Here is a 110086-nt window from a genome sequence, read left to right as displayed (position 1 = left end):
AAACTCCCTACACGCACATTGTACAAGCCCCTTCGGGCTCAGCCCTGGGATGTGGGTACCATTCTATCCATTCAGTGGCTGCTACACCTTCAGGGTGGGCAGGAAAAGTGACAGACTCATAGCTAGCAGGGCTGACCTCACCAGGCAGGGTGCTGGGGAGAACATGCCTTCTTTTTTTGTTGATTTGGGGGAGTTTTGGGGGGGGGTTCTTTTGACAGTGCTGGGGGGTGGAACCGAGAGCCTCAGACATACTAAGCGTGCAGGCTACCACTGAGCTGCACCCCTTAAAAAACGTAAATGATTGCTGGGGATTTAGTTCAGTGGCGCCACACCTGCCTTGCAAGCGCCAAGGTCCTGAATTCCACCCCTGGTACCAAAAAAAACATAAATGCTGCCAGGTGTGGTGACGCACTCCCTCTGATCTCAGCAGATGGCCAGCAGAAGCAGGAGGATGGCAAGTTTGAGCCCAGCCTGAGCAACTTAGGAAGGCTGTCTCAAAGTAATAAATGGGATGGAGGAGCCAGGGATTTAGCTCAGTGGTTCCACTGCCTTCCTTGCAAGTGCAAGGTCCTGAGTTCGACCCCGGTAATGAAAAAAAAAAAAGGTCTAGGAATGTAGCTCAGTGCAGAGGCCCTGAGTTCAATCCCCAGTGCCACCAAATAAAAGAGTAAATAACCTATCCACACTAACACAACTCACTGCACTGGTTTTTGTTCTTCCACCAATCAGCCTTGTGGTCTTCTGGGGACTTTCTCCTGACTGTAACCTGAGGGGAGGTCAAATGTCAGTGGTTTGGCCAGGGGCAGTATGGATGGGTTGAGGTCCGGCTAGTATAGGGCTGCATTCCAATGGAGTTCAGGAGGGCAATGGCCACAGGGCAGGAGCTACAGCCTGTGGAAGCCAGCACAGGGCTCAGGGCCCACCTGGATCAGTGGCATTTCCCATCTCCCTTGGCCTTTTCTGACTTCTCACGCCCATACCGTTTGGGGTGTTTCTGGAGATACACTACACACGAGCTGTGTAGAGCACGTGACCCGTCATAAGGGTCCCTGAGCCGAGCGCAGTAGCCAATGCACAATGTAATCCCAGCACTCTGGGAGGCTGAGGCAGGAGGATCACAGGTTCCACTCCACCCTGGATGACTTAGTGAGACTCTGTCTCAAAATAAAACATAAAAAAGGGGACTTGGAAGGTAGCTCAGTGCAAAGACCTGGGTTCAATCCCCAGTATGACAAGGCGGAGGTGGGGGGCGACACGTCCCTGATACCTAAGGAAGTGGGCAACCCAACTAAGGCCACACAGAGTGGAAGCAAGCAGGTTAGACAGCTCTACCCAGCCCCTCCCATGTGACCTGCAGGTAGCAGGGCCTGACTATGCTCAGGGCTTCTGGCCACCAGGCTTCCAGGCTTCCTTCTCTCTCTCTCTCTCTCTCTCTCTCTCTCTCTCTCTCTCTCTCTCTCTCTCTCTGTCTCTTGCTCTCTGTCACACACTCCCTCACTCTTCACTTCCCTCTCCCCCCTCTTTTTCCCCCTTGCTTTTTATCCTTCTTTGGCATTTTCTTTCAAGCAGAAAACAAAAACATTTCCCATGGCTGCAGCTTTGAAAGCTCGCCTCTCCTATCTGCCTCCAGCCCTCGCCCACCCCATGTCAACCTACAGTCAGCACCAAGTCAAAAACAAACCTGCAAAGATCAAACCTGACGGGGGCCCCCTCCAAGCCTCCCTGCACTTTATCTTCAAGTCTTGCTCCATCTTTACCCAAAAGCAAACACTCAGGAGGCAGGAGACTCCCCCACATGCCGGGCCTGCGCACATGTGCCCCACACCCAGCCTCAAGGAACTCGGGGAACCTTCCAGAGCTGCTCCTACAGAAAGACCTGCTCTCTCCGTTCCTCCCTGGAGATGTCTGGGTTCTCCCCAGGCACCCCACCCCACCCTGCTTTCCTGGCGCAGCTTGCACGGCTGGGAAGCCACCTGTTATGCCTCAATATCCCCTCAAATTATATATGTTCCCATCCTAAGCCCCAGCTCCTCAAAACGTGGCTTTATTTGGAAATAGGGTCATTGCGATGTAAGAACCTAAAATGCGGGACTGGGGATTTAGCTCAGTGGTTCCTGCACCTGCCTTGCAAGCGCAAGGTTCTGAGTTCAATCCCCGGTACCAAAAAAAAAAAAACAAGGAGGGGGCTGGGGGTGCAGCTCAGTGGTAGAGTGCTTGGCTAGCATGAGTGAGGCCCTGGGTTCACTAGTACTAAAAAAAAAAAAAAGCCGAGTGTGGTCCTGCAGACCTGTGACCTCTGCATGCTGGAGGCTGAAGCATGAGGATCACAAGTTTGAGCCCATCCTAGGCAATTTAGTGACTTAGTGAGACCCTGTTGCAAAAAATTTTTAAAGGACTAAGGATCTAGCTCAGTGCAAAAGCCCTAGGTTCAACCCCCAGTAATACAAAATTAATAAATAGAGGGCCAGGGATTTAGCTCAGTGGAGCCATGCCTACCTGGCAAGCACAAGGTCCTGAGTTCAATTCCTGGTACTGGGGGAAAAAAGTAGATAGATAGATAGATAGATAGGTAGGTAGATAGATAGATAGATTGATTGATTGATTGATTGAAAAGGGGAAATGTGGAGGCGAACAGATCCCGAGGGGAGAGAATGTGAAGACCAGAGATGCGACCTACAAACCTCAAGGCCAAGATGGATCCTGCTTCTCTCAGCCTCTAGAACTCTGAGATAGCAGCTTTCTGTGGTGATAGCCACCCTGCCTGCTTGTCTGTAACTGCAGCCAGAGCAGACGTTACACCATCCCCGGTGTAAATGCCTCTGAGGGCAAGGTGGGAGCCCAGAGGAGCCAGAAGCCAACAGTGCCCAGGGCACCAGATCTGTGCCTGTCTTTAGGACACTGGTGTATCGGTCAGTTTGGTGGGCCGTGATGCTGTGACAAACATCCTCAGCATTGTAACATGAACATAAAGATGTGCTATTGATATAGACAGCTAAGTTAGGTAGGAATATTGTAGGTGTCAGTGCAGAGGATGAAAACACATGGAAGCTGTGGCTGGAGTTGCATCTGAAGATTAAAGCCACAATGCCTAGATTTGCATACTTCCCTAAGGAATGAACAGAAGCTTGAGGTTATTGACACCACCCTTGTGGGCTTTCCAGGTATAGATAGACCATTGTCTCATTGGGGGTGGGCCATCCTCTCCTACCCACTAAGACCACTAAGACTACAGATTACCTACCAAGGTTAATGATGTCATCCATATACCTCTATTACTATTGGGTCAATATTACCTAAGCAACTATACTTGTAATCTTATTGGTTGATTATAGTTTTTACCTGTGTTGTCCCCACCCCTCATGACTTTGCTCTATAAAACTTCCTTTGGGCCAGGGATTTAGCTCAGTGGCACCACACCTGCCTTGCAAGTGCAAGGTCCTGAGTTCAATCCCCTGTACCAAAAAAGAAAACCTTTGAGAAGTAGGCTCCTTTTCCAACCCATTTGGGACCCCTTCTGCCTGCCAGGAGCTATTCTTAGTCCAGTTTTCTTACCCCACATTCCTATTCCCCAGCAAATTTTCCTACTCTTAACTTCCATTGTTTCTTAGAATTCATTCTTCGACTTCAGGGAACAAGAACTTGGCATATCTGACATGTGGCATGTTGGGAGTTACAGTTATTTCCCTTATATCATGCCCTGTATCATTGTGACCTAAGGTTGTCTGCTAACCCAGGCTGGCATCCGAGAACACCCAACCTCCTTGTGGGGTCTGGAAAGCTCAGGTCACTGAGAATTCACAAATTGTCCCCCTGGACATGAGGTCAGTGGAGATCAGTGCCCTGTCACCTGTCTCTGGTGCTCATAGACCATATGACCACACTCAACTAAAGGGCACTTCCTTGTTTGTGACCCTTGACCCTCTTTAAATAGTTGTGAAATACAGTACCTATAAAGTTTACTGTTTTAACCATTTTGGGGGGGTACCAGGGATCAAACTCAGAACCTTGAGCTTGCTAGGCAGGCACCAGAACCACTGAGCTAAATCCCCAGCCCTGTTTTAACCGTTTTTAAGCAGATGGTTTGGTGGCTCTAAACAGTCAGAGCCTGATGCAATGACACATGCCTCTAATACTAGCTACCCAGGAGGCAGAGGCAGGAAGATTACAAGTTTGAGACCAGCCTGGGCAATTTAGTGAGACTCCATCTCAAACACACACACACTCACAAATGCTCACATCCTTCTCCAACTCCAGAACTTTCTCATCTTTCCAAACTGAAACTCTATAGCCATTAAATATAGCTTCCCATCCCTTCTATCCCCAAGCCCAGGCTCTCACCACTCTACTTTCCACCTCAAGGAATTTGACATGTCTGCAGACCTCATAGAAGTAGAATCCTTTGCTATTTGCCCTTGGGGGGGGGGGCAGAATCAGGAATCGAACTCAGGACCTTGTGCTTGCAAGGCAGGCATGGTGCCACTGAGCTATATTCCCGGCCCCATTTGGCCTTTTGACTGGATTCTTTCATGCAGCAGCAACAGCATGTCCTAGACACCCACATCAGAGCAGGTGTCAATACCCTTCCTTTGCAGAGCTGTGTAATATTCCCTTGCCTGGATACCCTGTTTTGTTTATGAATTCATCTGTCCAAAGACACTCAGCATCTCTGTCCATTTTCTGTAGCTATTACTGAGTACCACAGACCAGGTGACTTACAGAGAATACAGAGTCATGTAGCTCAGAGTTCTGGAGGCTGTGGCATTACAGAGCTTGGTGGCAGCATCCTCTGGCACAGGCCTTGCTGATGAGTCACAGCGGGATGGAGGGCATCGCACCGTGAGACAGGGCAAGCTGTCAGCCAAATAGAGCTTGCTGAGTAACAAGGCACACCCCTAGTTACCCAAGAATCCATCAATCTGCTTTCTGTGCAGGACCCAGGCACCCCCAGAGGCCCGGCCTCCACACACCACTCATGCATTGGAAGTTGCGTTTCCAGCACCTGAAATTTGGGAGACACATCCAAACCATGAGGCCGAGTCACTTCCACATGTCATCAGGGCTGTGAATGCGGCACTATAGACGGCCTGAGTCCCCACTCTCACTGTTTCAGAGGAAACTGAGGAGCTATGACGGTTCAGTTTAACATTTTGAGGGATAGCCGTGCTGTTTCACACAGCAGCTGGACTGTGGAACCTGCAGTGCTCAGGCATCCCCTTTTCTCCACATCTTTACCAACACTCCTTATTTTGGTTTTTTTTTGGGGGGGGGGGGTTCATCCTTACTGTGTGTTTATTTTGTTTTGTCTTGTTGTGGTGGTAACAGGTATTGAACCCAGTGGTTCACACTGAGCCATCTTCCCATCTCTTTCTTGTTTTTTATTTTGAGACAGGGTCTCATTAAGTTTACCGGACAGGGCTGTAATTTGCAACCCTCCTGCCTCAGCTTCCCAGAGTGCTGGCATTACAGGTGTGTGCCTTCATACCTGGCCTATTTTCTGGGGGTTTTGGTGAAACCCTCTTTGATTTGTATTTCCCTTAATGGTCAGTGGTGTGGAGCACCTTTTCATATGCTGATTGGACATTTGCCTGTCTTATTATTAGAGAATTGTCTATGCAAATTCTTCTCCCCTCCCCAGCTCTGTTTTTTCAATGCTGGGGATCAAATCCAGGACTTCCCACCTACCAGGCAAGTGCTGTACCACTGAGCTGCAGCCCTGACCCTTGGCACTCTTGTTAATGCACTGCTGACAAAAGTAGAACACCTGCGTGGACCACCTGCTGCTGTCCAGGTGGCCTCTGCTCGGCCCACCCCATTATGTTTCCTTTACACAGGCTGAGGCAGTCAGAAGTGGGAACAGGATGCTTGCCTGGGACGCCTGACCTGGTGGTCAGGCAGAGGTTCCAATGTCTCAGGCCACCAGGCTCTGGGGTCCCAGCCTACAGTGAGGAAGGGTGGAGCCTGCAGAGCCCAGGTGGGGGCTAGGCTGGGACTCCGTGCCTGCCTGGGTCACATGGAGTGGCAGACCTGGGCCTGGAACTCAGCACTGTATGTCCCCAGCCGGGCTGCACCTGCTGATACCAGGTGCCAGCCAAATGCACCAGGAAGGGACAGTATGGACAGTGGGCCTATGGGGCAAGTCCTGCTTCTGCCACCCGCTTGGTGTGGGCTGGCACAGTTGCTGCCTCGGTTTGCCTGTCTGGAGAGCAAGGCTGCCCCTGCCTCCTTCCCCAGGATCTGGCCTTAGAGTCTGAGCCGCATGCCCTGACCAGGCCGGGGCCAGGTAGCAAAGGGCGCCGGGAGCCCCACGCCATGACCCCTCTTCCTCCCACCGCTGGCACCTGCTGATAGTGAACCCGACACCACTGCTGGGACCCTGTCCCCAAGCCGCTGACTCCTGCTTTCTATCCAGGACAAGACTGGGACTGACTGTGCTACTTTCTTGTGGCTGCTAGAATAAATTATCTCAATCTAGGCCCCTTTAGCAACAGAAATGTTTTGTCACAATTTAGAAGACAGAGTCCAAACCCAAAGTAGCAGCAGGGTGGGCTTCCTCCTGGGGTATGAGGGCCCTGCTGTCCAGGCCTCTCTCCCGAGCCTGGGGACTGGCCAGGCCGAGGCACTCCAAGGCTTGCCGCTGGGTGCTTCCAGCCCTGCCTCTGGGTCTGGGTCTTCACACCACCTTGTCTATATGTAACTTTGTAGCTTGTCACCTTTTTTTTTTCCATACTGGAAATTGAACCCAGGCCTGTGGGCTGAGCTACAACTGCAGCCCTTTTCTTTTTTTTCTTATTTTATATTTTAGGGGAAGATCTCACCAAGTCACTAAATTGCCCAGGCTGGCCTCAGGCTTTTTTTTTTTTTTTTTTTTTTGGTACTGGGGATCAAACTCAGGACCTTGCGCTTGGGAGGCGGGCTGCAGAACCACTGAGCTAAATCCCCGGCCCCTGGGCTCAGTTTTGATCTTCCTGCCCCAGCCTCCCAGGGTGCTAGGATTCCAGGGCCTATACCACCACTCCTGGGTTCTTCTCTTCTTACAAACCCAATGGCCATATAGGAGTAGCCTGACACGTGCTGCATTGAGACCTCAGCTTAACACATCTGCAACGTCTTTCCAAATGAGGTCTCATTCTGAGGTTCCAGGGGCTAGGACTTTAGTCTATCTTTTGGGGGCCGACAAGCCTACCCAATCCACAACACCCTGCCCTTCTGCCTTGCCCCAGGGCCAGGACACAATGCAAAGTTCCTTAGGAGTAGGGTCTCTAAGATTGCAGAATAAGGGACTGGGTCTTTTTTTTTGTACTGGGGTTTGAACCCAGGACCTTCACACTGAGCTACATTCCCAGCCTGGTTTTGTTGTTGCTGTTGTTGTTTGTTTTAATTTGGAGACAGGGTTTCACTAAGTCACTAAGTTGCCCAGGCTGCGCTCCAACTTGTGAGCCTCCTGCCTCAGCCTCCCGAGAGCTGGAATGAAGGTAGGCACAACCACACCTGGCTCCAGGACAGAGTTGGTAGTGCATGCTGATTCTCGTGGTACATATCACCCTTTGTCATCTCCTGAGCCTCCAGTCGGAAGCTGCTGTGACCCCAGGCCTTCAGCAATTGGGCCCTGGCCAGGCAAAAACTGTGAGGTGTTAGGGCTGCTTTAACCTGCAGCCCTCCCGCAAAGGCTGGTGAAGGTGGAGAAGTGACCCACAACCTGCCTCTGGCCCACAGAGCTCAAGGGGCCCCATGACGGTGGCTCTATGTCCGCAGACTGTCCTGGCTGCACCTCCTTCCCTGGGTCTCCTGCCCTCCTGAGATCACCTCAAAATAAACTCTTTGCAGGCTGTGGAATCTGCTCCCAGGGCGCCCAGCCCAAGACACACAGCAGTGCTGGGCTCCCTCCTCATGGACCCCCCCCACCCCAGCCACCTCCAGCCACACCTGCTCTGGCCAGCTAGGGCTCCAGGGCTCGAATCCCAAGCTACAGTGCTGGGGCAGGAAGGCCAGGATCACAAGGTGGTGGGCTGAGGCCTGGCGAGGGGCACTTCCGGCTTGCAGATGGCTGCCTGACTCGGCCAACAGTGGCAACAGCTATCTAGTATGACTATGTAACCCAGGCTGGCATTGAACTCACAGCAATCCTCCTGCCTCAGCCTCCAGGGTGCCAGGATCACGGATATGCGCCCATGCCCAGCTTCTTTGTGTCTTACAAGAGCACTAACTGCATCCATAAGGTCTCCACACAGTGATTTCTGTACCTACCAAAGGTCCCCCTCCCAACATCAACCCTTTGATGGCTAGGATTTCATACAGGCATTTGAAAGGGACACAGTTCAGTCCATACTAGCGACCCCTTGCTTTTCATCTTCACTCTTCTCCAGTACCAAGCCCAGGAGGCCTCAGTGAACATCCCTTCAATGACCTAATGAATGAAGTGCATCATCTTGGTAGGGTTTTCAAGGATGACTAGGAGTTTACTAGGCTGCAAAAAGCACAGCAGGGTATTCCAGGCTCAAAGAACAGGCTCCCAGGTCCGATGCTGGGCCTGACACAGGGGAAGGGGCTTCCTGGAGACTCAGACAGCACAGGCAGCCCCACCCTCTAACACACAGAGCCAGGAGAGGAGCCCGGCTCCAGTGGCTCCGCCGTCTCTCTTCCCTATCACAGCTGGCTGGGCTGAGTGGAGTTCATTCAGACCTTCATTTCATTGGTGTTTTTGTCGAAAGGGCAGGAATTATTCGGGGCTGGTTTGGGTTCTCTGGCAAAGGCCGTGTCTTTGTACTCAAGGTACAAATTATGTGTCAGCTCTGCTTCCCAGTCAGTCAGCCTGCACCCACATCAAGCAGCAGAGGCCCAGGCTGTCCTGGAAGCCAGGGCTGGTGGGGCCTGAAGGAGTCTGTTCAGAAGTCGCCAGGGGCAAGCGACAGGAAAGGGGATGAGGGGAGGAGCCTCGTCGCTTGCCTGCTATTGGCTCTGGGCTCAACCTTCTCATCTGGGAAGTGGGCGCTCATGTAAGTGATGGGGCACTGTCCATGGTGTCCAGGCCCTAGGGAGCCTGGGCAGGTGGCGCCCTCTGTAGGCCTCAGGGACGGCGGCGGGGGTGCAGCAGGAACAGAGGGGCGGGTGGAGCTTGCCAAGCACAGCCGGGCTGATCTGACTTCCTGGGGTGCAGCAGCCTGAGAGCAGGGCCTAGCACGTTGACATTCCTTGTATTGAAAAGCAGGGTCTCAGGAGGGCATGGTGGTACAGGCCCGCCTGGGACGACTCTGGGAGGCTGAAACAAGAGGATAGCAAGTTCAAGCCCAGCCTGGGAAACTTAGCAAGGCCCTGTCTCAAAATAAAAAATAAAAAGGTCTCGGATGAAGCTCAATGCGAAGGCCCTGGATTCAAACCCCACTCACCCCTCCCCACCAAAAAAGGCATTTTCTGCCTTTTGTGCCATGGGATCTTCACAAGGGGAGCCGAGCTACCTTGCTGCCAGGAAGCCCAAGCAGCCCGTGGCAGCCTGTGTGGCCGGGAGCCTGGCCATGTCCCAGCTCAGGCCAGCAGCAGCCTATACCCAGCAGCTAGCAGCCTCGGGGGCCCCCAAGCCCTGTGTCCCCGCTGACAACATGTGGAACAGAGGCAGCTGTTTGCTCAGATCACCTGGGCTCCAGACTCATGAGCAAAATAAAGGCTCGATGTTTTAAGCCACTGGTGTTGGGACCTCTCTCTCTCTCTCTCTCTCTCTCTCTCTCTCTCTGTCTCTCTCTCTCTCACTGAGGATTGAACCTAGGGCCTTCAGACTGAGCTGCATCCCCAGTTATTATATTTTGGAGACAGGGACTCACTAAGTCACTAATTTGCCCAGGCTGGGCTCCAATTTGTGATCCTCGTGCCTCAGCTTCCCAGAGTGCTGGGATGACAGTCAATGCCTCAGTACGCCCAGCCAGGGAGGTTACTTACACAGCAGCAGATGGCAGAAGGGTGAGCATCTGCTTTAGAAACTTCAGCACCCTCGGGGGCAGGCATTTAGCTTAGTGGCACTGCACCTGCCTCGAAAGCACAAGGTCCTGAGCTCAATCCCTGGTACCGGAACAAAACAAAACAAAACTTCAGCACCCCAATTTCAGAGGCTCACCTTCGAGGGGAGCACATCGATGGGCCGCCCGCAGAGGTGTGGCTGGCTGTCAGGGCGGGGCAAGGAGGGTATGAGGTGCAGCTTCTGCTGGTTTCCATGGTGCAAGCTCTCCAGACTTCAGCTACCCACAGGAGTCTCATCCATGTAAGTGGCACAACTGACTGTCACTGCAGAGTGAGCCCAGCCAGGAAGGGGCCTACAGAGTCCTGGTTCCCTGGGCTCCAAAGTAGGGAGCCAGACAGCAGCACCCCTATACTTGTGCTGTGCTCCAGGACTCCACAGTACTGAATGCTGGTGTCTTATCTTTTTTAAATCAAGAACTTTTCAACAATCCACCCCCCAAGATGGAGGTTGAACCCAGGGCCTTTACACTGGGCTACATCCCAGCCCTTTGTATTATTGTCTGTTTGTTTTGAGGCAGGGTCTCACTATGTAGTTCAGGCTCTCCTTGAACTCACTGTGTAACTTACCAGGCTGGCCTCAAACTCCCAGCGATCCTCCTGCCTCAGCCTCCTGCATGCTAGGATTCCAAGTCTGCACCACCACACCTGACTTTTATTATTTATTTTGCGAGATTCTCACTAAGTCTTTTTTTTTTTTTTTTTTTTTTTTTGGTACCGGGGATCGAACTCGGGACCTTGCTCTTGCAAGGCAGGCAGCAGCACCACTGAGCTAAATCCCCTGCCCCCTCACTCTTTTACTTAAAAGAAGCAAAGGTTTCCAGCATCTCTATTACTCTGTGCCTCAAGGCCACTATTAAGTAAAATAAGTGTTGGTGCAACACAAGTGCCATGATACTGCAGCAACAACAAGACTACTCCAAATGACTACCAGGAAGGTAATGTATAGGTGGTGGATCCACTGGACAAAGAGATGATTCCCTCCTGGGCGCAATTTCATCACAGACCAGAACTGAGTGTGACTTGAAACTTAGGAGTTGTTTGTTTCTGGAATTGCTATTTAATATTTTCGGATTGCTGTTGACTGTGAGTAACTTAAACCACAGAAAGTAAAAACACAGATGAGGTAGGTTGTAGTAAATGAATGGTTCCAAACTCCTAAATTTTGAAGCAATTTGTTATACAGCAATACAAAGGCTGATCAAAAATATGGTTTGTTTTTATTTTATTTTATATTTTTAAAAATATGTATTTTTAAATATCTGTTTATTTATTTATTGGGGTGGTACTAGGGACCAAACCCATGCCCTTGCACTTGCAAGCCAGGCAAGGTGCCACTGAGCTAAATCCCTAGCCCCTATATATTTTATTTTTTGTTTGTTTGGTTTTTGGTACTGGGGATCGAACTCAGGCCCTTGCACCTGCAAGGCAGACAGCAGAACCACTGAGCTAAATCCCCGGCCATATATATTTTATTTTTTGAGACAGACTCTCTCTATGTAGCTCAGGCTGGCCTCGAACTCAGCAATCCTCCCGAGTGCTGCAGGTACGTGCCACCTCTGTGCCACTTCCCCTGGCTAAATTCTTTTTTTTTTTTTTTTGGTACCGGGGATCGAACTCAGGTCCTTGCGCTTGCGCAGCAGGTGGCGAAACCACTGAGCTAAATCCCCGGCCCCCCTGGCTAAATTCTTTAAATGTATTACAGTAAGAGACAAATTGCCATTCATCTCCCTTGGTCGAGTTCCCTTAGTTTAGAACACAGTCATCCCATCATTTTTGCCACTTTCTGAGGCCATTCTGGAAGTCCTCTTTCCTGAGTGTCTTCAGTTACACTGTCATGTCCACCTCCATGTTCTGCATCAATTCAAAAGGTTTCCCTTCCATGGTCATTTTGACTTTGGGGAAGAGCCAGAAGTTATTCAGTGCCAGATCCTGTGACTAACTTGGGACAGGACCCAGCCTCATGTTTTTACTTTATAGAAATTGCTGGTGCCGGGGATTTAGCTCAGTAGTTCTGCCACCTGCCTCGCAAGCACAAGGACCCAAGTTCGATCCCAGGTACCAAAAAAAAAAGAAATTGCTGGGCACCCAATGAGTCCAGGGCAGGATAGTGCTTATTAAAGTGAGTGGAAGCCAGGTGTGGTAGTGGAGGCCCGTAATCCCAGCACTCTGACTGAAGCAGGAGGATTGCAAGTTCAAGCCCAATTTAGGGACTTGGCAAGAACCTGACCAAAAGAAAAAAAGGCTGGGGATGTAGTTATGTAGCTCAATGCAAAGGCCCTGGGTTCATCCCCAGTACCAAAAAGAAGAAAAAAAAAAAGGCTGGCTTGAAGGCCAGGGAGCCAGGCCACAGCATCCTGGCAAGAAAACCAGGGCCAAGGCTGACAGCGCAGGGGGACTTCTCCCAGGCCAGCGAGGCTGTTCCCCAGCACAAGCAGCCCCTGCTGGCTTCAGCGAGCTGGGGCGGAGCCTGACCACCTCCAGGCCTCTCCAACCTGCCACTCAAATGCTGGCTCAGCCCTTCTGCCCAGACAAAGGGTGGGGGTCAGGACAGGGCTGCCCTTGGCGGGTTGAAAATAGCACAGGGCTTTGTTTGGGCTGCATGGCAGCTGGCCCGCCCACCTGCCTGCCTGCAATGCCTGGAAGGGCTGGAACCTGATCCTCCCTGAACACACAGCAGATGCCTTGCGTGCACACACACGCACTCATGCACACACACACACCCCTGTCTGCTTCCAGAGAAGCCAGGAAGGTCACCCAGCCCCAAGCCAAGGCTGGGTTATGCCCCACCCACCCAGGCCCCTGTGCCCGCACCCACCCCATGTGTTAGTGTCCTGGGGCTGCTGTCAAAGGGCCACAACCTGGGGGGTTGAAAACAACAAGCTTACATTCTCACAGCTCTGTGGGCCGGAAGTCGGGGATCAGAGAGAAGGCAGGGCCATGTCCCTCTGAGCCCTGGGAAAACCCATCTTGGCCTCTCCTTGGCTTGGCAGGTGGCCGGTCACCCTTGGCATGGCTTGCTTTGCAGCTACAGTGCTCAGCAGTCACACAGATGTCTTCCCTGGGTGTCTGTCTGTTCCTGTTTATTTATTTATTTGACGGTACTGGAGGATCAAACCCAGGGTCTTCACACTGAGCAATAGCTCTAGCCCTTTATTTGTTTATGTATGTATGTATGTATGTATGTATTTGGCACAAGTTCTCACTGTGTAGTTCAGGCTGGCCTTGAACTCATTATGGAGCCCAGGTTGCCCATGAACTCACAGCAATCCTCTTGCCTCAGCCTCCTGAGTGCTGAGATTACAGGGATATGCCACCACCATGCCCAACCCTAGCCCTTTTTATTTTATTTTGAGACAGAATTTTGCTAAATCAAGTTCCCCAGGCTGGGCTTAAACTTTCGGTCCTCCTGCATCAGCCTCCCAGAGTGCTGGGATAACATGTGTGCAACATTGCACCCAGCTTGTCTTCTCCTCTTCGTGTAAGACACCAGTCCTAAACCAGATGTCCTGGCGCATGCCTGTAATTCCATCACTTCGGAGCCTTAGGCAAGAGGATCAACAGGAGTTCGAGGCCAGCCTGGGCTACATAGCCAGACCCTGTGTCAAAAAACCAAGCCAGGTGTAGTGGAACACACTTGTAATCCCAGTTTGTATTCCCAAGTTTGAGGCCAACCTGGGCTACATAGTGAGTTCAAGGCCAGCCTGAATTTCAGAGCAAGACCCTGCCCCCCCAAAAAAAGAAAGGGAGAAGAAAGAAATGAAGAACCAAAACAAAAAGAAAAAGAAAAAGACATCAGTGCTATTGGATTAGGGACCACCCTACTGGATCCATCTTAACTTGACATCTGCAAAGAACCTCTTTCCACATAAGGGCAGAGACACGGGTTTCAGAAGTTAGGACTTCGCCCTGTCTTTTAGGGACATGATTTAGTCCCCAGCAGCCTTCCAGGGCGAGGTTCAGCTTCCGACGGGCACCTCCTCTGGCCTCCGCAGCTTCCTCCTCAGCCCTAGCCAGTCTGGCCTACTGTTCCCTCCCTGGCCATGAATGGGGGGGCTTGACACACTCATGCCGGCACCCTGGAGGCCACAGGCACCTGGACACACTGGGGAGGCGTGCTAGGCACACAGCGGGCGCAGCAGGGGCCAAGGACGCTGCCCCATGAGATGTCCCAGCCTCTGCCCAGGACAGGTAGCACCTGAGCTCCAAGCCAACTGATGAGAAAAATCTAAAACACCAGCTGGGCACGGTTGTGCAGGGTTGGAATTCCCAGACTGAAGCTGAAGCAGGAGGATCACAAGTTCAAGCCCAGCCTGGGCAACTTCATGACTTAGTAAGACTTTTTTCAAAAGAAAGAAAACAAAATAAAGAGCCGGAGATATAGCTCAGTACAAAGGCAAAAGGCCTGGGTTCAGTGCTCCCCTCCTGTGCCCCGGAGCGGAGGGCCTGGGCTGGGCCCATGGGGCTGCAGGGAGCCCCTCAGGATAGGACGTGACTCTACAGAGGCCCGAGGCTCTGTCCTCACCCTGTGGGTCCCTGAAAATCATCCAGTGCCCAGGAAGGGGCAGAGGCTCTGTCCAGAGAGCACAGCCTGGCTAGAGGGGGAAAAATCCAGGCGAGGGCTGACAGTGCCTCAGCCAAAGGAGAATAGAGGACAGGGTAGGGGGCCAGAGGTCACGTGGCTCCTCGGCCCCTTCACCCTTGGAGGCCATGAACCCAACCACAGGGACAGACAGGGGCTGCAGCAGGGAAGCCAGACCGTCCTCTAACTGGCAATGAGATCTGCTGAGAACAAAAAAGACACCTGAACGGGGGGGGGGGGGGGGGTGCACACCTGTCATCACAGCATTCCTGGAGGCTGAGGCAGGAGGATCACCATGAGGTCAAGGCCAGGCTGGGCTACATAATGAGTTCAAGACCAGCCTGAACTACACAGGGAGATCCTATGTCAAAAAACAAAAACAAAACGAAGCAAAATTAAAAACAAAAAAAGGAGGGCGGGGATTTAGCTCAGTGGTGCTGTCACTTGCCTTGCAAGCACAAGGTCCTGAGTTCAATCCCCGGTACACCTCCTCCCCCCAAAAAAACAGGAGCTGGGATGTTGCTCAGCCTGGGTTCAACGCCTAGTAACACACACACACACACACACACACACACACACACACACACGTCCCCTCAAACGAGATCCCTCAACAAGGGACGTTCTATATCCCGTGACACATTTATTTATGTAGCCGCAGACAGGGAGGTAGTCTTGTCACGATCCATGCTACAACACGGAAGAGCTTGCTGCAAGGCAGGGTGCTGAGCGGAAGAGGCCTGCGCCGAAGGCCACAGGGTGCAGGACGTGGGTCGGGAACAGGCACCGGGGACACAGGGGCAGGCCGGGCTGTGGGGTGAGGGAGGGAGTGGCCGATTAACTGCTTAACAGATGTGGTCTCCTTGGGGGTGACAGCAATGCTTCGGGGATGGGGTGGTGGCTGCCTGACACTGGGAAGGTACCAAGTGCCACCAATGTCTCTGCAAGAAGATGGGGAGGTTTTTTTGTTTGTTTGGTACTGGGGATCAAACTCAGGACCTTCTGCTTGCAAGGCAGGTGGTGGAACCACTGAGCTAAATCCCCAGCCCAAGATAGGGAGTTTTATTCCCATGCGCTTCACCTCCTGGCCCCTAGACAAGACAGTGTCTGGAGCTGGGGGGAGAGGGAGCCCTGGCCGGATGGAGCAGACGGGCGGTGTACTCCCTGTGGAGACGGGGACAGGTCCCTAGGGGACCATGGAGGAGCAAGGTGGGGCGGTGCAGAGGCTGTGCCCAGTGAGACTCCTGTCAAAGCCACCTTGTCCACCTCCCCAGGGGTGATCCAGGCCCCAGGTCACTGGGGAAGGAGCATCCCAAGGCTGGGGCAGGGCTCTCCCGGCTACTCTCTGGCTTTGGCCTGCAGACTGGAGTGTGGTAGCTGCAGGGACCCAAATGCTGGCCTTAGAAGCAGGCGTAGGGCACGCGCCTGTGATCCCAGCACTCCAGAGGCTGAGGCAGGAGGATTGCTGTGAGTTCAAGGCCAGCCTGAACTGCACAGCGAGACCCTATTCACACACACACACACACACACACACACACACACACACACACACACACACACACAAAGTTAAAATGGCTGGGGATAGTGGCCCATGCCTGTGATCCCAGCACTCCGGAGGCTGAGGCAGAACCGTCACAAGTCTGAGCCCATCCTAGGCAACTTGGTGACTGGACAGGACCCTGTCTCAAAAAATAAAAAAGAGACTGAGGATGTAGCTCAGAGTGAAGGCCTTAGGTTCAATCCCCAGTACCACAAGAGGAAAAAAGATAAAACGGTTAATTATGTGTTACTGTACTACAGTGCCCCACCGCCTGCCTTGCAAGCACAAGGTCTCAAGTTTGATCCCCAGTACAAAAAAAAACAACAAAAAAACCCCACAATGCTTATTTATTTCTTTGTTTAATTTTTAAAATTTTATTTTATTTTATTTTTATTTTGGTACCAAGAATTGAACTCGGGACCTTGCACTTGCGAGGCAGGTGGCGGAACCACTGAGCTAAATCCCCGGCTCTTTTAAAATTTATTTTTATTTTATTTATCTATTATTTATTTGTTACTTTGTTTATTTATTGTTTTTTGGGAGATAGGGCTTCCCTATATAGTTCAGGCTGGCCTTGAACTCACTACGTAGCCCAGGCTGGCCTCAAACTCAAGGCAATCCTCCTGCCTCAGCCTCCCAAGTGCTGGGATTACAGGCCTGCACTACCACACCTGGCCTTAAATTGTTTTTAGCTGTTACCTAAAAACATGAGAACTATACATATTAACTGGGCACACTGTAATGTTTGAACACAATTTTTTTTTGGACATAGGGTCTTGCTCTGAAGTTCAGGCTGGCCTTCAACTTACTAGATAACCCAAGCTGGCCTTGAACTCACAGCAACCCTCCTGCCTCGGCTTCCTGAGTGTTGGGATCACAGGGGTGCACCACCATGCCCAGCTTTGGACACAATTTTTACAATAAAGTGACACCTCCTTGGGGACCTGGGGGTGGCCTTGCTCCTTGACAGCCTGGCCCCACAGCTCCAGCCCGTCAGAACCTCACAGCATCCCTTCTCGAGCGCGCTGTGGTCCATGCCGTCCCACTCCATGCGCTGTGCCCTCCTTTGTCTTTGACCCTCTCCCCAGTCCACGAGACCTCGCTACCTTGAAAGGCACGGGAGGAGTTGAATGTGGTTTTCTCCCTCCAAGCCAGCTCTCGTCCCTGGAGACCACATCCCCCGAGAGGATTTGAAAGAACCTGAGGACCCAGAGGAGGCAGGCTCCAGCCCCAGGCCACCGAAGCTTCCCGTTTTAATTGGGACCATTTGTAGCCCTCAGTGGGAGGCTCAGAGGCCCTGGGGCTCTCCCTGGGCGCCCACAGTGAGGACACAGCCTTCCCTCAGACCCAGGCCTCACCCCCTCTCTGAGGCCCCAGCATCGCACCTTCTTCGGGCTCCAGGAGGGGCTCAGAGCCTTCGTCCTCACCTGGATGGGGGATGGGGGCCCTGTCTGCCCAGACCAGAGGTGATCAGATAAACCCCAGCCCCTCAGGGCAGTGGGACCCCAGCCTTTGTGCCGGACTGTACAGCCTGCTCCTCCCTGAACACTTGAGCCTCTCAGCCGGCTGGCTTCTCACCCTGCTGCCAATTGGTGCCCCCCACATGAGCTTGGCAGCTCGGGAGGGGACCCTGCTTCCAGATAGAAGTAGGGTAAGGATCAGGTCATGAGAGCACCCGGCTTAGGCTGGCCCTGGATCAAAGACTAGGTCCCTCTGTGAGACAGAACACACAAGGCCACACAGGAGGCTGACAGTGACAAGGCCAGATGGGAGGACACATGGACGGGCCCAGGAGCACCCCAGAGGCTGGAGCAACGAAGCCTGGAACTGGCGCCCCCCAGCCTCCAGCAGGAGCCAGCCTGGCCCACACCCTCACCTCGATCTTGGTCTTCTGGCTTCTTGGACTATCACATGACCTTTTCTGTTGTAGTCGAATGCTGTTTTGTTTGAATTTCTTTCTTTCTTTCGGTACTGGGGATCGAACTCAGGACCTTTGCCTGCCTCCCAAGCAAAAGGTCCTGAGTTTGATCCCGGTACCCAAAAAAAGCCTCAGCAGGGAAAGAAGGTCAGATCTGTGCTTCATCGGCCTCCTCAGAGGTGCTGGGAGAACCCTGTACCAAGAACCCCTCTCAGGCGCTTGAAGGACAGCTGGCCTGTTTTGTCAAGGTCGAACTGAGCAGCTTGTGTTACCCAGGAGGGTGTTTTTCAGTTGCTGTTGTTGTTTCAGTAGAATAAACATTTTCAAAAAATATTGTAATTTTGCTCAGTTTTTTAAAGGGAACCAATACACTTAGGTTGTTCAAAATTAAAATTAAAATCCCTGCCTTGAATCAGCTTGAAACGCCGTGGTTAAGTTTTCAGCAAAGGCTGCAGGCCAGGGGGACAACGCCAGTCCGTCTCACCTCCTGAGGAACCTTCCATGGCTGAAAGCTTGCCGGAAGCCAGTCGAGGGAGCCCAGGTGATAATAGTGCAGCAGCAGTGCAGGATAAACAAGTCTTGTGGGTATAACAAGACTTTAACTTGGCCATCCTGAGTCTCAGTTTTCCCATCTGCAAAAAGGGCATCTCACCAGGCACACGTGTAATCCCAGCACTGAAGAGGCTGAGCCAGGAGGATGGCCAAGAGTTCGAGGGCAGTCTGAGTTACCTAGCAAGACCCTATCTCAAAGCACAAAACAAAGCTACAACAAAAAGAGATTTTTGATGGTGTCCTATGGGCCCTTTTTACATACAGAGATCATCAAAATGTGGCAGCAATGGATTTCAAAAAGGCTTGAGAAGGGAGTTTATTGGCTCACGTGTCTCAAGACCGAGGGGGGACTTCAGACACCATCTGATCCAGGCTCCTCCCACACTGTCATCCAAAGTTGGTTTCTCTCTGTTTTCTGCTTGGCTCTGATTTGGGTTGATTCTCAGCTTCCTCAGATTGGCAAGTCTGATGCAAGCTGCCTCAGACCCACATCTTCTGGGTCCCAGGAAAGGGAGAAGGAACCCCAGGCACTGAGTAGGGCTGGGCCGACAAAGGGGTGTTTATACGACTGCTGGCGCCCCTCAAATGGTGTGGAAATGGGAACCTACCTGGAAACAGTCGTTGCGCACGTATTTGGCCCAGGATCTCAGATGCAGTGGCTGGTGTCCCTGTGAGAGGGGAGTGGACACAGAGACTCAGAGGAGGCCAAGTGACAACCAGGCAGTGACAAGCCGTGGACGCCGAAGACTGCCAGCCACCATGGGCAGAAGCACCCCGGCCTCTGAGCTGGGAGACAGCAGTTCCCCGGGATTTGAGGCCATCGGGTTGAGGCAGCCAAGGACGCTGATCGGCACATCTCCCTGAGTCTGGCTGCTCCTAGGGTTGGGGCTGCGGTGCCTGTGACCCTGAGCCTCTGCCCCAGACCCCGGGGGACTCAGACCCCACCTCTCCTGGCCACCTCTACTCGCAGGCTGTGGGCTCCTCCAGGGCTCAGCCAGTGCTGGACACAGAATCTGTTTTCCATAAACACTTTTTTGAACTGAATTTCATCTTTCTCACCCAAGAAAGGAATGTGGAAGAGGATGCCCAGACTTGGGGGAGAGCTGGGGAAGGAGAGATGTCTTCATGGTTGGTGGGAGATTTTTCCTTCTTTCCAGCCACTGGCTGCCCTGTCTGATTTCCCTCTGCTGAACACAAAGGAGATGGGTTCCCATCTCCAGAGCCAGGGGTGTGTGGGGTGCTCATGGCCCCGAGGCTGGGCCTGCTGAGCCTCCCCGCCCAGCCTCCCCACCCTGCCCAATTTCCCCACTAGGCCCTGGCTGGAGGGCGGCCTTCCCTGGCAGGACCAGTCCACCTTCTGTGCAGCTGGACACTGCAATCCCTCCGCACCGCTAAAGGCAGGGCAGCCTGGTGGGGGCAGGGGCAGCGCTGAGTAAAAGTGCTGACCAGTGATGGCCAAGTCCTGGGAGGCCGCCTGATCCCCTGCAGCCACCATGCACCCAGTGCCTCACCACCCTGGGGCCCAAACTTCCTTCCTTCCTTTCTTCCTTTTTCCCTTTCTCTCTTTCATTGGGCTTGAACCCAGGGAAAGCAGGGTACAACTGAGCTACACCCTTACCCCTTTTTATTTTTTATGTTGAGTCAGGGCCATGCTAGATTCCCCAGGCTGGCCTGAAATTTGCAATCCCCCTGCCTCAGTCTCCGGAGCGCTGGGGTTATAGGTATGCGCCACCACATCTAGTCCACGAGTCCTTGCTTAGTCTCTGATCCAAGACAGCAGAGGTGAGCCTGTTGAACGGGTGGCTGGGTGGACAGACCTGTGCTTTTTGTACCCTGACTCAGTCTGCAAGCCACGTCCCAGCTGCACAGAGAGCCCCAGCATTCTGGGAAACCTGTCCAAGTACCCCTCCCTGGCAGGAGGGAGACAGAGCAGCCCTGGGGTGTTTTCTGGGCCTGGGCTGGGCCCTACCCAACACTGCCTGCGGTGCTACTGCTCCCCACCCTCCTCCGACAGCTGGGGAGGCTGTGTGGGGAAAGGGGTGGGAAGCCAGGGGTCCAGCACTCCCACCACTTTCCTGCCACCTCCTGGGAGGGACAGGGACATCAGGAGTGGACAGGGCAGAGCTGAGGGGAAGGGACAGGGAAAATGCTGTCTCGTTTCTTATTGGTTTCTATGTTTTCCAACATTTCTGCCAGCCTCGAATAGCCAGGGTCCTAAGGACACTGGGGCCAGGGGAGGCAGTTACAGAGTGACATGATGCCGTGTGGGGCCGAGGATTTAGCTCAGTGGTTCTGCCGCCTGCCTCACAAGCGAAAGGTCCCAAGTTTGATCCCCGGTACCAAAAAAAAAAAAAAGATCCTGTGTGCTGGGGACAAGCAGGTGGGGTCTCCACCATGGCCCCGGGACTTTGGGACAGACCAGGACCAGCGGGCACAGGAGTCCAGGGAGGCTGGGCTGGACCATGCCAGCGCTTCCTTAGGTGGGGGAGGGAGAGATGCCGGGTGGGAACAGGGCCCAGGACCAGAGGCCAGCAGCCCAGGCGCACCCCCGGCCTGGCAGGTGGAAGCAGCCCTCGGGATTCCAGTATCACTTCCCTCTTTGGCCTCTTTAATTTGCTTTCTGTAGAAAATAAACTAATGGAGGCAACAGAAACTTCCTACAGGAAAAGAGGAGGCGTCAGCGTTTCTGGCTGGCAGCATTCCTGTGGAGCGGAGTGGTGGAGGGAGCGGAGGTGGAGGGGCTGGGCCAGAGGGGCCTTGAATTCCTCTAACGCCAGCCCAGCTTGGCTGGCTCCATGGCTGCTGTGTCCGCGCTCTGCCGCTCTGCCAAGTTGGCCTCAGTTTCCCCATTTGCCAGTTCCACGGCATTGGTCCTGTGGCCCACCTAGGGGAGCTATTTTAAGGGGTTCCTGGGGGCTGAAAGACACCCCACACTGAGCCCCAGGTGGGGACTCACTTGATGCTGAGAGAGAGAGAGAGGGAGGGAGAGAGGAGAGAGAGAGAGAGAGAGAGAGACCCAGGGCCGGCCGGCCAGCCAGGCAGCAGGACGCTTCAGCATGCTGTCATGATCAGTGGTCAGGGTCTGAGACCCATGGCTCAGACCCCAGGGACTGCATCAGGAGTTCATGGAAACTCAGCATGGTGGCACCCTATAGTCCCAGGGACTCGGAAGGCTGAGGCAGGACTCCCCTGAGTTCAGGTCAACCTGGGCTACATAGCGAGTTCAAGGCCAGCCTGAACTACATTCGGAGACCCTGCCTCAGAAAAAAAAAAGAGAGAAAAAGAAATAAATACATAAAGGAGGTTCATGGAAACTGGAAGGAAAATGCCAGCATGTGGCCTTCAGGTGCCTGGCTTCCTGGGTCAAGTAGCTTCTGACCAGGGATGTTTCTGAGTCCCAAGAGTGGGCAAGGGCTGTTTCCTCTTTCTTTTTTTGCCATACTGGGGATCAAACCCAGGGCCTCAGCACTGAGCTACATCCCCATCCCCTTTTACCTTTTATTTCGAGACAAGGTTTAGCCAATTCACTAAGTAGTCCTGGGTGGGCTTGAACTTGCCATCTCCCTGAGTCAGCTCCTGGAGTGCTGGGTGACAGCTGTGGACACCGTGCCTGTCTCCTGCTCTGGGCAAGCTCTTGGCACAGTTCTGCAGATGGGGAAACTGAGGCTCCAGAGCAGCTCCTTGCCCAGGACCCTGCAGTGGCAGGCAGGGCTCTCACCGGCCTCCTGAAGGTCCGCTCCCCCCCAGCCCCCAATCCCAGGGCTCCCTGCTGTCCTGGGCTCTGTGCCCAGTGCGGGGCTGCTGTCCCCTCCGCACAGCTGAGGAGGCCTGGGCAAGGGATCCCCGGAGTCCTGTCACGCTTGTCTGCTCCTCTAGATTCCACAGGCTCGAGTGCCACCTGCTGGCCAAGTGTCCTGTTCTCATGGCAACCATGGCGGGACTCGGGCATGGGAAAGGGTGGGCCTTACAGGGTGAGGCCTCACCAGGGGGTCCCCTCCCTCCTCAGCCACCATCCTGTCCCTTGTCCCCCAGAGTTGGTGTTGGGGGGTCCTTGCCCAGCCTTGTGCTTATTACAGACCCCAGGCCTCCAGGGTCCCTGGCTCAGGCACAGTGACCCCGGCTCTCTGGGCCCCAGAGCAACATGGGGCAGGGCCACCATCCACTCCAGGGTCTGCCCTCCACATCCTGTCTCCTATTCTGCTACTTGCCAGCTGTCACCTGTCTTCGCCTGGGTGTCACACCTGCCCCTGCGTGTGCCAGTCCCGCCTCCAAGTGCTTCCTCGGCTTCCACTCTTGCTAATATCAGCTCGGCAAAGCTTCTAGAACATTCTGCTCTCTGTGAGCAAGCTGAGCCCCCCCGCCCCCCCATCTCCTGCTGGTAACTGTCCGTCCACTCCTGGGGACAGTGATTGTCCCATATGCTGCCCAGGGCTGCCTGTGTGCTGACCTGGCCCCCACTCGGCCTGCCCCTCCTCCAAGCTCCAATCCCACCCTGCAGGGATTCTCCTATCCCCATCACTGCTCCAGGATCTCCAGAGGGAGAGAGGCAGGGTCAGCTCCTGCCCGGCTGTGCCTAGGAGAGGTGAATCCTGCTGGGTGAGGGGGCTCGAACCAGTCCTCAGGGACCCCTGTTTGGGGCCTCACATGGGACCTCAGGGACAGAAAGACAGCATAAAGGAGTCTGTGATGGTACAGAGGTGTCATTTAGCCCTCTGGGAGGCTGAGGCAGGAGGATCACAAGTTTGAGCCCAACCTGGGCAACTTAGTGAGACCCCGCCTCAAAATAAAAAATACAACAAAGGGCTGGGGATGTAACTCAATGCAAAGGCCCTGGGTTCAATCCACAGAACTGAAAAAATAAATAAGAAGGAAAGAAGTTAGAAGGGAGGAAGGCAGGGAGGAAAGTGGGGAGTCTGCTGAGAGATGGGCAGGCACCTGGCTACGGGTACAGGGCCACCCCCTCTCCTGGTTCCTCAGGAGCTGGACCCCTGGTTTGGTCCAGCTGCCCCCGATGGCCTGTTGGCTTGTCCTGCCTCCGTCTCTCCATCTGCACTGGCCAGGTTGGGCTACTGGACCCCTACAAATGGGAGGTGCCTGGCCAGCGCATGGCGGCTGAGCGTGACCGGCCCTTTCTCTGAGGCCCACCTCGCCATGGGAACAGTGTAATACTTCTGGGTCCTCCAGTGCCTCCCCCGCAGCAGCCTGGTGACAGCCCCTGAACCAGCACCTGGAATGTCCCTGAGAGCCCCCAACCTCCACAGGACATAAATGAGGTTGGTCCACAAGGAAAGAGGCCAGGACCTGCCCTCTACTCACTGCTCTGCATGGAGCAGTAGCAGCCACTTGGTGCCTCAGTGTCCTGGGTGCCCCAGAGAGGCTGGAATGTCAGGAATGCTCTGCCAGGTCAGCTAGAGGCCATGTGGACAGTGGCCTCATGTCTGGCCCAGAGGGGCCTGGGGACTGCTCACAGGCAACCCAGCCAGCCAGGCACCACTTCCTGCCTCCCTGAGCCTCTCTCTCCACCCCCTATCCATTATCTCCTTGGAGTCCGTTCGACTTCCAGTGCTGGGGATGGCTTGGTACAGGCCGGATGGGTTTGCCATGCCTGGTGACGGCACAGCCAGCCTGCTCTTTCCATTTCTCTCTCTCTCTGTCTCTGGCTGCTGTGCTGTCTCTGTGTCCCTGTCTGTCTCTGTCTCCGTCTCCTTCTATCCCCCACTATAGGTCCTTGAGGAGAGGGTGACCCTCCAGGATGGGCCCACTGGCCTCCAATGAGGCTGGGGACACCAAGCTCAGGCGAGCCCCTGGCACAGGCACCCAGAACACGTGGGCAGGGGCCCCAGTGCCTCCACGGTGGACTCAGCCTGGCCGCAGATTCCTGCAGTCCCTATGCTCCTGACCGGTGCAGCCCTGAGCCAAAGCCAAAGCCAGCCTGCAACAGGGCCCGCAGTGGCCATGGAGGGGCCAGCTGGTCACCTTGAGGCTCAAAAACCTGCCTCCAGGCTCCACTCCAGCCCAGCGGGGCAAGGCTATCCAGGTCCCCCGGATCACACATTCTGCCCAGGTCCCCTCACGGGGAAGGGGCCGGGGTCCCTGGGTCCATGACAGAGTTGGATACAGGAGTCCTGGCAGTACTGGCCGCTGCCTCAGGACAAGGCATGCAGTGTCTGTCAGTTGTTGGGGTGGTGGTGGGGGGGATTCATTCCAAGGCCTCACACAGGAAGTTATATCCCCACCCCCATCCACCTTTTTATTTTGAGACAGGGTCTGGATAAAGCATTAGGTCATCCAGGCTTGGCTCAAACTTGCAATCCTCCTGCCTCAGCCTCCCAAGGGCTGGGATCACAGGTGTGGGCCACCTCGCCTGGCTGGGGGCATGTGGCGTCTGTACCTATCTGCAGCAATGAGTGCATCTCCCCAGCCCGATGCAGGAGGGCAGAGGTGTGGAGTCTCCTGTGTGACCCAGCAGGGCTTGGTCCCTCCGGGCAGGGCCAGTGGGAGGGTCCTTTTGGCTGCCTGCTAGTAACAGTGGACTGGCCCTGGGCTATGTCACCGTCACCACCTCAGTCTTGGCTCAACTGGTCCTGCACCGTTCATGTCTAATCGGAGGTGGATTTTGTGTGTCTGGCATTTGCGGGAATCTTCTTAAGCCCTTCGCCATCTCATGAGGATTAGGGCCGCTAATCTGTAGATCCACTTAGCTGTTGCCGCTCGCCAGGGTCCCAAACACAGGCTGCCATGGACCATGGTGTCTCGGCCGGGCCTCCGTGAAACAGGGACACCTAGGGCTGGCTGAGCCCCTGCTGCGTGTGGGGTGCCATCCTGCCCGGCCTCCCACTTCACAGAGGAGAAGCTGGGGCTGAGAGTAGATGCCGTGGGCGCCCTTGGAGGGCACTGGGTCAGGGCCGGCTCTCCCGACCCGGCCGGGTTCTGAGCTGAAGAACTCGAGCTCCCCGAGGCAGGACTGGATGGGACCTCACCCCGCAGAGGAAGCCCAGAGAGAGGCTCTGAGGGGGCCACGCAGCGAGGGAACGGCAGAGTGGGTGAGGTGGGCCGCCCCCCGGTCTCCACAGGCCAGAGAGTCACCCGTCAGTTGCTGGGGAGAGGTGCCTCACCGGGGTCTTGCTCCAAACCTGAATCCTAAAGGGCATGTTGGGCTGGATTAATAAACACCTGCCCTAAGGCTGCTGCTCAGCCAGGAGGCCGAGGCAGGCAGGCATGCTCTGCCCCCATGCTGCACCTCAAGGAGGAGCTGGCCCGGAAGCCAGCCCAGCCGGCACCCGCACTAGGGCTGGTGCCTGGCTGCTCTTGGAGAGCGCCCTCAGGTACCACTGGGGAGTACTTTCGGGTGCTATTGGGGATGGACTCCTGGATGCTGTTGGAAGCACTCTCTGGGTGGGCTATGCAAAGGCCCCGAGGTGAGCGGTGTGCAGGGATCCCCTCTTACCTGTGCTTTCCACCTCTGTGGTTTCAGTTACCTTCGGTCAAGCAGAGTCTGGAAATATTAAATGGAAATTCCGCAAATAAATAATTTATAAGCTCTCAACTGCATTCAGCTTGAAGTAGGGTGATGAGATCTCCCCACCACCACATCCAGCACGGCCACACAGCCTGCCCTACCTACCCGTGAGTCATTGAGTCCTCCAAGTCATGAGCTCAACAGCCACAGTGTCAGGTGCTTTGTGCTCAGGCCCCCCTTGTTTTCCTTACCAGTGGCTCAAAGCTTGGGGCAGGACACTAGAAGGCAGAGTGGCACCCTAGGTGCTGCAGGGACCTCAGTGTGGCACAGGTTGTGCCTTCCACTGGGTCCTGGCACACATTCCCTGAGACAGTGATGACACCGCCGACTGGGTGAGCCACGGAGAGCAGGACATGGTGCAGGGGACATCTCTGGGCTGAGGCAGGAAGGTCGCCTCGAGTGTGAGGCCGGCCTGGGCTACATAGCGAGACACTGTCTCAACAAAGGGGGCAGGGGGCTGGGGATTTAGCTCAGTGGCACCACACCTGCTGCACAAGCGCAAGGTCATGAGTTCAATTCCCAGGACCCAAAAAAAAAAGAATGAACAAGGAATCCCAGCCCTGTGGCTGGTGCTGTGCTAAATTGCTGAGCAGCTGGATCAATCTGGACCTGAAGCCCACCCTACTCTCACATTCTCTTCACTACACTAAATTCCCTTTATGTTCACAAGGTTTTCTATGTTTGCTACGAAACATCCTGATACAGGGGACAGAGTGAGTTCCTACAGAGACTGGATGTGGTAATGAGGGCACATCAGAAGCCAGACAGAACACTTTCCAGATGGCTGTCAGCCAGAGACTGACTCTGCAGTGTCAAGAGGATTTTAAAAGCAACAGAAGGTCTGAAAGGTGCGGTGCCTGAAAGTCCCCATTGGCCCGGAGAGCTTGGGGCCGGGGGCTGCCAAACACCATCCCGATGCTGTGCCTGGCTGGCTGCCTGCCAGGAAAAGAGCCCGTGCCGTGCCAGGGCCTCGGTCCAGCTCCCGCTTTGCTGATGCTGCCAGCTGCCTCACCACCACGCTATGCTGGAAAACTGCCCACAGTTAAAAGAGATTTCTTTCCGACAGACACCGGTCGGTGGATTTGAGCCCTTATCTCCCCCTTCCAGAGCTAGCGCTGTTCTTTTCACTTCCTAAAAAAAAAAAACACAAAAAACCCTAAACCACAAACTGAAAACCAGGTGGGGCCGTTCAGGATTTGCCTGGAGTTTGTCTGGGAGCTGATAAAGAGCAGTCAGTTACCTGGGCAACTGAGCTGGGCAGGGCGCTAGGGGAGAAGCAGCAGCATTTCCCCTATGGCTCCCCAAGAAGGCAGCTCCCCCAGGCCTGGCTCCTCCACAAAGGGCCTCACCCACAAGGATGGGGGCCTGAGGAGGGAAAAAACGTCCACGCTCCAGGCCGGCTCATTTGCCTTGCATGAGTGAGGCCCTGGGCTCCATCCCCAGTGCCACAAAAAAAAAAAGAAAAGAAAAGAAAGCAAATGCAGCTGGCACGGTGGTGCATGCCTGTCATCCCAGCACTTGGGGAGGCTGAGGCAGGAGGGTCGCTGTGAGGGTCGGGGATTTAGCTCAGTGGTTCCGCCACCTGCCTAGCAAGCGCAAGGACCCGAGTTCAATCCCCAGTACCAAAAAAAATAAGAGGATTACCTTGAGTTCAAGGCTAGCCTGAACTATATAGCGAGAACCTGTCTCAAATTACCTGCCTCAAAATAAGGGGGAAGGGTCTATATTCAATTCCCAGTTTAGCAAAATTTAAAAACAAAAAGAAGACAATAAAAACGGAATGGTTGGGAAGAACTAAGACTGTATTCTTAGTGATGGAGGCAGGTCTGAGAATGTGGCCTGATGGGCAGCCACAGGGCTCAGGCCTTGGCCTGGTCATAGGCCACTAACTAATCACTAACTGGCTGGGGGAATAGAGGTCTCTTCATCAGGGCTATTGCTGGACCCAAGAAGTGGGAGAGACAAAAACATCCAGTTTCACAGAGACCCTCACATGCCAGAACAGAACCCCGAAGGCACTCAGGGCCCATGAGACCCCGTGGTCACACACCCTGTGGACTGGTCCACGGGTTAAAAATGGGGAAACAGGCTGGGTGCAAATCCCAGCACCCTGGGAGGCAGAGGCAGGAGGATGACAAGTTTCTTTATCAGCTCTTTATCAACTCCCAATGGGCAACTGAGTGACTTAGCAACATTCTGCTCCAAAATAAATTTTCAAAGGGCTGGGGATGTAACTCAGTGCAAAGGTGCCGGGGTTAATTCCTAGTGCCGCAAAAAAAAAAAAAAAAAAAAAAGCCAGAGAGATAGTTTGGCCACAGCACTCAGCGAGCATGTGTGAGGCCCTCGGTTCCACCCCCAGCGCTACAAAAATGATGATGATGATGATGGTCTCCCCTTCATACTTACATGAGTATCTAGGGAGCGGAGTCGGAATGCTGAGTACTTCACAAGTGCAGCTTACTATGACTTTGCAGAGATTGTCACATTTCGTGTAAGGACGATCCTAGAGAGGCCAGGGGCTGATGCACACAGGTGACATTTGGCTCTGTTACCTCCTCCCCCAAGGATGCTCTCAGGTGTAGCTTTTATTATTGTTCATTTTCACCTCTTGCAAGAAGCCTTTTGTGATTCCCGGTGGTGGGAAATCCCTCCCCGTCCTGCAGTCCATGGCTGCTCTGTCCCTTTCCCGTGCCACTGCCATACCAGGCCAGGGCAGTGATTCACACATGCACACCTGCAGGAGCTACCGGTTGCTACACAGGACGTTACCTCTGAACTTCCTAGCTGCCTCCCCAGCCTTGAGTTACCCTCAGGATGTTGGTGCTGAGGCTTGGGGCACCGTGCTGGGAGGGTCTGCCACAGCCATCCTCCTGGGGCTGAGGTCACCCTCCTGGCTGGGCCTGTTGTGGCCAGAGACTGACCCAGCTGGAGGCCCCACCGCAGGGTACCTCACTCAGTGCCTGTTGCCAGATAACAAAGAGCATCAGCTGTGACCCCCGCACTGCAGGCTCATCAGAGCTCGGGGTGCAATCTCACATCCCCTTTACTTGGGGACCCAGCCTTGCTGAGCAACCACTGTCTGGGACAGAGTCACAGGAGGCACAGGGGCCTCAAGGGCTTCACACAGCAAAGCAGTGTCCAACCTGGAAGTGGTCTGTGCTGTGCCCGCCCCAGCCTGGTCCTGTCCACCCATCCCAGGGCCAGAAGGTGACAGCAAGAATCCTGCAACAACCACCTCAAACCTCCCACAACTGGGCCAGGGATGTAGCTTAGTGCTTCCACCACCTGCCTCGAAAGTGCAAGTTCATCCCCGGTACCCAAACAAACAAACAAACAAAAAACCTCCCAAGACTCTGGCTGGGTGTCACATGTGCCCCAACTAGAAGCCACAGCTGCCTGTCCCCAGGCACACATGTGAGCTCAAACGTGTGCACAATGAACCCTCAAACGTGTGCACAATGAACCCTCATGCAACACACACAGTGCACCCATGTGTTCACGTGTGCTTACACATGTGCGCACACACACACACACACCTGTGCTTCCCCAGGTGCTGGGTGTGATGCTGGCTCCCTCTCCCCCCTTGGTGGCTTTGGTCCATCCAAGGACTCCTGGGCTAGAAGGGTCCCTGGTGCTGCCACCAGCATTCAGAGCTGAGGTGATGTCAGGAGCAGCACCCCAACTCCAGCTCGTGCCCATGGACACATTAACCCTCAGGACCACCTCAGGAGGGTACTGGGTAAACTGAGGTTAGGAATGCAGAGATGACTCACACGGTGTCCCAGCTCTTGGGGTGCTGGTGTTGTCATCTAAACCCAGTCTGGGGTGTACCAAGCTTCCCTATTCCAACCTGCCTCCCCTGGGGCCGGGGCTCAGCCTGGAGGGCACGGCTGCCCTGGGGATGGGGTGGAGACAGGCCTGCTGGGACCCACCCAGCCTCTGCCCTGGCCTCCAGGCATCCCCAGTCCCATGGGGGTGGAGGCTGGTGTCTCCCCGCCCCAGAGAGCTGCAGCCCAGACAGCCCTCAGGTGGACAGAGTGTGATGGAGTTGGCCAGGGTGGGGCCTGACCTCCTTCCACGACAGCCTGCTGTCCCTGAGTTGTCCCCAGGTTGGGACCTGAATGGTTCTTTTTGCTCCCAGGACGAGCCCCTGTGCAGGAGGGTCTGCACACCCCAGGGGCAGCCTGGGCACCCCAAAGTCAACCCTGCCTGGCCTCAAGCCTGTCACCCAGCCTCTTGGAGCTGTGCCTGAAAAGCAGGAGGGATGCACCTGGCTTGGGCCAGCTCCTCGCCTTCCCCTTGGGCCCTGGGTGCCTAAATTTGCTCACTGTAAAGGAGCGCCCACTGGGTGTCCAGACAGCTACCCCTCCGCCCCAGCATCCGGGCTTCCCACTGCCTCTCTGGAAGAGGCAGCCCTGGCTGGCTGGGCGGGGCCAAGAAGCCAAATGGCCGGGAGTCCTGGGGCACTCACCCTGAAGCCCCAGCAGCAGGCAGCTGGGCACCGCTGGTGGGGACCTGCAGAGGCTCTGCCCTCTGGCCTCCTGTGCCCTCCTCCACAGGGCAACCACGGGTGAGCCCAGGCTGGTGCCTTCAACTGCCATCCCCTGCCCATCTACAGGGCCCAGCCCTGAGCCCCAGGGCGGCACATGCTGAGTGCTGGGGACAGGGGAGGCCCAGGCCACCCTCCCTGAGGAACACAGAGCAAGCAGGGCTTTCAGCCGCTGGCAGGGACCAGCAGGGAGGCTGACAGGGACCGTGAGTGTGGCCCGCCAGGCACCAGGATTTGTCTGAGCTTAGAGACTTGGGTCACAGAAACCCAGGTCAGGAAGGTGACAAGGGGGTTAGGACCTGATGGCCATGACAAAAGGATGGGATTTTTTGTTTGTAACCAGTTTGAAGTCCCCACAGCAGGGCCTGATGCCGACCCTCTCCTGTCCCAACCTGCCCACCCCACAGCCCCTTGTACCCTCAGCCCCCAAGCAGGCTTTGCCTTCTCCCTCCCTCCATCTCTGTCTTTTTTCTGTTTTGGAAGTAGCGCTGTTCTGAGAAATTCATGCTTCTGGGAAGCAGGCCTGATAGTCCTGTTTGTTGAAAGAAATGCTTTCCTTCCACACTCCTGTGTTTATGGCATAAATCTGCGACTGAGGCTGTGTCCCCACCCACCTCCCTGCCTATAATCCCAACATTCTGGGAGGCTGAGGCAGGAGGATTGCAAGTTAGAGCCCAGCCCGGGCGACTTCATGACTTAGTGAGTACCCTATCTCACAATAAAAAGTACAAGAAAGGGCTGGGGATGTAGCTGAGTGCTAACTAAGGTCCTGGGTTCAAGCCCCAGTACAAAAAGAAAAAAAGGGGAAAAGACAAGCTACAAATTTGCAAGTCATATTGCTGAAAGGATCTCTGGCCTTTAAGTAAAAACACAGAGCGATTCTCTAGGGAGGCACAGTGGGTATTTCAGAGGAGGCGGGAGCACTGCAGTGTGGGGCACGAATGCCATGGAAACCATGTGCACGGGGACGGGGGACAAGGTGAAGCAGAACCAGGAGGCCACTGGAGTTATTCTGAAACAGGAATCCTTGGGCACAAGGACCAGCCAAGGCCGCGTACGATGGACGGCGCTCTGGGAGATGTGCTCTTTGTTCGCAGCACGCTGCCCTTGGCGAGGTGCTATGGTTCTGGCAGAGCCTTTTGTGATGGCTCTGGTTATCAGGTGAGGATGCATGAGATCCGCTTTCACAGCCACCCAGCTCTGTTTATTTCATCTTATTTGTTAGAGCTAAGCACAAGAGATTCCATTTTGATTCTGACAACTTTCATGGGGCTTAGCATCCATAATATATAAATAACTTACAAGCGGGGCATGGTGGGGCACCCCTGTCATCCCAGCACTTGGGAGGCTGAGGCAGGAGGACCGCTGCAAGTTCGAGGCCAGCCTGGGCTACATAGTGAGTTCAAGAACAGCCTGAACTACATGGCAAGCAAGACCTTGTCTCAAAAAACAAGTGTCGACAGGGCCGGGGATTTAGCTCAGTGGTTCCACCACCTGCCTCGCAAGCACAAAGTCCCGAGTTTGATCCTCGGTACCCAAACAAAACAAAACAAAACAAAAAAGACAGAAGAGAGCTGAGTGCAGTGGGACCGGCCTGGAATCCTAGCAGTTTGGGAGGCTCAGGCAAGAGGATCAAAAGTTGGAGCCTAACTTGGGCAACTTAGTGACTTAATGAGACCCTGTCTCAAAACACAAAATAAAAAGGAGCTGGGAATGGAGCTCAGTGCTAAGGTCCTGTGTTCGGTCCCCAGTTCCAAAACGGACAGAACAGGCAGGCCTGTTGGTGCAGGCCTGTGACCCCGTGACAGGGAGAGATCCAGCACTGCAGCACTCATTCTATGGCAGACCCAACCCCCTGTGGCCCTGCTGTGGCTGCCCCAGGTAACCCTTGGCCACTAGGGTGATATCTGTCCCAGGTGACCCCTCCCACAGCCCCGCCCACCTGGCTCCCTCCTGCAGCAGCGGTATTCTCAGGAAGCCTCTCCCAGCCGGCCACCACACTCCTGCCCACTCTGGATTCCTGCCTTAGCAGCGCACATCCAGCTGCTCACACCAAGGGCTTCCAAGAGTGGCAAGTGTCCAGAGCTGGAGACATGGAAGACACCAGGCAACGAGAGTGGGAGAGAGCAAGGAAGGACACCCAGAAGCTGCATCTGCAGTGGCAGGAAATGGTTCTGAGACCCTCAGGGGCAGCAACAGAGCTGATGGCAGCTGGGCTCCAAGCCTAGGGCCTTCAACACCAAGTGCTGCACTTTGCCAATTTGTGATTTCTATACCAGTTGAGCAAGAACCCCCTGCCTGCTGACTGTGGGACCCTCCCCTCTGCTGGGCCCTGAAGAAGAGGGTGGCAGTGGTGACCGTCATCAGCCGGGTCAGGAAGCAGCCCATGTCCTATATCCATCCCAGGTACAGCTGAGAACCAAGGCTAGCCAGTGACAGTCCCAGCTGCTGGGGAGGCGGAGGCAGGAAGAGGGCAAGTTTCAGTCCACCTTGAACAACTTAGCAAGACTCTGTCTTTAAATAAAAAATGAAAAAGGACTGAGGGCACTAGAATGTGCAGCCCTGGGTTTAATCCCCAGTGTCACAAAAACTAAAAAGAAAAAAAATAAAAAGAGATAGCAAGGCTGTGAAGAAATTTAAATCCTCCCAAGTCACGGGTGGCGATGTAAAATGGTGCAGCTGCTGTGGAGAACAGGCTGGCGATTCCAGAATATGCAGGCAGGAGTAGTTTTGCTCCTAGGTATTTTGATCGAAGAGAATTGAAAACATCCACATAAAACTTGTACATGGGTGTTCTTAGCAGCATTATTCATTATCCACAAGACCCAGAAAGTGGAAACAGCCCAAGTGCCCATGAGCTGATGAATGGGAGAAACAAAACACAGGAGAACCCAGGCAATAGAATATTACTCGGCCATCAAAAGGAACAAAGTTTGAAGGCACAGAATGGTGTGGATGAAAATTGCAAAGTCTAGGCTAGGTGAAAAAAGCCCCCCAAAAGTGGCACACATTGGGACTGTTTTATAAGCCATATTCTGTCCCAAACAAAATGATCCACAGATACAGAAATTAGGTTAGTTGTTGGCAGGAGCTGGGGCAAAGGGGAAAAAGGAGTGACTGCTAATGGGCACAGGGGGTTTTTTGTTTTTCTTTTGGTCTTGCTATGTAGTCCACGCTGGACTTGAACTTACTCTGTAGCCCAAGCTGGCCTTAAACTCAGCAATCCTCCTGCCTCAGCCTCTTGAGTGCTGGGATTACAGGTGTGTGCCACTATGCCCAGCTCTGGGCACAGGGTTTCATGTCAAGCCCGGCGCAGAGGTGCATACTTGTGATCCTAGCTCTCCGAGAGGCTGAGGCAGGAGGGTCACAAGTTTAACTCAGCTTAAGCAACTTATCAAAACCATGTCTTTAAAAAATATATAGCAAAGGGCTAGGGATTTAGCTCAGTGGTTCCGCCGCCGCCTGCCTCGCAAGCAAAACGACTCGAGTTCGATCCCTGGTAACAAAAACAAAAACCAAACAAACAAAATAACCCCAGCATTTGGCCGGGGATTTAGCTCAGTGGTTTCATCGCCTGCCTCGCAAGTGCGAGGACCCGAGTTCGATCCCCGGTACCAAAAAAGAAAAAAGAAAAAAAAAACAAAAACCCCCCCAAAAATATATGGCAAAAGGCTCTGGGTTCAATCCAGTACTGCAAATTTACTTTAAGTGGTAAATTTCAGGGATTGTGAATTGTATCTCAGTTTTTAAAAAACTGACTGAAAGCTAGGCGTGGTGGTACACTCCTGTAATTCCAGCACTAGGGAGGCTGAGGCAGGAGAATCACCATGAATTCAAGGCCAGCCTGGGCTACATAGAGAGACCCTGTCTCAAAAAACCAAAAATAAATAAACAAATAAATCTGACTGAATACACTGCAGTGACAGGAAATACCTGGAATGCATTCAAAGTGGATGGGGGGCTGCCCAAAAGAAATAAAACAAGGACTTGAAGAGACGTCGGCACCCGTGGTCACAGCAGCATTAATCCTAGGAGTCAAAGGTAGAAGCCACCCAAGCATCCAAGGACAGGGACTGGGTAAACTAACTATGGTCCTTGAGCTGGGGATGTAGCTCAGTGGCACCGCGCCTGCCTCACAAGTGCAAGGTCCCGAGTTTGATCCCCGGTACTGGAAAAAGGGGGAGATCCTGATGCACAATATATGGTGCATCTTGAAGGCTTGTGCTAAACGAATATGCCAGTCACAGACAAATGCTGCAGGAGCTCACTTCCTTTTGTGGCGCTGGAGATTGCCCCGAGCTGGGCTGGGTCCCTGGCCTCGGCCTGTCGCCGTTCTGGGGTGGCCCTGGAGTCCACCCTCTGCCCCTCTTCCCTCCTTGCGGGTCTTTCCCAAGAGCCCAGGCGAGGCCAAGGGCCCTGCTGCACCTGATGCTTGCACCACCAGCTCAAAGGGTTCCTCTCACAGGGGTCCCCAGAACAGTCACAGAGACGGAGAACAGAGGGTGGGAGTCGGGCAGGGGTGAAGGGGAAAGAGGGTTAAACATGGGTAAGATGGGCCAGGCATGGTGGTGCACGCCTGAATTCCAGCTCTGTGGGAGGCTGAGGCGGGAGGATGCCAAGTTGGAGCTTACCTTGGCCAACTTACACACTTGGTAAGACTCTGTCTCCAAATGGATATAACTAAGGTTGAGATGGTGTTAGATGATAGACAGACCATGCGTATACCTCACACTCCTAAGTGTATCTGCCCTGGGGATGGCTGACTTGGCCCTGCCTACCCTCAGCCGGGCACTACTGTCCCACCCGGCCACACGGACCCCTCAAGCAGTGACAGCCACACCAGCAGTCTTGGGTCCCTGTGAGCCCTGTCCTGATCCACACAGCCTCTCCCTCCCTGCTGTCACTCGATGCCCCGTGTAGGTGCCAGGCCTCCATCTGGGCATCTGTCTGAGCCCCACTATGGAAGTGAATGAAGCCACCCGCCCTAGACAGAGTAGGGACAGCAGGTGAGCAGTGTCGATGAGTAAAGACCACGGTCGCCAGCTTTCTAAATCAATGTACTTTATTTCAAACTCCCCACATGCCACAAGTTCACAGGAAATCACCTGTCCGGGAGGAAGAGCGAACACCACGCTGAGGACTGGGAGTCACCGTGAGATGCCTTGGGCGGGCAGGGAGGGGCCAGTTTGTCACCAAAAGGCAGGGGATGGTCATTTAGCACCTGGTCGCATGGTAAGGAGACCCCTGGGCCAGGGAAAAGCCACTGAGCTCCACTCAAGGCAAAGCCACACACAAAGGTTCCGGTCAGAGGGGCAGCACCAGGGCTGGGGAAGATGCTGCTGTCAAAGATGTTACACAGCATGTTGCTTCCTGCCCTGAAAGCCCGCATACCTTTGCACACACCTCCCTTGGGTCCACATTCGCTGTGAGCCTGGCTCTACACACTTCACTTGCACGGGGGTGTCAGGTTCTTGCCCTGAGCCCCCTAGGCCTCAGGCAGATCAGGCAAGGGACACAGCCAGGCGGCGACCCTGTGCCTTTAATGCAAGACAGAACACCTGACCCCGTGGTGCTCATGCAAGGCTGCCTGATAAAGTCCAGGGCACTGGTCGCTTGTGTGGGACCCACAGCTGGAAGCCCTGGTTCACTGTGCCTAGAAGCTTCCTTTGGAATCCTGAGCCCCAAATGTACCAGTCACTGTGACTAGTCACAGTGAGCCCTGGGAAAGCGCAGGGAGCGATGGTTGTCAACTCACCCTTCCCCCAGGTCTGCTGGCTGGAAGCCACCTCCACCATCCTGCCCCCCACAAGCTCCTCCATTCCCCTTACAGGAGCTCTGCAATTCCAGGTCCGAAAAGGGACAATCACTGGGGGCAAAGGGACTGGGGGCAGCCCCTGCTCAGAGGGGACACTAGGGTGGGTCCTGCTATCCTTCTGGCAAAATATCCTGCATGGGACCCTGGCTGGGGGTGCAGTCTTGGGGCCTTGCAGCCCCTGGCTCTCATAGCCCTGCTGCTGGGGCTCAGGCCTGCCCCGTACCCAGCCATGCCTGCTTCGTGGGCCTCGCTCCTGGTCATGGATCAACCGAGAGTTGGTGCTGTTAAGGGGACGGGCACCCAGCAGAGCTTAGTGTCTGAAGAGTCCGGACCATCCTGGCTGCAGGCCCCTGCCTGGCCCCTCAGGCCTGAGCCTGCTATGACAGCATGAGAATGAGGACAGCCACCCCACACCAAAAGGGGGACCTGGGGCCCAGAAATGCACTTTTCCTCTGCTCTCCTCAGACTCAAATGCCTTCATGCCAGAAGCCCAGGGGCCCAGTGTGGCTTTTGGAGGGGGTCACAGGGATCAGGACACAGGGCCTCAAGGTCTCAGGGTCCAGGATGCCAGGACACTGCACCTGCCATGGCCCTAGAGGAGACAAGAGCAGCAGACCTGGGACGAGGGGTGGTTAGGGTGGGGGTGGCACCAATGGGAGACCAGGAACTTTCTCTTTATAAGAACAAAGGACGGCTGGGATTCAGCTCAGTGCCACCCCACCTGCCTTGCAAGTGCAAGGTCCTGAGTTCAATGCCTGGTACCGAGACAAAACAACAACAAAAAACAAAGGATGAACCTGCTAATCTCCTCCCTCCTCCCACCCCCAGTTTCTTACACACACGTGCACACTCAGCAGATGCAGACTTAATGTGCTCCAGATGAGCACACACAGGCAATGTGCACAAACACGCAAGTGCAGACGCAAATGCATACACACCATGTTCGCACACTGGCATGTACACGTGTACATGCAGACACACCCATGGATGCCGACACAGACAGGCGTACACATCCCTGCAGAGCCATATATGTATGCATGCACACATACATCCCGGCAGACAGACACAGACACAGACACACACAGACACAGAGAGACACACACACACACACACACACACGCACAGGCTGCAGCACGCTGACCGAGCTCCTTCCAGCAGGCACCATATGGTCTGCCACTTAAGAGCCCAGTCCTGCCAATCAGGGACCATTAGGGTGGGTTCTTTTCCCAGTGTAAAATGCTGCAGAATATAAATTGCAATTAACACCAGTGCCAAAATAGCACTTAGCAAAAATAAGCACGTTATTAACATCTGGTGAATTGTGTCTCAGGTGTAGAAGGAGTGGAAATTCTCACTCCAAGTCAAAGGACTGTAGCAGGGGACAAGGGGACAGTAAAACACAAGGCCTGCTGTTTGCGGGGGGGGGGGGGGGGGGCTTCCAAGGTGTCTGCGCTCCCAGCCTCTCATGCACAGCTCCCTCCCCCAGCCCTGTTTATGAGCAGAAATTACAGTGCTGGGGAAAACCGCTTGCTCATGAAACAGGCCTGCCAGGCAGATCATAAAAACAGTTTCAGCCTTTGGAGTAAATTCCTAGTGGAAAGACAATTCCCCGCTTAAGCGGGGGCTGCTGGGGAGGGAAGGAGAGGGTACAAAGCCAGGGCACACAGAGCCTCAGGGGCCTCCCTCCTGGGCCACACCTCTGCCAGTCAGCCCCTCACTCTGGGGACAAGTGGCTGGCCCAAGACCCCCAGCACCTGCCCCGACCCCCTGATCAGATGGTGGCCAATTCAGGAGCCTGTTCGAAGCTCTGAAGAAACAGAGCCTCATGCACAGCTGTGTGGGTGTGGGACGATGGCCACGGCCGGGCAGTCTGTGCTGGCCTGCACGGTGGGGAGGGCGGTTGGCTCTGCAGTCTGGAGGCCGCCGTCCCACCACGTCCCCGGGGATCAGTCGGCAGCAGGTCCCTCTGTTGGCTGCAGCCTGGGGACCCCCTCCAGTGGGCAAGGCTGATACAGGGAAGGGCAGGGAGGGGCCAGACCCGCACACTGTAATGGGGCCGGGGTCATGGCAGCAAAGAGCTGTGTCCCTCTGCTCTGCCACCAGGCACATCTGAAAGCGCCGGACTCCCTGGGTCCCAAGGGGGAGCGCCAATGGGCCCCGCTTGCCCTGAGCACCCAGTACAGAGCAGGCACCAACACCAGCAAGGGGACGCAACATAGACTGGGGTGACCCATTACCACGGCAACAGGTGGAAGAGGGCAGAGGGCAAGGCCTGGTGGGCTCTGCACCCCCAGACCCGAGGATGGTGGGGAGGCCCCCAGGCTCCCAATGCTCACAGCCTGCGGGGACTCATGACTGAGAGGCACCAGGGTGGGACTCCGGGAGGACAGGACCCAACTGCAGCCCCCTCAGAGGGGACAGTCTCTCGGGAATGAGGCAGGCAGCCAGGGGCACGGGCGGACCTTGGACGAAAGCAGGTCCCTCCTCAACTCTGAAGCAGCTCTGCCAAGTTTTCCTAAATCCTAAATAAAGTTGCCTGACACGGTGGCCTGATCACTCTGAGGCTTAACCCCCGTTCCGGGTTTAATGTTTCCAGTTATTCTAACAAAGCCAAGCTGCGTCTGTTTCCTCAGAAGCACACGGTGACCTTCACCGGGAGCTGGGTTTTCTGAAGTCAAACAAATGCCACAGATCAGATTGTGCATGGCCCAGCCGGGGAGCCTCACCCAGTGGTCCCTGGCCCAGTGTCCCACAGGCCACAGACACCATCCAGGCGGGAGCATGTCAGAGATGGAACTGGGTTAAAATGTGTCTTTTTTTTTGGTGGTGCAGGGCTCCATCCAAGTGCTCGGCCACCGAGCCACACCCAGCCCTAAGATGAGTCTCAGTGGGAAGGGGCGCCCATGTCTGCAGGTGCAAACCCCCACCCTAGCCCAGCCCAGGCCAGGGGCCACTCCTCCACCCAAGGGGGACACGGCTGGGGCCAACAGTATCCACAGCCTGCCTGGCCTGACTGCTACCCCACGTGGAGACCTACCCAGCCCTCCCTGTCACCCAGAGTACACACCTTCACCCCAACGACAAGTGCCTGGGAAGGAAGAGCAGAGCCAGGGTGGGGGCTGCAGGGCGGCCGAGAGCTGCTTCCTTTCTCTGTGGCAAGCCAAGGGGTCCCACGGCCACAGGCTCGTTGGGGCCAGCACGGCAGTGAGCAGCAGAGGAAGGTGGTCCTCTCACCACCACAGGTTTGGGGGCTCCTCGGCCACTCTGCTTTTAAACAAGGTGATCTCGTCCAGGTGTACCATGGGGACATCCCTGATGACATCTGTCAGCCCCTCGTGCAGCAGGGGGAAGATGACGACGTTCAGGGCGGGCCTCTCAGCCTGGAAGCTGAAGCAGAGACCCACAGTCAGGGGGCCGTGGTGCAGCCACACAAGGAGCAGAGACCACCACGGGACACGGGGACCATGCCCGCCTCCCCACAGGAGCCCAGCCTGGGCCCCCGCCCGGGTGAGTCACCCTGACACACGGTGGATGTAGAAATGAGTCTCAAGGGGCCTTTGAGTGGCAACCAGAGCAGGGGACTGGGCAGGGGGCTGTCACCCCTCTATCTGGGCAGAAGGGGAGGCCAGCCCTGCTCCACAGAGCCAAAGGGCCAGCAGAAGGGACCCAGCCTCCCAGGGATGGGGGCTCCCCAGGGCAGCAGTGCCGGGTGAGCCATGCCTCAGGCCACCCAGAAGGGGAGATGACTACAGGAGAAGCCAACACAGGCACTGAGACCAGCCAGAGCTAAGGCAGCAGAAGGCCTGCACCAGACGGTCACTGCACGCTCACTCAGCAGGCATGGGAGGAGAGGCAGGAGCAGAACAGAGAGAGGCTGGGTGGCCGGAGGAGGGGAGGCAACAACTGAGGCGTTGTGGCCTCCTGGTGGGAGCAGGCAGGGGTGGTAGGAAAGCTGCCTTCCCCTCACCCTTCAGGAAGGCCTGAAACTCTGGGGCCACCAGGGGTCCTGCCCACCAGGCCCACATGGGGCCATCACAGAGGCACAAGATGGGGACCATGCTGAAGAAAGCAGGTCTGAAGGGGGCTAGAGGGCTGTGTGCTGCAAGAAAGTAGGAAAGGCTAGCTGTGGGGGTACATGCCTGTCATCCCAGCACCCAGGAGGCTGAGGCAGGAGGATTGCAGTTTTGAGCCCAGCCTGAGCAACTTAGCGGCTTGGCAATACTCTGTCTCAAAATTAAAAATATAAAAGGGCTGAGGCTGTAGTTCAGTGCAAGGGCTCTGAGTTCCATCCCAGATACCACCAAACAAACGAAAAAAATCAAGAGGTCCACGGGTTTCAGTCTCAAATCTGGAAGAGCAGAGTCAACACATGGATCATGAAGACAGAGAACAAACGTGACTCAAGACACAGTGTGTGGAGCTGGACACACACAAGCCCTTCCCCACGACAGCCACCCCAGGATGGTGGAAACTGGCCTCGCAACCTGGACACCGAGGCAACTCGAGCCCTGATGCTTTTCACTTCCTGAGAGGTGGGGCCAGTGCGACTTGGGAAAGGCCAGCAATCCCACCAGTGACAGGACAGTGGGGCCATGAGGCCTGCTGGCTGAGTCTCCGAGGAAGTGCCAAGAACTCCAGCCCATGCAGATGAGGGCCAGGTGAGCAGAGGAGCTCCATGCATCCTCCAGGCAGCAAAACGGTGAGGAAAAGCAAAGCTCCAGAAAAAGCAACCCTGAACCCCAGGGTGGCATGGAGGGAGGCAATGGAGAGGGACCACAGCACCATCTACTGCAGAGAAGCTGCTGGCACAGCACGGCTGGGGATGCCCTAGATGCCAGCAAGGGGGGGCCAGTGTGGACCAGCATGGGAAAAGCTGGTGCAGCCAGCTGTGGGGCCAGGACCCAGGGTGAGAGCAGAACTCACCACGGCAGGGCCTCTCCCACCCCGCACCCCGGCTGCTTGGCTGGAGGAGAAACCTGGGGCAGAGCAGTGACCACTCTTTTTTTGTTTGCTTGCTTGTCTGTTTTTTGAGGTTCTGGGAGTGGAAGCCAGGGTCTAACACAGGCCAGGCCTCCACCTTGGAGCCACATCCCCGGGGTCCTCCTCTTCCTTCTGATGTGAAGCTCTGTCCTCAGGGCGGCCCTGGGCCTTGTTAGTCCCTGTGTGCTGCAGAGCCTCAGTTTCCCCATGGTAATGGCTGAGGACTTTCCTCTCAGGGATCTGGGAGGTATGGACGCCCAAGAACATCACAGTGCCGGCCGGAGCTCTGTGCAGCTCACACTGCTCGCGGGCCGGAGGAGCACACCAAGGGTCACCTCAGTAACATGGACAGCTCAGTGCCCCAATCCTGGATCCCTCTCCGGGAGTAGAAAGTCAGATTTCCAGGCACTGGGCCAGGTGCGGGACAGGGACAGACACACAGGGCCAAAGGACCACAGGGTCAGCTCAGCTTCCCCCAGGAGTCCACCTGGCTTTCTACCTGCCTCAGGTCTGGCAATCACCATGACCAGTACCCACCAGGCTGCCAGCGAGCCCAGCAGGGCACAAGGCTCAAGGAAAGGACAGCTGCTGAGCGCCAGCTGAGAGAGCCAGCTACCTAAAGGGGACGCAAGGAACTTGACTCTTAGGGGATGTACTTCGTTCCCCTCCCTGAGAGGGCCAGCAGCTGTGCACTCTGGGAGGCCAGAGGGGGCCATGTCTGAGGCAGGTGACCGGTGCCGAGTCTGATCAGCTGGCACAGTGGAGAAGGACAGAGAATCAGAAGGAAAGGGCAGCCTCCCCGCTGGGACATTCAGACCCTTGAGACTGCATTAGCTGTCCTTGTCACATCACAGCTCCAACCTGCCCAGTGAGCAAGGAGCAAGGACATTCTCCACTTCGGCAAGAAAAGCCACTGCTCCACGGGGCCCCCGGGTCCACAGAGTTGGGCATGTCCGGGGCTGCTCAGAGCCCTGACTCCAGCCAGTACAAAACCCCCTCAGCAGAACATACTCTGGGGAGGGGTTGGTACTTGGCCACAGAGCTGCAGGTGGGGCACCCGAGCTCTCCTAGCAGCCCAGGCCACAGGCAGCAGCCCCGGCTGCACCAGAACCCAGCCTCTGCCCCTTGGTCTAGCCAGAGGGGTGGACACCCAGCGGGGCAGTTGCCCTATCTACCCGACGCCTCCCTTGACCAGCTGGGGGGATCCCATGGCCCAGCCAGCGAAGTGCCACAGAGCCTCCAAGTGCTCCTCAGCAGGTGTGGGCTCCTCCTTCAACACCAGCACATTGGGAGGGAGAGGCTGAGCTGGGACAGCCCCCTGCCTGGGCCTCCAGTTCCAGAGCGGACAATCGAGCTTAGTACAGGAAAGTCAGTGACAGTAAGTTATCACTGAGTCACAAACACAACCAGCCAAGACATCATGAAACCAGCAACAGACATTAGACAGTCACTGCAGAGCCAGGCATGCTGGTGTGTGCCTGTAGTCGCAGCTACTCAGAAGGCTGAAGCAGGAGGATCCCTTAAGCCTGGGGGTTTCTGGGCCTGCTCAGGTCACAGGGTGAGGGCAGATCTCATGGGTAGAGCCTTGCCTAGCATGCACAAGGCCCTGGGTTCCATCAAGAAAGAAAAGGACAGGATAACTTCAAGCAGAGAAACTGGGCAGGCACCACCTTAACCAGGGCATCCAGGTGCACACTTGTCCGAGACAGGACACATCACACATGGTCCTGACATCACACTGAGAAGCCCACACGTCTCCAGTAGTGTTTCTCTGCCAAAAACGCAAAATCACAGTCATAAAAAAAGCCTAGCCGGGCATGGTGGCACATGTCTGCAATCCCAGTACCCAGGAGGCTGAGGCAGAAGGATCGCCCCAACTTTGAGGCCAGCCTACACTACACAGCAAGAGCCTGTCTCAAAATAGCCCCCTAAAAAGAAAGAAAAGCCCAGACAACCCAGACTGAGGGGTGCACTGCCAAGCAACTGATGAGGACCTCAGCATCAAGGTCATGAAAGACTAGGAGAGCCTAAAGCGCAGCCAGGGCTAGAGCAGGCAGAGATGGAGTGCCAGCACCTGAGGGGCTCTGGATTGGCCCTGCAGGTGATCCTGGAACACAGCGTGGATGTTGTAGAAACTGACCAAGTTCTAAGGTCACTTGCTTGGCCACCGCACTGCTAATATCTTGTTTTGTTTTGCAGTATTGGGGCTTGAACTCAGCCTTCACACTGAGATATAGCCCCAGCTCTTTAGCAACTTAGCAAGAGCTTATCTCAAACCTGCAATCCCTAGAGTGCTGGGATTACAGGCATAGGCCATCAACCTTGGCTTAAGATCTTGATACCCCACCCCCCATCCCATATCTGTTTTAATCACTGTGCCCCAGGTAACCAGAGGGTCATGTTAGGGTTAATGGTATCTGGTAACTGTAATGTATTTGCTTTTCCAACTTTTCTAAAATTAGTTTAAAATAAGAAGTTGGAGGGAGAACTCAGGGGTATATATTTTATACACCAGGGAAACATTTATAGCATATGCATATAGCTCTGGTGGCTGGCAGTGGGCAAATGCATACCTCTGGTGGCTGGCAGTGGGCGTTGGCATCTAGCAAATAGCCAGCCAGGATGACACAGGGGTGGGACAGCAGGAAGAGCCAGAACTCTGCCCCCATAATCCTGGTCACTGCTGGGCCACGCGCCCCCCACTCACCTGCGGAGGAGGGACTGCTGCAGGCTCTTGCAGGTGGCAAGTGACTCGCCAGTGAACATGTGGCACATGACGACGTGCAGGCAGCGGGCCATGAAGGCCAGCACGGCATCGGGCTGCAGGGTGCCGCTGCGGGAGACCAGGCACAGGCGCTGCAGCGAGGCGCACTGGCTCAGCGCCTGGAAGAACTGGGCGTTGGCATTGAAGTAGGGCTGCTCCAGCCTGCAGGGAGAGGGGCGCGTGAGTCCTTACCTTCACCTCCTTGGCACCCCAGGGAGACCTGGATTGGGGTCCTGATGCCATTGGCACACTGAGTCCCTGGGGGCCGCTCAGTGCCCTCCCCCATCCCACTCCAGACAGGAACCCACCACGGCCCTGCACTGGGAGCTTGGTCCTTAGGGAAGCAGAGGAAGGAGCAGGCCAGGAAAGGGTGGACAGGGACCTAAGCCAGGAAGGGCCATTCCAGCCATGACAGAGGGTAGAAGCACTGAACTCAGCTCCACACGGGCAGAGGACCCTGCCCAGCCCACACCTGTTTTCAGAAAGTTGGGGGGACCTTGACAGGGTGGGGCCAGCATGGGGCAGAAAGGAGGAGACAGGAGCCGGTGCCATGGCCAGGGTCTCCCTAAACTGCCCAGATTGGGCTCCACTGCCAGCCCTCCTGCCTCAGCTTCCCAGAGAGCTGGGATGACAGGCGTACGTCACTGTGCCCAGCTATTTCGTGCTTTAAAAGCGTGCAGTCATGGTTGCAGGGCACACTGTTCCCCTGGCCGGAGCAGCATCAAGGCTGACAGCAGAAGGGAGGCCTTGCTAAGGGGGAAGGACATCTGTCTAAAGCGGGCAGCTGGGAGAGGGGCTGGGCAGGCAGGGACAAGGGTGCCGCAGGCTGGTGGAGACAGGAGGGTGTCTGCACACTGCTGTGCACTGGGGACAGAGCCCGGTGCCAGGCCAGCCCACCCAGATGGTTGGGGAGGAAATCCAAAAGGACAAACTGCCAAGGAAGTGGCTTCCCTTTGCTAAACAGGCTTCACCCCTACCTCGCAGTCACCTGTGTATAACTAGGGACAAAAGCACTGGACAGGGTGGCCGCCGCCACCACCAGACTTGTGCATGGCACAGCGAGGGTTGGTCCCCCAGAAAAACTGCCCCAGCTGCTTTGGCCCAGCCCATGGGGCATACAAGCCCTAGGTTGCCAGGTTTGTCCATGAGGGGACCCGCAAGGCACACAGAGGTCCCACATTGGTGACTTCACGCACATCCTGAGAGGAGCTTCCAGGATGCACGAGAGGCCACACCCTCCTGTGGCAGCAGGGCCACCTGAGCCTGTGCTGAGTCACAGTGAACAGCAACACTGAATGAGGCTCAGCCGGGTGTGTCTCTCAGGACACAAAACCAGACAAGGCCCAGGCCCACGGGCTCGAGCCCTAGCAGCTCTACCATGCCGGAAACATCAACAGGTATGTGACTCAGGTGTCAAGAGGACAGGTTCTGCAAAAACAGAGGCCTGCCGGGGATTTAGCTCAGTGGTGCCATGCCTGCCTCAAAAGCACAAGGTCCTGAGTTTGATTCCCGGTACAAAACAAAAAACCCCAAAAAACAGGCCAAACACTGGCTGAGGGTGTGGCTGGTGGCAGAGCCCTCTGCTGACCTAACATGTGTGACCTCCTCCCAGCACCAGAGATGGCACAGAGCAGACCAAGCAGACAACAGGGTTGCCCCTGACTACTGGGACACTGCTTGGGCTGCAGCCCGCAGGGCCACTCAAGCGGAATGCAGCAACTGAGATGGTCTCATCTTTTTTTTTTTCTGGTCTCATCTTATTTTATCCTCAATTGCAGCCCTGGTGGCTTCGTACTGAGCTACATCGTCAGATCCCTTATATTTTTTACTTTGAGGCAGGGTCTCACTAAGTTGCCAAGGCTGGGCTCACTTGCGATCCTTCTGCCTCAGCCTCCCAGAGTTCTGGGATTACAGGTGTACCACCACACCCAGCTAGAGGCTGGTCATTATTTTATTTTAGCTGATGTATGCAGAGCTCCCATGGGCTCCTGGATGTAGGGGAGGTGCATGTCCTCCCAGGGAAAGACCTGGAAAGCTGCAGCACCCACTGCTCACTTCTGGACTGGCATGGCGGAAGGCAGCCTCTAGGGGCTCCTCCGAGTAGCATTCGTGGAGTACCAGCCTCACCTCACAGGCACACATGACAAATGTCATCCTTAGACACAGGAGGATCATAACAGGAGCAGGGCAGATGCCTCTCCAGGCTCTGAAGGTGACCAGGTGGCTCTGTCCCCCTCTCCAAGGACATGAGGGCCCTGCAACAGCAGAGCCCAGGCAGCTAAGAAGTGGCGCTCCACCTTCAGATCTCGATTTGGGGGGCTCTGGGTTAGCTGAGACAGGGTCTCATTATGTAGCTCAGGCTGGATTCAAACTACAGATACTCCTGTGTCAGCCTCTGGACTTTATTTTTATACTGAGGACTGAACCCAGGGCCTTTGCACACAGGGTCTCACTAAATGAGTAAATTGCTGAAGCTGGGTTTAAATATGCCATGACTGGGCACGGTGGCGCATGCCTGTAATTCCAGCACTCTGGGAGGGTGAGGAGGATCACCTCGAGTTTGAGGCCAGCCTGGTCTAGACAGTGAGTTCAAGGCCAGCCTGAACTACATAGCGAGACCCTGCCTCAAAAAAATTTTTATTTATTTTTTGGTACCGGGGATCCAACTCGGGTCCTTGCGCTTGCACAGCCAGCGGCAAAACCACTGAGCTAAATCCCGGCCCCTCAAAAAAATTTTTTAAAAGCCATCCTCCTGCTTCAGCCTCCCAGAGTGCAGGGATTACCGGTGTGTACCACCATACCAGCTTTGATTTCAATTTTGAACTGATTTCAAACTGTTTAAACACACAATTTGGTTCTTTTCTTTGTGTGCGTGTTTGTTTTGTTGAGGTCCTAGGGCCTAGAATGTTTTGGCTCCGCAGCCCTGCGTGCCAGGACCCGCCAAGGGCACACAGAGCTCTGGCAGCCAGGTGGCTGGCAGCGGGAGTCGCTCAGCGCTCTCCCTTCCCACGCTGCAGGGAGAAATGAGGCACCAGGCCACACCTGCAGCCTCCGTCACTAGGTGGCGATGTGGGGCTGTGCTACTGGTCCCAGACCTCCCAGGCCAACTGGGTCCCAAGGCCCAGTGCACACTTTCAAACCCTTCCAGCCTGGACAGCACCCGCCTCCTTCCCTGAAGGACATCCCCGTCAGTCCTCTCTTCTCCCCGGCTGGCCTCCCTGTGCAGCAGGCAGGGCTGCCATCAGCACAGCTGGGAGAAGGGACCTGAGGCGGTGACCAGTGTCTGCAGGAAAAGGAATCCACCCTGACCAGCACCTGGGGCCCTGCCCCTGCTCCTTCCCAGGCAGGACCCAGCTCCAGATCCCAACCCCAGGGGTGACTTGTGTGCTCGGATCGCGGCAGAGCAGCAGCAGTGCCCTGGCCCTGTGTGCACTCCTGGGGTGGTGCCAGGCCTGCCTCTGTCAGCTCTCACTTCTGCCCTGGCGCTGCACTGGCTCTAAGGTCAGGTGGCCGGGGTGACTCAGGGTTCGGGTCTCTCCTCCCTTCGCCCAGAGCCGGATCAGTTGGTTGTGGGAAAGAAGGTGCCCTTTTCTGCCCAGAGGTGTGCCCTGAGTCCGCAGCTAGAGCAAGCTGTTCCTGCAGTACCTCACCCACCAGGGGCCCAGGCTGGCAGCTGTGTTCATGATGCTGGGGACAGGTGGCCAGAGCAGGGAGGACAGCCGGGGATCCCACGGGTGCCATCTCAGGCACATTCCTTTGGGAGGCAGAACATGTCCCCTCTGGGGGGCTCTGGCCCACAGGCAGAGGGGTCACTGCCACAGGACACAGGAACCAGAGGCAAGGGGCCCTGTGTGTCCATGGAGGCAGCACCCAGCTCAGGGCATGCACAGCTGTGGTCGTATACACAGTAGTGCCATTCACGCCGTGGTCAGGTTTGCCCCAACCCCAAAGGCCTCCCTCGCTGCCTGGTCGGCCACAGGGACATGCCCCAGACCCCAGAGACCCTCTGTGACCACCAAACGTGGTCATGCTGCCACTCAATGTCCGGCTGCCCTGTGGGCCAGCCGTGGGGCCCTGCCAGGGCCATTATCTCTCTGCAAGAGTCTACACTCGCAGGCTGTCTTGGCTCGAAGACTCAATCCCTGTTGGCGAGAGACAAGCACCTAGCAGCTGTCCCGTGGGCAGCCACGCTCCTGCCTGAGGGCCGCCCCCTTCCATGTGACAGTGGCTCCTCAGTGTACTCCGCTGCTGCTTTGGCCTCTATCGGGCCAGTTCCTGCCACACCCCAGGCCATCAGCAACCCAGCTCTGGAAGCCCTGTGAATGTGCTGTGTACATCCCTGGTTTCTCTTTCCCCGGCGCTCCCTGATAATTGCCAGATGGCCTAGCCACAAAAAGCACACAGGCTAGCAGGTCAGCAGAAAGCATAAAATGGACGGCAAGCAAAGACCTAGAAAGACCTCAACTCCAAGCCTGACTCACACTCACTGGGCTCTCAGAGCGGAGGAAGCTTTCAGTTCCTAATGGAGAGTCGCAGACCCAACAGGAAAGCCGCCAGGGTGTGTACGTCCAGTGTCATGCGAGCAGCTCTCTTCCCTTGTGCGCACTGACCACATGCTCCCCACCGCTTGCTCTGCAGGGAAGGCCAGCACGGCGGACTGGGGAAGCGGGGGGACACTGGATAGAGAAACAGCGAGGGAGGACAGGGAGCAGCCAGGCATGTGCACACCTGTCATCTCAGCACTGTGGGAGGCTGAGGCAGGAGGATGGCAAGTTCAAGCCCAGTCTGGGCAACTCAGTGACTTAGACCCTGTCTCAAAATAAAAAATAAAAGTGCTGGGGATGGAACTCAAAGGCCCTGGGTTCAATCCTCAGGACTTCCAAAAATAAGTCACAGTATGCTGGTGCCTGGTGGCTCTGAGGACAGACACAGATGAGGATGGAGGCATTGGCACCCCTCAAAGTCACTGGCTTGCGCAGGTGAACAGTCCATATACCTGGCTGGGTGTCTCCCTCCCTCAGTGCAACACAGATCCCCAAAGCACGTCAGCTCTGACGTGGACTTGTAAACCAGCAGGCAGCCACTGAAACCGCAAACAGCACAGGATACACAGACCCAGAATACTGGGCCTGCTCTGCACACCCTGCCTGTGTCTGCTCAGGCCCAGGGTCCAGCCACAGCACCTGGCGTGTGGCCCAAGGTGCAGGCCGTGCAGAACATTTGGAAGGCCAGCTGACCCTGGCTTGTCACCTGACACCAGCAGCAATCCAGAAGGCCTCGGCAAGGCCATCAGGAGGCCACGGAGCAGGGCGCACAGCGGGGCCAGGAAGGTGCGAATGCTCAGCTTGAACTGGCTCACTTCCTGCAGGCTGAAGCCAGGAGGGAACAGTGGAGGCTGGCAGAAGACAAGTCACCTCCCCTCTGTGAGCGCAGGTTGAGGGCCAAGGTCAAGCTGGTGACAACAGACAGTGACCCCTCAGCTCTGCTCTAAGCATCAGGCCTCAGCCACGAAATGGGACTGCCGAAGCCACCGTCCTCCAGGGACTGCTGTGGGGACAATGACTCAGTGTCTGGCCCACAGGGAAGGCACAAAGGAAGCACAGAGTACCCCGGGGACTAGACAGATAGCCCCATGGCCCCCAGGCAGGACAGGGCTTTGTGGTCCCAGGGCTGCCTGCAGCCACCCACCCCACAGCTAAGGACTCGAGGAGGGGCTGCTCTTGCTCCACCCTGCAAGGCGCAGCTGGGTGTGGGGAGCTGGGCTTTGCTGCCTGCCTGCATCTTGGTGATTTTCCAAGATCAGATCTATCTGCCAAGATTTTCTTAAATTAACAAATTTTCACCCTTTAAATGCTGGGATGCCATGGGAACTCCCTTCCCTCTGGGCACAATTCAACATGGGTCTGGAAATGCTGGGGGCGCAGTGACAAGGGCTGGCCTGTGGTCCCAGTTCCTCCCACTCTCCTAGATGGTTCTGCCACCGCTCCTTGGAGTCTGCATCCCCTCAACCTTCTTTTATGTGTGTGGTACTAGGGATTGATCCCAGGGCCTTTGTACTGAGCTACACCCCCAGTTTTTTTTTAAATTTTGAGACAGGGTCTCACTAAGTCACTAAGTTGCCCAGGTTGGGCTCCAACTTGCCATCCTCCTGCCTCAGCCTCCTACAGTTCTGAGATTACAGGCGTGTACCACCATGCCCAGCTTGTGTCCCCCACACACTGCACATGGGATGACAGCAGACCCCCTGCTGAAGTCTTTTAGCATCTTACATGCCTGCCTTTCCTGCCTCTTTGCAATACTCCAGCCACTCTGAACCAACTGGCTTTCAGCAACTGTCCAACCTCTGGGGCTCCTGCACATGTGCCAATATCCCAGAAGTCTCAGGTCTGCAACCCCTGGCTAACTCCTATACATCCACCACAATCCCATAGTTGGGTCAGAAAGCCCTGGGTTGAGCTGGGTGTGGTGGTCCACGCCTGTCATCCCAGCAGCAGGAGAAAAAAAAATCTGAGCCCAGTCTAAGGAGTTAGTGACTTAGTGAGACCCTGTCTCAAAATTTTAAAAAAGATTAAAAAGGGCTGGAAATATAGCTCAGCGTGAAGATTTCAATCCCTAGTACCACACACACATACACATACACACACAATCAAACCCCTCCAGGGCAGTTAGGAAGGCTGGGCAGAGTGTACACAGCACCAAGCAGAACAATCACTCCGGGAGCTACAAGGAATGACCATGACACCAAGCCCTGGGGTCTCCCTGCACCCTGGCCCCACTGCACTGAGCTCCCTAGGCCCCCCTGAGCCCTCGCTGTGCACACCGAGCCCCAGCGCAGACAGGCCTTCGCCTGCTCCCTGAGCTCTCCCCCAAGGCCCCGCAGGCCTCCAAGGCCTCACCTGAGGTCCTTCAGCTGCCTGCAGTGCTTCAGCATGTCAGAGAGGGCAGGCACGTAGACCACCTTCCCCATCATGCCCAGGTTGGCCAACGACAGGGACTGCAGCTGCTGGCACTGCAGGCCGATGCTCACCAGCCCCGACCCTGTCAGGATGCCGGGCAGCTGGGCCAGCGTCAGGTGCTGCAGAAAGGCCAGCTGGCCGATGGCAGCCACCTCGGAGTCCCCAACATTCTGCGCCCGGCTGCAGGGTGGGAGGGAGTTGCGGATGGCGGGCTCATTGCGTGGCATGGCTGAGGAGAAATTGGAGCCGATCAGCTCGAGGTGCTCCAGGAAGGGCAGGTTCTTTAGCAGGGACCAGAATGCAGAGGAGGGCTGCTGGCCCGCAAAGGGGCCAGGGCAGGTCTGCACGCCTATGCGCACCCTCTTGCCAAAGCCTCGAGGCACGGCGTGCATGGCAGGCTGGGCAGGCACACGGTCGGCTCGAGGGGCAGAGTCAGCCACAGAGCAGACAGGCAAGGACAGCGAGCGCAGGTGGCAAAGACGAGCCAGGAGGTGGCACAGGTGCCTGCCCAGGCCCTCGGAGCTATGGTGGTGCGCGGCTGAGAGGTTGAGGTGGCGCAGGTTGCAGCAGGAGGCCACCAGCGTTTCCAGGATGCTGCTATCGATGTCATCCTCAGCCTTGCGGAGCAGGGAGTCTGGCGAGAGGCAGTGCACGCAGCCACTGAGGTTCAGGCTGGCCAGGCTGCGCAGGTCCTTCCCATCATTGATGACACGCTGGATCAGGTGGCCACCGGACAGCGTGCAGCGGCTGAAGCTGAAGTAGAACGGGTTGTTGAACTTGATGTGCTGGAGCAGGGATGAGCCGTTCAGCCAGGACTTGGGCAGCTGCAGGGCATCCAGGGCCACATTGCGGGCCATGGACTCCAGGAGGTTCTTGGTGGCACCGCTCTCCGCAAAGCTGCCAGGGACGGAGATGAGGAAGGCGTGCAGGTTCTCGGGTGTGCGGTCACTGAGCACGGCCAGGTAGAGCCGCACCACCTCCTGGTTGATGTAGCCAGGGGCCAGGCGCGCATAGAAGACGCGCAGGTTCTGGTAGTGGGGCACGTTGCTCTGGCCCACCATGAGCTGGCCGGAGAGCACGGCGCCCTCCCGAGTGCGGTCCAGGATCTCGAAGTACAGCAGCAGCTTCTGCAAGCTGGCACAGCAGGGCACCACGCCATAGGAGGGCGTGAACAGGGTCTGCTTGAGCTCCTGCACGCGGCTCAGCGTGGCCCGACACTCGCTGCTCAGCTGGCTGGCATCAAAGCCAGGGATCACATCAAGGGCCAGTGAGCGCAGCTGCTGCAGGGCTGAGAGCACCTTGGAAAGGCGTAGGGAGGTCAGGTGGCAGCCAGACAGGTTCACCTTCACCAGGCTGTGGCATCGGGCCACGTGCTCGATGGTGACGCCTGACAGCCAGTAGCAGCCGGCCATGCTCAACTGCTGGATCTCCCGGCCGATCACCTTCACCAGCTGCTTAACCTTGTCCTCGCTCGCCTGCAGGACAGGGATGGGAGGGAGACGAAGGGGGAGCTGAAGGACGCAGGTTCCACAGGGATGCGGGAGGTCAGGAGAGGCCCCAGCTCGTGGCAATGCAAAGTGGCGCACCGTGAGAGAAGGAACTCTGCTAGAAGCTAAACAGGATGAGGAGCACTTGTGCTCCCAGGATTTCCCCAGGGCACTGAAGACAGGGAGTCCCACAGACACCTGCCAGCCATGAGCATCGCAGCCCCAATCACAAGAGCCAAAAGGCAAAAACTACCTAAACGTCCTTCAACAGAGGAATGCGCACACAAATGGTGAGCAGTCCACACCATGAAATACCACCTGGCCATAGAAAGGAACAACATAAATCAAGCAGGGCAATACACGCCTGTCATCCCAGCAGTCTGGGAGGCTGAGGCAAGAGGGTCACAAATTCCGGCCCCGCCTGGACAACTTAGTAAAACCCTATCTCAATTTTTGTTTTGGTTTTTTGGTACCGGGAATCAGACTCGGGACCTTGCGCTTTCGAGGCAGGTGGCGGAACCACGGAGCTAAATCCCTGGCCCACCCTATCTCAATTTTTTAAAAAATAAAATAAATTAATTAATTAAAAGGCTGGGGTCTGTAGCTCAGTGGGAAGGGCCTGCATTCAGTCCCCAGTACCATACATAAAAAAGAACAGTACCTGGCACTGCACCACCAAACTGTAGGTTCGGTTTCACAAAGACCCCAGCAAGTCCTCTCCTCCGGCTCCACCTTTCCCCGTGCCCAAAGCATGGATCCCTCCCAACACCATGTCTTCGTGGTGGCATGCCACCCACCCCTTCTGCCTCGCCTGTTGTTCAGTGTACCTTGGAGACAAGCAGCGGCCCCTCCCTGACATCTCAGTCCCCAGCACCCGCTTCCACCCACAGTACCTGATAGTCCTTCTGCAGCAGCACGGTGTGCACCAGGCTCTTGTCCAGGCTCAGGGCTGCAAGCTTCCGGCACACGTGCCGCACATTCACCACCAGGTCTGTGCTGGGCACATGGCTCAGGATGTGCAGCAGGATCTCATCGGAGAAGCCCAGCAGGTGGGCACTCCCTGCCACCTCTGCTGCAGCAGCTGGGGCCGCAGTGTCTGGGGCCGCAGTGTCTGGGCCCACGGTGTCAGTGTTGCTCTCTGGGGCTGCAGTGTCAGTGTTGGTCATGTCCTGAAAATAAGGAGAACACAGGTTTCTACAGGTTCCTGAGGACAGCCGACGCCACCATCTGTGGGGAAGCATGTGCTTTTGCCAATTTTTTGGGGGGGGTTACAGAGGATTAAACTCCAGGCCTTCACACTGTGCTACATCCTGGCCCTTTTCATTTTTTATTTCGTGGAGGGCACTGACTGTCTGGACCTCAGGACAGGTGACACAGGAGCTCATGTCAGCAAGGTCCTCACAGGCACTGAAACAGAGAGGAGCCACCATGGAATACGAAATGGCACCTGCTCATGAACGACGTCTTACACTGCTGTTTTTGGTTTTAGCTTTGTTTTGTGTGGTAGGGCGTTGAACCCAGGCCTTACAATGAGCTCCACCTCCAGCCCTCCACCCTTTTCTTTTTGAGGCAGGATCTCACTAAGTAGCTAAGTTGCCCTGGCTAGGCTCAAACGTGCAATCTTCCTGCCTCGGCCTCCCAGGGTGCTAGGATTACTGGCATGCTACCAGTGAAGTCTTGTTTTTATTTTCTTAAATTTTGAGAGGGATGGGGATTTAGCTGAGTGGTTCCGCCACCTGCCTCACAAGTGCAAGGACCCAAGTTAGATCCCTGGTACCAAAAATAAATAAATAAATTATTTTGAGATGAGGTCTTGCTATTACCCCTGGGCTGGCCTTGAACTCTAGGCTCAAGCAATCGTCCTGGCTCAGGCACCAGCCACCACGCCCCAAAAGACTAAAGACGTTTGAAAATCTCACAGTCAGTACGATTTGTAACTATAGAAATAGTACAGATTCTCTCTGTTTTTCATCCTTTCTGGTTAAAAACTCATCTTGGTACTTCCGTTAGACATCTATACCTTTCCCTCTGCTTTACTGTATCCAGCAGGCCAAGTATGGAGTTCCTCCTTTGGTGTTTGTGTGAACACAGGAGATGGCCTGGACCTCCGCTCTGTGACAGAAAGCTCCAATCAAGGAAGAAGGAATACACAAGAGATAGCAAGGGGAGCATGCGAGAGGAAACCCTCACCTTCCCAGCACCATGCAGGGGGCCCTCACCCGAATGACCACCTCTGGGAGGGCGCCCCCAATGGCTCTTACTGCCTTTTCCAGAGACTATGTCTATAAAGTGCTTGTCATCAGCCTGTCCCTTCTTCCACTCAGCTTCCTGGATGTGTCTGCATGGATGGAAGCCTGGGTTTGTGAAAGCCCTCTGCTTCCATGGCAACCATGCAGCAGCACAGGCAAGGGCCGGCTGTACTCCCTCACCCCGCCCAGCCCTCGCTCGTCCTGATGTCAAGGAATGCTGCTCACCTGTTCTGAGGCCAAAGCGGCGTCCTCCATCCTCCTACTGGGGAAGCCACGATGGACACCAAGTGACACTGCCAGGTCAGGAAGGCGGTCTGCCACCAAGGTCAGAAGTTCGGGGACTTGTCTCGACACCACAGGCTCTTCCACCTTCCCTCCTTGGGGAGAGGCGACGGTCAGACCCTCCCTCCTGCCCCAACAACATGGGGCCCCCAGCTGTGCCACGTAGTATTCCAGCCCCGTATTTCCAATCACAAGTGACCGTCCCTTACACAGTGCTTCCTGGGGTCACCCAGACTCCCTGTTGGCGGTAGCTCAGTGGTAAGAGCATTTTCCTGGCGTGTGTAAGGCCCAGGGTTTGACTCAAGCGCTGCACATGTGGATGCGTATGTGCGCACGCACACACACCACACACTTCTAGACCAGGACCCCAAAGCAGAGACACTCTCCACCAAAACCAGCATAATCTCTATCAGGCAAACAGGGCTCTGGAGTGGCCATGGGTTGGAGGAGGGGATACAGGAGTCCCCCTCCAAACTCCCAATTTGTAGATTTGTCATAGAAAGCCACCTCCCAGCTCACGTGGGCAAGAGTGAGAAGAGGGGAAAGTACTCTAAAAAACCCAGCACCGGGCCGCCAGGCACTGGCTGGGGCGGCCTAGTTGAGCAGAGGTGCCACCAGGAGTCAGCCTGCAGCCAGTCCTGACAGGTGGTCCCAAGGCCTGCAGCAACCGGGACTTCCCTGAACCGGGCTTCTGTGAGCGCAAGCACCTGGTACCCAGGTCAGGCGGCAGGGGAAGCCAAGCACCAGCGCTCATCATGCAGCCCCTAGGGGGTGGGGCCTCCGCCACGACAGCCAGGACCACGTATTCTCAGCCTTCGCGGATATGGAAGCAGACCAGGCCATCTGAAAACTTGTGCAACAGCTGCCAGTCAGATGGCAAGTGATGCCTCCGCAGGGCTGATCCCCTGGGCACAGAACTCCTCCTACCACCCCAGGGGAGCACCTTCTAGACAGGTCCCGGCAGGACAGGTCCCGGCAGTACAGTGCCAGGAGTCTCCCAAAATCCCCACCCAGAGGCAAGAAGCAGCCTGGCATCAGACCCTGGTTATCCGATTCGGGCACTGAACCATCCAGCAAGAACCAGAATGGACAGTGAAAAATGCTTTAGGGTTTAGATATTGGCCAAGTATGGTGCTGCATACCCTGAGAAGCTGAGGCAGGAGGATTCCGAGTCCAAGCCCAGGCTGGGTAACTTAATAATTCAGTGAGACCCTGTCTCAAAATAAAAACAAGGAGTACATTCCTGTAATCCCAACATTTGGGAGGCTGAGGCAGAAGGAACTCTGCTGTGAATTCAAGGCTAGCCTGAACTACATAGCAAGATAAATAAATAAATAAAATGAGGGCTGTGGATGGATGTCACACCACCGAAAAAAAGAACAAAGAAAGTTTAGATATTCACTAAGCTCCAGGCCTTACGTACTTTTCAGATAAAATCTTATTTCCCTGAAGATAAGACCCATCTGGAAAATAAGCCCCAGTTAAAATCATCAGGTAGGGCTGGGGATTTAGCTCAGTGGCATTGCGCCTGCCTGGCAAACACAAGGTCCTGGGTTCGATCCCTGGTACCAAAAGAAAAAAAATCATCAGCCAGACACATTTAGCATGTCCATCCATTGGAACACAGGATGGATGTATTGAATTATGATAATTTTTTTAGATAATTTCTCCAAACTATGGAGAATACAAATACAAGCATTCTATTTTAAAAAGCAAACACAAACGATTGGTGTAAATCCAAAAGGTTTAAATGCTTCCATTTTTTGAATTACAATATTAATATATAAGTAAATGGCCAGGGATTTAGCTCAGTGGTTTTGCTGCCTGCTGTGCAAGCACAAGGACCCAAGTTCGATCCCAGGTACCAAAAAAAATACATATATATATATATATATATATATATATATATATATATATGTAATGTTTTTGACATTAATACTTAACATAAATGAGAATATAAATTATAATTAAGTACTTATAAATACCTATGTGGGTGCCTTTGAATGTGAAGTAGACAGCTATGTAAACAAATGAACTCCAAGGGCCAGAGGTTTAGCTCAGTGGTGCCAGCGCCTGCCTGGCATGCCCAAGGTCCTGAGTTCAATCTCCGGTTCCACAAAAAAAAAAAAAAAAAAAAAGAGCTCCCGACTTATTGCCAAATGACCAATTGGAGCACACACAACACATGAATAATGTGTGCACTTGGTAACAGACCTGGCTGTGTCTAATACAAATCTTCATCAATCAATACATCGTTTGTTGCAACCTACGTACTTTCTGCACTTGCATGAAATAAAGAAACGTTCTCTGAATTTTGTTGCCTGTAATTTTTCAACGCTTATGTGTGGACTATAATTCTTTCTTTTTTTGAACACATCCTGTTTTGTTTTTTCCAGTGCTAGAGATCGAACTCAGGACCTTGCACTTGTGAGTCAGGCAGCGGAACCACTGAGCTAAATCCCCGGCCCTCTTTCTTTTTTTGAGACAAGCTCTCACTATGCAGTTCAGGCTGGCCTTGAGCTTGTGATCCTCCTGCCTCAGCCTCCCAAGTGCTAGGATTATAGGCGTGGGCAGTCAATCGTAACTGTCATCATTTTTGTTGCCACTCCTGTCATCTGAGTCTTCAGTTAACACTTGATTTAATGGAAACTTTGTAAAGCCCAGCAGGCAGGAGGTCATGACTTGGGTGAAGAATTCATGCCATAAAATCACTGACAGCTGTGTTGCCGATGCACTAGGAGCAGGCTACATGGACAAGAAGGGCTCATTTAAGGAGAGCTCTACTGCTGGACAGGAGGGACTGGGGCCGATGGTTCTACAGGAAATGAGTCGCAAAAAATTCAGGCCAGAGTTCAGGGTTTGGAGAGTTGGGAAGATGCTCCAGAAAAGAACAAGGCTGTAGGTGAAAAGATGGAAACCGCTGAACGTGAAAAAAATGAGAGCTCTGAAAATAAGCCCTACTGTATCTTTTGGAACAAAAATTAATATAGGACCTGGTTTTATGTGGGGGGAAATATGGTATAATATTCTACAAGTTCTTCAAAAGTTAAGTAAAATTAGTAAATGAAATCTCAGTACCTTCCCAAAAGACATCCCCTCCCCAAAAGGACCTTGAACTGCTTGCCACTCAGACACCCAAAGAAATCACAGGATCTGTGTGGCATGGTGGCACGTGCCTGTTGTCCCAGCTGCTGAGGAGGCTGAGGCAGGAGGATCACAAGGTCCATACGAGCTTGAACAATTTAGAAAGACCATCTCAAGACAGTTTCTTTAAGAGTCTAGGAGTGCAGCTCAATGCTACAGCACTTGCCTACCATGCGTGAAGCCCTGGGTTCAATACCTAGCACAATGAAAGAAAGGGAGGAAGGAAAGACAAACAAACAGAATTCCAAATGTGAGAGTGAAATGTCCAGGATGTGCTCTAAATAATCCATGCAGATGGGAGGGGCGCAGATGAATAAACTGGGTCATAGGTTGACGACCGTTGCAACTTGGTAATGGCTGAGTAGAAAGAGATCCCTTTTTCTGTCCTTTCACAAATGTGTAAAACTCCACAGAATAAGAAATATCGAGGTGGGCCTGGTGGCACATGCATGTAATCCCAGTACTCAGGAAGCTGAAACAGGAGGATTGCTTTGAGTTTGGGGCCAGCCTGGACTACATCGCGAGACCTCGTCTCAAAAAAAAAAAAGGCCAGGGATTTAGCTCAGTGACACCATGCCTGCCTTGAAAATTCAAGGTCCGGAGTTTGATCCCCAGTACTGCAAAAAAAAAAAAAAAATTGAAATCATCAGTGTGATCTGAGATATATATATACAACTTTAATTCCCTCTCCCTCTTCTCTGGTCTTCACTTATCCAATGGCATTTTCTAGGCTGTCCTCTGGTACCCAGGGGTCCCTACTCCAGTTTTTCCACATCACAGCAGAGAAACCACTGCTCCCTGGAGCTTCAGCTCAAAATTCCTTCCTCAGGGCTGGGGATTTAGCCTAGTGATACTGAGCCTGCCTTCCAAGTGCAAGGTCCTGAGTTGAATTCCTGGTACCCAAAAAACAAACAAACAAATGCTGGCGGGGGTGTGGGGAGAAAGGAACCCTTCTCCATTGTTGGTGGGAGTGCAGACTGGTGCAACTACTGTGGAAATCAGTATGGAGATACCTCAAAGAACTTGGCTTAGAGGTCCCATTTGACCCAGCTATCCCCCTGCTGGGTAGCTTCCCAAATGAATTAAAAGAATCATACCACAGTGATATATGTGCACCCATGTTTATAGCGGCACAGTTCCTAATAGCTAAAGCTTAGAAACAGCCCAAGTGCCCATCAACTGGAGACTGGATAAAGAAGATGTGGGGTTTTTTTATAAAATGGAGCACTACTCAGCCATAAAGAACGAGAAACTAGGGGCCAGAAAAAAAAAAAGAACGAGAAACTAGAGGCATTTATAGCTAAATGGAGGCATATCGAGGCCATCCTCTTAAGTGAAATAAATAGGACACACATGTGTAAATACCGAATAGTTTCTCTCGTGTGAGAAACTGAAAGTGTAAATAACGATTAAAATGATTAAAACAAATAAATGATAATTTGAAATAGGAAAAGGTCCAAAGGTGTAGGGGCGGTGGGAGGGGAAGAGGAAAGGAAAGGAAAAATTATGAAAAAAGAAAAAAAAAATGGAAACGAAATCTATGTAAATAGGGAAGGGTGGTGGGGGTGAAGGGCGCACAGGTAATGGGGAAAAAATAAGAACCAAGATGCATCATGCACAGGTACAAGCACCCAATGATAAATATAATCGTACTGTATACCTAAAATGGACCAATAAAAGAATTCTTTAAAAAAATCCTTCCTCAGTGAGCCCCTCCAGGTATCGCCAGGACAGGACCCACCCTGCTCCTCCTGCCCCCGACTCAACTGCAGGGGCTTCTAGCAGGGATTTGTTGTTGCTGCTGTTTTAAGACAGTAATGAAAAACAATTTTTTTTTTTTGAAACAAGATTTCTCCAAGTTGCTGAGTTACCCAGGCTGGTCCCAAACTCTTGGGCTTAAATTCTCCTCCTGCCTCAGCCTCCCAGAGTGCATAGATTCACTTTTATTTTTTGGTATCGGGAATCGAATGTCTGCCACTGAGCTAAATCCCCAGCCCTGAATTCACTTTTGACAATGTGGTTGGAATGTGTCTGGCCCAGAACTATAATGTATCAAACCTGGCTTTAAAGAAAACAACAGGGGGTCCGGGGATTTAGCTCAGTGGTTCAGGTGCCTGCCTCACAAGTGCAAGGTCCCAAATTCAATCCCCGGTACCAAAAAAAAAAAAAAGTTCCCCTTATAGTTTAGATGGATGGGCAGGGATGTAGCTCAGCGGTGCCACCTGCCTCACTAGCGCAAGGTCCCAAGTTCAATCCTCGGTACCAAAAAAAACAACGAAGAAACAGAAGAAACTAGCCAGGCAGAGTAGTGCACACCTGTAATCCCGACACTCTGGGAGGCTGAAGCATGAGGATTCCGAGTTTGAATCCAGCCTGGGCAACTCAGCAACTTGGAGAAATCTTGTTTCAAAAAAAAAAAAATTTTTTTTCTTTTAAAGAATCAGGGACGTAACTCGGGGTGAAGGCCTTGGTTTCAATGGGGTGGGGGAGGTGCTCAAAGAAACCAAAAAGGACTTGATGCCAAGAAAAACCTCGAGCTCCCTCTGGACACACAGGTTCAACATCCCAGAGGGGCCCTTTACCCTCTGAGTCCAAAACTTTCATTTCCATCTCCAGCACCAGCAGTTTTTTTTTTTTTCTCTAGACCCTATGTTGTCTCAGAGCAAAAACAGAGCCACAAATTAAGAACTACCCTTTAGGGTTCCAACAGTTTCACCTCTTGTTATATTCTCCTGCTAGGAAGGGCCTCAAACTGGGATTAGGATACTAGCTTAGTGAACAGGATCTTTAATTAGTAGTCTCTTCTCTCATTGTTTGGGTTTCTATTACCTTTTGTAGAAAGAAAAAAATGAAGCCAGGGGCCTGGGGATTTAGCTCAGTGGTTTCACCGCCTGCTGCTGCTCAAGCACAAGGACCTGAGTTCCATCCCTGGTACCAAAATAAATAAATAAAATAAGAACAGAAAAGGGCTAGGGATGTAGCTCAGTGCGATGGCCTTAGGCTTAATTCCCAGTATTACGGAGGGTTGGGGGAGAGTCCATTCTGGAATCAGGTAATGGGGATCATTGCACAATCTTGAAGTTGGCCCTAGTGGCACACATGTGTCACCTCAGCACTGAGGGAGTCTGAGACAGGAGGACTGCAAATCTGAGAACTACCTAGGCAACTTGGCAAAGACCCTGACTCAAAATTTAAAAATAAAAAGAGTTGGGCCGGGGATTTAGCTCAGTGGTTCCAGCACCTGCCTCGAAAGTGCAAGGTCCCGAGTTCGATCCTCGGTACCAAAAAAAATAAATAAAATAAAGTAAAAAGAGCTGAGGATGTAACTCAGAGGTAGAGAGACCCCTGGGTTCAATCCCAAACACCGAAAAAAATAAAAAGGGCCAGGGATGTAGCTCAGTAAGAAGGCCTTGGGTTCAATCCTCAGTAACACCTTCCACCTGGAAAAATTCCATGGCATTGTATATTTTAAAAGTGTGAGTTTTGTGGCATGTGAATTAAATTTCATTAAAATATATATTGGGAGGGCCGGGGATTTAGCTCAGTGGTTTTGCCGCCTGCTGTGCAAGTGCAAGGACCCGAGTTCAATCCCTGGTACCAAAACAAAAAAAATTTTATATATATATATATATATATATATATATATATATATATATATATATGTATATGTATATAGGGGGAGGCTGAGACAGGGTCTTACTATGAATTATCACTTGAATTATCAAGCTGGCCTTGAACTCAGTATATAGCCCAAGTTGGCTTCAACCTCTCAGAAACCCTCCTCCCTCAGCCTCCCAAGTGCTGGGATTATAAGCATACACCATCACGCCCAGTGTTCACTAAATAAATTTTAGAATTTGACCATCCTAAAGTAAGGGACCTTGATCTCCTCATTCAGGGCTGAGCAAGGTTCCTCTCTCCCTCCACAAGAGACACCAAAGATGGAACAAGAGGCAGGCCCGGCTGGCAGGTGGCCCATATGCTTCAGAGAATAGAGGAGCCTTTGGGACAGCACTTCCTAAGACCAAGGTCCGGACCTTCCCACACACACTCCCTACTGCAAGCTGGCAACACAGCCAGGATCCCCAGACCTCTTCTTCCGGGAGCTGGAGCATTCTAGCCCTTTGATCCTACCATCGGCCTACAGCTGATCCAAACACCCTTCTGTCTCAATCAAGGACTCACTAGGGCCAATTCTGGACCAAATTCAAAACTTCCTTCAAATGATGAGGAGCTGTCAGCAAATCCCAGCCATCTTCCACTTGAATTTCTCACTGCTTGAACCCAAGCAAGCTCCTAAGACTCAGACATTCACCCACCGCTGAGTCCTGCAAGATGATGGACATAAACCCAGGCACGCACACAGGTAGGCAGGAAGCAACAGGAAGGAACCCACTAGTCAGAGTGCAGATGCCCACTACGTCCCTGCGGCAGAGAGAATCCGTGCACCCTCTGACAGGGCGCGGTGGGAAGCCCCATCGTGCCCAGAACTGCGCACCGTTTGGGGAAGGACTTGCAGGGTAATCCCAAGTACCCAGGTAAAATGGCTTTTCCTGCATCCCCTCCACCAAGTCATACAATAAGCAGGCTCCAGAGGGAAGGGGACTGGACTAAAACAGCACTCGCCGATAGAAAAAAAGTTGGGGAGTTGGCATGGAGGGACAGTGTACTAGAGTCCAGGCACAGGGACCCGGGAGAGCGCCGTGAGAGGTCCGGAGCAACCCCAAACTCAGGGGGCGGAGGGGGAAAGCCACTCTGAGGATCAGGACCGTAGGGCTGGGAACGGGACTGGAGGCAGGGCGAGTGCCTGGAAACCGGACCGGATGGAGCCGGGATGAGCCCAGAAGCACAGCCAGGGTCGAGAGGAAAGATCCAGGAGGGAGGGGTCGGGAAGGACCGAGGGGGCCCAGGCCGCCGAGGCGGCAGCAGCAGGGCGTAGAAAAGCGCGGACTGTACCTCTTCGAAGCTGGCCATGTCACAGGCGGGCTGTGCCACGGCCGGTGGAGCCGCAGCCCCGGGTCCTCTCGCCTGCCCCGCCACGGATGCTCGAAGCCGGCGCGTCTGCTGCTCAAAAGAGACCCATGTAAGGGGCGGGGCTCCCCATCACTTCCGGCGCCCGCTAAACGTATTTCCGCTAGTCCGCAAGCGGGGGGGGGGTGCGCCGCCATGTTGGGTGTGGCGCGGCCCGGGGTCCATCCTGGGCGTAGAGTGGCCGGCGTGTTCACTGTCCTGGCTCTGCAAGCCTCCTGCTCTCTGCACGCCCCCTTACAGTCAACTTGGACAGCACTTGTAGCCGCACCGCGTCCCCGCCGCCGGGCCTGTGCATTTGCCTTTTCCACTGCCTGCTGTATTCACAAGCCACCTGTCAGACCAACCGAGCACCCCACATAAAATAGCCCTCCCCACCCTTCACACCTGACCTGAACTTGGCCCTCGTCCTGTATGATATGTCTCTATAGCTCTGTATCTGACTTTTTTTTTTTTTAACTGGGGATTTAACCCAGGGACTTTGCACTGAGCTACATCCCCAACCTTTGTTATATTTTGAGCCAGGATCTTGCTAAATCACTATTGCCCAAGATGGATTCAAATCGCAATTCCCCTGCCTCTGCCTCCCAGAGTGCTGGTGTTACAGACGTGCACCAACAGGCCCAAGTGACCTGTTGTATTTTTTTAATTTTTTGGTCCCCGACAACTCCCATAAACTAAGAAGGGGCAGGATTATTAGAACTAATCTTGCCATGCAGTAGGCTCTGAATAGATAGTATTTGCTGAGTAAACAATGTATGAATGTTATGCCTTTCCCTTAAGCCTTTTCATTTTTAAATACTTCACTAATAAGGAGCTGAGTTTAATGGTCCACACCTGCAATCCCAGCACTCAGGGGGTTGAGGCAGGAGGATCACCATGAGTTTGAGTCTACCCCCCAGCTACATAGTTAGTTCAAGACCGGCCTGAACTACATAGCGAGACCCTGTTTCAAAAAAAAAAAAAGAAAAAGTTAAAAAAAATAGTTTACTAATAATTTGTGAGATGACAGGTATGGTGGCACAAACCTGTAAATCCAGTACTAGGAGAGATAGAGCTAGGAGGATTGCAAGTTCAAGCCCAGCCCGGGTTATTAGCAACTTATTGAGACCCTGTCTCAAAGTAAAAAATTTAAAAGGGGTTTGAGATGCGGGACATGGTGCCCTACACCTGTAATCGCACACTCGGGAGACTGAGGCAGGAGGATCACTGTGAGTTTGAGGCCAGCCTAAACTACATAGGGAGACCCTGTCTCAAAAAAAAAGAAAGGGGGCGGGTGGTGGTGGAGATGTGGTTCAGTGTGAAATCCCTGGGTTTAAACCCAGTACTGAAAAAAGAAATCTTTGGGGACCAGGGATTTAGCTCAGTGGTTCTAGCGCCTGCCTCATAAGTGCAAGGTCCTAAGTTCAAGCCCCCGTACCAAAAAAAAAAAAAGATCTCAGGGCGGAGGTTTTAGCTCAGTAGTTTCACCACCTGCTGCACAAGCGCAAGGTCCCGAGTTCAATTCCTGGTACCCAAAAAAAAGCAGATCTCGGTGGTAGAGCACTTGCCTCCCATACACCGGCACTGGGTAATCCTACCCTTGAAAGAAAAAGTGTTTGGGTGCAGAAGAGCAGGCCTATAGTCCCAGTCACCTGCAGGCCGAGGCAGGAGTGTTCTGGAAATTTTAGGGTAAAAGTCTCAACTCTTCAAATCCCAACAGAGCAGGCTCAGCCACTGGCTCCATGATGGCAATCAAGAGGACATGAGCAGGGTGAAGGGCAGAACAGAGCTGTGCTCAGCAAGCTACCCTGGGAGGGACAGATAAAGAGGTCGAAGATCTGTCTCCATGGCTGCAGGAGCTTTGGGTGAAAACAAAGCCTGAGGGAGGTGGAGTCCACGGCTGGCAGGGCAGATAATCCCAGTCGAGGGTCAACAGCCAACCATGGGCTGGAGATTGGCATTTTGGGATTGGTCCCGGGAGGTGAAATCCCTGAGGGGATAACTTGGCTTCCATCTGGGGTGATGGCTCCTGCTGTGGAGGCAACACTGATTTGCTAGGGGGAACCTGGCATGGGGTGGTCTGGGAGGCACCGCTTTTCCTGGAATGCCAGGAGGCTGCAGGATTAGGATGATGATTGGAGACCAAGAAATTGTTCCAGGAGCAGGCAGAGAGCTGGATGGCTTCCAGAACCCACTGTAAAAAGCTTGTTAATGGAATTCCTGTTGTTGTCTCCTGTTGGTGTCCTCAGTCTCAGTATCAATCTTGATCTTAGCCAGGTAAACTTTGGGCTAAAGAACCTTGTGAGACAGACTCTCCTGGAGTGATAAACACGCATGAGTGCGGAGTGGGGAGGGATCCGACCCAGAGTTTCAAGTTTGTAAAGAAACTAAAAATCGATCCCCGGTACAAAAAAGAAAAAAGAAACTCAAAACGAACAGAAAAAGGAAGTTAAATGGGGCTTCCATTATTTACTATTAGAGCCCAATTCTTTCTTTCTTTCTTTCTTTTTTGGTACTGGGGATCGAACTCAGGACCTTGCGCTTGTGAGGCAGGCGCAGTGCCACTGAGCTAAATTGCTGGCCCTTTGTTTTTTTTTTTTTTCCTTTTTTTGTTTTTTGAGACAAGGTCTCACTGTGTAGCCTTGAACTCACTATGTAGTCCAAGCTGGCCTTGAACTTGTGGTAACACCCCTGCCTCAGCTTCCGGAAGTGCTGGGATTACAGGCATGCGCCACCATGCATGGCTAGAGTTTAATTCTGACCCAGACAACCATCCAGGGGAGTTCACAGGTCCTGTTTCCCTCTGGTCCTACTTCCCCTGACTAGCTCCTTCCTCACGCACCCTCGACTTCAACCACCCTAGCCTGAAGCAGATGAAACCCAAGTTTGACACCCTTCTCCTTGGGCAGGCCTGGGTTCTCCCAGCCTCCTGGACCCATTCCATCTGTAATCACGTATGCCTTTCACCATGGGTGACTGGCATCTTATTTTCTGTCCCACCATGGAGCAGTGGTTGGCAGTAGCGGGTCCTTGGTAAGTGGTGGCTGAGTCGGTGAGAGTTAAATGAGATACTACATCATAGTGTCCAGGACGGATGGCCGAGCAGTTCTGTTCATAGGAGCTGGGGCTACGACTGGTGTCAGCAGGGCTACAGTCACTACATAGGAAGCCCCAGTTCACTCCACATTCAGCCATGGTGGTGCACAACTGTAATCCCAGCACTCGGAGCCTAGCAATTTAGTGACTTAGTGAGACTCTGTCTCAAAATAACAATGGGCAGGGGATGTAGCTCAGTGCAAAGGCCCTGAGTTCAATCCTCAGCACTGTAGTAAAAATAACAATAATAATAGTAAGGACAGGAGTACAGCTGGGGGCATAGTTCTGGTGGTAGGGTGCTTGCCTACCATTTGAGAGGCCCTGGGTTCAATCCCCAGCACCACCACCAAATAGGTCTATGTACCACGCACTCTTAGGTGAGGAGGTGACCGGATCATGCAGGGTGACACTCCAGCAGATTAGTCTACTGGGTCACTGAGGGCGTGGCCTGATGGGTCTGTCTCTCTCCATCCTCTCTTATTTCTTTTTCTTTTTTTTTTTTTTGGTACCAGGGATCAAACTCGGGTCCTTGCGCTTGCTTGCAGGGCAGGTGGCGGAACCATGGAGCTAAATCCCTGGCCCCATCCTCTCTTGACTGCTCTCTGAGCTCTTTTGCCTCTGCCACACCCCTCTGCTCTGCCACTCTGCCCTGGAGCCGGCTGACTATGGATTGAAACCTCTGCAAGCTGTCTGCCCTAATAAATCTTTCCTCCTTAGAATTGTAGATGTCAGATATCCTGTTTTAGCAACAAGAATCTAATATATATATATATATATATATATATATATATGAAAAAAGCCAATCTGAAGGGTTTTTTGTTTGTTTGTTTATTTTACAGTACTAGTGACTGAAGCCAGAGCACTTGCACCAAGGTACAGCCCTAGCCTATTTTTACTTTTATTTTTTGGTACCAGGGATCGAACTCGGGACCTTAAACTTGCAAGGCAGGCGGTGGAACCACTGAGCTAAATCCCTGGCCGAAAAAGCCACTCTGAAGAGGCTGTATATGATTCCAACTCTAAAAATTTTTTTAAAGAAAAAAAATAATAAAATACCTGGGTGTGTGGTAGCACACACCTGTACTCCCAGCACTCAGGAGGCTGAGGCAGGAAGATTGCCATGAGTTTGAGGCCAGCCTGGCCTACACAGTGAGTTCAAGGCCAGCCTTGAGACCCTGTCTCAAGGGAACAAAAACAAAAAACCACCTGTAGGACATTCTAGAAAAAAACAGAACTATGCAGGCAATACAGAGATATGTGGTCAAGGGGTGTAGCTTAGTGGTAGAGCACTTGCCTGACATAGGTGAGGCTCTGAGTTCAATCCCCAGCACCAGAAGAAAGATCAGGGGTTGCCCGAGTGGGGGGAATGAATAGCAGGAGCACAGAGGAGTTTCAGGCAGTGAAACTATTCTCGGATGGTGAATCATGGCATGGTGTCGGTAGGCTCATCAGTAGTAAAGTGGTAAAGAATACAGGGGAACTCTGTCAAGAGCCATTCTACATACATTTGGGGGGAAAACCATTTCATAATTAAAGTGTGACCATAGCTGTCTAAGCCCCAGTGTCACCTTGCCCTTGAGGTGGCTATGGCATGGGGAAACAGAACTGTTTGCCTCCGGTCACAGCTGAGGCCTTCATGGTCCCATGATGCTATGGCGCCCAAGGGCAAATGTACATCAGCTGAAGACATCCTGGTTCTTAGAGAAAGGAGTAGTAATACAAAAAGAGAAAAGTTTCACCTGGGGAGGGACAAATTCTTTACCAGCTTAACTCATCCCACCTGTTATTGTAAGAATGCTCTCCTTACTGCCTTCATGGACCTAAGATCCTCATCAGCATGAGATCAGCATTGACATAGGGTCACTGTTGCCCCCCTAAGTCACCCAATACTCCCTCCAGTTATTGCGTGTACCCAGTAAGTGATGGCCAGCTCGGAGAGTCCTTGTCTTTGCCCACTCTGAGGTCCTGACCTCCCAGCCTCCCATATACTTTGAAATTCCGCGAGTCTCTGTGGCCTTTTTTCTTTAGCCCTCGCCATCATCCCCCCTTTTAGGCAGTCAGAGGATTGATTGACCTCCAATAAAACTCTCTGTACTTTATCTCCCATTTTTACTGAGCTTAAAACGACTCTACAAAACAAATTGGGGGCTGGGGATTTAGCTCAATGGTTCCACCGCCTGCCCAAGTTCGATTCCCAGTACCAAAAACCAAACAAACCAGCCCTGGTAGTCTGTAATCCCAGAACTCTGGGAGGATGAAGCAGCAAAGTCCCTTCAAATTCCAGGTCAGCTGGGGATTTAGCTCAGTGGTGCTGCCGGCTGCCTCCTCAAAAGCACAACATCCTGAGTTTGATCGGCAGTACCAAAAAGAAAAAAAAAAAAATTCCAGGCCAGCCTAAACTACACAGTGAGACCATTGTGCCCCCCAAAAAACAAAAAAAATTCATTCATTCATTCAAAGTTAAAAAAGAAAACTAAATTCCGCCACCTACCTCGAAAGCGCAAGGTCCTGAGTTCAATCCCCGGTACCCCCCACCAAAAGAAAAAGAAAACTAGAAGAGAGCTGAGGATGTAGCTTAGTGTAGAAGCCCTGGGTGGTTCAATCCCCAGTATCACAAATCAATAAATAAGTACTTAAAAATAGCAATGTGGTGGTTCTGATGCCTGCCTCACAAGTGCAAGGTCCTGAGTTCAATCCCTGGTACCAAAAACAAACAAACAAATAAAATAGCAATGTGCATGTTGGGCTGGGGAGCATAGCTGAGTGCTAGACTGTGTACTTAGGATGCTGGAAGCCTGGGTTCCATCCCAGCACCAAAAATACAACAAAACTCAGAGCAGGTCACAGTCCTGTTACATCCTCCGCCATTGCCGCTCAGAGGAGGCTTTTGTCCCTGTGGGTAATCATCCCTATGAGTTCTGCATAAACTTCTGTCAAATGCTGTTGGACACTTGAAATGTGGCTTATGCCACTAAGGAAATGAAATTTAATTTTCGTTAAATTTAAATAGTCAAAGCAGATGTGGCAGTGCCCACCTATAGTTCCAGTATCTGGGAGGCTGAGGCAGGAGGATCCCAAGTTTGAACCTAGCTTAGGCAACTTCACTTAGCAAGACCCTGTGTCAAAAACAAAAAATGAAGAAAGAGCTGAGGGTGTAGCTCAGTTTGAAGGCCCTGGGTTCAGAGTCATTCAATCCTCCATACTGAAAAAAGAAAAAAGAAAAAGAAAAAGGAAGCTTAACTTACTCCAGGGGTCCAAGTCACCTCACCGGGGGAGCCAGCCACCTGAGAAAACAGGGAGTCTCCTGTTGGGGGTGGCACAGACACAGGAGGAACCGTGGGGCTGCAGGGCAGTGGCGGTTAGGATCCCTGGGCCTTGAGAGGGTTGGGCAAGGGAGGTTCCACTTTTCTGGCCCATTGGATGAGGAGACAGGAAAGCCACCTGTTCTAAGCCTCAGGCTCTCAACCTGTACAATGGGTGCAGGGAAAAAGCCAACAGCCATGTGTCTTCTTCTGGCTTCAAACAGCCAAGTCGGTGATGCTAGGCACTGGATGCTGGCCCCGAGGGAGGGGCGGGGCCAGAGGACTGGGCCAAATGCGCGTCCGGTCTCACTTCCTCGACCTTTAAAGGCAAGGATTTCAAGGCACCTGCTCGTGGCCTCCGGACGGCCCATTTCTCAAAGGCAAATGTGAGCAATGTGGTGACTCCCCCAGGACACACAGGTAACCAAGCCATGTCCCCAACCACCCTCTGTCCCATTCTGTTCCAGGGGTTGTGACTCATCTCTTGGCCTCTGTCCCCAGTCAATCCATGCTTTCGTCTGACGTCCAAGACACACCACTGCCCAGGTCATGGTCCTCTAGCCCCTAAGGCTAGCTCAAGTGTCCGCCCTCAGGAAGCATTCTGGAGAAGTCTCCCAGCCCCTAGCCTGCCTGTTTCTAGAATGCTTGCCTTTTTACCCAAAAAAGGCAAAATAGTTGCCTTTTTTAAAAAATGTGTATTTCTAGTCGGGTGAGGTAGTGCACATGTACAATTCCAGCACTCAGGAGGCCAGCCTGGGCTACATAGCAAGACCAGGTCTCAAATAAATCAATCGGCATTTAGAGCTTTGTTAAGGTTGATGTCTACACCTGTGAAACCACATTTGGCAACACGACCATCGTACCATCGTAGACACCCACTGCCTCTTCTGCTTGGGGCACCTGTACCTGCAGCCCAGGATGGGAACACAACAGGCTTGTTCCCCTTTGTCCCCTGTACCTGGCAGTGGGTGGGTGAATGAATAGTGGGTGGAGGAATGAGCAGGGTCATTTCCAAGTTGACAGTCTCTCTAGGGCAGGACCTTTGCTGGCCACCTAAGCAGCCTTCAGGGCCAGCGTGCGACTTTTGTTCAGCCCCCAAGGCTGAGATGTCCCAAGAGCCCTTCTAAGGTTGTCCCCTCTGCCTAGGGTGACAGCAGTCCAGGGATCCAGGGGAGCACAGCTTTGGAGACCCCACCTGCTCAGGAGTACAAGGCAGCCATCCCAGCCCTACCCCAACCCTGGAGTGGGCCCTCAGCAGCCCCCTGAAGGTTCTGGCCTGGACTTCAGGAACTTAGAAGTGAAAGACCACAGGCAGGTCCCCTCCTAGTCACAGGACTGCAGACCTTGGTCCCGGTTCCCTCCCCAAAGACAGCTAGGGCCAACGTGAGCAGGATGCAAAGTGCTGACTGGGCAGCCTCTCACCAGGGCAGGGTAACCCGAGTGGAGTGAGGAAGAGAGATCTTGCCAGGAGTCCCACTTAACACCCCAATTCCTTTGAGACACAAGGCTCAGCACGTTTTCTTCCTGAGGTACTTGCCACCCTCTATAGGGCATGCTCAACCCCCAAAAGGCCAGGAAGCAGCTCCCCATGCTCTGAAGGATCACAGATGAGGGGCACCAAGGCCTTGGGACAAGAGGCTAGCTCCACCCACCTGGCCTGGGCCCTGGTCACACCCACAACCCACACCACATCAACCCACACCCAACAACACAAGCCACGCCTCGTCTTTTAAGGTGTGCACTTTTATTGAACTGGTCTCAAGTCAGTGTACAGGTAAGCCCTGGCTGCCTCCACACTTCAACCCACTCCCAGGGAGACCAAAAGCCTTCATACATCAAGTTTGGGGGACATAAAACGGGGCCATGATGGCTGACCATTCAAAATAAAACAAAATAAAAAAGTTATTAAGGCGAAGATTAAAAAAATTTGCATTACATAATTTACACAAAAGCAACGCTGTCACCTCCCCTGTATGGAGGTGGGAGGACTGGGCCCTCTCTCTGCAGAGTGGGGCAGCTTTTGGGAGGGTGAGGGACTTCCTGTAATAATGCATCTCACGATATTTGGAATGATTAAAAAAAAAAAAAAAAAAAAAGAACAATGTACAATCAAAGTCCTTGGCCACATTGTAGAACTTTGGGGATGCTCGCTCCAAACGACTGCTGTCACCTTCACCTTCACCGTTCCAGTTTTTAAATCCTGAGTCAAAAGCGCCAAAACAAAAAAACAAAACAAAACAAAAAAAGCCATGCCAATCTCATCTGGTTTTCTGCGCGCAAGTTAGGTTTTGTCAAGAAAGGGTGAAAGGCAGCGAAGTAACAGTCTGCCTAGAAGCATTTGCGGTGCACGATGGAGGGGCCTGACTCATCATATTCCTGCTTGCTGATCCACATCTGCTGGAAGGTGGAGAGCGAGGCCAGGATGGAGCCACCGATCCACACAGAGTACTTGCGCTCAGGGGGGGCGATGATCTGCAGAGTGAAGGGAGAGAGTCATCAGGAGGGCCCTGGAGATCAGGGGAAGCCCCACTGGGAGCCACTGGAGATGGTGGCCCTGACCACAAGGGACACTCACCTTGATCTTCATCGTGCTGGGCGCCAGGGCTGTGATCTCCTTCTGCATCCTGTCAGCAATGCCTGGGTACATGGTGGTACCACCAGACAGCACTGTGTTGGCATAGAGGTCCTTGCGGATGTCCACGTCGCACTTCATGATGGAGTTGAAGGTAGTTTCGTGGATGCCACTGGATTCCATGCCTGAGGAGAAATGGAGGTCGAAGTTAACTTCCACAGCATGACCCACGTGCCGACACCAGGCTGGGACAGGACCATAAAACCTTCCACTCACCCAGGAAAGAAGGCTGAAAGAGCGCCTCTGGGCAGCGGAACCGCTCATTGCCGATGGTGATCACCTGCCCATCGGGCAGCTCGTAGCTCTTCTCCAGAGAGGAGGAGGATGCGGAAGTGGCCATCTCCTGCTCGAAGTCCAGGGCAACGTAGCACAGCTTCTCCTTGATGTCACGCACAATTTCCCGCTCGGCCGTGGTGGTGAAGCTGTAGCCACGTTCCGTCAGGATCTTCATGAGGTAGTCCGTCAGGTCCCGGCCAGCCAGGTCCAGACGCAGGATGGCGTGGGGGAGGGCGTAGCCCTCATAGATGGGCACAGTGTGGGTGACCCCGTCACCGGAGTCCATCACAATGCCAGTGGTGCGGCCAGAGGCGTACAGGGACAGCACAGCCTGGATGGCCACGTACATGGCTGGGGTGTTGAAGGTCTCGAACATGATCTGTAGAGAGGAACAGGCCTCGTCACACGGCTGGGGAAGTCATCAGTGGGGTCAAGGCAGACTGGGGACATGCAGTGTGCAAGAACACAGCCAAGTGTGCTGGGGTTCCGTTCAGACCTGCTGTGCACCCACTCAATACACACTCCAAGGCCACTTTACACCAGCCGCATCGGCTGTCACACGAGTCAGTGTTAGTACCTACACCTACAACACTGCCTTTCAAACACCTAGTCAGAAACACAAACACGAGAAAAAGACCTCATCTGGGGAAAGCGAATAGAACCGGCAAAGTTCCAAAGGAGACTCAGGTCAGAGAAGAAAGAGGACCCTAGAGAATGGCAGAAGAGAGACATGAGATACGGCGTGGCAGAAGGTCTCAAGAATGGAGAAGGCCTCTCTGGGTGGGAAGGTAGCAGCCACTGACCTGGGTCATCTTCTCACGGTTAGCCTTGGGGTTCAGGGGAGCCTCGGTCAGCAGCACGGGGTGCTCCTCAGGGGCCACGCGCAACTCATTGTAGAAGGTGTGGTGCCAGATCTTCTCCATGTCGTCCCAGTTGGTGACGATGCCATGCTCGATGGGGTACTTCAGGGTCAGGATGCCTCTCTTGCTCTGGGCTTCGTCTCCCACGTAGGAGTCCTTCTGGCCCATGCCCACCATGACGCCCTGCGAAGGAGCAGGTCTTCAGCCTGGACGCAGGCCCCATGGGCCCACCCGGGAAGCCCCCACCGCAGAGGCAGAGGAGAGTGTCCCCTGCCGGGGTCCACGCGGCTGACCGTCCTACCTGGTGCCTTGGGCGCCCCACGATGGAGGGGAAGACGGCGCGGGGGGCATCGTCGCCCGCGAAGCCGGCCTTGCACATGCCGGAGCCGTTGTCGACAACGAGCGCAGCGATATCGTCATCCATGGCGAGCTGCAGGTAGAGCGGCGCGGTGACTATAGAGGGTCTCGGTCGCCCCCGCCCTGCCCACTTCCGGCGCACCGCGGCCTCGAGCAGCCAGGGGGCGCCGGAGGGCGCCCAGCTCGGGGACAAAGGAAGCCGGGCCGGCCGCGTTATTACCATAAAAGGCAAACACTGGTCAGAGGCGGTCCCGGCGCGCCGCCCGCATGCGCCCTAGAGACGCGGCGGGCCCACCCCTTCCGGCCGGCAGTCCCGCCCTCGCTCCGGCCCGCGACGCGGCGCTGGGGAGAACCGGCGCGCACGCGTAGCAGCGCCCCAGCCCCCCCCACCCGGTAGGGTCCGCCGCGCCCGCCCCGCAGAGCAGGCAGCCGGCTCGCAGGAACAAGCGTCCGCCACTTAGCACGGCGCGCCGGACCCCGGGACGGGGAGAAGGCGCAGTCCACCACCCGCCAGTCGGGTGTCTCTGCGAGTGTCCACTCCGCGGCCCCGGTGGCTCTGCAGTGTCCACTCCGCAGCCCCAGTAGCTGGCTCAGCTCCCCAGGTGCCCACACCGCAAGCCGAGTGGAGTGGACCCTTAGGAGTCCACCTCGCGGCCCGAATGGATCTTAAGCGTCCACACAACGGCCCGAAGGGCCCTCCAAGCGCCTACACTCGGACATCGCGACTGTGCAAGGGCGACGGGGCCCAGGCCACCTCGGGCCGGCCAGGCGGGTCGGGGAAGTGCGCGGCGCGGGCCTTACCTGGGTGGCGGTGAGACCGGCGGCGGAGAGGCGAGAGACTGTGCTCGCTGGCTGGACGCGGACTCGGCAGTGGCTGTGCGCCGCGCCGCCGGGTTTTATAGGGCGCCGCCAAGGCGGCCGCTCGAGCCATAAAAGGCAACTTTCGGAACGGCGGGCGCTGATTGGCCGCGCGCCGCTCACTCACCGGCCTCGCCGCACTGTGCAGCATTTTTCTACCCCCTCTCCCCTCCTCTTCCAAAAAAAAAAAAAAAAAAAACCGAAAGAGGAAAGTGAGAGAGAGCGAGATTGAGGAAGAGGATGGAGAGTTTTGGCGTTGGCTGCCCATTGGTGCCGGGGCGGGGGCGGGGGCGGGGGGGGGGCCCTCTGGCCTGGAGGTGCGCACACCCCCTACCCCACTGGACAGTGCTGTGTCTGTGCCCGCTGTGCCCAGGCCTGAGCCCTGCCTGCCTGCCTCGGAACCCCCACCCAGCGCAGGACTCTCTGGCCGTGACATGAGGAGTGTGCCCAGGTGGGGGAATGCTTGGGTTCCTGGTTGCCAAGGCCCTTGCCTGAGCCCCCTGGGCACAGGGAGGTCAGAGTCACTCCCTTGCCCGCAGGAGGCCACTGGTCCCGCGACCCGGCTGGGGGCCTCAGTTTGCAGTGTGTGATAGGGTTGCTGCTTGGACTTGGAGCTGTAGAGTGTGGTTGGAGGAGCCGGACGGGGCTGGGGTGGGGTGGGGTGGGGGGGTGGTTCGCCCTCTCAGGAGACTTAGGGATGTGTTCAAAGACAGAGCAGTGGCTGGAGGTGGCCCCTGACGAAGACTCCACGCCTCCCCTGCAGCAGGCCTGGGAAGACATGGTGATCTTTCAGCAAGGGATGATGGCGGGCCTCCAGGCCGTTTCTGAGGGCTGCCTGGTCACACCCACCAATGCCAGGCCCGGCCGTTAGCTGGTAACCAGGCTCTGCTGGGCTGCGACGGTGCCACCCAGCACTTGTCCTGGGCCCCACCACCCTGAGTGAGTCTGCCTGTCATGTGTGCCCGCAGCTGAACTATCCTGGACCACCCGGGGCTGCCAGGGACTCGGGGAGCATGTGCCACCCAGGAGTTGGAGGTGGTGCTGGGAGCTCCCCGCAGCCGGAGAGGACACTCTCCTGTCACTCTGTCTTGCTCTGGGTCCACCCACCAAATACCAGGGATGTTGCGCTCAACACGGAGGAACTGGGAGGGGGTGACAGGAGTCTGCGTTTTCACATGAAGACAAACAGGCTGGTGGCCCAGTGCACCCAGAGCCCGGTCGGGACTGTGCACTTAGTAGGTGCTCGCCAAGTGTGCACATGTTGGAGCCAGTAAGGGTTAGTCCATATATGGCTGCAGAATCCGGGCCAGGGAGGAGGAGGCTGGTGGCCCAGCCAGCACACTGTGGAGGCCGTTCTGTAGCATTCTGTCCTGCCACTGCCCTGGGCTGGGGGAACTTTCCCACCCAGCCACTCCCTGCTTCCAGGGGGGAGGGGGGACAGGACTGCGCCATCCCTAGCCTTGTATCTCTCAGTTGTAGGCATCTTGCCAGCTGCTGCACCTCCTGCCAGCCCTGCAGTGCACCGGGCTGGTGGAGGTGGGGCAAGGGCAGGTAGCCCTATTGGCTCCCCTTGGCTAGGGCACCCTCAGGCTGTTCACTGATACTAGTGGGGTGCCAGGGAAGGATGCCACCCACCGGGGTTGCAGGATGACCGGGAGTCGGGAGGCTCTCTCCAGGGCTCTTGCATAGGGTAGGACCAGACCTGATCTCCAAGCAGGACCTGCATGGCTACTTTTTCTCCTCTCAACTGGGGGCCAGCCAAGGAGCAGGTGCTCCCAGCCCCACCTGACCTCAAGCTGGAAAACTCCTTACCCAGCCTGCTGCTTTGTGTTTCCCTCTCTCTGCAGCAGCATTCCCTGGTGCACTCCTATGCACCCCTCAAGGCCCATCTCAGAAGGTCTGTCTCAGAAGGCCCCTTCTGGGATTCCTTTGGCATCTGCAGCATACACTTTCCTCCCCACTTCAGATCACACCAAGGCACTGGGCTGGAATTTATAACTCAGTTTACCCCACCATACCATGAGCCTTTAAGGGTCTCTACCGCCTCCACTTTCTCCTGCCACATCCATGCCAGCTGTGCTCTGTTGGAATAAGTGACTGTGTGTCCTGCCCTCAGAAAGGACCCTGAGAAGATGGGCTGGGTGGGGGCCAGAGGAGCTGACAAGAGAGCAGGCAGGGGACCAGGAATAGAGGAAGTGGAGGCCTGCAGGGTGGGGTAGAGGAAGGGAGCCCTTCCTTTGCTTGGGAACTTCTCCCCCTGCCTGCCCCCCCCACACACACCCAGGGTGCTTTGGGAGCTGTCACTCAGCAGGCACAGTAGCCACCAGCCCAGCCAATGGGATGCTACCTGCCTTTCCAGTACTTTTGCTTCCAAGCCTGGGGTTCCCCCACCGTAGGGCATTTGGGCAGGGGCCTCCCACTGTAACCCCCCCCCCCCCCGTGCTCTTGGGGCCCATCTGGGCAGGTGGGTGAGTTCGTACGCACAGCAGTGAGACTGGGCTGAGACAGGGAAATTGAGGCGGGACTGGTGAGGTCCCCAGAGCAGAAGTCCAGCGTGAAGGACTCCAGGTTCAGGGCCCCTGGGGCGGCAGCCTGGCCTTTAGCCAGCCTCAGGCTGCCCCTCCCTGGGTTAAGTGTCACTTGGAATGTCCCCGGGGACTGGGTCCAAAGGATTTGGAGTCGGGATTCTAGCCCCACCTCAGTCCTTAACAGGTAAAGTATTTCTTGAGACCCGGAGAGGGCAGCCAGCAGCCACCAGCTGTAGGTCACACAGCACGGTCCCGGGGCCTCCGCCTAGGTGCTCGGTGATCTTAGGCCCCTCTAAGCTTCTGGACCTCAGGACTCTTGGGGGCCTGTGTGTGGGGATCCTGTTTCCTGGTAACTTCTCAGCCACCTTGCTGCCCTCTCCAAGAAGCCAGCCATGATTTCCTCCCTCTTCTCCCACAACAGCAGCAGCTTTCCTGCCCAGAGAGGATGAGGGACCCAGCCGGGTAACAGAGACTCAGCCTGGAGCAGAACCTGCAGGGCCTCTCCTCTGAGCAGCTCCTGGATCACACAGCACCTGCATGCCACCCCACCCTGGGGTCACCAGCCAGCCTTGCTGCTCCAGTGTTTTGAGTAATGGGAATAAAGCGGGCATGATCATTGAGACCAACCTCAAATAAGAAAGTGAGAGAACAAATTTGCCAGTGCCAGGAAAGAAAGCAAAAGTTTTCTTTAGGAGGAGCCCCTTTTTCTTTCTTTTTTTTCTCCTGTAGGATACTGGGGATTGAACTGATGCTCTTTGCACTGAGCCCCCACCCACCCCCTTTTTTGAGACAGAGACTCTCTGCGTAGCCCAGCCTGGCCTTGAATTTGCTGTGATCCTCCTGCCTCAGCCTCCTGAGTGCTGGGATTACAGATACGCACCACCATGCCCAACCCCTTTTTGTTTATTTTTTATTTTGAGACACAGTCTTGCTCAGTCATTAGATTGCCCAGGTTGGGCTCATTCTTTTGGTCTTTCTGCCTCAGCTTCCCCGAGTGCTGAGATTATAGTCAGGCAACACTGTGTCTGGCTTGGGGCTGGGTGGGGGCTTCTTACAGGTCTGGAGGGGTCCTCTGAGAGGGGGACCAGCTGGCTGAGCAGGGTATGCACCCCACCTGCACCTGGCCCCAGCCCCAGCCCCAGCTTCTCCCAAGCTCCCACCAGGGGAGGTGGCCTCCTGGGCTGAGTTGTCCCGGGTTCCCCAGCTGAGGGGGTTCCTGTGCTGCAGGAACTGGGAACTGCTCAGGCTTCTTGGGAAAGGGATTTTTTTTTTTTTTTTTTTTTTTGATAACCATGATTTCTTTCTTTTTCTTTGGTACCGGGGATTGAATTCAAGACCTTGCACTTTCAAGGCAGTTAGTGGCACCACTGAGTGAAATCCCCAGCCCTGTTTTGTTTTTTTGAGACAGGGTCTCACTATGTAGGTAGTTCAGGCTAGCCTTGAACTCACTTGATAGACCTCCAACTCACAGCTGTCCTCCTGCCTCAGCCTCCCTAGTGCTGGGATGATGAGCGTTCACAACTGGCCTTCTGGGGAGAGTTTTTAAAATCCTTAAGAAACTACCCTTTGTCTCTGAGCCCCCAGGACTAGGGAGAAACCACCCACCCCCGGGGAGTTCCCGGACTTGCTGATTCGGTTGAATTATTCAGAAACAAAATGAGTGAGGCCGGGCTTCCCCCTGCACACCCGAAGGCCCTTTCTGCCTGTGCCTCAGACCTCAGCTGTCCCTTCCCAGCCGCACACAGAGGCCACCCAGAGACCCTCAGGTGGGGTATGGGGCAGCTGGGGGCGTCCCTCTCATTACTTGGGACAGAAAAACTCAGGCTGAGCCAGTACTCTGGGAGGCTGAGGCAGGAGGACTACAAGTTCAAGCCTAGCCTGGGCAGCTGAGTGAGACCCCATCTCAAAATATAAAAAATAACAAGAGGCCAGGATGCAGCTCAGTGTGAAGGTTCTGGGTTCAATCCCCAGTACCACTAAAAAAAACCCCTGACTCAGGGGCCGGGGATTTAACTCAGTGGTTCTGCCACCTGCCTCGAAAGCTCAAGGACCTGAGTTCTATCCCTGGTACCAAAAAACCCCCTAACTCAGCCAGCAGTGCATGGTGACCTGTCTAAGGTCACTTAGAGGCAGCAGCTCAGCCCAGGGACTCTGGCCTCTTCCACTATCCAGACAGGGACCCAAGGACCAGAGGAGCTGAACAACAGGTTGGCACGAGCACAGTGGGGAGACTTATCCCAGACCCCCCTGGCCAAGCCACTTGAGCTCTCGCTGTGGCTTTACCCCTGGGGCCAGGTGGCCTCTGGGCACAGCCAGAGAGTGGGGTCCGAAGCCCAGGCCTGGCTGGACAGTGTGGTCAGTGAGAGGGGATCAGCCTGTCCAGCCACCCTCCCTCCTGGCCCCCAGGAGGGGAGGGGAGGGGCCCTGGAGGAGGTGGGGTGCTGGGAAGGGAGGGGTGGGGCCCAGCCTGACTCACGGCTCAGCACAGGCTCAGCCTGCCCTTCCCAGCCTCCTCCATCCCTGAACAAGGGAGGGACAGGCCCTGTGGGCCTACTGTGTGCCCTGCCCAGCAGTGGGGATCTCCCTATTTCTCAGCTGAGTTCCCCGGGCTCTCCCCATTTCTTTTCTTTTTTTAATTCCCTGAAGTACTAGGCATTGAAACCAGGGGCTTCCCACTGAACAACACTTCCAAAAGCACCCTTTTTTAATTTTTTGAGATAGGGTCTCACCAAGTCACTAAGTTGCCCAAGCTGGGTTCAAACTGAGAATCCTCCTGCCTCAGCCTCCAGTAGTGCTGAGGTGACAGGTGTGTGCCACCACCACAGCCGGCTGGCTGCCTCATTTCGCAGATGAGCAAACAGGCCAGTGAGGGAGGAGATTTGGCTTTGCAGTTAGGGCACAGTCTGGCTGGTTCCAGGTAGGACCAGAGCCCAAGGGCCAGGGCCCAGGTCGGGGCCCAAGTCCACGTGGAGTCTTGCTGGGCTCCACCAGGCTTTCTGTCCCATGAGCTGCCATTTTCAATATGGTCCTGCACAGCTTCAGAGCTGAGCACCCGGCTCTGCGCAGGCACCGCTAGCTGGAACCGCTGGCTGCTCCAGCCTGTGGCTCGGGTGGCCCAGGGGAACCCAATCTGCTGGCCAGGAAGCAGCAGCCGGCCTCCCAGCCAGGAATCTCTGCTGCGGTCTGCACATGCCGGAACCTGAGCTGCCCAGGCTTCCTGAGGTCTGCCTCCTCATGCCTGGCCCTGGCCAGCTGCTGGGGACACGGGGACCTTCCCTGTCTTGGCACCCAGGCCACAGCATCCAACTCCCTGAGCTTGGTCCCGGGCCAGCCCCAAGGAGACCCCAACCCACTGGGGGCCAAGGAGAAGACCCCAGGGCCCCAGGGTTGGGTCTGACAGTCAGATAAGGGACACACACTTCAGCTGGGGGCCATGGCCAGCTTGGCAGCTTTCCCAGGTCCCAGGAGTAATGGTGGCTGTCCCCTCATGTCACCAGACTCTTCCCTAGCTGGGGACACTGAGGTCAGCAGTGGCCAGGGGCCAGTCTTGTTTCGTTTTGCAGTACTAAGGATTGAACCCAGGACCTCCCCACTGAGCATCATCTCCAGCCCTTTTTTCATTGTTTGTTTGTTTGTTTGAGACAGGGTCTCACTATGTAGTTCAGGTTGGCCCTGAACTCTGTGTCGTTTAGGCTGGCCTCACACTTGCGGCGATCCTCCTGCCTCAGCCTCCCAAATGCTGGGATTGCAAGGCTGAGCCACCTTCCCCGGCTCATTGTGACAAGGTCTCACTAAGTCTCTAAGTAGCCCAGGCTGGGTTTGAACTTTCGATCCTCCTGCCTCAGCCTCCCAGAGTGCTGGGATTTCAGGTGTGTGCCACCACATTGGCTGGAGCCAGGTCTCGGGATCCCACGTTTGCAGCTGGATGCATCTGGACTACGCAGATAAGTGGCATTTGAGTGGGCAGTCGGGGAGACACAGATGAGCCTGAGGCTGTGCCCTAGCACAGGGAAGGACCAGGCTGGAGAGTGGCCCAGGCCAGGAAGGACATTTTGGAGAGCCAGCTGTACACAGGACCACAGGTCTGATGTTGAGCCCTCATAGCTCAGAGAAACTGAAGTAAAGAGAACCTAGAGAAGCCAAGCGTGGTGACACACTCCTGTAATGTTGGCACTCTGAGAGGCTGAGGCAGGAGGATCCCGGATTTGAGTCCCACCTAGGCAACTTATCAAGAACTCGTCTTGAAATTTAAGAAATTCAAAAGGAAAGAGGGCTGGGGATGTAGCTCAGTGCAAAGGCCCTGGGTTCAATCTCTAGTGCCACACACACACAAGGCCCTCCTGACCTTGCCCTCCAGCATTGCACAGTCGAGCAAGCGTCCCTGCCTGTGGGGTGCTGGGAGCTGGGCACAGGGGCAGGGCAGAGATCCAGCTGGCTTCATTCTTTGGCAAGGCCTGGGTCTCACGCTGAGCCCCTCAGACCCCACTCATCTGGGGCAGGAGCAGGAGGCAGAGTCAGGAGTGTCCGGCTGGCCTCTTGCCCGCTTCGGCCACTTTCCCCTCTGTATCTTGGTGGCACCAGACACAGAGCTGCAGGGAGGGACTCCAGGACAGAAAAGCTCATGCTGGTTGTGCCCAAGGCAGGTTCTGGTGGCCACACGGTGCCAGCGATGGCTCTGAGAAGGGACAGCGTGAGCGGGCTGTCCATGGGTGGGTCAGTGCCTTCATCCTGGGCAACTCGGGAGGCAGGCAGGGCTGTGCTGCTGGCTCCCTGGGTGGAGGGCCGGCATCCGGGTCAGATGGGTGGCTGGAGGTCAGCAGGTGTCCTCTCCCTGATGGATGGGGGGATTGCCCCTGTGTGCCGACTGCCAGGCCCCAGCTGCAGAGAACTCCTTGGTTCAGGTCACCCCCTGGCCGGCACTCATACCCACCGTGCAGGTGGACAGAGCCCTGAGCCCCTCTGCCCCAGGCCCTGCACCTCTGAAGGTCCCCATGAGGTCCTGGGGACTGAACCCAGGGCCTTCGCCTGAGCTACCTCCCCAGTCCTTTGTATTTCTTCTTGTGAGATGGGGTCTGGCTAAGACACTTCATCGCACAGGCTGGGCTCAAACTTGAGATCCTCCTGCCCTAGCTTGGCTTTCACTTTTTTTTTTTTTTTGGTACTGGAGATCGAACTCAGGACCTTGTACTTGCAAGGCAGGCGGCAGAACCACTGAGCTAAATCCCCAGCTGGCCCTCACATTTGTTTTGATCACTATGGGGTCGAAGCTCATGGCATGTAGTTAGTGCTAAATAAACTCAGCTCCTCCCAGCAGACTGGAAGAAGGAAGGGAGGGATGGAGGGACAGGGAGGAGGGAGAGGGAGGGGCAAGAAGGAAGCGCGTGCAGGCCCAGTTCCACATCGCTGGGGCCTGGGGCAGAGTGGCCATTTCTCCAGGCAGCGACATCCTGTCCTGGAGGGTGTCCTCCAGGGTGTGGGCCCAGCCCTGGCAGGAAAGAGTCTGGAACTGCCAGAGGTGATGATGAACAGGGCAGGGAGGAAAGGGTTGGGCACTGCTCGCTTGGGGCTCACACCTGCTGGCGGATATTGGCAGGCAGGCGGGGGTGCGTCGCAGGAAGTCCTCAGGTCTGTGAGCCCTGGCTGACTCACTGCACAGAGAACACTCACAGGTCAGACTTCAGAGCCCCCCGGGGAGCCAGACTGTCTGATATCCTGAATGTGTGAGCAACTGACCTGGGGGAGGTGCCAGCCCAGCCCGAGGGACTGGTGGGGCTTTTCAGTACAGGGGTCTTTAGGGCTGGCCTTTGAAGTCTGAATAGGAGCTCACCAAGGAGACAACATAGAGAGACCTTGACAGGTGGGTCTGTTGGGGGAAGTGCCAGCCTCTCGTGTGGACTGTCACTTCAGGAAGCGTCTGGAGGGGCCTAGGTGGGGTGCACAGGGATAAACTGCATCTGTCCTGGCCAAGCCTCATGTGATACATGCACAGGGAAGTATGTGGGTGAAGAAGCCGGACTGAGGGAGGGGCTGGAGTGGGCTGGGGGCTGGGGGGGCCAGGGCACTCTCTCTCTGCTCTGTCCTCCCATCACTCAGCTGGGTCAGGGTCACAGGGGACCTTACAGCACTGCCCCTCTGGAAGACCGCACCAGGCCCTGAGTCCAGCCCCACTGCACAGGGCCAGCAGAGGCAAGAGACAGCCCCCATGGATGTTGGCACCCACAGACTCAAGTTTAGGGGCCAGGATCTGGGGCCCAGCAAGGGGGTACCAGGACACCCGCAGAACAACTTGGTGGAAGCTGGGTGTGTTGGCACAGGGTGTCACCTCAGCACTCTGAGAGGCTGAGGCAGGAAGATCTCAAATTGAAACACAGCCTGGGCAGCTTAGTGACTTAGGGAGACTGCATCTCAAAACAAAAAATAAAAGGGAGGAGGGCATCTGGGGCTGTAGCTCTGTCCAGAGGCCCTGGGTTCAATCCCCAGCACTGGGAAAGAAGGGAAGGAACTTGGGGACCTGGAACTCTGGAGTGGCGGGGTGGGAGATGGCTCCATGGTGGAGCCCCATGGCCCAGGGAGGCACTGGCACCAGGCCCAGTGGTGGGGTAGTGCTGGGCCATTGCAAGGCTTAGTGGGTGTGGCCCGTGCCGATAACAAGGGACTTTAGGCAGCCCTGCCCAGGGCTGGGTGGCTCCGGGGAGCCAGGACTTTGTCCAGCGGGTGGCAGGAGCTCAGAGAGCAGAGAGGGTGGGTTGGGTGGGGCCCCAGATAAGCCCATGTCATAAAAGGGCCGGGAGAGACTAGGGAAGGTAGCCTGTAGCCTCGGGTCTGGACTTCTCCCTGCCTCTGGCCACGGAGGGACTGCCTATTAGAGAAGGACTAGAGTCACAGCCTTTGGGAGGCTGAGGCAGGAGGCTCACAAGTTTAAGCTCAGCCCAGGCCACTCAGTGAGATTCTGTCTCAAAATTTAAAAAGGAAACCCAGGGATTTAGCTCAGTGGCTTTGGCGTCTGCTGCACAAGCGAAAGGACCCGAGTTCGACCCGGTACCAAAAAAAAAAAAAAAAAAAAAGGGTAAAAAAGGTATGAGGATGTAGGGTCAGTTCGAAGGCCCTGGGGTCAATCCTCAGTAATGGAAAAATGAAATCCCATCGAGGAGGAACCCCCACCGTTGGGCTGTGGGGAGGACAGGCCAGTGTGACCAGGGTCAGCACAGCACTGCCTGGTCCAGTCCAGCCAATGATCACAGCAGCCTTCCTAGGAGTCAGAGCTGGCCTGCAGCCTCCAGGCCAGCAGGGGAAAGAGCTCTCTCAGCAGCTGCAAAGCCCAGGGCAAAGGGCAAAGGGCAGCTGGTGCCTTTCCTTGGGGGGCCCTGGGCTAACTCCTAACACCACCTTTCCCTGAGGGTGAGGTGCCTGGGTCCTCCGAATGTCACCCGGGTCACCCAGGCCCCACCGCCAGGGAGAGGTTTTCTGTCAGGGTCAGAGGTTGAGGCGCAGAGCCTCAGCAGGCATAGCAGGTGTGGGAGGGAAGGGGTCAGCTCTGCCGACCCAGAGGACAGTGGAGTCAGACCCTGCCCCAGCCCCTACCTTGGAATTTTGGGGGCTCCTGGAAGCTGAAGCCTGGGGGCTGGGCGTGGTGACGCACACCTGTGACCTCAGCACTGCGGAGGCTGAGACCGTAAGATCACTGCAAGTTCAAGGGCAGCCTGGTTTAGATAGTGAATTAATTGAAGGCTAGCCTGAATTACAAAGTGAGACCCAGTCTCAAAAATACAGAAAACAGGGCTGGGGATTTAGCTCAGTAGCATTGAGTCTGCCTGGCAAGCGCAAGGTCCTGAGTTCGATCCCCCTTACAGGGGTGGTGGGGGGAACACACAAAAAAAACAGGGGTGGGGGATTTAGCTTAGTGTTTCAGCTACCTGGCTGGAATTCACAAGGTCCGGAGTTCGATTCCCGGTACCAAAAAAAAAACAAAACCCAAAGGCCTAGGGATGTAGCTCAGTGTGAAATTCCTGGATTCAATCTCCCTCACCAAAAGGAAAAAAGAAAAATCCGCTGCGGGGCTGGGGGTGTAGCTCCGGGGCAGAACCGACCTCCCAAAGATCCTGGGCTTCATCGCCACCTTCGGAGCTAAAGAAAGAAAGAAAGGGGCCGGGGATTTAGCTCAGTGGTTCCGGCGCCTGCCTCGCAACTGCAAGGTCCCGAGTTCGATCCCCCGTACCAAAAAAAAAAGAAAGAACGAAAGAAAGGGCAGCTGTAGGAGACCAGCCCTGGGCCCCTCGGAGGCAATACCTGGGCAGCCTGCGGGGGCGAGCGGTAGTCAGGGTCCGAGAGGCGGAACTGGGGGCCACTGCGGAGAGTGGGGCCAGGAACGTCGTCCTGGGGTGGGGGTGGGGGTGGGGGTGGGGGTGGGGGGGGTGGCGCCGGGGCCCCCGGGCCGCCCAGCACCCCAGGGGCCCCCAGCCGCAACTCTTCCGGAGGTGGGGGTCTCACTGAGCTAACCTGCGTGGCTCTGGCCGCACCCACTCCCAGCCCGGGGCGTGCCCCAGCTCTCGGAACCCCCGGGTGCCTGCACCCCACCCGGCGCGGAGCGGGCACCTGCGGGCGGTGCGGACGGGCGACCAGGTCCCTCATTCCCGGTGACCTGCGTCCCGCCCCGCCCCGCCCCGGCCCGGGCCGGCCCCTTGGCCTGGCTTCCTCTCCTTAAAAGGCGAGGTTTGGGCGCCGGGGAGGGGGCGCTGGGCCGGGCTGGGCCGGGGCCCCTGGGGGGGGGGCGCAGCCCAGCACCTGGGTTCCTGAAATCCCTGCCTTGGCTTCCCCTCGGGGTCCCCGACCACGGCCCGACCCCGCCCTCTGCTGCGCACGGGCTCTGCGCGCTTTCGCTTTTTTTTCTTTCCCTTGTAACTGGAGATTGAACCCAAGACCTTCACACTGAGCTATGTTCCCAGCCCCTGTTTATTTTTTATTTCGAGGTATTCTCTTTCTAAGTAGCTAAATTGCCCAGGCTGGCTCTAATTGGAGATCCTCCTGTCTCAGCGTCCCACAGTGCTGGGATTGCAGCAGCACAACCACGCCAGGCACCCTTTTGCGAAGATCCTGAGGTGAGGCGTGTGTGGTGGGACCTTGGCCCCGGGACTCCGCAGGGCCTGAGGGCACGTGCGCCAGCCTGGCCACCCTGGATGCCCCTGAATTCGAATTCTTGAATTCTTCCCGCCCAGTGTGTGTACTTGAACACCCTGGGGTTGGGGTCCCCCCAGCACAGACTTAGTTGAAGCCCTAGTCCTCTCACTTAGCCTGCACGGACATGCCCTTGGGCACACTAACGCTACCAGAGCCTCAGTTTCCCTGTCTGCTTACCGAGAGGGAAAGCTGCCCCGTGTGGAGCAGGCACTCGCCCAGCCAGGCAACACCCAGAGGCACAAATGGAGGCCAAGACACAAACAGTGGCTGCTCAATAAATGCAGCCCCACCCCTCCTCCCACCTGGGAGTGTGAGTCACATCTGTCCCGGCCCTGGGCTGGGAAGCAGGGCCCTTGGGTGTCATCGGTCTCTGTGCCCCGAGGTGGGGACCTTGCTGGTCTCTGTTTTGTTGGTTTTCAAGTCAGGGTCTCGCCATGGCTGGCCTTGAACACTTGGAGATCCTCCTGCCTCAGCCTCCCCAGTACTGGGACAACAGGCGTGCGCCACCACTCCTGGCTTCAGGTCTCCGTTTTGCATTGGGGCTCAGTTTCCCCTTCTGCGCCTCAAGGGGGAGGGGGTTCGGGGCCCGGGGGACGGGGGCGGGGTGGAGGCTGGGCGCCCATCGCTTCCCCCCCTGGCCCGCGGTCCCACAGCCCGGGGGTGCGTCGGCTGCCCACGAGTCCGCCATAAAAGGCAAACGGCGCCGGTCGCGCAGCCAAACTTAGTCATCCGCGGCCACGCGCCGCTTCCCGTTTCGCCGAGCGGGCAGAGGTGTGGCCGCTGCGGCTTTCGACACCGAGGTTCCCCCGGGGCTCGCCCGCTAGGCCCGGGAAGCGGCCCGGGGCAACGTCCAGTCTCAGATGTCCCAGCCCCGAGGCCGCGTGGGGCGCTTGTGGGGACCCGGGAGAGCATGGCGAGGAGGCTGCTGCGCGGAGAGCAAGCACAGCGCCGGCTGCGGGCGCCCTCCTCCTAGTCCTGTGCATCTGAAGTATTTCATTTTCCAAAGAGGGGGAAATGGGAGGCACAGGGCTGAGCCGAACGTGGTGGTGGTCGGTCGGTCTGTCTGTCTGTCTGTCTGTCTCTGGTGGTTTTGTGAGACAGGGTCTCGCTAGGCAGTTTAGGCTGACCTTGAACTCACTGTGTAGCCAGGCTGGGCTCAAACTGACTGCAATCCTCCTGCCTCAGGTTCCCGAGTAGTGGGACTACAGGTGTGTGTGCTACCATGCCCTGCTCCCTCAGTCTCTTCTGTATCATGGGGCAATAATCTCTTTAGGGCTAATTTTTTCTTTTTCTTTTTTCTTTCTTTTTTTTTGGTGTTGTTTTGGATAGCGTTTTGAAATGTCGCCCAGGGTAGTGGTAAACTTGTGATCCTTCTGCCTCAGCCTCCCAATGCTGGGGGTGACACTGTGCCTGATAGGGCTAATTTATTATGAAAAATATAATGACACAGTGCCAGCTGAGGTCTCAGGCACACAGCAGCCACTCAATAGATGATCGGGTGTGGGGCTCACTGTAGCCTCAGAATGGGCCTGCTGGGGCTGGGGCCTGCTTGGCCTGGCAGGCTTGTGTTTCTGACAAATGGGGCCAGCCAACCTCCAGGCCCTGCCTGCATTGTCCTGTTCTGCCCTGTTGCTGGGGCTGGAGTCACTCAGGGTGAGGCTCAGGGCCAGTGGAGACAGGACGAGTTGGGCAGGTCACTTGGCCTCTGGTTCCAGGAGGCCGGATCCTCTGCAGCCTGTCTGCACCCCGAGGACGCACTGGGGTTGCAGGTGCTCAGCTCCAGAGCTGGGCAGGCTGGGGCAGCCAGAGTGGGTCAGAAAGGAGGGGAAAGAGCAGAGGTTAGGAAAGGTCGTCTGGGAAGGAGAAGGGAGGAAAGAGAAAGCAAGAAATGCTGTGTGGCCTGCTTTCCTTCCTGTTATTTTTGAACATCTGTACTTGTGGGGCGCTGACAAGATCAAGACCCCAATCTTACCTCAATCGAGGTTAAGCAGTGGGGACAAGGTGACCCAGGGGAGAAGGGGGATCGGGAGGGGCTGTGAGCCGAGAGAGGGAGGGAGACACAGAGGGCCGGGTGTCGCGAGCAGGTACCGTGGGTAAAGAGGACTCGGACTCGGATGGCAGTTCACATACTTATCTTATATTATCGTAATTCACTTCAATACAGTTATCACACAATATTAAGTCTGCCAATTACCACGTCCCTGTACCTGTACTGCGCAAGTCCTTAATGGGAGCGAGACGTTTCCTCCCGTAGGGTCAGAGGGTCCGATCCATAGACGCAGGGCGTCGAGTCGGCTATCCTTCTCTCCGCTTGCCTCGTCCTCTGGTCTCGTCTGGTCAGCGGCGATGCTCCTTCTAGCGGGATCAGGTGTGTAGATGTCTCGGTCGGTTCGGTGGACGGATCGTCGACTTGCTTGGGGTCTTCAGCTCCTTTTATACTATTCTAACTGGGTGTTTGTGGTATTGGTTCAGACTTATCACACTGTCCATTTTGGGGCACACCCTGCCCATTTCGGGGCACACCCTGTCCAGTTCAGGGGTACGCCTTGTCCAGTTCAGGGCACATCCTTATCAGTTCCATACCGCTTAAGGTTCTACTTTCATATCTTACGGTTACACATCACTCTTATGATTGTGTTATACTTAGGTTACAGCACTCTTTTTTTTTTTTTTTTTTTTGGTACCGGGGATTGAACTTGGGTCCTTCCGCTTGCGAGGCAGGCGGCGGAACCACTGAGCTAAATTCCCAGCCCAGGTTACAGCGCTCTTAAAGTCACAGCACACTTAGGGTTATACAATTCCATCTTATTTCAAGGTGTTCTCTACATTCCATCCCCAGAATCTGTAAGCGTCTCAATCAGAGGCGGTTACAAGATTCACAGAAAAATCTGGTTAATGCCCTGTGTGGAGGAAGAGGCCAGGCCAGGGGCGGCCACGCCGGAGGCGGCGGGGCGGAGGCCGGGGTGGCCGGGGTGGCCGGGCTGCCGGGTGACAGAGACTGCCTTCGGGTGCCCTCTAGTGGGGACCTTCTCCGCGTCATCCTGGGGGGGGGGGCGGCGCGACCTTCCTCAGAGATACACCCGCTGCGTGCTACTTGCCTGGCGCCAACGGATAGGAGTTCATAGCCGCCCCTTTCCCAGCCTAAACCCAGCAGGTCTGGGGGCAAAGGTCACCCCAGGCCTCGATGGGCAAGCAGTGGCCGTGGGAAGGCATCAGGCAAAAGGAGGGCTCTCAGCCAGATGTGGTGGTGTACGGCAGCAATCCCAGCACTCTGGGCGGCTGAGGCAGGAGGATCGTAAGTTCGAGCCCAGCCTGGCAATTTGGCAACTCAGTGAGACCCTATCGCAACATAAAAACAAAAAGGTCTGGGATGTAGTTCAGTGTGAAGGCCCTGGGTTCAATCCCCAGTACTGGAAAAAAAGAAAAAAGGAAGTGGTTTCTGTCCTAAGGCCCTGTGGTCACCTGCTCGCCACATGGTCCAGCTGTGCCTTCCAGCTGCCCTGTTTACAGATGAGGAAACAGGTCCAGGAGGCTGACAGCCGTTGCCAAGCTGGGGCCACTTTTGTGGGCCACAGGCCTGTGCCGGTAGGTCAGGGCACGCACACCTGGTGCGCACACATCAGCCGCACACCCCCAGGTGCGGGGCGCAGGGGGCGGAGCCAGCGCCAGCCGGGCCTGGGCCCCGCCTCCCCGCAGGACCTGTCGGTCCTCATCTAGTTGCCTCATCGAAATCGCCCCTGCCCCAGCGCTCCTGGGACAGGGTTTACCCCGAGGAGAGGAGGGAAGCACCTCATCCGCTTGTCCTCATCCTTGGTCCTGGATCCTCTCAGATACCCGATCCGGAGGCTCAAGTCCCTCACAGAAATCATTTCAATGTCCGCGAAGAACTTGCGCCTCCTCCCGCACATGTTTATTTATTTATTTTTGTGGTACTGATGCAGCATAGAAGAAATAAAGATAGAGAGGAGACAAGGAAAATCACAAGGAAAAATCCTGCTTCGCAAGTGCAAGGTCCAGAGTTCAAGGGGAGCCTGAACTACCTAGCAAGACTCTCAAAAACAAAAACAGGGCCGGAGATTTAGCTCAGTGGCACCGCACCTGCCTTGTAAGCGCAAGGTCCTGAGTTTGATCCCCGGTACCACACACACAAAAAAGAAAAAAAAACAATTTGTTGTCTTTGTTGCTGGGTGTGGTGGGACAGGCTGAGGCAGGAGGATCTCAAACTCAAGCCCAACCTGGGCAATTTAGCGAGACCCTGTCTCAACATAAAAAGGGTGGTGGGGCTGGAGATGTAGCTCAGTGGTGCCGCCTCCTGTTTCGCAAGTGCAAGGTGCCGAGTCAATCCCCGGTACCGGTACCAAAAAAAAAAAAATAGGTGGGGCTATAGCTCAGTGCGTAGGTTCCGTCCTCAGTACGGGGCGTCGGGGTAGGGGGAGCACAAGTCGGTGGTCGGAGCCCAGGAACCTCTGGCTGGCTGCCTGGTGCACTGAACAGCTGTACTGTTCTCGCGGTGGTCGCAGCGGCGACTTGGTGGTGACTCAAGCAGTTCCCGGAAGCCCCTCCCCAGCCACGCCCCCTGCTCCCCTCCCCCCAGGCTGCTGCCGGCACATCGCGCGGCGGGGGAAGGGACGACGACAATGTACCCTCTTGGGAAGCCGCTGGGACTAAAGACATGGCGGGTGGCCTGGGCCTGTACATCCTGGGGGCCAGAGAAGGGAGAGTCCCACCCAGGATCCCCCTGCAGTCCGCAACCCGGCCGCCGCTCCTGCCTTGCGGGTTGTGGTGCTCCCGGCGGCCGCCAGGTGGCGCGGGAGACACGCCTGGGGTCCAAGCAGGGCGGGCTGATCTCGCCCGGAAGGTCGGCTTTAGGGCCCGTTGGGAGCCTCCCCCGGACCCATTTAGAACCCTCGGGGAGACGGCGTGAGCCCCACACTCCGGCAGGCAGTCTGAGGCAGGAAGATTGCAAGTTCAAATGAAGCCTGGACAATTCATCAATTTAGCAAGATCTTGTCTTAAAATTAAAAAAAAATTTTTGTAAAGGGCCGGGGATGTATTTCAATGCAGAGGCTCTGGGTCAACCTCCAGTTCAAAGGAGGTTTAATATGAGGGCTGGGGTTTTAGCTCAGTAGTTGTGGCTCCTGCCGCGCAAGCGCAAGGTCTCGAGTTTGGTCCCGGGCACCCAAAAAAGAAAAAAAAAGATAATAATGTGGGGGGGATTTAGCTCAGTGGCACCGCACCTGCCTCACAAGCACAAGGTCCTGAGTTCGATCCTCGGTACCAAATAAATGAGTAAATAAAAGAGATAGTAATGCGAAACAAGAGCCTGGGGTGTGTGTAGCTTAGTGGTTGAGAAGGTACTTAGCCTGAGTTAGGCACTGGATTTGATCCCCAGCACCAAAACAAAACAAAAATGCAAAACAAGGGTTGATTTAAGTTTATTTTATTTATTTATTTTGGGGGGTTTTTTTGTTGTTTGTTTGTTTTTTATCGAACTCAAGACCTTGCACTTGTGAAGCAGGCGCGGTGGCGCTGAGCTAAATCCCCAGCCACAACAAGGTTTTGCTTTGTACTTCAGGCTGGCCTTGAACCCACTACGTAGCCCAGGCTGGCCTCGAATTCCCGGTGACCTGGTGCTTCAGCCTCCCAGGGGCTGGGATCACAGGCATGCTCCACAGAGCTTGGCTTTTAATTTTTTACTTACTTCGAGACAGGATCTCAGAAAGTCATAAATGCCCAGGCTGGGCTGAATCTTGCCATGGTCCTGGCTCAGCCTCCTGGAGTGCTGGGATCACAAGTGTGCACCACCGTGCCTCAACACAAATTGCACTCACGGCCCGCCCGGCCATATGTGCGTTCATAGGATCCTGAGCCACCTCTCCTCCCCTAGGCTGAGGCTCGGAAGCAGGGTTGGGTTGGCTAGGGAATGGATGCAAGGTGGGCACGTGGTGTACTGGAAGTGTCCAGCTGGGCACGAGCCACAGTGTGTTTGACGGTGGCCTCGGGGGGCCCTGTCTCCTCTGCCATGGCGCCCTGGCATGGACAAATCTTGGGGGGTCTGCTGTGGGAGTGCAAGGCCCTGGGTACAGAAGCCCTGACTGTCTCCTGCCAGCCTGACCTCATCCACGAATCCTCAGGGCCGGTGGCACAAAATCCCAGGCCACATGGACCCGCGTGGTGGCAAGGCAGCAGTGAGCCTGCCAGCGGGCTGCGCTGCGGGCCGGGCTTGGACGTACTCCAAAAGGCCTGGGCAGAGGGGACCGCGGGGTGGGGCCGGCCCTGGTGGGCGGGGCCTCCTCCCTGGGGGCGTGGCAGAGAGACCCGTCGTCCAATGACACCGAGGCATGTATTGAAGGGTTTCCCCCCCCCCCCGCCCCGTATATCCTTTTACTGGTACATTTTAGGTATACGATATAATGAGATTCATCATTGGAGATATGCACCTTTCCATACTCTTTTTTTTTTTTTTGGTACTGGGGATTGAACTTGGGTCCTTGTGCTTATGCAGCAGGCAGCGAAACCACTGGGCTAAATCTCCGGCCCCTTTACCTACTCTCTTGGTTCTTATTTTTTTCCCCTTGCCCTGCCCTCCCTTCAACCCCTCCATCCCTCCCTATTTACAAAGACTTTGTTTCCATTTTTTCATTTTCTCATATTCCATTCCCTTCTTACCTTTCCTCTACCCCTCCCACTTCCCCTTCCCCTTTGCCCCTTTTCTTCCTATTTCACATTATCTATTATAACTTTTAGTCCTTATTTACACTTTCAGTTTCTCACACTAGAGAAACTATTTGGTATTTACACATGTGTGTCCTATTTATTTCACATAAGAGTATCGCCTCAATGTGCATCCATTTAGCAATAAATGTCTCTAATTTCTCATTTTTGATGGCTGAGTAGTACTCCATTTTATTTAAAAAAATTCTCTTTTTTTCTTTCTTTTGGTACCGGGGATCGAACTCAGGACCTTGCACTTGCAAGGCAGGCGCCAGAACCACTGAGCTAAATCCCTGGCCCTTAAAAATACATTTTCTTTTTTTTGTTGTTTATTTTTTAAAAAAAAAAAAAACATTTTCTTTATCCAGTCTCCAGTTGATGGGCATTTGGGCTGTTTCCAAGTTTCAGCTATTACAAACTGTGCTGCTATGAACATGGATGCACATATATGACTATGGTATGATTCTTTTAGTTCTTTGGGGAAGATCCCCAGCAGGGGAATAGCTGGGTCAAATGGGACTTCCAATCCTAGTTCTTTGAGGTGTCTCCACACTGATTTCCACAGTGGTTGCACCAGTCTACACTCCCACCAGCAGTGGAGTAGGGTTCCTCTTTCCCCACAGCCCTGCCAGCATTTGTTATTGGTTGATTTCATGATAGCAGCCATTCTTTCTGGAGTGAGGTAGAATCTCAGTGTTGTTTTCCTTTGCATCTCTCGAATGACCAGTGATGTTGAACATTTTTTCATATGTTTATTTGCCATTTCTACTTCTTTGTGTGAGAAATGTTAAGTTCCAACCACCAGCAGGAGTGCTGCTCCGGGGGCCCATGCCACGGCCTGCAGCAGGCAGAGGGGCAGATGGGCTGGGGGAGGGGCTCAGAGAGGAGCTTGCTGACTCCCGACTTCTCAGTCCGCAACCTGTACACACATTGAAGCATCGCAGGTACCTTGGAAATGTGTGCTGTCATAATCATCTATGAACTAAAGAAAGAACACTGCATTCAGGGCTGGAGACGCATGCCTATGATCCTGTCTCTCTGGGAGGCTGAGGCAGGAGGATGACAAATTCACCTCAGCCTGGGCAATTTAGTGACTAGTGGGACCCTTTCTCAAAAAATGTTTGGAAAAGGCCTGGGGACCACTGTGCTCTCTTTCAGCGGCCTGGTCCTCACTCTACCAAGCATATTTCTTCCCTACCTTTAATATGTAAAACCTGTTTTTTAAAAATGGGAAGGGCGAGCTGCCGTCTTGCGTGGCTGGTTGAATGTGCCTAATCTCAGCTGGTCTGCCCAAGACCCCCTGAGCACCAGCCCTAGTCCCCTGCACTGCCCCATAACCGCTCCGACAAGATGAAAGAAACTATCAGGAACCAGGAAAAACTTGCCAAATTGCAGGCACAAGTGCGCATTGGTGGGAAAGGAACTGGTCGCAGGAAGAAGAAGGTGGTTCATAGAACAGCTACAACAGATGCTAAAAAACTTCAGTTCTCATTAAAGAAGTTAGGGGTAAACAATATCTCTGGTATTGAAGAGGTGAATATGTTTACAAACCAAGGAACAGTTCTCCACTTCAACAACCCAAAAGTTCAGGCATCTCTGGCAGCAAACACTTTCACCATGACAGGCCATGCTGAGACGAAACAGCTGACAGAACTGCTACCCAGCATCTTGAACCAGCTCATTGCAGACAGTCTGACTAGTTTAAGGAGACTGGCAGAAGCTCTGCCCAAACAATCTGTGGATGGAAAAGCACCACTCGCTACTGGAGAGGAGGATGATGATGAAGTTCCAGATCTTGTGGAGAATTTTGGTGAGGCTTCTAAGAATGAGGCAAACTGAATTGAGTCAGCTTCTGAAGAAGATACAACTTGGAAGAAGTTACTGGGAGCTGCTGTTTTGTATTGTGACTGCTTTTCAAAATTGTTTTTGTTTATGGATGTGATAAAATCTAGATCTCTAATATTTTTAAGCCCAAGCCTCTTGGACACTGCAGCTCTTTTCAGTTTTTGCTTACATACAATTCATTCTTTGCAGCCAATTAATGAAGAAGCCTGGGAATAAAGTTTGAAACAAAGATTAATAAAATTCTTTGCCTAGTAAAAAAAAAAAAAAAAAAGGGAAGGGCTGGGATATAGCTCAGTGGGAAGGCTCTGCATTCCATCCCCAGCACGTGTGCACACACACGTACACAATCTGTCCATATCTATATCTATCTAGATAGTAGATGTCTGCTATTTCCTAGTTTATTCAATGAATAGTAATCTGCTAGGATTTTTTTTTGGTACCGGGGATCAAACTCAGGTCCTTGCACTTGTGCAGCAGGCGGCCAAACCACAGAGCTAAATCCCCGGCTGCTATGATTTTCTTTCCTTTTTATCATAGTTTTGAGACAGGGTCTTGCTATGTAGTACAGATTGGAATTCACTATGTGGCCCAGGCTGCCTAAACCTCAAGGTGATCCTCCTGCCTCAGCTTCCTGAGGTTTATACGGTCCTAGGACTGCAGGTATGTTCCACCACACCGGGCTTAGTTGTTTGTTTTTTTGTGTTTTGTTTTTTTGTTTTTTGTACCGGGGATCGAACTCAGGTCCTTGCACTTGCGAAGCAGGCAATGAAACCACTGAGCTAAATCCCCGGCCCATTTTTGTGTTTTTTGGTTTGTTTTTGTTTTTGAAACAGGGTCTCACTATGTAGTTCAGGCTGGCCTTGAACTCACAGTAATTCTCCTGCCTCAGCCTCCCAAATGCTGGGATGACAGGTGTATGCCACCATACCTGGCTCTGTTTGTTTTTGTTTTTCTTCTCCTCCTCCTCCTCCTCCTCCTCCTCCTCCTCCTCCTCCTCCTCCTCCTCCTCCTCCTCCTCCTCTTCTTATTCTTATTCTTATTTGAGACAGGGTTTCGCTATGTAGTTCAGTTTGGTGTTGAACTCACTATGTATCCCATGCCAGCCTACAACCCACAGTGATTCTCCTACCTCAGCCTTCCAGGTGTTGGAGTTCCACGCGTGCGCCACCAAGCCCAGCTTGGGGTCTGTTCTTGCTGATTCTGCATCTTTTTGTTTGTTTGTTTTGTTTTGTTTTTTGAGATACCCAGGCTGGCCTCAAACTCTCTACCCTCCTGCCTCAGCCACCCGAGCCCTAGGATTTCAGGGGTGTGCTGCCGCGCGCAGCCCCTGGTTCCTGCCTGGGTTGGTGCTTTCGCCCTCCTTCCGCAGTAGTCTCACTGGGTGCAGGGCAATCATTAAGAGCGCTGAGAGGCCCTGTTGGGGTCGAGCTCCTGCCCCGAGGCCTCCTCAGGGTCAGATTTGATCTGGCTCGATCTAGTTAATGGATCAGCTGTTTGATTCCAAGCCACAGTTGAACAAATGCAAAAACCCGCAGCCCTCAGCGCGGCCCCCAGCCCAGATGCCGGCAGACGGAAGCAGGACGGAGTGGTACAGGGAGGAGCGCAGGGGACAGCGCCACACCCTTCCTGCCTGACCGTGCGCCGACCGGGCCGCACGGGTCTGCACCGACCCCTCCCCGAGCCCTGCAAATCTCCCTGCTTTTCTTTGTTCGGCATGGCGGCCTCTCACCCTCGGCCCACCTCTGCCCAGGTGAATAAAGTCTGTGCTTCGCTGCTTCCCACTCGCCTGCTCCTGGGGCCTCCTGCGGCCATCGTTTGTTTCGCCCAGGCCTCTACCTTTGCTGTGAGACTGGGGTCTCCCTAAGCCTGTAACTTGCCCAGCTGGGCTCCAACTCGTGACCCCCCTGCATCAGCCTCCTCGGGCGCAGGGATCACAGCTGTGCATGTACCGCCATGCCTGGGTCCTGGGTTCTTATCCAAAACCAGCATGGGCAGCTCCAGCCCTCCGGAAGTTAATCCCAATACTTCTGTGCTCAGGATGGACCCAGGGCCTTCCGAAGGCTCACACTGACTTATTCTATTTTATGCATTGGAGACTTATTGCATGACCCTGGAACTGCACATAACGCCACTTAAGCTTAAAATTGCTCAGCAGCTTTAAGGCTAACACCGCAAAAAATACAAACTGTAAATTCTTTCTCATTTTCTCTTGTTTATTATGATTATTATAGCTCTGACCTTTGACAGAGAAGTAAGCTGTGCATCACGTTAGTGACCTTTTGGCTTGCCTGGGCTGCACTGAGTGAGGAGGAATTATGTGGCGTTGTATATAAAAGATACAATATAAACTGGGCATGGAAGTGCACACCTATGATCCCAGCCCTCTGGGAAGCTGAGGCAGGAGGATTGAAGGTTTGAGCTCATCCTGGGAAAAATAGCAACTTAGCGAGACCCTTTCACAAAATATAAAATAAAAAAAGGGGTGGAGATGTAGCTCAGTATTACATCTCTGGGTTCAATCTAGGTATTGCAAAGAAAAAAAGTATGTTCCTGGGCTGGCTGTAGCTCAGTGATGGAGCACCTACTTAGCTGGAATGAGGCTCTAGGTTTGATTCCTAGCATCACACACACAGAGAAGTTTGTTCTTTTTTCATTGCTGCGTAGCATTCCATCAAGGAGCCACCTTTTGTTCATTTTTGTCAACCTGGCTCCTGTAGTCTTTTTTTTTTTTTAAACAGGGACTCACTATGTTGTTCAGGCTGGCCTTGAACTCACCATATATAGTCCAGGGTGGCCTCATTGAACTCCCGGTAATCTTCCTGCCTCAGACTCCCAAGCACTAGGATTACAGTTGTCTGCTTCCATGCCTGGATTCAATCTTTTTAAAAGGCTATAGAGCCAGGTGAGATGGTGCATGACTATAATCCCAGCACTCAGGAGGCTGAGGCAGGAGGATTGGTTCAAGTTTGAGGCCAGCCTGAACTACATAGCAGGACCTTGCCTCAACCCCACCCCCGCAAAAAAATGGAAAGATAGTTTATTTGAAGATGTACTGTACTGTTCCACCATTTTAGGGTAACTGTAAGAGTCAAATAGTTTATTTGCAGTATTGTTCTGTATGTGTGTTTGTTTTTTTATGCTTTACATTGTGTGTCTATGTCAAGGTATAAATCTGACCATTCTCCCAGCATGGAATTCATTCATAAGTCGGGACTTACTGAATTTCTCTCTTTTTTTTTGGTACCGGGGATCAAATTCAGGACCTTGCACTTGCGAGGCAGGCGTAGCACACTGAGCTGCATCCCGGCCCTGAAATTGTTTTCAACATTCATCTATACTGTGTCACAGAGCAAGACTTCATCCTCTCTCTCAGCCCCCCTCTTTCCTGGTGTTACTAGGGATTGAACCCAAGGCCCTCATCCTGAGATACATCCCTAGCCATTTAAAAAGTTATTTTGAGATATGGTATGCCTCAGCCTCCCTGAGTGCCTGCTGGCATCACAGGTGTGCCCACCACACTAAGCTCTGAGTGCTGTTGCTGTCTACCTCCCTGATAACCTGGCGGTGGGCAGCCCTCCATGTGCTTTGCTGGCCGTGTCCCTGTCCTCTGGAGACTGATGCATTCTGTTGTGACCCTTGGATCTGGGGATGCCCTGCAGCGGGCACCTCCTGTTCCCTTTAGTGAAGAATGGGGCTGTAGGCGTGGGGTGCTCCGGGCACGTGGCTGTCCCCAGCCTCTCAGGACAGAGCTGGAACACATCTGTTGACCACAGGTCTTCACTGATGCACTTCAGGGCTCTGTTGGTTCACAGCCCAGAGTGCTGGCCACCCACCCCAAGGCACCCTCTCTGACCCCAAGCCCGGGTCCTACTTGCTCTGCCCCAGCTGTGGCTTCTGGACCGGACCTTCTCAGAGGGAACAGCATAGGGAACGGACAAAGCACCAAGGAAGGAAGGGCCTCCTCTGCTTCTCTTTCTCTTTTTTTTTTTTTGGAACTGGGGATCGAACTCAGGACCTTGTGCTTTCGAGGCAGGTGCTGGAACCACTGAGCTAAATCCCTGGCCTCTGCTTCTCGAATTATCTTTTTTTTTGGTACCAGAAATTGAACTCAGGACCTTGTGCTTTTGAGGGAGGCAGCAGAACCACTGAGCTAAATCCCCGGCTCTATTTAGTGTTTTGTGTGTGTGTGTGTCAGATTATCTTAAAACTCTGTGCCCAGACTGGCCTGGTGGCACCTGTAATCCCAGCTATTCAGGAGGCTGAGGCAGGAGGATTGATTGAGCCCAGGAGTTTAAGATCAATCTGGGGCCGGGGATTTAGCTCAGTGGTTTCCACACCTGCTGCCCAAGCACAAGGTCCTGAGTTTGATCCTCAGTATCAAAAAAATAAAAATAAAGTATAAGATCAATCTGGGCAGCATATTAAGACCCTGTCTCTGAAAAAAGAGAACAGGGCGTGGTAGCACAGGCCTATATCCCAGCACTAGGGAGGCTGAGGCAGGAGGACTGCTGAGAGTTCCAGGGCAGCCTGGACTATATAGTAAGACCAGGTCTCAAAAATACAAAATAGCTGGGGATTTAGCTCAGTGGTTCTGCCGCCTGCCTCACAAGTGCAAGGTTCTGAGTTCGATCCCCAGTACCAAAAAAACCCAAAACAAACCCAGAAAGGAAGCTAGGTGTGGTTGCGAACAGCTGTAATCCCAGCACTCTGGGAGGCTGAGGCAGCAGGATCACAAGGTTAAGCACACCCTGGGCAATTTAGTGATAACTTAGCAAGATGCCATCTCAAAATAAAAAATAGGTTAGGCGTGTAGCTCAGTGCAAAGGTCCTGAGTTCAGTCTCCCTCACTGGGACAAACAAACATATAAAGTTAAAAACAAAAATTACAAAGAGAGAGAAAGGAGAAAATTCCAGTGAGCCCACACCCTGTGTCTCCGTGATGGCACGCCCTCCACACTGATGTGACACACGATTTCCCTCTGGTCCATGGGCCACCTTGCTGCCTTCGGGAGGAGGTGGGGCTGCTGGCCTGGCTGCACTGTGGCTCGGGTGGCCCTGGCCATGCCCAGTGTCCCGGGACAGAGGCCCCACTCTCCTTCTCTTCCTCCAGGACCACGGCTGAGGCTGGTCCCCCAGATAAGGGCAGTGTTGGAGTCACAGCCCTGGGCCTGTCCCCTGGAAGGGGAGGTGGCCTCTGGGTCCTCTGCCCCCCATCCCTGCTGTCCCCGCTCTGGAGCCTTGGGACCCTTCCCTCTGTGCCTCCACCAGGGTCCCCTGGGCAGGATGCTGGCAGTCTGGGGCCTGGGGAGACCCCTCCCTAGCTGGACACCTGTCCCGCCTTCAGGATGGGAAGGTCTGCTTCTACTGCTCTTTCTTTTTCATTTCATGGTACTGGGAATTGAACCTGGGACCTTCAAGTTAACTATTTTTCTCGGTAAGAAAGCTCTAAGTTGTCAGCTTGCCCTTTTGTTCTTTGCTTTGTACTTATGATGCTAGGGATCAAACCTAGGTCCTTCGGCGTTCTGGGCATCACTAGGTGAGGGTTTCACCTCCCCCAGCTTCTCCCTAACCCTAGCCTGCCTTCGTCATTGGAATTTGTTTTTCTTTTTTTCGGTACTGGGGATCAAACTCGGGACCTTGTGCTTGGGAGGCAGGCGGTGGAAACACTGAGCTAAATCCCTGTCCCTGTTTTTTTTGTCTTTTTGAGAAGAGGTCACTAGGTAGCCCAGGCTGGCCTTGAACTCAGGCTTCCAAGTGCTGGCTTGCTGGGTGCCCTAGGGCAAGTCTCTTGCCCTCTCTGAGCGTGAACTGGGCACTGTTATGCCCATTTCATTAGACTGTTTAGGTTAGTGGTGGCGAACCTATGACATTCGTGCCGTGGTGGGCACACAAGCCAAGATGTCTCAGTATCCCTCCCCTGCAGCCAAGCATTCAGGCTTCATTGCAGTGTTGCCACTTGGTGATAAATAAGCAGGCTCTGGGTTGCAGTTTGAGTACTTGGTCTCTAAAAGGTTCACTGTTACCACTTTAGGTGCTTTTGTCAAAAACAGTCAGCTGAGGTGCATGGCGGCTGTAGGACATCCTCTTCCGGAGGCGCCAGCAGTCCCACACCCGGCGTCCAGGCCCAGTCCCTGGAGCCTGGAATCCTTCCTCTGTCTCTTCCTGCTCAGAACAACTGAGTGCACTGATGTTGCCTCCAGAGCTCACCCTGTAGGCAGCGAAGGTGACGCCGTCTGGAGAAAACACAAGAAAGCCCAGAACAGGACCTCTGTTGAGTGGAGGCGAGAAGGCTCTGGAGAGGCCTCCCCAGAGGAAGCCCCACTAAGCGCCGAGGCCCAGAAGAGCGACTCGAACCCTGAGCCATCAAAGAACACCCCAGCCCCAAAGAGGCAGCTAATGTGCTCCTCGTTTGGGAACCACAGGGCTCAGATGGAGGCTGAGTGGGGAGAGGCTCTGCGAGCTCTCAGGGCAGCTGCCCATTCAGCCCAGGTACAACCTGTAGGTGAGTCTGCCAGAAAGAAGAGCCGAAGGGTCTGCAGGCCTCCTCCAGTAGGGAGAGCCAAGGCCACCCTTGATACTCCTGCTGAAGTGTTTAGGTTCAATTTTTTTGGGGGGGCTACCGGGGATTGAACTCGAGACCTTGCACTTTTGAGGCAGGTGGTGGAACCACTGAGCTAAATCCCTGGCCCAGGTTCAATTTCTTTTAGTCTTTTCTCCGTCTTGGAACAGTTCTCACCATGGTAGGCCGTCAGGTTTTGTCTTGAGAGCAAGGCCTTCCAGGAATTCTCCGTCAGTGTATTCGGGTTGCCTTGTCTCTGGCTGGTCTGGATCTGTGGCAGTTAGACCGATATGAGACTGTCGAATGAGCACAAGACCCCATTTGCAGGTTTTGTGATGAAATGTCTCTCCTGCCAGAAGAGGCAGAGGTGCATTTAGAAAATCTACAATAAGCAGAAGTGTGTTGTATGAAGAATATAGTACTCATACACCAGTATTTATTTATTTATTTATTTTTGGTACCAGGGATCAAACTCGGGTCCTTGCGCTTGCGCAGCAGGCAATGAAACCACTGAGCTAAACCCCGCCCCGCCCCGTATTTAAATAGCAGTTGGTAATGAGGCTTTGTGGGGAAGCTATGTAATTGTACACTGGACTCACATTTGAAAGGATGGCTTGTCCAGCAGTTCAGTGTTTTATGTATTATATTATAATGTCTTAATAAATCTTTTTTTACTAAAAAAAAGTCAAGCAGGGGGCCAGGGATTTAGCTTACTGGCACTGCACCTGCCTCACAAGTGCAAGGTCATGAGTTCAATCCCAGTACTAAAATAAACAAACAAAACAAAACAACAGTCAAGCAGGGTATGGCTGTGCAGGAGGTTCAAAGTCCACCCAGGCTACACAGGGAGACCCTGTCTCAAATAACAAAACAAGGGGGGGGGATTTAAGCTCAGTGGTTCAGCCAACTGCCTCGAAAGCGCAAGGATCCGAGTTCGATCCCTGGTAACAAAAAACAAAACAAAACAGAAATGAAAAAAATGGAAATAAAGTCTTTGTAAATAGGGAAGGGTGGAGGGGGTGAAGGGAAGGGTAGGAATGGGGAAAAAATAAGAACCAAGATGCATTATGTAAAGGTACAATTCCCAATGAGAAATGTAATTGTGTTGTATGCCTACAATGTACCAATAAAAGAATTTAATTAAAAACAGAAAAACAAAAAAAACCCAACCTGCATCCTTTCAGGCCTGGGATTTAGCTCAGTGGTGCAGCTGCCTGCCTCAAAAGCACAAGGTCCTGATTTTGATCCCCCCCCCCCCCGTTCCAAAATAAACAAACAAACAAATCAAATAACAAAACAAAACAAAAGGCCACATAAACACAGGTAGAGGGCTGGGAGTGTAGCTCATGGGCGAGCCCCTGGCTTCAATCCCCAGCACTGGATAAGTAAATAAGGCAAATAATAATAACGAAAGATAACCAAGAGAGTATGTAAAGGTGCATATCTCCAATGATGAATGTCATTATGTTGTACACCTAAAATGTACCAATAATAATGAAAGATAAAGGCAGCAAGGAGGTTATAGGATTATTCATTGTGGTCCCTGAGCCACCACAAAGGGAACTGTGCCCATGGCCAGCTAAGGACCCTGAGTGAGGTCTTCCCCAGGTCCACAGCAGAGGCCTGGGTGCCTGGCACCCCAGCCAGCCCATGCCCACCTGTCTCCACTGCCCCCATGTGGCTTCGCTGCTCCCAGAGCTGCTCCCCTGGTTCCCTGTCCCAGTCTGGCTCACACGGAGGCCTGGCTCTGCATTCCCCAGGGGCCCCTGTGACAGCAGGCTGACAGTGCACCCTGGCCCTTCCCCTCCTGCCCCTCAGTAACCACAGGCAAATTCTGAACCCCCACACAGCTCTGGGAACTCCTCTCCTCCCCAAGCACCTTCTTTCTACCCTGAGGGCAGCTGGGCTCGGAGGGCCAGTGTGGGCCCTGGAGGGCTTTGTCTGTTTACTGTGGTACTGGGGATGGAATCTAGGAGTGCTCACCACTGGGCTACATCCCCAGCCCTTTTTCTACTTTTCAGTTTGAAACAGGGTCTCTCACTAAATTGCTCAGGCTGGACTGTAACTCGAAGTCCTCCTACCTCAGCCTCCCTAAGTACTAAGATTGCAGGTGTGCACCACTGCACCCAGCCTGGAGAGGTTGGTTTTGCCTCAGGAGTCAGGGGCTGGTGGATTTATAGTCAGTGATGCCCTCCACTTGGGGAACCTGTGCTAAGAGGAACCTACAGGCTATGCCATCATCCCACCCTGCAGTGGCCCAAGGCCCAAAGAGGGCAAGAGACTTGCCTAAGGGCACCCAGCAAGCCAGGCTCCTGTGTAAGGTCAACATCCGGGTCTTTGCACCAATGACCGCAGTTCCAGCCCCAAGGAATCCCGGCTGGGCCGGATATGGAGTCTCTGGTGGGAAAAGGAATTGTTTTGTTTCTTGGCCGTGAGACAGGGCGGATGCAGCTGGCCCTGGTGTTCCTCCACGGTGGAATTCAGCCCCCAGTACGGGGAGGGGGTGGGAGTGGGGGAGAGGCGGTGCTGTGCTGTGGTTTCCACTCAGAGGGCCGCCTGGTTTCAGAGCTGGCTGAGCACCCAACTGCGGAGAGGGGTGTCCCTGAGGAGGCTAGGCTGCGCCCCTGGCCCGCTTCCTCCACTTCCAGCAGAGCTGGGAAAGACTGGAAAGACCCGAGTGGGGCTTCCTGGTCCACAGGCCCGGGGCGGGGGGTGGGGGGTGCGGCCTGTTCCTTGCAGGCACAGACATGTTTCTGTTTTTTGCAGTAGTAGGAATCGAACCCAGGGCTTTCACACTGAGCTACATCCCTACCTTTTTTTTTTTTTTTTTTTTAATTTTAAAACAGAGTCTTACTGTCTCTAAATTGCCCAGGCTGGGCTCAAACTCAAGAACCTCCTGCTTCAGCCTCCAGAGTGCTGGGACTACAGGTGTGCACCACCACTCCTGCTGGGGCATGGGTTTTGTTGTTGTTATTTGTTTTTGTTTTGTTTTGTTTTGTTTTGTGAGACAGGGTCTCACTATGTATTTCAGGCTAGACTTGAACTTACTACATAGCCTAGGCTGGCCTGGAACTTTAAAAATGTGTTTTAGGCTAGGCATGGTGGCGCACACCTGTGATCCCAGCACTCGGGAGGTGGAGGCAGGAGGATTGCTTCGAGTTCTAGGCCTGTCTGGGTTACATAGCGAGACCTTGTCTCAGAAAAACAAAATAACAATGAAAAAACAAAAACAAAACAAAAAGAAAGGCTTGCTACTATCTCTTTGTAGGACAGCTGCATATTGCGCAACCATTCATCTGCCCATGGGCACCCAGCCCCTCCACCTTTGGTGCTCGCTCTGAACGGGCCTCTCATGGAACCTTGGGTCCCTGCTTAGATTCTCAAGGTGTAGACCCAGAGGCGGGATTGCTGCAGCAGGGGTGACCCGAGGGATTGTGGCTAAGGGGCCTGCCTGGATTGGTCTTGGTCACTGAGACCCTGAGGTCTCGCCCCTTCTTGGTGGCCCCGGAGTGGGCAGTGTCTTGTGACCTTCCGCTGGTCGCCCTGGGAAAAAGCCACCCACCCAGCAAACAGGCGGCTGTACAGGGCTGCTGGGGACTGGGAATCCGACCTGGTGTCCACGGATCGTCTGGAGCCGTGGGGCAGAATTCGAGCTGTCTGCGAGCTGGGGTGAGAAGACAGTCACATTCTGGGCACAGTGACCCAAGCCTGTGATCTCAGCACTCTGGGAGGCTGAGACAGGAGGATGCCAAATTCAAGCTCAGCCTGGATAATTTAGAGAGACCCAGTTCAAAATAAAAAAAAATTTTAAAAAGGGCCTGGATGCAGCTTAGTGTGAATGTCCTGGGTTCCATCCCCAGTACCGGAAAAGAAAATCACTTGGGTGTCTACAGTCACTGGTGAGTTCAGCATTTCCCCTTTAGGCTCTGACACCACCAGTGTCCCTTAGAGCAGGCAACTCGGTGTCCTCGGGCTCCCATCTTGAGCTGCCCTGTCCACACTTCCTGACACAGACACCTCTGCCCTGGAGCTGTGGAAGGAAACCTTCCCTTCACCTCCCTTCCTGATGGTGGCGATGAGACCCCTCCCTGAGGGCTCCCTAAGTCGAAGTCGGGGACTCTGAGCCACAGCTGCCCCAGGTCCTCACCGCGGTCCCGGCTTCCACCGCACCATTGAGATGGAGTTGCCACATGGCCCCCAGGTGCAGGGCACAGGGAGCTCCGGACAGAGGTGGGGGGCACCAGGAAGGGCTCAGAGCCCCACGCTCTGTCCCCCTGCTTCATGACAAGCTGGTGCCACCACGGCCCGCTTTGATTTTCATTTATTCAACAAATAGGCAGGAAGCTCCATGCTCTCCGACAATCGATCCCCAAGCCTCCAGCAGACTGTGCCCTGGGGAACCTCTGCTGACGTGGTTAAGTGCACAATCAAACAGCTGGCTTCTTGGACACTTAAAACACATGATAGTAGCTGGGCATGGTGGTGCATGTCTGTCAGCCCAGCATCTGGGAGGCTGAGGGAGGAGGATGGCAAGTTTGAGCCCAGCCTGGAGTATTTAACAATTTAACAAGATGGAGACCTGGTCTCAAAATATAAAAGAAAAAGGTTGGGGATGTAGCTTAGTGTGAAAGCCCTGGCTTCAGTCCCCAGTGGTGAAGAAAAAAGAAACAAATCAAACCATAGGACATGGAGAACAGGTTTGGAATTTGTCAAAAGTCTATTTGGAGAAGGAAAAAATGGAAACAAAGCTTTTTTTTTTTTGATACCAGGGATCGAACTCTGGACCTTGTGCTTGCAAGGCAGGCGGCAGAACCACTGAGCTAAATACCTGGCCCGAAATAAAACTTTTGTACAAAGTGGGGAGAGGGAGCTTGGGGGAATGGGATAAAATAAAATGAAATTTATTTTTAAAAGTCTATTTGGGTAATGTTGGGGAGATGTGATGTCTGGAGCTCTGGCAGCCACCTTATGACTCTGAAGTACAGCCAGAGGGTAAACCTGACTTGTTAATGATGGGAGACTAAGGGCTGAGGCTGTCCCAGTGTCCTCTCTAGCAGCATTGTTGTTAACCATAACTGGGAACTTGGGCTTTTTTTTTTTTTTTTTTTGTACCGGCGATGGAACTCGGGTCCTTGCGTTCTCAGGGCAGGTGGCAGAACCACTGAGCTAAATCCCCAGCCCAATTTTTTATTTTTTTAACTTATTTTTTTGGTACCAGGAATAGAACTCAGGGCCTCACAGTTGGTTATTTTAAATTTAAATTTAATTTAATTTATATTTTTTCCAGTACTAGGGATCAAACTTAGGACCTTGCACTTGCTATGCAGGCGTGGTGCTGCTGAGCTAAATCTCCAGCCCTTTCTAAAAATTTTTGGAGACAGGGTCTTGCTATGTAGTTCAGGCTGGCCTTGAGCTCACTATGCAGCCCAGGCTGGCCTAGAACTCACAGTGATCCTCCTGCCTCAGCCTCCCTAGTGCTGGGATTACAGGTACGCACCACCATGTCTGGCTTCTCACTGTAATTCACAGTCTTTTTGGTTGGCAGGTTGAATCAGAGCCTCCTGTTTCTCATGGTGAAGAGATCAAGAGGTTGCTGGGGGAATGGCCAGGGAAAGAGGTGAGAGTAGAACCCTGCTGGTCTGGTTAGAGCCTTCCTGTGAACCAGAGCAGGCTGGGGCTCTGTGTCTCCTTCGCCAGCCCTGAGAAGCACAACCTTCCTCACCCCGACATGGCCTGGGTGCAGTGTCCAACCTGTGCAACTCCCGGGGAGGAGCTGGTGGAGGGGGCAGCTGTTTGCAGGGCCTGTGGCAGTGTCTCCCACACAGGTACCCGGGGCTTCCTGAGGGGACCCGAATAGCCTGCACCTCGGTGTCCCCTCCAGGCGTGCCCTAGACTGCTTCCAGGCCAGGTCCCAGGGGGACAGGCCTGGGGCCCTTGTGAGGCATTCTGGACACACGGGGTGGGGCGCAGAAGGGCCGGACTCCAGCATGGCACTGATGAACAGTGACTCTGGCCCAGCCCCACCAGGAACATCCTGAGTCTCCCCACTGTCCCTGAAGTCTGGGCTCTTCAGCAGCCATGCCCATGGCTGTAGTTGTTATTTTCCCCCATGAATGGGGGGCAAAGGAATGGGGCACCTCGGACTGATTCTCATCCCTGAGACTTGTGTCCTTTGTGAGGGACAGGTCTGGGCAGCAGGAGTGGCAGATGTGGCCAAGGCAGAGCCAGGAGGGCAGTGCTGACTGCCCGCTCTCCAAGGGCCTCCAGGGGACCGGGCTGGCACCAGGCACGGCCCCTCTCCTGGCAGAGACGTCTTGGCCGGAGCCCGGCTCTGCCCAGGGTGCTAATGTCCTCTTAATTAGCCAAGTGCTTGCCAAGTGCTGGCCGCCGTGGGCTCCCTGTGTAGACACCAGGCCGGAGTGGGACCAGAGGCTGCCACAGGGTGAGGAGGGTGACAGCCAGGTGAGGGCAGTGTCCTGCCCCTGGGTGGTGACGGCCTTGGGGCCTAAGGACCAGGAGAAATGGGAGGCCCAGTGCTGCTGCTCCCTCCTTCCAGGCACACCTGGCTCTGCACCTCCCTGCTCCCAGGGTCCCTCCCAGGACTCTGCTGCCCAGGGCAGATCTGAGGGGGCTGCAGGTGTGGTTCCAGCCTCCCCCAGGGGCACAAGTGAGGGCCCAGGTTGAGGGGAAGGCTGAAGATGTCTGCAATTCTTAGCCTTAGTGAGACTGTCTCAAAAAAAATAACAAGTAAACCAGACATGGTGGTACACACTTGTAATCCCAGCACTTGGGAGGCTGAGGCGGGAGGATCACTGTGAGCTGGAGGCCAGCCTGGGTACATAGCAAGACCTGTCTCATCCCCTGCCCCAAAGCCTCTGCAAATTTATTAAAAGCCACAAGCCTGGGATCCCCAAAACTACATTCTTCCTAATAGCTGGGCCAGATTCAGGCATCTGTTTCTGTGCTTTGACCCACAGAGCCGGGCAGTGGGAGGAGCTCCGTCCGCCCTGCTGGGCTCTGGCTGCAGCACCTGGGTCAGCCAGGCTCCTGCGCCCCACTTGCTCCCCTGAGGAGGCCTGGCAGTACCAGGCTGCCCGGAGGGGCCACATGGGGTGTGGTCACAGAGTGACAAAGATGCCATTCACAGGCCGCGGGCCACAAGGCTGCGTGTCTGGGGAGGGCCGAGCCTGGACATCTGTGAGATCTGTGTGGACGACATTTCTGCTTTCTTGCACTTGCCTGGGGCAGCTCTGCTTTTCTTTTAAAATTTTTTTTAGTGGTACAGAGCTGGGACCCAGGGCCTTTGCACTGAACTACACCCCCTTTTATTTTTTATTTATTTTTATTTTTGGTACCGGGGATCGAACTTGGGACCTTGCACTTGTGAGGCAGGTGGCGGCACCACTGAGCTAAATCCCCACACCCAACCCCCATTTATTTTTAATTTTTTATTTTAATACAGGGTCTTGCTAGGTTGCTAAATTGACCAGGCTGGGCTCAAACTTGGAACCCTCTTACCTCAGGCTCCGAAAAGGCTGGGATCACAGGCGTGCACTCCCTCCCTATCACCCTTTGAGAGAAGGGAAACTGAGGCTTGCATGTGGTGGGTGGAAGCAGCCCTGGCTTGGGGTGACTGCGACACCAGTGCCCCTCCTGGTGGCCTCCTGCGGGCACAGCTTAGGCTGCCCTGTTCCCTGGGCCGTGCTCTCATTCCAGGGTGGCTCAGGTGGCATCTGGCTTCCCGTGGGCCCCAAGGACACCATGTCCATGTCCCCATCTTCCCTGGAGGGGCCGGGGTGGTGCCTGCAGAAAGCACCTTGTGACTTGCTGGGGGCAGGTGGCTCTTTCCACACTGGACACCATGAGTGCTGGGCTGGGGCGCAGGCAAAGGTGCCGGGTGTGGAGCAGGGAGGACTTTTTTTGTGGTATAAGAGATTGAACCCGGGGCCTTTTTACTGAGCTTTATCCCCAACCCTTTTTTAATTTTTTATTTTTAATGTAGGGTTTAGGTAATTTGTTGAACTGCCCAGGCTGGGCTTGAAATTGGGATCCTTCTGCCTCACCCTCTCAGAGTGCTGAGATCACAGGTGTGCACCACCCTGCCCAGTTGGCTCTTTACCAAGATGATGTCACAAAACAAGACAAAAAGAAAGGGGTAGGGATGTCACTCAGTGCGAAGGCCCCAGGTTCAACTCCCAGAACCCTAGAAAAATAAAACAAAATAAAACAAAGCAGAGTTGAATACATGTCCATGTTTCCTTCTCCTCATTTAAAGAACAGCTCTAACCACAACTGTCAAGGGCTGGCGTGGGAATTGGGTGGATGAAGGTCTTCTTATGGCCTTGGATACTTGAGCTGTGCAAATGTATTGTCTGTTCCAAAGGACAAAGCGGAAATGATAAGAACAGTGAAGGCCCTGCCTGCACATCTGCTGAAATGGACCTCGGTTCTTCTCAGGGAACCGCAGATGTTCTCCCTCTAAGTCCCAGGCTGGGTTTTCCCCAACATCTAAGGTTCTGTTTTGTTCACTTGACGGAAA

The 110086-nt window shown here is 54.3% G+C and overlaps 2 protein-coding genes, 1 long non-coding RNA gene and 2 pseudogenes across 10 annotated transcripts; 3 read left to right on the top strand and 2 right to left on the bottom strand.

Moving 5' to 3' along the window:
• Window positions 1-35703: 35703 nt before the first annotated feature.
• On the bottom strand, window positions 35704-63443 carry Fbxl18 (F-box and leucine rich repeat protein 18). Of its 8 annotated transcripts, XM_004840382.4 has the most exons (8): window positions 63293-63443; window positions 55136-55224; window positions 54923-54999; window positions 54682-54773; window positions 53555-53830; window positions 51115-52649; window positions 44162-44380; window positions 35704-39861 (listed from the first exon to the last, which is right to left on the bottom strand). In XM_004840382.4, the coding sequence occupies exons 1-8, from the start codon at window positions 63308-63310 to the stop codon at window positions 39705-39707; spliced, it is 2463 nt and encodes an 820-aa protein (XP_004840439.1). In that variant the 5' UTR covers window positions 63311-63443; the 3' UTR covers window positions 35704-39704. The 8 variants fall into 8 exon arrangements, with proteins under 8 accessions (XP_004840439.1, XP_087052570.1, XP_087052574.1 ...); XM_087196444.1 differs by lacking the exon at window positions 44162-44380; XM_087196448.1 differs by lacking the exons at window positions 54682-54773; window positions 63293-63443 and adding an exon at window positions 57178-58886 and having other exon boundaries at window positions 55136-55287.
• An 8025-nt stretch (window positions 63444-71468) lies between these two features.
• Window positions 71469-74741, bottom strand: Actb (actin beta). Its single transcript, XM_004840381.3, has 6 exons — window positions 74671-74741; window positions 73814-73942; window positions 73456-73695; window positions 72593-73031; window positions 72320-72501; window positions 71469-72216 (listed from the first exon to the last, which is right to left on the bottom strand). Exons 2-6 carry the CDS (start codon window positions 73934-73936, stop codon window positions 72073-72075), a joined length of 1128 nt encoding a protein of 375 aa, XP_004840438.1. The 5' UTR covers window positions 73937-73942; window positions 74671-74741; the 3' UTR covers window positions 71469-72072.
• A 135-nt stretch (window positions 74742-74876) lies between these two features.
• LOC147822695 (uncharacterized) lies at window positions 74877-77877 on the top strand. The gene is made up of 2 exons (XR_015445503.1): window positions 74877-75178; window positions 77677-77877. It is a non-coding gene; the product is annotated as an uncharacterized LOC147822695 (long non-coding RNA).
• Window positions 77878-94359: 16482 nt separating this feature from the next.
• Window positions 94360-95262, top strand: LOC101716903 (transcription factor BTF3 pseudogene; annotated as a pseudogene).
• Window positions 95263-96702: 1440 nt separating this feature from the next.
• Window positions 96703-104030, top strand: LOC147822694 (UPF0488 protein C8orf33 pseudogene; annotated as a pseudogene).
• Window positions 104031-110086: the final 6056 nt, after the last annotated feature.

Source organism: Heterocephalus glaber, unplaced genomic scaffold (assembly GCF_053883595.1).
Source record: "Heterocephalus glaber isolate CG9 unplaced genomic scaffold, H.glaber_assembly_v1.0 deba00001610, whole genome shotgun sequence".
NCBI classification, from domain to species: domain Eukaryota; kingdom Metazoa; phylum Chordata; class Mammalia; order Rodentia; family Bathyergidae; genus Heterocephalus; species Heterocephalus glaber.
This window is presented reverse-complemented; position numbering and strand designations above follow the sequence as displayed.

What these genes read in the sequence shown, in the direction of transcription:
- Fbxl18 (XM_004840382.4), bottom strand. An exon ending in CCGCTTTGGCCTCAGAACAG is followed by an intron (nt 55,000 to 55,135) that starts GTGAGCAGCATT and finishes CCATCCATGCAG; the next exon opens with ACACATCCAGGAAGCTGAGT. An exon ending in ACAGTAAAGCAGAGGGAAAG is followed by an intron (nt 53,831 to 54,681) that starts GTATAGATGTCT and finishes CCTTATTTTCAG; the next exon opens with GACATGACCAACACTGACAC.
- Actb (XM_004840381.3), bottom strand. Translation starts at nt 73,936, where the DNA reads ATGGATGACGATATCGCTGCGCTCGTTGTCGACAACGGCTCCGGCATG. An exon ending in TGGGGCGCCCAAGGCACCAG is followed by an intron (nt 73,696 to 73,813) that starts GTAGGACGGTCA and finishes GCTCCTTCGCAG; the next exon opens with GGCGTCATGGTGGGCATGGG. An exon ending in CCAGCACGATGAAGATCAAG is followed by an intron (nt 72,217 to 72,319) that starts GTGAGTGTCCCT and finishes TTCACTCTGCAG; the next exon opens with ATCATCGCCCCCCCTGAGCG.